The sequence below is a fragment of the Stegodyphus dumicola genome, chromosome 1 (assembly GCF_044657685.1).
Source record: "Stegodyphus dumicola isolate Sdum_Otavi_A_Nest chromosome 1, ASM4465768v1".
Lineage (NCBI taxonomy): Eukaryota > Metazoa > Arthropoda > Arachnida > Araneae > Eresidae > Stegodyphus > Stegodyphus dumicola.
The window spans coordinates 242,171,146-242,315,324 of NC_140768.1; the positions used below are offsets into that span (position 1 = coordinate 242,171,146).

The window sequence follows — 144,179 nt, forward strand, 5'->3', positions numbered from 1 at the left end:
GAGGTCCGTGGTTCGATTCCCGGCAAAGGCGTTTGCTTTTTTTCTTGCTTTAAAAAAATCCTAATGACTCTACAAACTATTATCATATTATTTATATAACGTAAAAATTTTCTTTATTTTGAACACCAATTTTGTTGTAAGAGTTCCATCTTTGAGATGAAAATATAAATAAATAAAACTGAAGATTTTATTCGTTTATTTCTTAACTTTATTCATCACCACAAGGATTTGGCCATTGAGTCCTTCAGTTCCAAGTCTCCCTTTAAAAGGGGGAGTATATAAGGTGTTTTCTCCCTTCTTCCAGCATGCCTGCGTGGTGTAACGGTAGCAAACTCGGCGCATGTTCGAGAGGTTTAGGTTCCATTCGAGAGTCCCGGAGATAGAGTTACTCATTATTTATGTTTCCTTCTTCAAAATAGCCTAATGACTGTACGGTACTTCTCAATCAAAGAAATAGTTCTGATTACAATTTCTTCAAATTATAAGATAATCAAACTGATGTCTTGCAGATTAGAAGGCAATTTTTTTAATTTAATAAAAAACTCTTGTGTGTAGTAAAAGTATTCATATACACATAAATGTATTTTATTATTATTTATAATCGAAAAGGTTATTATTATTTATAATTGAAAAGTTATTATTATTTATAATTGAAAAGGTTAGATAAAGATTTGTGTGCTCATTTTTTAATATTATGTCTTATCAAGATGCATTGTAATAAGTTAAAAATAAATTTAAAGAAATATAACATTTAAACGTTCTTATACCTCTATTTAAGAATTAATTTAAAATAAGGGGGTGGGGAATGCTAAACAATTACAATTATTTAAAAGGTGTTGGAAACCAAAAAATCTTCAAAAATGGTGATTTCGAATTTTTGCATTTGCAAATTCTCTACACTTTTATTTTTCTAAAAATACCATTCTTTAATCTCTATGGAACTTAGAACTGTGAAAAAATCTAGTTTAAATTTGTCATCGAATGCTTTGATATATGAGGATTTTTATATAAAAACTCGTTTTTCTCCAAACGTGAATTTTTATATTCGATGCACCTTTTCTCAGGAATAGGTATCTAAAATTTTTAATGGCTTATTTATTAGGCTTCCTAATATTTACTTAAATGAGGATTTTGTGATAAATTAAGGAAACAAAATTTAAAAAAAAAAAAAAAATATTGTGTGAGAAAAGTGCTAAATTTTACTATGCCGAACAAAATATTCTGTAAATTACTCTAAAACTCAAAATGTTTCAAAAGCTCATTTCAGTATAATAAGATAGATATACTTTAATTACACAAAAAATTTCAAGCGTGTATCTACAGCAGATTTTGAGAAAAGATACATCGAAAATGACCAATTTAACATTGTCGGTATAGGGGTTGTTGATACCCCTTAAGCAAAATTTCTATCTTAATATTAGAGTTGCTGCAAGTTTTCAAAGACATGAGCATACATAAATGGTTTGATGAAAATTTCTAGTTACTGGTTGTCCATTTAAATCTTTCACTTTGATTTCGGACTCCAAATATAACTTACAATGGTTACACTATGGATGAAATAACGCTTGATGACATGGTCAGCGATAAGAGTAATCCTTTTGTTACAAGGACTGAAGAGATGTCAAGGTCGTTTCTTCATTCTCTATAACAAGAGAAAAAAGGGTTTCTTAATTCGAGATTTGAGAATTTTATCACAGATCAAATCAATAATTCCTTCCTTGTTTCGTCAGAAAGAAGTTTCATAAATTATCAAAAACAGTTTTGAAAAAGAGTTGTTTTTTTCTAAAGAAAAAGTGTTCTAGTGTACAGAACTTGACTAAAATATTCACCAAATCTTCCATCGAAGTAAAACAATATGTTTTCCCAGTATGTTATTAACAATACCTCCATAAGCTTATGTAATAAGTTAAAGGGGGAAAAAATATAAAAAATTCCCATACAGAAAGGAACACACCTTTTTTTTATTACTTTAAATGCAGAAAGCCTGTGAGCAAAAGGCCGTAGGACAAAGAAAATAGCATATAGGCAAAAAGGAGATGCAAAGCAAAATACCAATTTACGATACGAAAAAGAGGAGCAAATGCAAAAATTCAAAATTTGGGTCAAGCGATAGATATGTCTTGCTTTTTCTAATGACGAGAGTAAAGAGTAATACTAGCCATCACATTACAGGAGCCTATGTGGAAGGCGTTCATAGGTGCGTCGACACAGTGAGAGCCTGATGGGCATGAAACAGAGTAGCTGAAAGTAAATCATTTCCTGCGGTCAAAGGGAAAGCGGAAGTGTTTCTGAGATCTCTGGGATGGTGTGATTAGTTGTAGAGTAGATCTACTGCTTGAAATCCTCCCTTGTAGATATATTTTATAGCTAAATACAATTCTCTAACATGTACCGCAGAATGCAAGATCGGTAAATTACAAGGATAGATCTAGTTGCTTGGATATGTGTGCCCTTCTGGGTGAGGGCATCGCATCGTCATTTCTAGAAGTTCCGCAAACGGGTTATACTTATCAAACCTACTTGGAAACTCTATTAATCCAAATAACACTTGGTCTTGATTTACATGGGGAGGCAACATTAAATATAACTTTATTATTCTCGAATTCTTTCCAAAAACATTGTCTTTCTCAGTCCCTTTGTTATTTTGTGTATACATTTCTTTCGTTTAATGTCCTAAAGTAAAATTGTACAGTAATGGCTAATAATTTACATAGGGTTATAAAGAATGTTATTCATAATACATTTTCAAAATGCAGTGAAAAAAATCTCTACTGAAAATATGTGAGGATAAAAAAAGAGCATACACTTCAAATGAAAAATATAGAAAAAATATTTTAATTAAGAAATACCATAGATTTTTTAGAAAAATCGGATGAAAATTTAGATTTAGAAAAAAAAAATAAATACATAAAAACATCCAAAAAGAGAGTTAGCCCAGAGTAGTAAACAAAAGATGTAGATTTAAAAAGGGGGAATTTCATAACAAAGATAATTAAGAAATTAAGCCCCAAGCATAAAAGAAAAATTTAGATGCAAAATTTACTTGACTCAATGATTGATCACTTGATACAAGCAAAAACTATAATTTCTAAAATTCATGCTGAAAACTAGAACAAAACTGAAAACCTGTATTGCGTGGCTGAACCTAATTACTTGCTCACTACAATTTATTTATCATTCTTGCGCCTCAGGTGAATTCTTGTCTTCGTACTTAACTAGAATTCTAAATTCCAAGAAAAGAGACGAAACTTCGTTAAAAATTTATTGATACTACTTTTTTAGATACAAATAAAATTTACCAAACTTTATCCACCGCTATTCGTGAGGTTTGAAAAATAAAAATGCTTGATTGCTGAATATGTACAGTGCCACAAAAGGTTTCTGTGGCTAAAACCAGTTGCATCTATCCGCGACCTCTAGACCGAAATGTTAGCAAGTACAAGAAATCATTCATAAAAACCAAATCGGCAAACAGGTAGCTAAGCTCACGAAAACTAATTACTTTTTGATGCGTTGCAAAAGTTAGTAGCCTTGCAATTACATGTTCATTAGTTAAGTTTCACCTAATTTACAATCTGGTGAAGTTTAACGAGAGAATAGAAGTTACATAAAAGAATTAATATGAAAGTAATGTATTATGTATCAATAAAATAAAGCGAAAAAATAATCCTATGGGTTCAGATAATACTTTGGTTTCACTTATAAGATAATAATCTTACCTTTTTGAAGAAGTATAGCAAGAAATAAAGTTTAATTGTATATACGAAGACGCATATTCAAAAAGTGCGCAATTTATACTGTACAATAAAAGCATTATACATTACATAAAGGTTAAAAACTATGTGCGAAGGTGTGACACATAATGCAGTCTTGATATGTTGAAAATATTCTGCAAAAAAGATAACTAGCAAGTTCTAAATATACTTAAGATAAGTTCTTGAAATAAAATTAAGTAAATAGTAAGTTTCCTTTCAATATAAAGCACGAGAGCTCAATCATAAATTCTCTTAATACCGTTTATTCTTAAATGCTTATTGTAGATATAATAAGATAAGTGTAGTTTTTTATAGGTGCATCTTGAATGGGGAAGGTATGTCTTATATCCCACTCATTACAGTAATTTGATATAGCTATCATTTTTATTAAAGCTAATAATATGTCGCAAAATTTTAATAATATGTTTTTGTTTATTCTAATTTGATGCAGTGGAAATAACTCATAATTGCAACTAAACAATTTAGTAGTTAAACTATGAGGAAGTAAATGAGGAAAACATAATTGAAATTCTAGTACAATTTGTCTAATTTGTAAACTATTGATCAGATTTAGGTCAAAGTTTTAACCAGCTTGACCTTAAAACATCTCAATTAATACATTTATTAAGTTTTCCGTTTCTTTTGCATGTCTGAGAAAAGTTTCATTTTAAACTGTTTCGCTGTTTATTATAAACCCAATGTATACAACAATGATTTTGGGGGCCAAATTACGAAATTAATTCAAATCGAAAAATATATGAAATTAATTCTTAAAAGACATTTTTATATGATAAATATTTCCCCTTTCAGTTTTTCAATTAGAGTACACTAAAAAAGCAAATGATTAATTTAAAAAGCTAATTTAAACTAATTTTATAAACATAATGGCATTAATTTTAATAAATGAAAACATTTGTTGGGTTAGGTATTTTTCGGAGCAGGAAATAAAAAAATCAGCAAAACTCTCTTCTGGACTCGAACTCCGGACCTTTCGACTGATATCGGACGGGATTTCCAATTACATTACAAAGGCAAGCTGAAAAAAAGTAGAAAAATACTTTACCTTCTCCGCCACAGAGGGCTACAGGGGAGAAGAGACCCAGTCGCTAAATCCTGATGAGGAGGAATAATCGTCACCAAATTTTAGTTCGGGTGCGACTTGTGCAGTGATTAAATACTGATCGTAACGCAACGTAAGAAAGAAACAAAAATCAACAATACTCTCGCTGTGACTCAACACCGGACCTTCCAGTTACTACCTGGGCGTGTTTTCAATTACACCACGAAGACATGGAGAGGGGGGAATACTTTAAAAATTCATCTCCTCTATTCCAATTAACTCAAAAATGCATAATGTATTCCACAAGGCTTATCTTTTGTCTAATTAAAGTTCTTTTCTATTAACATTAATGCAAATCTTTATGCCTGGATCATTCTGCCTGTTTACTTATCGGTACCAAAAAAGGTGTATTGGTAGTATACTTACCCTTGACAGTCAGACTCAAGCAGCTCAAACCAAATTCGCCAGCAGACATCTAAAGTGCATCTAATTTGACAGTTACCGTAAAATATATCCAACCTGCTCAAAATGTAAAACCGATCAGGCTTTCTCCTGAGCATATTCTTAAATGCCTGCAATTGTCCTATACTTTTCAGACTTTTTTTGCTTGTATTAAGTTTTTTAGGATGAATGGTTTAATAAATTTGATCTAGCCACATCTTCGGAAATTAGCAAAAACAACACTTTTCCTAGGAACAGCTTTTCTGAACAATATTAACTGCCTAAAACGCAAGAAAATGTAGAAAAATAGATTTTGGAAGTATTATTCAAAACATGTACAGAATGTCTATAATTAAAGTTTCCGTATTCAGAACTGCCTTCAGAATTGCTACTGCCTACAACACGCTATAATGATGTGAAACTTTGACGCAATAAAAGAGTGAGAGATACATTTAGCAAAACATCAAGTTATTTCCAAATATCCCCAACAGAGGTCACTTTATAAATACATTAAATTGAGCTATATTTCTTACTCGTAAGATCTTGATTACAGCAAATTATACTCCATAACGGTGGCCATGATTTTCAACTACTCTTTAGAATCTCAAGACGGCATGCTCCGCAATTGAGCAAAATCAGCGTCTGGATATGTTGTGCATGTGTAGAGAAATGTTCGATTCAAGATCAGGTAGCGTGTGCGCGTCAGATGCCTCGTCATGGCTGACCAGATGTTCGAAATTTCCCCAAATCCAAAAGTCATAGATTCAGATTTCGAGATCGGGAAGGCCACACGTAAAAAAATTGCCGTTTTCTTCTTTTTAAATGAGTAGAGGATATTCGTCTTACATCTTCGTCGTCTTTGAAGACGACATGGCGTCGCCGTGTTATATTGCCACTTTTTTGTATCTTATTATCATTGTCATTGGGGATTGCAACGTAACATGTAGGATAGAGCGTGGATGTTGTGAATCCCAAATTTGGCAGTTTTGAGTACACACTGAATCATTCGAATGAAAATGAGTTTCGCCTATGCAGAGGATGTTCAAAATTCAATATGAATTAATCTCACAGCAAGCAAGAAACTCTAGTGATACCTGGAGTTGCGTGCCAATCTCAGGTGGAAACTACTGCTGCAGAAGTGAAAGTTTGTACGGATAGCATTGAAAGATATTCCTTACTTGTAGCTGCTGTTTAATGAAACTGGAAGTAAACTAATAAAATTAGGACTTTATTGATATTAAGAATACCTATAGGAAAGACTAAAATTATAAATGGTTGGAGAATCCAACCCCCAGGTTTGTGTTTCTCAGTCTGGCGTATCCTTAATTCAGAAAGGCTTGAACAAACTGCTGTAGCTTAGAAGCTGTTACGTAAAATTCTTATTTTTTGTTAATTTAATATTCACGGAAAGGAAACACGTGTAAACGCACTAACAACAATTATTACTTTACAGTTTTATTAAAAAATAAACTTGCGGCAGTTTAATGTCTACGGAAAGAGAACACGATAATAACATATGACAATCTATGAATACAAATAATGGCTTTTCATGGATAATAGCTGGTAAATATATATAATATACGAGGAAACTACTGTTTTTCGTAGAACGGCAGACAAATATAATCAAATCAGATCTCCAAAATTGCATACATCTTTAACATTAAATTAAAGTGTTTATTGAATAAAACTGACTCTGGGTGAGGGATGTAACTAAAACTGATAAGAACATAAAATTTGCATCTATCTACCAAAGCACAAAGTAATCTGAAGCTAATAGGAACATAAAATAAATAACTACGTCAGGTAAAAATATAAAAATATGGAATTGTTCTCACTTTATTGACTATGCCCAAATCTACCAAAAATATTTCCGTTGTTTCATACCGTAAGTTCAAATGCGTAACCTTTTTATATTTCCTTATTCTGAAAATCTATTTATAACTTTGATTTCCTATAAATAGCATGGCTATTCTGATAAGTTTGGCTGTAGGCGATAGGCTCAGAATTCTTAATATCTAGTTGTCTGCTTTCGCCTTGGTACCCTAATTAAATCATTAAGAGAATGTGTGTTCTATTTTTATTAAAGTGTTTTGCGAGGTTGCTGAGATGGAAACCGAAGGAAAACCAGTGGTTAACTAAAACATAATTAATCTTCAGATCCTAACAGTTTTTTCCTAGTTAGAAAATTATCTTCCAGTTTTCTTTCTTCTTTACAACCTTTAAGATATTAAGGTATTCTTTTTAAAATTTGTTATGTATATTTTTATTTAGTTAAACCTATTACTTAATATGCAAAGCGAAAAATCAGATGCTTTTCGAAAATATAAATAAGTTGTACGTATATATAATGCGTTGTATAAATAAGACGTGCCCTTAAAAGTAATTACCTAATTTTCCAAAATGATATTAAGCTGATACATAATCAACTTTATCGCAAAAAATCTACAGGATGCAGGAAATCAAAATAGAAGATATTCTCAAGGTAGTTAGGAAGTTTAATAAAGATTGTTCTCCATTAATGATGGTAAAATTAAACTAATTTTCATTTGTACTAATTCCTTTAATATTTTAAATGTACAAACCCCATTTGCCTGAAATTCAAAGAAATAATTCTTTATCAATTTGGAAAAAAAATTTTAAATATGTTAAATAAACTTCTGCAAAATGTGACCGTCTTTGAAATTTAAAATAAAAAAGGGCATAAACATGAATAAATAAAAAACCCGAATCTGCTGAAAATTCCTTCTTGTTGAAAAAAAGAACCTATACGTCAAACGAGGTAGAAAATGTGTAAGGATCTTAAGTTTTACTAACGTTTATTTTATTTTAAATCTTTACTATCACTTCTTATTTTCTACTTCCGGCCAGAATTATAAGCGTGAAGGAGTTTATGCAAAGTTGTCTGGCGAACGCCAAGTATTTAAGTGTGGCCTTTTTGCCAAGCAAAAGAGAGGAAGCCGTGAGTTCGAAGCAGGCCGCTTACCTTAGAAGTTACGCAGTTGCTACTTTGCCTTCCAGGCCAGAGGTTTTAATCCTCTTGATAAATTAAACGTATTGTAGTGTTCACAGTCTCTGTGCTACATACGCTTTCTGTTATTATAAGGCCAATCTTATTCTAAAGTTAAATTAGAGTTTAGTTTTATTTTGATATCTTTTAAGTTAGACCCCGAGTGGAGGGTCATTGTATTCCGAAGTACGGAAGTCATTGTATATAAAGAAAAAAATAAAGGGTTTTGTATACCCTTCGTCTGTATCCTGTCTACTTACTACAATTAGTGAACATAGCTTTAGTAAGCTCTCTGTTCTAGTCAGGTCATTGTATGTTTCCGAAGAAGGTTAGAAGAAACATTGAACCTGATAAATGTAGCAAAAAATAATACCTAGGATATTAACAGATGTAATAGAAGTACACAGACTGAGTTTAAAATTTAGTTAACTCACCCATACTAGTTTTGGAAAATAAAATATGATAAAGTGTGAATTTAAGGAAAGTTCAATGCAATTTAAAGCATAATATGACGCGGGTCTCTGTTATCCAAATAGCATGACAAAGAAATTTGAAAGCGTTCAGATTTTATATTGCGCCTAAAGGGTCGTGTTTTCCATTTACACACGTATACACATTTCGAGACCATTTGGGTTATTGTCCCTTTGGGCTAAAAATTTTATTAAAATAGCATATCTTTAGAATTTCCGCTTTACAGAATCTCGCGCTGAAGATAAAAAAAAAATTTTATCGTACCGTGCAGCCATCGCTCGCTTTGAAATCGTTGAGTTTGTTAATCAAACATTTGTTCAAGTTTTACAAAATTTGAAACATACAATAAAACAAATTCCAAATTCGGTTGGAGGACTACGTTATTCAAAATTTGATGGCTCTAGGTACCGTTGGTTTTTCACAGTGCGAGAATCATGCATGCATTCATGAAGATTCTTTGCTTCGAATTCGCGCTGGAGTTAAAAATGTTTTTCTTTTTCGTACAGTGTTTCCATTCCTCCTTTGAAATCGTTTAGTTTTTTTTAATCAAAAAAGCGTTGAAGTGTTACAAAATATGAAATCTATAATAAAATAAATTTCATATTCAAATTAGGGCTTCCGCATGCCCATATTCTATGGAAGATTACGTTATTCAAATTTTGATAGCTGTAGGTACCGTTGTTTGCGAGAAACGTGCATGCAGATTATCATTATTTAAAAGGCTATAATATATAGTGACAAAGATTTGAAAAGTGATATTGCCTTCTAAAGGTTTCGTCGCAAAATGCCAAAATGAGATTAATAGTCCTTCAGGGAAAAGTGCCCCTTTGAACAGATAATAAAATCTGAAGGCTTTCAGATTTTACATTACGCCCAAGGGGACTTTTTTTAACATTTTGAGTGTTACCTTTATTTATTAAATATCATGTTCTTTGCACTTCAATTCAACAGCAATACTTCAAAATAATTTTAAAATGGGCATATCTTTAGAATTTCCGATACATCTCGCGCGCAAGAGATAAAAATGCTTTTTTTTCCCGTACAGTTTTGCCATTGCCCGCTTTGAAATCGTTGAGTTTGTTAATCAAAAATTAGTTAAAGTGTCACAAAATATGAAATGGATAATAAAACAAATTCCAAATTAGAGATTCCAGTTTCCATATTCGGCGGAGGATTACGTTATTCAAAATTTGATGGATCTAGGTCCGTTGTTTTATCACAATGCGAAAAACATACATTTATGCAGATTCTTCATTATTTAATTTCTTTAAGCAAAATGCCGAAACAAAGTTAATAGCCCTTCTGGGCTAACGACCTTTGGACTAAAAAGAAAGAAAAAAATCTTAATGCTTTCGGATTTTATATTACACCAAAAAGTGCGTTTTTTCTTAACGTTTGGTATTCTACCTTTATTTATAAAATATCATGCTCTTCGCACTTAAAACACATAAAATTCAGTTCCACAGGAATATCACAAAATATTTAAAAACGAAAAAACAGCATATTTTTAGAATTTCTGATGCACAGTCTTGCACGCTAGAGATTAGTTAATTAATTAATTTATTTATTTATCTTTTCCATGCAGTTACATTGCTCGCTTTGAAATCGTTGAATTTGTTAATCAAAAATTCTTAAAGGCTTTCAAAATTTGAAATAGATACTAAAACAAATTCGAAATTCAAAATTCGGGCTTCCAAGTGGCCATATTCGGTTGGAAGACTACGTTATTCAAAATTTTACGGTTCTAGGTACCGTTGTTTTTTCACAGTGCGAGAAATATTCATGCAGAATCTTCATTATTTGATTTCTTTAAATATAATGCATGGCGATAATATTTGATGGCAACAGTTTGAAAAGTGAATCTACGCAAAATGCCATTTTGAAATTAATAGCGCGCTTCTGACTATATTTTCCCATTTGCACAACCTATTGGCTATTTGAGGCTATTGAGGATCCTATTGGCTATTTGAATTAAATATGCACACATTAAAAATTGGTTACAATTTTAAATATCAAAATATAAGAATACTTTTATTCTAAAATTCAGTGCGAAATTTGTGAATGTTTAAGAGAAATCAATTTCTTTATCTCTGGTCTTATTTCACTTAGTTTTAAGCATAAATTTAATTTTATTCTGTACATTTTATTTGTCCACATTTAATTTTATTCTGTACTTATTTTTTAAATATAACATGGAAGAAAATTCTTGTTCACAAGTATAGGTTGTGCAAAAAGGCAATAAAAATTTAATAGCTTAATAAATTTAAAAAATAATAGCTTAATAAATAAATTTTTCTTTTTCTTCACGAGATAAAATTTCAGGTACATTTGAACAAAATGGATTCCTAATCCAATTTCGTTCTGATAATGCTCGGGAAAATGCATGTAGAAATTCTTTATCAATGAAGCTTTAGCTGCTGGTAATGCAAGGTTTACTCAAATAGTGTCAGCCTGCCCAGTCATAGCATTCTTAGGCTTGCCATGTAACTAGCTTCCAAAGTTTTTTCACATGAAGTAACTAAATCTTTCATTACTTCTCTACTATTTTTGATTCCCGATAATTTCCTCTTAAAATATTTTTCAGATTTATCCTTTAAATTAGCATGCTTAGATTCAAGATGTCGTTTAAGAAACAGTGGATTCATACATTGATTGGATAATAGCTCACCGCAAACAACACACTGAGATTGAGGATCCGTTTCATATTCATTCAAAGCAAATCCGAATGCTAAATAACTTTCCTTATATTTTCTAGAAATAATTTTTTTTCTTTTCAATATTTTTAGTGGTAGTAGATTGTCCTGGATCCGTCACCTGTGAATCGACACTTTTCCGGTTAGTCAATCCTAGCCATTTTTCTATTTTGAAAATCTAGTTTTGTTTAATTATTTTTCACAAATATTTAAATGCACAATATATTAGGAGTTCTTGAAAAACAGACTACGGTATTCTCAAATCACGTAGAAAAGTAAGGAATTCTATGCAACAAAAAAACCTGCTGTTAGAGACAGCAAACCGACATAAAAAAATTATTCTCATTGAAAATGAAGCAATATGAGCCTGGAAATGGCGACATAACGTGCTAACATGCTAATAAATTGATAAAATTTAAGAGAATTAATGGGATACTATTATCTTTTTATATGAACTTATTCTTTTTTCCTATTAAATACAGCATCCATTTCTATCATTCCTTTTAAAAATATCATTTGTATCAAGTTTTGTTATGTCTACGGCTAAGAGAATATTTGTGAAATGTACAACATGGAAGAACCACGAAAACTGCCTTGCAGATAGATCGTTCACCTCTTCTATAAGCGGCTATTGACCTTGAACAAAACTCAGATCTAAAAAATTTACGAGTTTTAGAGAAAAAACTCAATCAGGATGTTGGGGTTTTAATTTTTGAATTTAAATAGTTAAATATACTTTTTGAATTTAAATAATTAAATATACTGCTTCTTTGCGTAGCACCTATTTGTCTCTTGCGTACCACCGGTTGACAGCTCCTGGTCTGGAACAAATACCAACTGATTATCCTTAAGTTCTCCACGAATGCATATCCCTGCTCTGGACTATTAACCTCTGTATACTACACTCCCTGAACGTTTTTGTCTTTCTGTATATCAAATTTCATTTTTTCTACTTGAAAGCATACACGTGCAGCTCACAATTGCTCTTTCGATAGAATATTCGATACCAGGAGTCCCCAGCGGGTCCTCTTGCCACCCACACTCTTTAATATGTGTATATGAACGACATTTCCACTACACCCAACAAAACACTCGCAATGTACGCAGATTACACTGCGATCCTGACGCAATGTGCATTTATTGGATCAGTCATCTAATGGTTACGAAAACACATAAACATACTTGATATTTGACTGAACCAGTGGAAAATTCTTGTAAGTACTCGTACTCAGGCCTTTCTGTTATTAAGAAAACAAGAAAATTAAGAAAACTCGGCATAAAAATGCAATGGAGCTTCAATCCCGTGAGCTAAGAAGGTCCCTTATCTCCGGATGATCCTCAGTAATTCTCTCACATGGACCCCACAAATAACGTCTATCTTACAGAAGTTTCAAATTCGTAAAGCAAAACTATTCCCCTTAATTGCTCAAAACAGCCGTTTTATCCATTCACAACAAGTTACTCATTTACAAATCCGTATTGCGTCTCATGCTTTGTTATGCCTGCCCAATTTCGGCATAATCCTGTAAAACTGTTCGCAAAAAACTTCAAACTGCACAAAACTGTATTTTAAGACAAATTTCTAATTCATCCTGGTACATTCGCAACAATCGTATTCACACTTAACTTAGAATTGATCAACTTAGGACAGTCTACTGTAAACTTGCACGTAACTTCTTCGAAAGTCAAAGAAATATTCAAAACTCTGTGATAAAAATCTGTAATTACAATGTTAAAGACCCAGCAAATGTAAAGCGCCCTACGGCAATTCTGAATGACAATGTTATCTGACTGTTATTGCTTATATTTAGATTTTGTTTACCTCACTTACATAGCAATATTGTACGATTACCTTATTTGTTCAGTAATGCTGTCTCTCAAATTGTTCCTACGAATGCATCCCAATGGACTATTTGTCCTCAACACCAGTGTTCTTGTATCCTAATTTAATTATTATTAATTCAATTATTACTAGTGCATGTTTACCATCTCACATTTTATATTTTGCTTGCCTTTTACATTTTATAGCCGCTCACCGAAGGATTCACACTTGCACTTTTTCTTGCAATTTTTGTTTCGATGCTATTCTTTATCTTTCAGAATCTCAGTCACCAACTTGTTCTGCTCTTGACCAGATCTGCATTTTCAGAGTTATCTCCGCATGGTTTCACCACACTTACTTCTTTTAGCTATCAATTCTATATAAATTATGCTTATAAGCAACTCATTAAACTCTAGTTAAGGGAAACAATTATTAAACTTTTAACTTGTTAATGCACCCATAATTAGGAAATATCCCATTCTTGTTCGATAGGGGTAGGGCCTGCAGATCAGGTACCCGGGTGTGTACACCATTCTCCAGTGAAGCGAATTCGAGTGCGCTGAATATCCGTAAATACAATTCGTAGAATCTCATCTTGCAATTACTTTTTGTTGCAGTTTAACTACTTTTAATATTGATGGTTTCCACACTAAGAAATTTAAAAGAAATCATTAGTGTTCAAAAATGTTTGTTTATAATAAATCATTAAACAAACATTTATCATACACAAAAGCCAATTGCTTTAAAACCAGTTCTATTTGATCAGTAATTAAAATAAATGAGTTATTATGTAAAATCTGAAAACTAACTAATCTAAATAATTTTGATATAAGTTCTAAGTTGAGATCATTCGCAGATTAAAAAAAATACTTTAAACAAATTTTAAAAACAAGCAAATGAAATAAACATTTCGAAATTAAAATTTTCCACGACATATTTTCCCATTGTCTGTATCTTTTCGCAGAAAATATCAGAGTCATAAAAAATTTGTAAGGTAATTTTTTTTAATTATCATCTGTTTCTAGTACAATAAACTCTCTCTGAGATAGATCTAGAGATTGAGGTATTTTTTGTCTTCTGCGGAAGTGGTCATCTTAGAAAAATATTATTTAATATTAATGTATATTTTTATTCTAAAAATTAGCGGTCACCTTTCAAAGGTGGTCGTCTTATGGAGGAGGTAACAACAAAAGTTTCCACTGTATTTTGGAAAAGACAAAGATTTAAAAATTCAACGGAACTTGAATAAAAATGGATACTGAGAATAAAGCCGTATATTTAAAAACAATTTTTTTTTGTAAGTTTATAAGACACCTAAAAAGTAATTTTGTGGAACCACGTATGCCCATTAGCAGGAAAAGTCTATAAATATCCCACAACACATTTTAGCTTTATTGCACTATAATTTAATCTCTTTATCCGTATTTCTGCCTAAATGTTTCACTGGGCAGACGGCGCGCAACCTTCACTATCCAGCAAACCACCTTCTGCGGAACTCATTAAATGAAACCAGAAGTAACAAAAACCTTGAAAAAAGAAAGCAGCCGTTTTTAGGTTATGGTCACGGGAAAGTGCCGACTTCCGGATGAAAGTAAGAGCGATTACTCGCCAAATCCAGTGGTCTGGAGCGGGACTTTTTAAAAAGGGGAACAGAGTGAAAAGACAGGGAACTTTCATCTCGAAACCCATTCGGATAACTTTTGCAGAAGCTGGAACACACCTTTGGAGAATCTCAACACCATGATCACTATCCAGCAAGTGAAACCATACACTAACAGCAACCATGCTTCAAACCGTTCCCTTCCTTGTAAAGGTAAATTTTTTTCGTTGTTGTTATTTCTTTCTGTGTCCCCTTGGGTGTAAACATGACACACAACCTGAGGCGAAAGATGTTAAGCTGTTAAGCTACTGAGAAAGTTTCGGATATCGTGAAACATAACAATTGCAAATAATTCCCTGAGAAAAACATTACCTCAGAGAGTAAATATTTTTAAAAAATTAATGTAATTATTTTTCAGATTTTTATTTATTATATTATTTTACTTAATAAATCATCTTTTTTTTAACTGGCAACTCAGTGGAGATGATTTTTACAATTTGTTTCTACAAAAAATAAACCATTATATTTTGAATATAAGACAATATGTCCTTTCAAAAACCCTACGTCTTTTATACTTTCGGCCTAACCTTCAATAATATGTTACTAAAAATGCATGACTTATTAAAAAATAATTTCATTCAAAGTGGGATATTTAAATTACTTGTTATGTTTTTATAAACACTTCAACATACCAAGTTAACTTATGAGATAATTTTATATACAGTTTATTTTAACGCTTCTAAAGTGCCCAGTCTTTGTATGCTGCAGGCCATATTCAAATAGTGGGATATTGTTATGCAGTGGTCACCCATTATTAGCGATCTTTCATGTCTTACAAAAAAATTAAAAAATATCTGTAGCTATTGTATTGAAAACTAATTTAGTATACTTTCATCAGTTGGAGACTTTTCGTACCACTTTTTGTTGTAATGGAATAATTGTTTTAACAAGTGATCGATAAAATGAATGGCAAATATATGTTATTTATTGTAAACAGATATTTTGAGATACTTTAAATGTTTTTAAATTTTTTAGCTTCAAAATCACAATAAAATATTAAATTCAAAAATAAAATAATTACTAATAAATTGTTCAACTATAGACCCAGATATTAGTTTCACAAATATGCAGTATAAGAGAATTCATTAGTGAATTATCATGAGAGGACCCATCAGCAGCCAAGCGGTAAAAGCCGCTGCACGCTGGTAGTTCGGTCTGGAGCTCGAGTCAGTGAGTGCGAACAGGCTGGCCATATGAGGACCCTCGTGGCTTCCCCCATCCGAAACGTAGATACGAGCGAGTTTCCCTTCGAAACACATTTACACTCGCCTAATGGCGGAGCACATAATAAGTAAAAAAAAAAGTTATGATTAAGTTAGATATTAATGTTTAAAATTTTCCACGTCATAATAGTTAATGTTTTTCGATAACTGGATTGTAATTGAATATACATTTTTTAAGTGAAAGAATTTTATATGTAACTGAATTTGGATTAAGGATTGATATTTAATTTAAATTTAACAAAAGATGCATATAAAATCGTTTTTTTTTTTTAACTCTGCATGCTTTACCTATTTTTAACAAATTTAAATCTTAAGGGAATTATATTTGCATTTCTATTCCCTTGTGATTTAAATTTATAATTCTGGTCGTCTTAATTTTGTACTGAAAATGAAAAATGACAATTTAGAACAATGGTTTTTATCTTTTTAGTGATAGTAATAGACAACAATTTAGAATTCTGACTCTTTTAATTTTTTATTAAAAATAAAACGATAAAATTAGCGCAGCTTCTTAATTCTTAAGTACTCTTTTGTTTTAAAATGAAGAAATAATAGTGAATTTTTTTGGAGGACTTATAAATAGTTCTTTTATCGTTTTCAGAAATTACGTAATTTTTAAACATCGTTGGTAAACTGAAAAAGATTTAAAAAATCTTCAAAATTTTCATATACGAATATCTTAATGCATCTTCTGTGATGCATTAACGCACTATCAACTTACAGTCAAAAGTACTGAACCATATCAGAAAGCGTGAAACAGCTGTTAGAACATGCTTAGTATTCAACTCACGACCAGTTCAAGACAAGAAAAGATTTCGGCGTGTTGGTCAATGCGCATTTTTCTTGAAAGACTTTGAATCATTAATTCTGAGCATCAGTTTGAATCTATGTAATAGCTAAAAGCTAAATATGAATAAAATATAATTTTAATACATCCTTTGCTTTTATAAGTATCGTAGTTACTCGCATATATTCCCCCTTTTCGTACTAATTACGGCCTAAAAACGGAGAGGGGAATGCGCCGCGTATACTTTCTGAAAAGAAGAATTAAATGATAAACATAGCATATTAAAAAGCACGCATAAAGGTTACATTAAATACGCTTCAAGGCAACATTTGCGCAAAATTTGACACCTCGAAAAATTATCAGCATTATAGCAGAGTAATATTATGCAAATAACCAACAAAGCTTTAACATCTGATGCGATTGAACCTGAACTTAACGATATCCATGCCAGCAGTCGCGCGGAGAAGTCGCTCAATGCTGACAGTTACCTTATAGTACCTAAACACCTGATACCTGGGTTCGATTCTAGGCGAACGGGCTGGCTTCATGGCGTTTTCGTGGTTTTCTTCCTTTTAGCGTGGATATGAGACAGTTTTCCTTAGAAGGTCCTCCACAGAAGGTATCCCTTCCCTTAGGCTTATAGCCCTAATATGCTTTGCCATAATCAAATAGACCAAAGACAAACTTAAATAATAAATTAAGATACCTAGATAATAAAAAATTGCTCTTTAAAATACTAATTAGTTAATGATAAAAATGTATTCTTTGAGTACTTTAAACCAAAAATGTAATAAATCATTTAAAGATATAACTAAAATATTGTCTTGACTTAAATAGATTTTTCAGTTTTAGAAAAATGAAATTCACTTGTGTTTCCTTTTTTTACTTCGATGATGAATATATGAGAAATATATGAAAATGATGAATATATGAAATATGAGAAATATGTGCAAAGTTATATTATCATTAAATTATAATTTGTTCACTCATATGATATAGCGGCTAAGTTATATATATATTTCAGGGCCGTACTGTAATCACTGTTATTTATTTCACCTTCAGAGTCTCTTTTTTCCCTTTTTTCACAGTCTTCTAATGAATAGTTCTGAGTTATTTTATCAAAAATGACTTGTAACTGTGTTTTTATTTTTTTTCCTTTTCTCAATCATACTTTTGTGCTTTTTTTACTGATAATTTCTTAACCTGTGAACACTAAAAGTAATTTAAAAGAGGCTGAAAACTTTTACTTATAATTTACCTGAATCTTACCATAGAACAACCCATAATTAACGTCACACATTCAATAAATTAATAAAATTTAAAACTATAATTCTTGGAAATATATGTATAACTTGCTTTAAAAGTAATATGTGACAAATGGCGATCATTGTTAACTTTGATTCGCCGGGACTCGAACCTCTCAAAATACGCGCCGAGTGTGCTGACCATTACACCACGAAGGCATGCTACGGGAGAAATACCTTATAACTTAACGTGCTCAATACAAGAAATTGTCTATGAATTCTTTTAGTATTTCCAATCACTCATCATATTTGTCTTTAAGTACTGTATTGTCCCTGTCTTATTTGCATGCATGTTCCTTTTGAGTAGCTATAGAGAAAAAAACATATGTGGGCGTTAAATATGCTGATCCGCGATGACCTGTTAAAACTCAATGATCTCCAAATTATGCGATTGCTAAAAATTTATCTCAGAGAAGTCATTACTTATCGTTTAAAAATGTTGAAACAATCGGTGAACTGTTAGAACCTTAGACGCATTCTGAGAAATAAAGAAATATAGACATTTTTATTTTGTAAAATTGAAAAAGTGAAATTGAACACTTTTTAGTTCTTTGTTTAGTGGCGTTCCTTTCCTCTATAAAACCTCGAAGTTTGAAATAATAATGCAAGAAATTTTCTTATCATTTACCGTATGTCGTGGTGTAACTGGAAACAGTCCGGCTAGTGACCTGGGTCTTAGGAATTCGAATCTGAGAAAAGGAGCTAATGATTTTTCATGTTTCTTGCTGCGAAATAAATTTTATGACTGTGGAACAGCAACTAGTATATCAGTTCAAGTTATTGATCATATTTAAAACGTAAAATACAATTTTAGGTACTTACGTATTTATCCCATCGACCATAAAAGGTGGCTACCATCGAACCATGAAAGTTTTCGAAGATCCCATTAAAGTTTCACCAATTGTTCCTGCGGAATTCTGAAAGTAATGATACCTCTTTATTTGATAAATAATCAGTATTCGACCCGATTCGTTTCTGCGCTCCCTAAAAAGGCTTTCGTCGATTTCTACTATTTTGTTACGTCCTCCGGTTTTATCGGAAGCTCTGTTTAGAACGCTATGAAAGCAAACTTTCTGCGAGTAACTGTTCTTATCTGTTTTGTCAGCCATATTCAGCTGCATCCAATAATACGAACTGTTTCTGATGGTAAAATCCCTTAACTTTGAAAATATTCCACTCCTTACTGTTCTGTAGATGGCAGATCCTAAGTAGTTTTTTTAGTCCAAGTAGTAGAAAAACAATTTCGCCCAATGGTAGATTGTGAACAGTTAGAGTTTTGTAGCAAAGTCCATTAATCTATACTAAGGCCAGATGTGGTAGTCTCTTTATTATGGGGGCACCTGATAGGTGGGCCACCATTGCCTCCTATGAAGGGACGGACTGTTACAACCATGCCTTCTCCGGGATTCGAACACAGGCCCTTTGGTATTGCAGTCAGGTTTCCCTAACCACTATACCGTCTGGGCGGCATGCAAGGGGAAAAAAACAAAATGAGCAGCAAGAAAAAAATGCTGCAGTAACACTTCATTTATGTCCCTGTTTATAAAAATAAAAGGTACCTTATTGAGAACTAATAGAGGTTACATTAAAAGAAAGCGCAAATGTTACGAATGTGTTGTGATGTCACGCTTATCCATAACTGGCGTTAAATCACGTTGCTAAGCGAAAGTTTCATGGTGGAAGGGATATTACGTAAGTACCCAATTTAATTGTTTGTAATAAAATTAAATGCTTTTTAAAATATTTCTATAACTACATATTACATGTAGTGCTCTTACTGCATTTATTATAATGCACTTCCTGGTTTACGATATGATATGCAGAGCAGTTCATATTAAATTACACCTACGTTTTGTTAGAAACAATGATAATTATCACAGTATTCTTTTATATGTATTATTTCATAACTAATGTGATACCATGTGGCACATATATCAGTCTATAAACCCTACAGAAGCTATTTAATTTAACTAGAAAATGAATTACAGTTGAATTACATTTGAAGCTACTGAACGTATAATTAAGTGCCTATGGCAGTTTAAGAAGACTATTTTATGCAAATTGCTTCTGCCTGTGACATGTTGGTTGAAGTCACAGACGGCGGAGTTTTATGCAGAAGGAATTTGTGAGTTAGTAAAACGCTAGTTAAGTGCTTGAATGTACACGGTGACTATGTTGAGAAACAGAGAACAGCTATACCTTTCAGATATAAATAAAAAAATTGTTGAATCTACGTACGTTTTTATTTACAGTGAAACGGGTTAGCTTCCGAATTGCACTTGCAAATGAAAGAAATAAAATACTAAATATTGAACCAAAGGACCGCTTAATGAAAATTTAGTTATCTTTCATGATATGAATGGTTATTTGAATTCAGTCCCGATAATAACAGAAAGAGATAAATGCTATCCACTTAAATAATTTAGAAAGGAGTTAAAGCTAAATCTTATACCTTCATTTTGCTATTACGTAACAGTATCATAGAATGATATTTTCTCCCCAGATGGCCTTTACATCATCACTTATTCATTTGAACTTCGTGGCTCGACCTACCTGTAAAATGACCTGTACGGAATATAAGGGTCAAAGAAGCCTCACGAAAATGTGTACATTGAGAAATGAATCAACTTCTCTTTCTGAAACTGTTAATATTTATACAGTATACGTATTCAAATTTCTTATATCTTGTTCTCCTTAAAAATTATAGTTCAGTTACTATTAAACTTGCAAATACCCTTGATCAATGGATTACATTGAAAAGAAGACGGCTTTTCTTTTTTAGCGATAATAAAAGGCTAACCTTTTTCAAATATATTGAAAAGGAATTTCTGAATAGATCATTTCAGCACGATTGGTCAATGGCATTGAGACCGAGAAAGCAGTTGGAGAATATTCAATATTCTTCCAATACTAATAAAATATGACTGTTTGAAATTCTAAGATCATAATTTCTCAATGGCAGAAACAATAGAAAATGTGAATTGAATAGCGGAAGCACAATTTTTAGTTCTTTAAAAGAACGAAGAATAGACAAAGAGCTGCATTTCCTGACAAGTCAAGAATCTTATTAATCAGAATTATATTAATAGAAACACATACTAAATAGGAAATACTAATAGGAATAGTACTAATAGGAAATATGTTTTACAAGTACTGCTTTCGCGTCTTTTATGAATACGTCAGATTTTGTATACACATGTTTTATGAATTAACATTTTAAAAATTTGTTTTCAGTTTTTCTGGAATTGTATCCTCCCTTCCAGGATAACGACGAGTTTCAGTAAGCTTAATTTTCAGTTTTCAGCACTCACTTAAGGGGTTCGCCATCCCTTATTTTTGACCGGTTTCTTTTTAATTTAATTTTTATGTAATAGTATTAGAAGTTTTAGATTTTTCCTCTTGTTAGTTTGCCGAGCATTCATCGAAACTGCAGTTTATAGCTCTTTTGCCCTTTTTCAAATCTAGACTCAACTTATTTTCTTACTTACAATTAACTACTATTTCGAGTAAAGTTTTTTCTTACGTTTAATCTTTCTTTCATAACTACATTTTACGCCGAATTCGCTAGAAATGCAAATTAAGAGAGTTTAAAAAACGAGAAAGTATGTAAATTAAAGAAATTAGTGGTAACTTCAGCTGGTAGCACTATAAAACTTGCATTTTACCTACCGTAGAAGCTGTGCTACATCAATGTGATCTGATTTTTTTCGGGTTTACATCAGCAGTCACGCTTGTTAAAAGGCCAATTTATTAGTTTCTAATCTGTTATTAGATTTGTAAATACATAAATTATTGCTGTATTCTCAACCCGCAAGAAGCGACGTTTGAATTTTTTTAATGCCATACTTTTGTAATTTTCAGCCCGAAGCATAAATAAGCTTTCAAATGATTTTACTGTTGTTGCATTAAATTTGTACTCTGTGATTCTATGGTAAGAGACAAAAATTAGTCTGTAGACTAGAAAAGTTAAATAGTTGTACTTTCGGCAACTGTTAATTCATCATGTACACCCTAATTCTCTATTAAAATAATGCACACCAAAATAATACCCAATTGATATGTTTCTAAAACTACGACTCAAAAGTCGACTTCAAACTATAGACTGCAAACAATGAAAACGCCTCTGGTGTTAACTTACAGGGGCCAAAGTTGAGAGTAAAAGTATAATTGATTCTTTCATAAAGAATTCCTTACAAAATGAGTGGGATAGTGTAGATCAAGAGGGCCGAGATCTTAGCTACGTCCCGTAGTAATTTCTGTATCAACCAAACCATTACAGTTCATTCCCCACATATCTGTGAGCGAGAAGCAGTAAAGGTAGTGACAGCTTTGTCTGTGCTTCTTGCGGGTTGAGAATACAGCAATAATTTATGTATTTACAAAAGAGGGTTCTCTCTGCTTACACATTTCATTCTCTGTTTACACTATGTATTCTCAAGCCCTGCTGCCGAATCATCCCAGTATAAGTCATCGTATGTAAAAGAAAGGTTTAATAAGAACGGGCCCTTACAAAAGAAAGTAATAAATATTATGAGAAATTATTGCCATAAGGAAGAAACATCTGCGAATAGGGAAGCTGGTCATCAATTCTATAAATCTGCACCTGTTAACATAGGTAGGAACAAGCATCTCTGACCACCATAGCAGAATGGATTGACAAAGCTTTTAAAACATCATAACAATGAACTCTCCACTGCCGTACGACGTTTGGGGTTAGTAACTCTATACATGGGCATAAGCCAAGATATGAGACAGGGGCTGCAAGTGACTTTAGAATGATAAAATTAATTAAAGTTTAACTCGAATATATTCCTCTCTAACGCAATGGAAAGACAGCTAAGTGCTAACAATACAATCCAAGAGTTCTAAGAGTTCTAACTTTGTAAAAAGGCTCGCTGCAAGAGGGTTTCGTAGATTTTTCAATGTGTAACGTTAATACGAGCCAATTTCCCTTAGAAGATTCTGTTTGAAGATATATCTTTCCTTAGACAGATAGTTTTCGCATGCTTTGCTGAAGTTGGATAAATGAATAAATAAATTATGGGTTCGGATACATGAATAAGCAAATTGGTGAAATTTAAGAGACAAGAATAAAGAGACTCTTTTCTCTTTAATTTAATTTTTAACTTATCTACGTTAAATAATTTTAGGACTTTCTATCTATTTTGATTCTTCTTTCTCAATTAGCTTTCCTTGGACACTGAGCATGCCTAACACATTTAAGCTGTCCTCTGTCACTGTTGAGCACAACCAAATCTTTATTGTACATAAAGTACTAAATGAGTGCTTAATCATTTTTCATAAAGTCTTTCAAAGTTCTTTTATTTATGTCATCGACATTTCCCTTTCTTCTTGAATTTTCTCTCTAAAAATTGTAGCACAGTTCCGTCTTACAGCCAAAGTTTTCCTAACCATATAAATCATGAAAATGCAGCAATTTTTTGCTAAATTATTTTTCTGCCATCTTTAATATAACTATAGTTGCAAGAACAGTAAAAAAATTACCGATAAATAGTCGCTTGAAAATACCCCCACCCCGCTGATTACATTAAAGAACACAGATAAGAAATTAATAAAGATCTTTTCTATACTTCTTCAACTATCAAACGCTTTCAAACCATAAATATCATAACCATATTGCACTTTTTTGCAAATCTCTCCGTCTGTCATTTTTAACATAACCACAGAATAATAACAATAAATAAAATGCTGATAAATTGCCGCTGGAAAATATTTACGCTCATTTATGGCATTAAAGAATCCAAATAAGAAATTGTTATCTTAGGAATATTTTCCTAAGATTCATCATCTGTAGATATTAGAATATTTGGAAGATATTGTTGGATTTTTACAAATCCCTGTTTTTTTAGGTAGTGTAAGCCTGATGCAGATAATATTAATATCACACCTGTGCATAATTATATATGGAATAAATGTGTTAATTAACTATATTAATATGTGTTAATTAACTATATTAATATGTGTTAATTAACTATATTAATACCTGCGCATAATTATATTATTACGATGCGTTTCTTCGAGCAATGACATAGTGGTACTTTCTAATTCGTGGAACAAATTTTACTAAACTTAAAATTCATGAAGTTTTTTATCATATGCATATCTTTTAATTTTGTGAGGTTAAATTTACTTTTATTCTTACTAAATACTTATTTACCTTTTTTAGGTTGTAATCGACTTATCAAACTTACATTTAAGTTACAAGTATGAAATACTAATTTCATGTTTCATTATGAGGTATTTCTCCTGCCTTCTTAGCATGCCTTCGGGTTGTAATGGTCAGCACGCTCTGCGCGTATTCGAAAGGTCCGAGATTCGAGTCCCGGCGAGGGCATTAGTCATTTTTCAAGTCTTCTGCATCAAAATAATCCTAATGATTCTACAACATAAAATCAAACTAAGCATTTATTAACTCCTAGATTACAACTGAAAATACAGCAACATCGCTCCTGGAGCATAAGTGAAACATTTAGAAACGAACAGTAAATCAAATCTCAGTAACCCGATTTCAGAAAAAGTCTGATCTGACTCAATTGTTAATAAAAGCTAAAAGGTATTCGCCGAAACTTAACTACATTTCAGGTGGGTGGATCACACATAACAGCATAGCTAATACCGTTGCCATAGCTCTGTCAACTTCCCTCTCGGCTGCTATTTAAAACCTGCTTAATTTATATATCCTAATTACATAAATTTTACTAACATTCTTAATTACATAATTTACATTTCTGGGGAAGAAACAGAAGTATTGGAAAATTTAGCACAAAAATAACATGTTAATTCAAATAAATCTCATAATTTCGAGCTTTAAATTCAGCACATGAATTATGAGATGGAGTAACTTACAAAATTATTAAGTGTAACATAAATATAAACACATTTCCCTTAGAAATCACTCCATCAGAATCATCTCTTCCCTTAAACAGCACCCCCTCCCGTACTTTGCCGTATTCAATTAAAGAAGTGTATGAAAATAAATACGTCATACGATTATAAAAATACGAGCTTATCTCATGAACGCGTCTGTAGCATTAGAGACCATTTCAACAATTTCTTATTCGCTTTTTACATCTCAGCCCAAATATTTAAGGTTCATTTTAATTAGCATGTGATTTTTTATGTTAAATACATTTTTACTTTTATTTCTTCCATCAGCTTCACAAGAAATGTAAATTAGTAGGTTTAAAATAGACGATAGTTTAAATTAGGAAGAGTGACTTTGTCATAAGTAATATAATGTAAATTACTAAAAGAAAATTTAAGATTAGGAAAATTCAACCTTATACTGATTTTAATTATGTAGAAAGATGGACATTATTCTGCTTTACTGCTACTCATTTATTTTATTCCTTATACTTAAATGATAAAATATTTTTTGTAGTTTCGTTCATGAAAAAAGAGGGACTAATGTCAATAATCTCTAAAAAACTTTTTTTCTCTTTTAAATTGTCCATCTAAAGTTCGTTTTGTCTAATTTCAATTTTAATAACCGCGAGTTTTTGTTTTTTATAGGATGAAAAAAATTATTTTGGGAAATAACAAGAAATACTATAATAAGATTTCAACCAATTTATTTCACCGAAAAACACTGATAACAGCATAGTTATTCAAATAAAAGAATCTAGTGGCTTTTTTTTTTAATATTTGATTTTCTCTCAATGATACTGCTTTTATTATTCTATGATCGAAAGCAAGACACAGTAAAAATATAATATTGTAAAGCAATGATCTTCAAACTTTGTTGACTCACGGAACCCTTAGAACTATACGATTTTATTCGGAGAACTCCCATTCCACCCTTGGAAAAGTATACCTTAAAATAATATTTAAAATAAATCAATATGCTATAGATATTTTATGTAAGTACAGCTAAAGAAAAGTACTGTGTTTTTTATTAAAACATTTTAACATAAATTTAATATAATTTGCTCATTAATAGTGCTAACTCCTGCTCCGGGTATCAGCTACCTGTGCATTGTATTTAGTAACTGGGGTGTGCTTGCTTTTCAAAGATAACTAAATTGTCTTTATGTCTTTTAGTTCTTAAATAGTAATAAACTAGTGTAAGTACATTATAATTAGCTTTCTAAATTTATGAAGAAGTAGGAAACATTATGTTCGAAAACTTCAGAATTATCAATATCAGGTGGATAACACACTGCAGCGAAATTTTGTAGCAATGAGACGAAACTATACTGTCTCATACTTCCTTTGAAAAATAAAAAAATAATAATAATTTCCATTTCATAACCAATCACGTGCAACCTACAAACCTAGAATGACTTGTCGCGACCAACCAGTTATTCGCATCCTCAGAATAATCCTCCAGGTGAAGATCACACTCATCAAACTTCCGGCAGAGAAAGTCAGAGAGTTCTAATTTAAAACTTTATTTTTTTCCAAGAGGCCGCATAGTAGAACTGAATTAAAATTCTTCCCATTGTGTTTTATTGCCATTCATAACAATATAGTAATTGGAAATTTAAAAAGGTTGCAGTATAATGACCTAAATATGCTTTGTTATTTTAAATCTCAGTAGTGACATGGTGTGAATTATCCAATAGTAATTAGAGCTCTTTTATAGACACCAAGAAATAAGCAATGACGGTGAATTTTATCTTCTTCCTCTAACTTTCTGTTTGCTGTGTATTATACAAAAGTAAATATAGTTAAGTAAAATTCATTTTTACAAAGTAGCAAATCTTATATGAGATGAAACGGAAATCCGAAATTTATCTATAGAAATGTTAGTCACATATCACTTATTTATTTGCAGATAATACTGTTAGACCATTTTTCTGCGGTTTTATGCCTTGAGGATTGTAGAAAATGTTCTTCCCGAAAATCACGTCTAAGTTGTTAGGCAGATGGCACTCAGGGAGAAATTTCAGGAGAAAATGTGTCTCAGTCACATTGCAATCTAGAAATCACGAACATTCATTCAACTGGTGCATTGTTCAGCTTAAAACCCGAACTGAATTCAATAATCTTGCTCCACATTATCCAACTGCACATAAGAAAAATCTCAATAAGACGTCTCTGCAAGAGACGATTTCAAACAAGATATAGGCTACACAGCTTAATAAGAGTCCAGGAAAGCCCACAGATAAATCTTTGCTGATTTCGTTCGATTGCCGGTCATCATTGCGTTTTGGTCCATCTCTTTCGATATGAAATGACGTCTAGCTAGCCGTACTCCTAATCTGAGGGCGCATCACTGAACACCTTTCATCTTGCTTTCAGTGCCACCTTGTTTCTCAGACAGACTCGACTTCTGGGGAAAAATTAGCAATCTTCACAGTGATTAGACCATCGTTTGTTCTGTGGTAGGCTCACGCTCGGCAGGGGCCATATGGTATTGTCTTGTTCGCCGCTTGGTTTTAGGGTTCTTGAGGGGTTGACTCTTCCCTTGGTCAGCACTGAGGAACGGTCGATATCGAACTACACTGAAGTGACAAAAGTCATGGGATAGCAATATGCAATTATACAGATGACAGTAGTATCGCGTAGAAAATGTATAAATGCGAAGTGCTTTGGCAGGGCTTTCATTTGAGTTCAAGTTATTCATGTGAAGAGGCTTTGACGTGATTATGGCCGCACGACGAGAATTAACAGACTTTGAAAGCGGAATGATAGTTGGAGCTAGACGCATTGGTCATTCCATTTCGGATATCGTTAGGGAATTCAACATTCCGAGATCCACAGTGTCAAGAGTGTGCCGAGAGTATCTAATTTCAGGCATAACATCCCACCATGGACAGCGCAGTGGCCGACCACCTGTACTTAACGACCGAGACCACCGACGTCTGCGTAGAGTTGTCAATGTTCACAGACAAGCAACGCTACGTCAAATAACCGCAGAAATCAATGTGGGACGTGTCCGATAGGACAGTGCGGCGAAATTTGTCTTCCTTGGGCTATGCCAGCAGAAGACCGACTCGAGTGCCTTTATTGACAGCACGACATCACCTGCAGCGACTCTCGTGGGCTCGTGAGCATATCGGTTGGTCCCTAAACGAATGGAAAACCGTGGCTTGGTCAGATGAGTCGCTATTTCAGTTGGTAAGAGCTGATGGTAGGGTTCGAGTGTGGCGCAGACCCCACGAAGCCATGGATTCAAGTTGTCAACAAGGCACTGTTCAAGCTGGTGGTGATTCCATAATGGTCTGGGCTGTTTTTACATGGCATGGACTCGTTCCTCTGGTGCAACTGAACCGATCATTGACTGGAAATGGATACCTTCAGCTACTTGGAGATCACTTACAGCCATTCATGGACTTCACGTACTCTAACAACGATGGGATTTTTATGGATGACAATGCGCCATGTCACCGGGCCACAATTGTTCGCGATTGGTTAGAAGAACATTCTGGACAATTCCAGCGAATGATCTGGCCACCTAGATCGCCCGACATGAATCCCATCGAACATTTATGGGACATCATCGAGAGGTCAGTTCGTGCCCAAAATCCTGCACCGTCAACTCTTTCACAATTATGGACGTCTTTAGAGGCAGCATGGCTCAATAATCCTGCAGGGGACTTCCAACGACTTGTCGAGTCCATGCCACGTCGAATTGCTGCACTTCGCAGGGCAAAAGGAGGACCGACAAAATATTAGGAGGTATCCCATGACTTTTGTCACTTCAGTGTATGTGCTAAGCTTTTCGGTGGATGTAAGCTTTTCGTCCTACCATTGTCGTTTTTCATTTCCCCAGACCTTGTGAAATAAAAATCGTCCCCCTGGGTTTACCGGAGCGTTATGCCTCCTTGGATGGCCTCTAGGGGTTGGGACGTTTATCTGTGTAATGTGGCTATCGAGCGAGCCAGTTCTGGGTGCCCGTTACTCCTAGTGCATTGCATTGTGCCGCCTTGTTGGCCATGTCAAAATTGTTTTTGTTGCAATAAACTCCTGATAGGAAGGCGGAGGTATTTCCTGTTAACCTCTGGTGACCGCTAGGAGTCTTCGCTTTCCGTCACCTGTACCGCCTTGTCTGGCATTACTAAATTACTAATTCAGCTTGGTACTGAGAGGCTCGGACCGCTTGATAAACTCGGATTTTTGTACTTATCCTTGTTTCTGGTACCTTGTATTTTGTACTTTATTTTGCTAATGTGTCTTCCCCTTTGTTCTTACCTGGAGCTTTTGTTTAAATAGATCGTTCAAACATAGACTTTTATATGTCGTCATTCTTCTATACTTCAGATAAAACAGCACGACGGTTGAGAAAGATTATCATTGTTTAATTATGTTTTTTTTTTTTTTTTTTTTTTTTTTTTTTTTTTTTTTAAGAATCATCTATATACAGTCTTCTATTCATACTTTATCTATTAAGGGAATAAAAGGATATTCGCCTGGCTGTCAGTTCATTCATTTTTCTTTCCTTCCTATTTAAATAAATGAATATTTAATAGGTAAGTAGCGCCGCTTATGACCTCAGCACATCATTTCTGCACATATGTTCTACTATAAAAAATCTGCTTATTTAGGTTTTCTCTAGCCTTTACATTTCTGCCAGATGCTTTGGAATCACCCTGTATATTAACCTCAGATATGCACCATAATTCTTAATAATAACGATAAATAAAAATGCTTATGGTTACATATTTTAAAGAATAGAAGAAAAGCTTAACTCTTCTTTCTTGTCTCTTTTTTTCTAATTTCCTATTGTTTATCCTGTTTCAAATTCTAGGCAGGTAGTTCTTTTTTGCTTTGCTTTATTCATTTACCAAAATCTAACTTTCTAGAAAGTAAAAGACCCTATTTAAATGAAAAATATTAATTTACTAGATTATTTATTTCATGACATACTTTATGCAATTCATATCAGTAATATCTGCATATATTTCTGTACTGCTTTCATCTGTCTAAACAACTATAACCAAACAGTCAGATGATTTATCATCTCGTTCCCTTTCTAACTGCAGGAATCACAACTCAAAATGATGGTTTAAAATAAACCCTATTTATTAAGATGGCAAATAACGGTTATAAAAGTTTAATACAAACAAATACAAACAAATCTCTAGTACTTACGAGTAATTCAGAAAAACACTTTCATGTCTAATCAAATATTAAAAAACAAATCAAAATGGCCTAATAAGCCTTGTTTTGTTCCTAAATATTCACAAAGAAGAAGTGGCTTGTCGAAGCTAAAGATGATAATTCAATACAGAAAGCACAAATGTGTAGAGTGATGTTCAACAAATTTGCCAAATGTTCTCTCCCTAAATTCAAGAAATCAATGCTTATTGATATTTTAACTACTGCATTCTGGTGGGAATAGCGAAGGTAGAAATGAGAGTACAGGCAAATTAAACTAGGTTAGTTAATATAAAATGTAACATTCGCTACTTTAAAATACATTAAAAGAGAAGGCTTGTATAAGAATCTAATCTATGAAATTATATTTAATGTCTCAGCATCCAAATCGGGGAAGAAAACTCTGGCATTTAGAATCTTTTTGTTAACTCGTAGCAAATTTTATTATGCAAAACGGATGGTACCCTGCTCTGTCTCATTTCACACATTCTCAACATTCCCAAAATTACAGTTTAAGTTAGATGTTTACCGAAACTAAACAACTTGGGAAATAAGTAACTTTATCTTACAGGTCCTAAAGTTAAATAAAAATATTTAAATATAAGTTGTATTGATTTGTATTGATATTAATTAATAAAGATTTACTTTGAAATTACAATCAACTGGTATCACTGCATACTGGTAATAAATAAATGATCAAGATTCCTTAACATATATAGCCTAAAAGATCGATGAAAATGACCGTAATAGGTGTAAACAGAGATTTAGTAGCAACTACAGTCATTTTCACCGAGTTCTATCTCGTTAAGATTACAAATAAGGAAAATAATTCTTTGTACCCCGCTGCTGAGTTCCATTTTGACTTCCTCTACACTAAAAATCTAAACAAAATTAATCACTTTATTTAACTTCCTTAAATTTTCTAAAACGCCGTTTGAACTATTAGAACTTTAAAAGCATAGCGTAAATTAAATTTTCGTTTTATTGTGTTTATTTTCCTTTATGAGAAGCAAGCCCACCAGCGGCCGAGAGGTAAAGTCACTTAACAATGGTAGTTCAACAGGGATTCAAATCTCAACGAATGGACTGGCCAACAATCGACTTTTCGTAGTTTTCCCCGTGTGTAATATGGACATGAGTCAGCTTCCTTTAGAAAGTCCACTACGAAAATTAGCCCTTGTCTGCTTTATCATAATTAGATGAACTAAACCAAATTTTTCTGAGGTTGATTAGTAAAAACCAGTTGAACATTGGTAGTTCGACCCAAGTTCAGATCCCAATGAATAGACTGACTGCACTGGATTTGTTTTACCTATGAGTAACATGAATGCGAGCCAATGGAATAACATGAATTTCCTTTTTCACGAAAACATTCTTTCCCTTAAGCAAATAATCCTCGCATACTTTTTTTAATCTAAATAATCCTAACCTTTTCTGAGGCTGTATACTGTTTCCAAAACCTAGAAGACTGACTGTGGAAAATAAATATTATGCAATGAAATGTATAACGCCAACTGTATAACGGTTTAGAGTAGAGGCCAAAAAAATTAAATATTTTTATTAGATCTATATACACATTCACATGACAAGATAGTTAGATCACAAATTTTCCAAATATAGTGGTGTTCTATTTCAAATAATCTTGACCTCCAGCATGGAACACTCCCCCATTAATACTTGAATAACGTATTAGATAAATTTTCCATTGTAATATCCCATTTTAAAGATAAAAAGTTTCTCATGCAGCAATGAGAGGGAACTGTATATTTCTCCTAGCCTTTTAAATGCCTTTTAATTTCTAGTTTTGGTATTTAGGAGACAGTTATGGGGGAAACGAACAGAGTGTCATTAATGAACGCTTTTAGAATACCTACGAGGCCAACCTTACTAAATTTTCACAATCGTGTTCACATACCAACAAGATATGAGATCGTTTAAGTGATAGGTAAGGAACAAATGAACCATACTGTCCTGTTTAAAAAGCCGTTAGAGCATGCTTTGTTCGCATGCCAAGTTTTCAGATAGCTATCTCCATACTTATTGTTACTAAATCCTTTGTAATCTGAAATCGCTTTAACGATAGTGACTCAGCCTTCAACCCCCTTCTTGACCCAATTCAGTTTGAATGTTTTGCAGTTCTTATATAAAATAAAAAGCTAAAGAGAATATACCTTACGCCGTCTTTGGTTTAAGGTTATAAGAAAAGGTGAGTCATGGATAATGATGATTTAGAAAAGTATAATCTACTTATCATTAATTTAATTGATCAAAAAGGTGGAATACGGTCTTATTTACTTTAGATTTTTTTATTTCAATTTCAAGCAATTCTTACACTGAAATTCATAGAAATATAAATACGAAAGGTCTTTTCCTAGAGACTTTATATATGCTGTTAGACTTTTATTTAGAATTATTTAGTTTACATACAGAACAAGTTACGTAAGTGAAATTACAATTGTAAGGTCAAAACTAATTTCATGTAATCTAAATTATGGTTAACCTTCTTAAACAGCAGACAAGTATTCGTCCCGTCTTTGCCTCTGAATTCAAGAAGACTAAGTACATAAAAAAATGGTAATTTACTTATACCAGTAAAATCAAACTTTTTAATAAAAATAAATAAAACGTGTACTATGGTAATTTACTAAAATAATGGTAATTTACTAAAAAATAATGGTAATTTACTTATACCAGTAAAATCAAACTTTTTAATAAAAATAAATAAAACGTGTACTATGACAGGAATTAAAAAGTTATGAATGCTGTTGTTTGTAGGCATTTTCGTGGTTTTTTCATGTGTAAGTTAATACGAGTCAAAGTCTTCCTCCTTCAGCCTTCATCGTTTAGCCGTAATCAAATAAACCAAACCAAAGCCCCAGGCTCTAAACAGTACTATCGGTATCGGTAACGTTATGCTGGTAAAACTAGAATTCAGTTGGCAGGTGAAGTTTACATTCTTACTCCCCATTTAAATTCCCTTAATTCTATTTCTGGTGGAACTGATGGAAAACATAAAATGCAGGCGAACGAATGAATGTAAGGCCGGACACCCTTGACGGCATTTTATGACAAATCGGGTATCGTCCGGTACCTGCAACTGTCTAGTTGAACACTGGTTTTATGTTCTACAGCGTATACTACAACTGGCCAGACATATATATATATACTTAGTACATAACATAACATGCACATATCATAGCATATACATTATCATTTACATATATCCCGTTATTAAACGTATACATAAAATTGGATAAATATTGGAAAAACAGATGCCTACGAAAAAATCATACTCATGCCCCGATATATACACACCATGACATATACGAGACATGCACATAGAGTACCATACACATAGCCATGTACATACCTTAACTTGTACATACAATGATATAGTATATATGTAGCGGTAAATCCTTCCACAAAATTTACTTCTACTTCAACTTAGCAGAGCCGTGTAGAGTTTGAAAAGCTACAGACGAGCATCGGAAGTGCTGGAGACGAGACGCGTTCCAGACAAGGGGATATTCTGAGATGGAATGGAAGCGGACAGACTGTCCGCAGGTCCATCAAAGATGTTTGTTCATAGTAGTATGTGGGCAAGACGTGCCTTTGAATGTATTTATGGAAAACTGTGAGTTAGCTAGCCGTACAACAATTCCGTGGAACTGTTGAAATTACGATCATTGTGAGACTGTTTGCAAAATTAACTTTAACTATATTTTATTTATCTTACTTTTCATTTATTTAATATTAGTAAAATAAAGCATTTAATAATGCAATAGACGTGCTCTATTATGTTTTGAAAGTAAATACTACATATATATATGTACACATATATCCTACTATTATTTAAACATATACATACTATTAAACACTATGAATATTGGAAAAATATTCATCGCGTTTAATAGTTAAAAAGTAAATGTTATGTTTAAACAATAGTAGAATACATTCTCAGCGATAAGACTGCTAAATGGCAGATAGATGTATTTGACCATTCCTGATAAATGATCGGCAACTAGAGAAAAATATTCTTTCTAATCTCAATACTTTGCGCTTACAAATGGCCCGGATGGCAAGATAGCTTAACTCTGGTAGTTCGAAACACTGGTAAATTGCTAAACATCCTATGTTTATTGTTGAACCAAATTATGTTAAGCTTTACATAAAAGGTTTTTTTCCCTTTTCCTTCTCTTTAAGTGGCCAAAACGATCTTACACCATATCGGCTTTGGAAGGATTTTATCATTTTAATCTTGGATCCAGCCGCAATCTGTCCTGTGTATTTTTGAGTTGAGGATGTTGAAAATATTCTTAGCGCAGAAATATGCATATTAAACCAGGGCAAAAGGCAAGAAAGGGAGTTTATAACTAAATATAATTTAATCGATTGATTTAAATTAAAAATAAAAAATTAGCATAAAATTTAGGTCCACCTACGTGCAAGCGGTAAAAGCCGTAGAACGCTAGTAATTCGGTTCGGAGTTCAATTTCTGGCAAATGGGTCGGCTGCACGGAGTTTTCGTGGTTTTCCTGTGTTACGTGGATGCAAGCTAGTTTCCTTTGGAAAGTGTTTCACGGGGCATCCCTCCCTTTCCGTGTAGGGCCTAATGGTTTAGCACGTAATATTTTTTTATAAAGCATGAAAATCCAAATCATGGTTTTTAAAAACTATTTAAATTATATCCTTGTGTTTTCCGCAATTCATTCTTTTGAAGGAAATATTTAATATTAAACACTGCCTTACAACTGCATCAAAACAATGTGATTATCTCTTAGCTGTAAATGAATTATCGATTACTATCAAAATTTAATAAGCTGAGTATTAATAGCTCAATACAATTAGTGCTGAGTTTATCAATGCGATCAGTCACGCAAAAATGACCAGTTTTAGTTGTTCATTCGGAAATGCTTCTGTAATTTATTCAAAAAATTTTAACTATTTTAATGTCGGAGACATAAACCGATTTCAGTCATTCTCCTCCAATTAATTTCCTTTGTTTAAACTAACAAGCATATACAAGATAATGCATTAGTAAAAATATGGAACGTACATCTGTCTAAATGTAACAATCCATTTACATGAATCAGTTCTACTCGTTTCAAAAACCAAGGGCCTCGGATTGAGCAAACTTTCATGCCAGTTGATGTGACCTAGTTTGAAACACAGCTGATAAATCTAGGAAGTAAAACGTCGATTTCATTAACAATATCAATCACAAGAGTATCGCCCACAAGTATGTCCTTAATGAAAGCTGAAGACTTAAGTGACCACAGGGCCCATTTTGCTTGCGATATGTTATTCGAATTCGGATTGTAGTATGTGTGCTCGAAAAATTCGAACATGTATACTTCCTTCCTCGTTTCCCCACCGGGGAGTTTTCTGTTTCAAAACACATTCTTTGCCTGCTCTGCATAAGGAAGAAAAACACTAAAAAAGTAAAAGAATACTGTATTTTAATGGGTTGTAAAACAGAATGTTTTATATGTAAGATGGAAATAGCACCTTAATGTGTTCTACTTTCGGCAATTCCGTATAGAAAGCCGAAATCGCTGAAGCGTGGAATAGAATCTTAAGGAAATAGCTGTTTTTCATTGTTAGGAAATTTGTCATCATTTGACACTAAAAGGGTGTCATAAAAACGCAAAGTTAAACGAGTGATCAATTCTGTTGTGATCAATTCTGTTGATCTATGGCATTTTGAACTGGATAGAATTCAACGCTTTCCGCTTTATAGAATGTGCGAAGATTCATACGATAAAATACTGATAGACTAACCGAACCATGAAAACAAGCTGTATCTCGTTTACTACGGTTGGAATTCAATTCTCATTTCATCACACAGCTCATGAATATCAGAGAGATGCATATGATTCAGGATATTTCGTAATAATTACTGGTCGATATCAGTTTTTTTAATTTAGCTTTTTGCTAACTTTATTTAGTATTTTTCCCAGCATTAACTTGGAGGGAAAATATAAATATTATGAAGGAAACTATTTAACTATTTGCATATTGTTATTTTTTGTCTTGCTTGAATTTAAAAATCTCCGCATCTAGCTAGCTGGTCGTAAAATCATTTTTAAAACTGTCGTAAAGTGATTACCAACTAATATATTGAAATCTGAAATTAACTGTTTCGAAAAGACTTGTTTTTCATACTATATAATTTAAAGGACCTGAGGAATGATAAAAAAAACCTCTATATGCAAAGAAAAAAGACGGCTAATAATGCATTTTTCGTTTCTCTCTTAAACAATGATTTTTAAAATAATCTCTCTCTGATTAGTAGCTGAATTAAATGCGTGAAGCTTAATTTATATTAATATTTGAATGCAGATATTATTCTTAAAAAATTCATGCAAAAGAAGGAAAAGATTTGAATTAATATATCACATGAAGTAACTACAAAAGTTATGTAAATGACGAGTTCATCAACAAATTAATATTACATTACTTTGTTTTTTGTGGACGAAAATCATTGAACGTTTGGTAACGAAAAAACGAATTTAACTCAGTCAAAAAAGAACTGTAATGTATGCAATAAATTACTGTCTAGCAATTTATTAGTCATTTTGCAAAGTTTCTACCAGTAAAACCTATCAAGCATAATAATATCAGTTTATAAAATGTTCAATGGCTTAGCTAGGCAGGGGCAAGAGGGAACATCTGTCCCCGGGCGCAGCATCCAGAGGGCGCCAAATGAATGTTATGAAATTTTAGAATGAAATGTTTTCCATGCTTGGCACATAGTAAGGGCGCAAAATCTTCAGTTGCCCCTGGTGCTAAAAACGCTAGCTACGTCTCTGAAAATGTTAATTTTTGTAGTTATAAGATACTTTTTACATTTAACATGTAATGGTGCATAAAATTTATACTCCAAGTTAAACGCTCGCAATTATTTATAACCTTAAAAAGAATTATCCTTCTCGTAGTGTAATTGTAACACGGCTAGCTAGCAGCTGGAAGATCCGTGACACGAATCCCTGCAAAGTATTACAATAAATCAATGACGTCTAATGCTGCAATAAGCCTAATATCTCTGCAATGTGTTTTGTTTTCATAATAAAAACTAATTTAACAAATGAAACCTAATGTCTCTGCAATTCATATTTTTTTAATAATCAAGAAAATTCCACAAATCAGTATTAAAACCTAAGATTTGGTCTTTAAAATGAATTTTGTTTTAATAATTAAAAAAATTCAAATATATATTAAAGCCTAATGTTTCTACGATGTGTTTTATGAGCCGCCCAGAGGATATAATGGCTAGGGAAGCCTACTTCTGTACCGAAAGGCCCAAATTCGAATCCCAGAGAAGGCATGGATGTTTGTAAATATATGACGTCTTTGCGGCATGGGAGCAATCTAAATATATGGCGAGCCGAAGGTCCTCTCGAGAGGTTGGTAGACCCACGGACCTCAAGAGAGGATGGCTGACCCGCAGACCCATGCCCCCGGGGTGCTCTCGATCAAAATTGGGTGCGTAACTGATCGAAGTCGTACTGTCACCTGCATTGTGCTCAAGGTTCTTGCAAACGTCAATCTTGCTCTCCTTGCCACGATGAATTTCGTGGGCTTGTTCTGATATTACTGTCAGACAAGTGAGATAAGTCACAACAACAACATGTTTTTTTTTAATAATTAAAAGTAATTCAACAAATCGATATCAAATATTTTAATACAGCCGAATCTGGATTTAGCGATTTTTGTTTTAAAGTACTGAATGGTTTCATTAAATGAGCCTATGATTTATAATTACATAAGAATTCGTTTAATAGCATCTAACTTATATATTTAGAACGTCTCTTTATAATTTTCGACATCTAATATTTTTCTCCTTTTCTTTCGTTTCCTTTTATTTTCTGTACCGAACATTACAAACAAACTCTCTACAAACTTATGATATTTTAAAAAATCTCTGAAATTTCAGATTTTATTTCTGACATATGCTATTTTCTCCCATTCTGCTCTTCGCTTAATGCTCTCTTAAAGTTTTAAAAGAACGGTGTGAAATGAGAATTAAACTCTGTCAATCCTAGATACCTCCAAACATTACACGGAGACTTTTATATATTTTCGGTTAAAATCTACGTATATCATTAAATCGTGTTTCAAAATCTTTTACTTAAATAATTTTCTTTTATATATAAAAAATAACTTCACAGCAAACCTGATTTCCTAAAAGTTTTGTTGGGTAGTAATAGAGCGATTGTTTCCAGCAACATTTAGAAGTATGTTTTTTTCACTCACGCTGTAAAACTCACGTGCCAGAAATATACCATAAATTAAATTGCAGTGTATCTGAATAACAGCCTTATTATTTGAAGAAAAGGTAGTCATTTTATTCAGTTAAACAATGGTGTTTTAGTTATTGCTGACCTTGTGCTGAATTCTTTTATTTCTGAAATATATTCAAAGTATAGTGACACAATTAATCGGCTAAAACTTATTCACTAGCACTTAAGTAAAAAAACCTTGCATCATACAAAATATCAATTTTAATAGTAAAGTTACGCCCTACTTGCACTTAATCTGAACACTAGGTTACTCTTCCTAGACTAGCAGGCGAATTCTCGTCCCGTCTTTGAGTAGCACAAGGTGATCACCGCAAACCGCTAAAATATTTATTTCTAATTGGCTTGAAATGAGTTTTTAAATGAGTTGTTTTTCCATGGAATACTTGTTTTTAGAAATAATGTCCTGAAGAACCACTGAATTCTCACTTTCGATTTCTTTTAGGATAAGTCAAGTTCCAAACTTTTTCTACACAATAGTAAAAGATTCAACAGTAGGATGAAAGATTAACCATCCTATTTCTGCGATAAAGGTTTATTAACAACATGCAATCAAAAAGACTCGATCTAACCCAGAAACTAAACTAAAACATTTCGTTTTTCTTTCTTCTCCCTACCGTTCACTAAACAACATTTTAAAACTTCAAATTTTAACCACTTTGATTCAAATGTTTTGTTACTGTGTAAAAAAATATTAAATATATATTAAAACAAACACGCATTTTTTTTAATATCCATAAAAATTGTCAGGTTCATCAAAATAAAGAAAAATTGTAACTCAAATCCAACATTGTTCGGTGAAACCTTCGCATTCTCGAGCAGGGAAGAATCGCACAAATAGCCGTTTCTAGTATTTAAGGGATTTGGTTTGGTTTATTTAATTACGGCAAAGCACACTAGGGCTATCTGCCTAAGGGCAGGGATGCTTTCGTGGAGGACTTTCTAAGAAGAACTGGTTCGTATACACGTTACACATGGGGAAAACTACGAAAACGCCCATGCAGCCAGCCCGTTCGCGGGATTCAAACCTCGGACCGAACTACCAGTGTTAAGCGACTTTACCGCTCGGCCGCTGGTGTGCCCTGTATTTAAGGGATGAGAAATGGGAACGTGTTATAGGATCTAAATAATTTTTTTCTTCATATGTTTCATACCATGAACCATGCGATTACATCGAGTTTCCTCTAGCAAACGACACATTGTCTGGTGAGAGGAGGAACTGTGAAATTGAACTTTACAAATTCCTGCTCAGAATGTAATTTCTAGAATTTTTTTAAAATTTTTGTTCAACTTTTTGTTTTTTATTCTTTAATTTCATCAATTTTTATTTATTTTACTTTGCTGAAGCGGCCGCGGAATCCCTGTGAAGTGTAAGGCGGAGTTGTTAGGTCTCCAGGGAGTATAAATTGGGAATAGTTGACAACGCCGGGAGACGGAGACATTATCATTCTACCAAGACGTTAGGTGGTATTGTTTCGCGTCCCTGCATATAGCATTGCATATCACATAACATTGTAAGATATTGTTGCTGTTGTGGTTCAGGAGATACAGTTTGGGAACAGCTGAACTACTGCTTGTGGCCTGAGAATATAACAGTATCTCAGTTATTTACAAAGAAAATACTAAAGTGGAACCTAAGAACTGGCTCCGATGATATCGCGCCTTGTAACTAAGTACTATCAGCAAAAGTAAATTTTCAAAACAAGCATAATGTTACGGCGAATAGTACATGGTATTTTACAGCTCACCTTGCTGATGTCTTTCTACACATAAATTTTATATCGTTATTTAAACTCACTTAATTTGTATATCCTAGTGGGCTGGACAAAAAGGTAGAAATGCAGGAAAGATAAAACTTAGAAAATAACATGTTAATTAAAATAAACTGTACATAACGTCAAAAGGAGCACGCCAGAGACAGTTTTGAAATTCGTAAAACCAGCAATACTGTATGCTAGTTTCTATAGTTATTGTGGATGCCACTGATTTTTACTTCTGGATTATAAAAAAAAATACACTAGTCTATTTTCCTAAACGAAGAGATGCCTTCCTGGAGGGCTTCTTAAGAGGCTGTTTTTTATGTTACAAATGGAGAAAATACACAAAAACTTCTGCTCAGCAAGATGTTTTGCCTAGATTTGAAATCATGCTAAATGTCAAGGCAATAAAGTCTTGTACTTTATTGCCTTGACAGAATATATTTTCGACAAACTACAGCATTTAAATTGTCCTCACATTCTTAGACGACCCTTAATTTTCATTATTTTCATAATTGGATTATGATTAAAGTTCATTACAAGGCCACCCAGATCATTAAGACATGTAGCGCAAAACCAAATACGCTACTGCATTGAATAAACTAGTAAATTTATGTTACAAATATTTTGCTGCTATCAACAGCGAGATAAAATGAACTCCTCTTAACACGTAGTTTGAGGCAAAATATCAGCTGGATGTCCTGACATAGGGGCAACAGCCATGAGAGCTCCAGTACAGCTCATTTTGAAGAAATGTACAAAACTGCTTCCTGAAACTTTTGCGCCTGGAAGACTAAAACTTTATGCAGCTCAGAAAACATAGAAGTTTATTTCATTAATGTTTGAGATGGACGCTCATTTAGAGCGTTCAAAGAAAACTACAGTATTCTATTCTAGCACTTGCTCCACGTGCTTCTGTTTTGGATATTTCCTAAGGTTTGCCGAAAACAGTGCAAATAAGGCGAGTCCAGAACTATGAACTATAATTATGAAACTTGAAACTGTACCAGTTTAACCTTCCTAAGCTTCCGACGAATTCTTCTTTTCGCATTTAATAAGAAGTCTAAAATCTATCTATATATGTATACAATATATACCACTCCCCTTGCCTGTTTTAAAAGTCCTTACTCGGCCTTTATTTTTGCAATCGTTGGTTGTAGAAAAAAAAACGTATACTTTTAGCTATAAAAGTGTTTTAAATTCAAAAATATTCATGTTTTGGCAAATAAAAAAAATTAATTTATTAAAAAATGTTAAAAAGAACATTAATTTTGAACATTAATTAAGCTTTTAATACGCTCTCTTGGTTTGTATACTTATAACTGCAGAAGTTGTGAAAGTTTTATACGTTATGAAAAAATAAAAATACAAGAAGTTTGACTCCCATACGACAAAAATTGACTGGGCTATTTAATTTCAAAATTTGCAATTTTTTATGTCATTTTCAATTTGCCTTGAAGGATCTGCTAATTATGTTAGAATAATTCAGGAAAGTAAGTTTAAAGAAAGTGCAGTAAAAAATGTGTATAACTTAGTAGTCGCACAAAAAGTCATTTTTACATATGATGTCTCCATATCAGATTTTTTTAATTTTTATTATAAAATAGGATATTTCTGCGATATAAAGCTGCTTTGATTTTTATTCTTTAAATTTCGAAATTTCATTCTTTTAATTTCGAAATATTGTTCTTGCTCTTTTTCTTTTAACATTATGTATCTACATGACGATGACAACCTTGCAAAGTTTCGCTATTGTTTTTCCCCCACGATATATTGTGTTGAGATTTTTCAACCTGCCGTAAATTCCCTGAAATGTTTTTGTTCGGGATATCGTCAATAACCAAACAAAGGTTTAAATTACTGGCAAAATTGTCCATAAAATTGCTTTAAAAGAACTATGAGTATGTTAAAATATTGTTTATACCTCGTATAAAACAAATTCTACATTTCATTTCTAGCTAAAGGAAAGAAAGGCTTGGTGGACATCATCTCAGCTGGTACAAGAGAAATATGGAACAAAAAGGTCCCAGGTACACAGATGGAGAAACTCCAGAAAACTATTGAAGATAAATATGGTGTGAAATTTGGTGAGTTGTTTTCTAAATTTACTTGTAAGAATAAATATTCTTAACTGAATTAGCTGAGAAATTTGACGCAATGATTAATACTTTCATTACTGTTTCTTAAAACACTTCTAAACACAAACTGTAAAAGAAATATTTCTAAAATGTTAACATTTCATTTAACGTTCTAATACATCAATAGTATATATGTATTTATGATCGTACATTGCGACTATAAAGGGTACTATTTCTTTGTAATCATTTTTTAATATCGCAGCTGCTAACTATCCAACGAATAGTTAATAATTGGAACATTGCAGTTATAGCTTACGTTAGGTTAGGTTATTTAATTACGGCAAAGCCTCGAGGGCTATCTGCCTAAGGGGAGGGATGCCTTCGTAGAGGACTTTCTAAGGGAAACTGGTTCGTATACACGTTACACATGACGAAAACCACGAAAACACCCATGCAGCCAGCCCGTTCGCGGGATTCGAACCTTGGACCGAACTACCAGTGTTCAGCGACTTTACCACTCGGCCGCTGGTGGGCTGCAGTTATAGCTATAAACTGTTTAGAGTTATTATTTAAGTCATATTTAGTAACCACATCACTAGTAGTTGGATCATCATGGCTTAGAAACTAGATCACCGTAGTTAACAGCTAGATCATGATAGTAACTGAATCTTCTCTTAATTAATAACTTTATATTAGTAACTTGAAAGTTAGTAACTTGATAGTTAGTAACTTGAAACATCATCTAAACCAAAAAACAGTACTTATTTAAATTCTCTTGATTCTGCTGAAACTCCCAGCCTAACTATCATTCTCAAAAAGAAAGTTCTGAAGGTTCCGCTGCAATATAATAAACAATATCCTAAATTTTTATTATAATGCGCTAATAGATATTTTTACAATACAATATAACTTCCTTAAATTATAATGCAGTAGAACTTCAGTTATCCAGGTTCCAAATATCTGGAATTCCAATTATCCAAACCGCTTGCTATGCTTTTTAAGACCGCTTAAAATTAAATTTGCTAATTTTTCATGTATTGTTATTTGTTTATTTATATCTTGATTTAACTACATAAATAAATAATACAGTACATTGCGGATTTAAATGCATAAAAGAAATAATACATTACTGTGCAATTTTTAAAAAGCTATTCAAGCAAATTTTATTAATTTGTACGTTACTGTAGACACGTTTTAATGTTATAAAATAATCAAACCCATGCTTTAATATTTCCTTTTTATAATCTATCAACTATTGTTGCTGTGCTCATCAAAGAGGGGAGCAAAAACAGAGATTCGTCAAACATAAATGTTCATATAAAGTCTCATAAAAATTGCTCATAAAATTAAATCAAAATTTTAATTAATATTTTAAAGAAAAAAATGTGTAAATATACTGTAAAGCATAATTTTGTTTAACAATATATCCAAAAATAATCCCTTAAGTTATTCAAAACAGTTGCTATCCAACGGTTGCTCCGCTGTACTTAGTTTGAGTAAAAACAGTTCTACTGTATTGTATTTCTATTTTAAACATTTTCCTCAGCCCCGTGAGTGTCTATATACAATGTATTAGATCATATCCAGTTTTTACATATTCGAACTGCCTTATCAGTTTTACTGTACTGAAAAATATTTTCTTAATGTAATTCGGCAGATCCTATGGCACACCATAATTTATTACATGAATCTGAACAGAAAATTTTAGAAAGAAGGTAATAATATATCAGTAAAGATTGCTTTTAGAACGGTAACAGAATTAGAACGAAACACAAATGTAGACGAACAAGGCTGTCTGGTATTTTTATAGGGTTCAGTAGAGATCTGCATTTGAAAAACATTAATGTTCAACTCCTCTAGCGATAGTTTTATTCTAAAATTCTGACTGATATTCATTTAACGCATAAAACGCGGAAAAAATTACGCGTTTTCAAAAGAGTTTTACATTTATTGCATAATCAGATCACCGTTCTGTACAGTGATTTAAAGTTTATAATTTCAGCTCTATAATATTTCTTGTATTGAGGTAATCACTTCTTCAACTTAATAAAGAAAAAAAGCGATTTTGACCTTTTTTAATTCCAGTTGAATGCAAAAGGCGTCATAAACTGATAAATGTAAAGCTTAAAACATGTGACTCTATCAAAAAAAAATCCAAATCGAATCCTACCATAAGTTTTAGTGTATGGGGGCAAGGATTTCATTTAACTAGTGAACTATCTTTAAACTGAAACTTGCTCTTACCTTGGGTACCTTACTTAAATTGAAATATAAATTGTTTTATTTCTAATGCGAAATACTTATTAACGCGTATTCATAAAATGCAACTTAAATTAGAATAACTAAGATCCTGACACTAAGTACCAAACTTAATTGAAATACAATCCAGCAGAGAACTTTTAGTTTGTATTTCAGCTGAGTTTGTTTCTTAGAGTTAGGATCTTAATTATTCCCATTTAATGTACATTTTATATATATGTGTAAAATATAAATTAAATTGGAATAATTAAAGACTTTCTTTTTTTCTTTCCTGTCATGCAAACTTTTCTTCCTCGTGTCTTATATTTAACTAAAAAAAGTTGCGCGAATATTCCAAAAACCTTGATTGCGATGCTGTTCCAAACGTTAATCAAACCACCAAAATTAGTCGACATCTTAATGATAAATTTAATTCAAACCGTATTTCACTTTAAAGGTTTATCCTTGCATACTGTATCACCTTTTTGGACTCGTATGATTGAAAATCGAAAGTTTTAAAATAATAATAAAAATTGCCCTATTGTTTAAAGAAATTTAGAAAAAATAAGAAATACATATGCAATTAATATTTATGAACTATTAATGAATTTTAAAATAATTCTTATTTTTCATTTTTGATGCGGAAAACAGTGTATAGGTAGAAGTATTAACAAATATCAATAGACTTCTATAGCGGAACCTTCATAGCTGAATATACATAATATATTCAGCTATGAAGGTTCATTAATTATATTAATAAGTGCTGATTAAATCAGTAAAAATCTAATTATCCACGCTAATGTGAGTAACCAGTTCAGGATTTCACAGAAACCCATAATTAATTATTCACATTACTTTTTCTTTCGTCTAGGCCAAATAAAATGAAGCTTTTTGTTAATTTACTTACTCACTTTAACATTTAAATTGTTCATTTAAACCATATAATATTCACTTGCTTTAGATTTTTACTTAAATCATATAATACTTACTTGCACTAAGTTCTATAACATTCATGTGTTTTATTTTTTTCGTTGAATTAAATCATAAAATACTCACTCATTTTAAGGTTTTGCTGATTTAAATCAGATAATGCTCACTCGTTTTAATTCTTTTTGTTGATTTATCTCATATAATGCTCACACGCTTTTTAATTTCTTTCGTTGATTTAAATCTCATAACAGCAATTTTATATTTTCTTTGGTTTCAGTCATGTATTAGATACTCGCTTTAATTTTTTGCCTTAACTTTAGTCATGTAAAATAAATAAGTATTTTTAGTATGTAGTTTGTAAAATTTAAATGCAGATCGACTTGCAATATTCCTTAATTATATAGCCAATAAACGTTAGTGAAAAAGCTGGGTTACGAATTATATATAGATCTACTCTTCTTTGTAACTCCTTACTTCTTTATATCAGTGTTTCTTTTTAATACAGACGAAAAACATTGCGATGTTATGTCAATTCCCTCTCAATATAAGAAACTTCTCTTTACGAATATCCAACGTAACTATATCTTGCTGCTTTGTAGTACACTTTGAAATACTCTGTGCTACATTCTCTGCTTGATTGTTTAATCTTGGAGATAACGTATAAAATTCAGACAATTCCTTTACCATGAACTGAAATCATTTGCCTTTGCTGGATATGGTGTTGAACAGTATGATCAATACGCTCAAAAAAGGTTTCATCAATAACCATCATCACCGCTATGGCATTTGCACTTCGAAATCCAAATCGCTTTATCTTTTAAAATCAACATGTTGAGACAAAATTTGCATTAGTTTAAAATCTTTTAAAAACTGATAAATTTTTCATTCAAGGAAAAACTATACATATTTATTCATTGTGCTTTTGGTCATACATGATAGTCTATGTTCCAAATGCAAATAGCACATTTTCTGTAAAAGAATTTCTATTAAGGCGCCGGAATGTTGAGGTTTTAAATCAATAAGAAGAATAATGGGCTAAATCATCAGCTTTCTTCCCAAAATTTCCGCCATGGTCACGTAGATCTTGCAAAGATTTAATTATTTCCTAAATTACTATGACAAGCTTCTGCAAGACATTAATTTTCTATAATAAGTACAACTAGGAAATACTTTTATTTCTACCCTTTGTTAAACGTTATCTTACCATTTAGAAGGAAAAAATGAAATTAAAAATTCTTGGATTGAGAGATTAGGCAATACCTGTATTTTTGCATTAAATGCTTTTGTTGAACAATGAAATAATGTCAAAAGATTATTCCACGAAATATTTTTCTCAGTATTTCTTAAATTCTTTAAATAATTTTCGAAAAACAAAGAATAGAAGATTTGAAGGTTTTCAAGAACTGCCGCACGTTATTAGAGACACAAACAACGCAAACAAAAACACAACCTCAAAATAAGGTCACAGTAGTACACTCATTCAGTAAATAACCTTTTTTTAATGTATTGAGTATAAATAAACAAACCTCGAGGGTTAAGAAAGATTTGCAAACGCAACAAATGTTACCTGCCAAAGAAATGAAAGAGAACATCTCTAACAAAATGCTCCGTGCACAATTTTTTAAGTCACGGCTTTATTGTAATTTATAGTTTTATGCCTTAGCTGCAAACATATGACGTTAAATCAAAGATATCCACAATGCAGTTTCCGTCCAAGATCTGTGTCATGTTTCTTATCATATAGTTTTACCATATTCTAAAAATGCAATAAAATGCTTGATGTAGCATTTGTTAAATACTGGGATTCTCGTAAGAATAATGGGAAGTAAGTATCAAGGAAATTCAAATGCTTCATGCTCTTTCTTGTTTTTATTTTTAAGGTTAAATCGAATTTACTCTTAATTTATTACTCGTCGAAGAAATCCAAGAAGAAGGGATTTACGAGAGAAACAGCTCTTCTAGTACGTTGCCAAACTCTCATTCTCAGTTTATATCTTCGCTCACTGTTATACTCCACTTACATTACCTTTCTGGTGACGCTGACAGAAGAAATATAAGGCGTAATTAGCACAAAAGTAACGTGCTAATTAAAATAAATCTCACAGTTTTATCTGGGGATACAGAAGAGAATATCATCTGGTTATTATGCTTTTAGATGGAATCATTAGAGAAGAGGAAAGTGGCAAAAAATATATTAACATATTCTGTATCTATAAATACGCATCGCAGTTCGAAGATTAGTAAACAATGTGGGTTACGAATTTTGCTGTTTTTATTATTATCGCTATAACAGCTCTTGGTCAATGAAAAGTTATAACGTTCAAAGTGATTCCTCTAGTAACTTTAACTGTTGTAAATAATATTATACTTTCGGAGCACGAAATGTGAAAATCAACTGCTCTTTCGTCTGGAAACGAGCCTCAGATCTTCTATTTACTTGCTGGACGTGCTAATTGCTACATTCGAATGGCACGAATGGAAGTAATACCATAATTCGTTACACATACACACACATTTAAGCATACACACATACGCTTAAAAGGAGACTGGCAAGAGTAGACTAGAGGGTGGCAAAGTATTATTCGCCATATTTTATTTCGAATGCCATGGCAAAGATTTCTGGGATGGGAGACATAAACACTTGTAGAGACATTAGGTATTTTTGGAAGCAGGCAAGATAAAAACTTAGCAACGCCTTCGCCGGGAATTGAACCGCGGACGTCTGGAATACGCGCCCAGCGTACAGACCACCACACCACGAAGGCATGGCAAGAAGGTGGGAGAAATACCTTATATACTCCCCCTTTTAAAGGGCGACTGGGGTTTTTAGGGGACCCAATCGCCAAATCCTGGGTGAGGAGAATCATCATCCAATACCCTTTTAGTTCGAGCGCCACTGTATAAAGTTTTTCTCTCCTGTACCACATAAACTAGAATAGACCCTATAATGAACTGGAAAATTCTCGCACAGGCACTGACTCAGACGAAGGATAAAAATAACCCTTTATTAATTCAAAATAGTTAACAGAAAGGCGCGGTCTTCGTCCGTTACAAAAGCACCGTCAACTTGCTTTGGAAACTAAACGTAGAATATAATGTAAGCCAAACCTGAAATAAATAGTACAAGATAGCACTTAAGTTACGCCTAAGAGGGGGACTCACAGGAATCTAACCGGCGTGATACTAAATCTGATAAGGCCAAGAGGCTTATTAGTGTAATAGCAAAATAACAACGAAACATGCTCTTGGCTAGCGAAACACGTTTGAAAAACTCAGATATTCACCCGTTTGAATATGCACTTAACTTTAAATTTACATCCTGAAGAGAGAATGTGAGGGGAAGTTGAGAAGTCAAGAATTGGTATCAAACTTAAAATAAATTTGTTATGCAAAATAAGGAAAACCTACACACTTTGTTATGCTCTCTTTAGAAACTGAACCACAAATCTTCCAATAACTAGCTCGATGCCCTAACCTCTGAACCACAATAACATGGTCACCAGGAGTATTTTTTGATAATAATATTTGCACATATAAGTGATAAAAGAAGATTTTAAGGCAAAGGATTATAAATAAACTTTAATGTGATTTTAATGGAAATTAGTATGTAAAAGATTAGATCGAATTATTTGACATAGGCAAAGCACGTGAGGGCTATTCCTTTCCAAATATTTATTCAAACTTTGGATATCCACTCTTAAAAAAAAACACCACAAAATAGAATCCAAAATCTCGTGCTTTATATACGAGCTCTGCCCCCCTACTTCTCAGAAGGACTATTCTTTTTGACAGATTTTAAAAGCCCCTTTCTGGAAAGATACTATAATCACATTTATATATATAATATTTTTAAAAGCATAAAGGAGGAATCAGCTTGCAGTCGTTGTGGCTTATGGTGAAGGCTTACAGATGGAGCTAACAAAATATGAACTTGACGAAATCACAGTCTTTATTTCCCGGCATATAAATCATCTTAGTAGATATTTATCTAATCATAATGAAATCCGATACATTTGATAATGAAATATGATAAATTGCTATGTACGAGTACATTGGTTTTTAAAAAGAATGACGCATGCATTTTAAAAAGTAGTGTAGAAGCTAACAGAATAATGACATAGTTAATGTGCCAAGAGTTTTTACACCAAGTCTGAAGTATAAGTAGATCTAATCTGTGATTGGTTAATATTAGTTTTAGTTGCTCTTTTCCAGTAGCATTACGCAACATAAAAAAATCTCGAATTTAGGAGAACAGATGAATTTAGGGAAAGAGCACCAAATCTAGAACGTTAATTTTGAGATCGCCAATTATTTTTAAAGCAGCTATCGTATTTTGTTATATCTTACTTCATAGGATCATTTCTATATATATATATATATATACACACCTTATCCCAAATTCTAACCAGAGTTAATGGAGCATGCAGTTAGCCTATATTAGTCATATTGTCTGGGTGGCTTGTCTGGTGGTGTTAAGCTAGCTAGAACACCAAAAGAATTCTCTGACTCTAACAGCACTGAAGAAATATTTCTCTTTTGGGGCTTTAGCCTTAAAAAATCCAGTTAGTAACCTTGAATTTTGATTACCATAACTTTATCTGAATGAGATATGAGAATTAAACTAGTGTTGGAGCATAAATTAGCACTCTTTGTTAATAGTTGTTTTAAAACTTAAATATTTAAATAAAAATCACGTCTGGTTTCCATTTTGCTATCGTGTTAACTGATCGACTACTTCAGTTTTGAATCTATCGGTGGTATGTTTTTCAGACTCGGTTGATTTAATTATCCTGATAATCACGCGAAAAATAAAGAAACATTTCTTGTTCTAAACTAACTAGAAATATATGTAAATCTGTGATCTTAATCGTTTTGGCTACTTTGAGCCAATATGCTCAACTGAAAAAAAAAAAGATCTCGTGTAATGATAACATAGATACTCATGCATAAACTTGTGGGAAACACCTTAGACTGTTTAAGAAATAATTTTTGAAAAATAGAATTTTTTTTTTTTTTTTTTTTTTTTTTCCTGACCTAATTTCGAAAGATTCTTTATTCGTAATTAGGTCAGGCAAAGGTGGAATTAATGGAAATCTGTAGGATACTTCATGGCGAGAAACAGACCCATATGCAAATGACAGTTTTATGGTATTCTTTTAATTAATGCAGAACTTCCATAAGAAGTTTTCCAATGGACCTCGAATAGAAAAACTTTCTTAAACGGAAAACGTAAGCTACAGCATTTTATTTTTTTCGTACTTCAGAACAACTTACTAGTAACAGAATATTTAATTTATTACGTTACTAATTACTAATCCACTTAATTTTATTTTTAATCTGAATTAAAGCAATCCACACTGAATTTAACGTTCAATTAAATTACTAATTTAACGCTTAATTCTTTTGATTTTAATTTTAACTATGTTATTTTAGAATTTATTTCATTAGTCGCAAAATTATCTATGTTTTTATAGCTTTTTAACACGTTTTTCTTCAAATCTTTCCTTAACTAAGGAATCATTAATTAATTTTATCAAAAACAATTCATATCATCAAGAATGGACGAAACAGTACAGTTTTAAAAGAGACAGAAAATCTAGATTATTACTGTTCGATTTTCTAATCTAATTGGCTCTTTTCCGCGTTACAAATTCTAAATCAAACATGAAAGAAAATGGATTGAAACAGTGACATTTCTCGTCTCTTAATGGCTAATTCGTCAGAAGGTCATGCCAACCATCATGATGGTAGCAAATGGTTGGAGAAGCATTGATGATAACAGAAAACAAAATCATTGTCAATAAGATAAATAGTTTTTGTTTTTTAGTTCAAATTGAGAAAATAAGTACATTCTGTAAAAACGTTTTTTGGAAAATAAAGAAAATAATCCATTTTCTTAAAGTAAGTTTTCTAATGATTAGTGCGAACTTCTTAAGCATAAAACATATTACAAGATAAAATTTCGGCTTTTTATATGTTACATTTGCGATACAACTTTGAACTGGAATATGGCGTTATAGCATGTTTTTCTAACATTCTCTAATTTAATTTTTTTAATTACAACGCGTATATAATAATTTTGGAAGAGTTTCAAAATGTGTGTCTTTAGTTAATCGGCGAAGTAACAACCAAAATTATTCGATTTAAAAAAATTAGCTTTTAAATGTAAAACGTTCTGAAACGTAGAACAGTTTATATCGGCAATAGGCTGCATTAAGGACGCATGTTATGTTAAGAATACATTACATTGGCGATATGCATTATATCGGCAACATGCTGAGTGAACGATGCAGCGTGGATAAGGATCATGATATTGTTTATGTGACATTGAAATTGGATGTGAAATTATAATGTATGGAATTGCTAATATAAAAATATATTTGAAATAAACTAGGCTAGGAAATTAAGCCTCTGAGGGCACATGACTTTAACTAGCTAGAAGGTAAAATTCCAAAAACGGTCAAGAAAGTGAGCTAAAAATGAGAAGACCCTTGCCCCCTTACTGCACATATGTCAATCAGATAGAAAGCTACGAGAGACAAAAGTCGCATCTCGCAAGAAAACAAGTAAATAAAGTCAGTCAAAGCTAGGTTATGAAGTTGTGTTCTTTAAGCATGCGAGTAGCAAATGGCCTGGTTAAATTATCTTCTGGAATGATCTGGTAACTAAGAACTTCTGAAAATTTTGCAACATAACAGCTAAGTCCAGTTTTGAAGAAATGCTGAATAAGTTTCATAATATGGTCCATTATAGGTTCGATTTTCAACTCATCGTGAATCTATTTGTTTCTAATCAGATAATGAGCATTTACAATCCTTCTCAGAATCTTATTCTGTACTACTGGAGTTTCGATGCAGCATGTTAACACAGCGATGAAATTACATCAGCAACACACTGCTTACCAATGTACATTAAATTTTACCGATCAGTATTAAGAACATAAGCTATTGTAATTCGCAATGGGGAGCAACAAAACATACTTGATGGCCCATAATATGTTCATATTTAATGAACTACACGGGTTGTTATTATGATCTTCTTATGTTAGTTCTCATGTTAGTTGTTAATAAAAAACTAAACTATTATTTCTATGCACAAATCCTGGCTAAATAATAATTTATATAAAAATAATTTTAATATTCTGATGTCACTCACTCCACAGCTATTGCTATATGCACATTTTAATTCTTTCTAGATATAGTATACATGTATGGATCTATCTAGATAAATAATATGCATGTATCTATCTAGTATACAGGAGTCAAGAATTTAAAAAAATCATTACTTGTCCTTTTCAGATAATTCCTTGTTTTTCCCTAGAATGGAAAACTTTACCTTTTATTATAAAAACGCCTTCCAGATTTAGTTATTTATCTACAATTATTTCATCGATCCTCGGGGGAGGGTCATCTGACCCCGTTGGAAACCCCTGATCTAGGCCATAAAATAACTGCTTTAATTTTAAAATGCAAATTCCTAAGGGAAAAGTGCAGAACATTCATGGAAAATTAAAAAAAAACTCTCCTTCACTAAAAAACTGTATTTGTATTTATAAACTGTACGCGCATTTAGAAAGATGTGTTTCTGCGATTCGCGAACTTGGAACGTTTCTAAGACACCCGTTTATGTGTAATATATTTTCCTTTTGCTTTACCTTTTATTTTGAAGTAATCTTTTAGCTTCTTGTACCTTGTAAGTACCTTGATTCCTTGAAATTGGATGAAAATGAATAAGAACAAAACATGCTGCATTTCCTTTATAATTTTTAGTTTGATTTTTGTAAAGTTTTACTTTGGATTCGGTAACCTGAAATACGTAAGAAACACTTAAAAACTTTACAAAAAGGGAAGAAATAAGTTTTCAAATGTAGAACAATGTAATTCTACTTTTACCGAAAGTGGAATGAAGAGCCACACGACTTTCATTTTAAACAGAAGGCCAGGCATGATTAATCTTAGGTAGAAAGACATGTCGAGTGCAAAGATGGGTTAAAAATTAGGGCGCTTTTGCAACATTTTGTCGAGTTTGGATGACAAAACTGCTTGAATGACCTCAAAACTGGTACTCCGTTTAACATATGAATGATGAAAAAGCAAAAACAACAGCCTTATTGATTTTGAAATGCTTTCTATTGTAATTAATTGTAAGATGCCTAAACAGTCAATTTACTAAAGATGTTAGAATTTGCTACAGCAATTAACATACTAACAGTAATCTTTATATGTTAAAACAAAAATGTTCATGTGATGTTTTTTCTATAGTATTCACATAATTTCGATGGAAGGGATGAAACGTGAAGTATCTCGAAATACGCATGTCTGTATCACTTCAGAGGAAAAACCAATTGTGTGTTTCCCAAAGGTCGAACCACGGAACTTATTGAATATATTTCCAATACAATATTTGCAAATTCTGCCTTATCTGCAATAAAGGAGTTATGTTTTTTATTTTCCAGCTAGTTTTCTGTTACATATTCCTTTTATTCATGCAAAAGAATTTTTTTCTTGTTTATGCAAATGTGCATATTTTATGTAAAACAAATTCTAATACATATTAAAATTGCATAATCTTTCTGCGTTTAATTAAAAAGCTTATTTACAGTGCTTATAAATGTATTTGTGGTATTTAAATGGGAATAACCATTGATACATATATAGAAATATAGGGGAAAAGTTAATTATTATTATAGGACTGTAATACAGAAACTGCATGCAGTCGATTACCAATTAACCGGATTAACCGGACCAGTACCAGGAACAACATCAACAGTTAACTGAAAATTAGATTAATCTGGAAGCAGAAAAAAACACATAAAAGAGAAGTAATCCGTATTATAATTTACTGCATATAATATCTTCAAGCATATAGTAAATTATAATCATTTATTCTCCAGATTTTTTAATCTAGAAAAGGAGCTTATTTGATTGCGTAAACTAAATTTGTATTCAAAACAAAGCAGGACATTTTAAATAACAGAACAATGAATATCATTAGAACAAAAAACTATGTCAAAATGGTATTAAAGCACAATATTTGCAAGATAACTTGAACAACGTAAATATTGTATTTTCCATAGACCGTTTTGTTTTACACTATTGGTTTGTAGTGATAATTTTTTAAAAATTCAAAATAAACAAACTTAACTTCTTAATTTAAACATGGCTCGATTAATCCGCAACACAATTAATACGCTACTGTTAATAGGAAGTTGGCTGTATTCTACAGATTTGACGATAATAAAAAATCTACAAATTTAATGGTAATACGTTTCTCGTTTCTTCGATAAAAGAATGCCCCATATCAGTAAATACTATATTTATTTTCTTTCGAAGGTAATATTATTCTGTATTGATTTCAAAAGAATTATATATACATATTATATATACATATATATATAATTATATATACATACATATATATATATATATATATTTCATATATTTATTGCAGATTCATACTGGGATTTCCATGACTGGTCGATCAAAAACTACCCTCAGTTTTGGGAGGAACTTTGGCACTTTTATGGAGTAATTCACTCTAAACCTTATACAGTGGTAAGTTTAAATTAGAATTTCCTTGTTTATTATACAACAATTTGTAAAGTTGTAGAAACATTAGGTATTTTTGGAAGCAGGCAAGATGAAAAATGAGGTACGCCTTGGTCGGGAATCGAACCACGGACCTCTGGAATACGCTCCCAGCGTGCAGACGACCACATCATGAAGGCATGTCAAGAAGGTGGGAGAAATACCTTATATACTCCTCCTTTTAGAGGTCGACTGGGGTTTCTAGGAGACCCAATCACCAAATCCTGGGAGAGGAGAACTATCATCCAACACCCTTTTAGTTCGGGCAACACTGTAGAGACATTAGTTATTTTTTTGGAAGCAGGCAAAATGAAAAATTAGCAACGCGTTCCCCGGGAATCGAACCGCGGACCTCTGGAGTACGCGCCCAGCGTGCATACCACCACACCAAGAAGGTGGGAAAAATACAAGTAACTAAGTTTTCTTATGTATAATTTCAGTCTGTCTTAGAATGGTTAAAATATCACTTGCAAAGATAAACGGTTGTAAAAGTATGAGGATTATTGTATTTCTAAAATTTCAGCTATCTTGATTTTTATAAATAAAACGTAATATAGCTTAATATTAGAACAGTACGCTAAGAAACTAATGAAATTTTGAAAGGGCGCCAAATTAAAATTGAGAAAACATAGAAAAGAAACAAAACGTAAACCTTACTATGAGTTTACTTACAGATTATACGAAAACAAGATTGAAAGCATTTCATAGCTTTTATTGCCATACTCTCAAATTTTAGTAATGCTTCTATTCCTCCTATATCTCCTTAAAAAAGGGATAAAAAAAAAGAAATTGAAATCTGAAAACACCAGATTACACTCTAACATTTCAAACAGCTACAATTAAAATTTCGAAAATTAAAAAACAATTTTAATTTTTTTTAAATCATAATTTTAAAAAGATGTTGCTGTCTGGTCTTGTTACGAAGATCTCAGTTTATCACCTGAAGCTAGTAGTGAGTATTGGCCTATAAATTTATCATTTATTTTCCCAAAACTTACATAACATTTTTAACTTAAAATGAGCTTCTCAAATAAACATATAATGGCAAAAAATAATTCGCTGTAACACTGTTTCGTTGCAAAATAATTTCTTGCTGAGACTTGTGCACTTATTTGAAAAAGAAGACTCAATGTTACAAGACATATCTTTATCAAATTTCTCTCAAAGTCTTTTGATGATTGTTTGTTAATATCTAGCTTTCAGTACCCAAAGTACGAAATAGCTTCTCTTTCTTCCTCTTCACGCGTGCTTCCAAGTGTACAGCCCTTTATGATTATCATGGACCTTATAAGAAATAGACTAACCCAAATGGGTTTTCTCCCTCGTCTGAGACGTTCCCGGCTGTCACCTTGATCACATCCGAACGAGTAGGGACGACTTGCAGAAATTTAACAGTGGTTGCATATTGCAGCGTGTATAATTGTCAAGAAAAAGCTGGTTGTCGCGCTTCATTTCTCAAATTAGAATTTCTCCATATTTTTGCTTTTGAAATTGAGGTTGATTTTTAAAAATTTAGCATATTTATCAAGCATAAATGATGTTCCAAATAATTATAAAGCTATTGCATGCTTTCAGGGCTGGATATGTTTTTAGCTTTTCCTATGCTGTAAGGAAATTTGTAAATACTTCTTTTAGAAAATAATTTTAAATCTGAACTAATAGAAAATTTCAAACAAGCATTTTTTTCTCTTGAAATTTTTATGCTTTTTATTGGTGTATATAAGTAAAAAATACTAAAATATTTAAAAACGAATTTTTGAAAGTTTTGTTTAAAATTCTAAATTGTGCTGCTTCTTTAAAATTATAGATGACTATTATAGCACAATTTCTACAAGAGAATTTTATTTCAATCATATTTCATAATACACCATAGTGATAAACACTTTTGACTCCTTAATAATGTTTATACATTTAATTCGAATATTAAATTTGTATTTAACTGTAATAATTAATTTTACTTGTATTTTATGGTAATTATTTTTTAATTTATTTTTAGTTCTGCATAAGATTTTTTTTAATTTACTGTTAATTTAATTTATTAGCCCAAAGGGGCGGTAGCCTAAAAAGGCTGTTAGTTTCGAAGCGGCATTTTGAGCTGTTTTACTATAAATGTCCGTGTCTCCTTGCAAATTGTTGTTACCAAATATTATCGTCCTGTATTATATTTAAAGAAATTAAATAATGAAGAATTTGCATGAATACATGTATGTTTCTCGCACTGTGACAAAAACGACAGTATCTAGAGCCATCACATTTTGAATAATGTAATCCTACACCCGAACATGGGCATCTGGACGGCTGAATTTCGAATTTGTTTTAATCTATTTCATATTTTGTAAAACTTTAACGAATTTTTGATTAACAAACTCAACGAGTTCAGAGAGAGCACTGTACGGAAAATAATAGTTTTATCTCCAGTGCGGAAATTCTAAAGATATGCTGTTTTCAAATGTATGTGGTTTACGGGCGAAGAGAAAAAACAAGGGGCGCCTAATGGTAAACTTTTACCACTAAAATAAATATTCCACTTTAAAGTTAATAAGTTAATGATGATATAATCAAATAACTGATTGTTTTGTAATGCTATTATAGTTTTGAAAATCACTGCCTGAAAATGGTCATTAAATTTTAAAAAAAGTTATCAGATCTTGTTTAATTTTACCTTATTTATTTCAAAGCATCACGTACTATCAATCTGATTCAATTTTACGTTATTTGTACGCAAAATTAAGTTCATAAATTTTGTGCCTAGAGTTTTTACCGTTTTACCAAAGTAAAGATGTTTGTACAAGAATTACGCATGAAAAAAATGCGCAAAGTGCAGTAAAAAGTGCTTTAATGAGCTATATTAAATCCTATTTGGAAAAAACTGTGGCTTCCATAATCTCATCACTATACAACGTATCACATTTAATAATTAAAAAGAGTTATGTGATACGAACGTCATAGGCCTAAGAGTTAATGTAAACCAGATCGTCCCTACTCTTTCTTCCCGACATGTTGGAGACGTGCGCCCCGCCCACTGGGTTAGTCTATCTCTTATAAGGTCCATGATACCATCATGGACGTCTTCGATATGTCGGCGAGAAAGAGTAGGGACGATCTGGTTTACTTCACTGAAACCTATGGCGTTTGTATCACATAACTCTTTTTAATTATTAAATGTGATACGTTGTATAGTGATGAGATTATGAAAGCCACAGTTTTTTCCAAATAGGAATTAATATATCTCATTAAAGCACTTTTTACTGCATTTCGCGCATTTTTTTCACGCGTAATTCGTGTACAAACATCTTTGCTTTGGTGAAACGGTAAAAACTCTAAGTACAAAATTTATAAACTTAATTTTGCGTACAAATAACGTAAAATTCAACAAGATTAATACTACGTGATGCTTTGAAATAAATAAGGTAAAATTAAACAAGATCTGATATATTTTTTTTTTAATTTAATGACTATTTTCAGGCAGTGATTTTCAAAACTATAATAACATTACAAAACAATCATATATTTGATTATATCCTCATTAACTTATTAACATTAAAGTGGAATATTTATTTTAGTAATTTATAAAATTCGAAGCACAAAATTTTCTGAGTGTAATGAAGGGAAAAAAGAAAAGGTAAAATAAAATCTAGAAGTACTCAGATTTTATATTACTCCCAAAGGGAATCTTTTTTAACGTTTTGTGTGTTACCTATATTTATTGAATATCATGTTCTTCGCCCGTAAGCCATATACATTTGAAAACAGCATATCTTTAGACTTTCCGCACTGGAGATAAAACTGTTATTTTCCGTACAATGCTCGCTCTGAACTCGTTGAGTTTGTTAATCAAAAATTCGTTAAAGTTTTACAAAATATGAAATAAATTAAAACAAATTTGAAATTCGGACGTTCAGATGCCCATGCTCGGATGGAGGATTACATTATTCAAAATTTGATGGCTTTAGATACTGTCGTTTTTGTCACAGTGTGAGAACCATACATGTATTCATGCAGATTCTTCATTATTTAATTTCTTTAAATATAATACAGGGCGATAATATTTGGTAACAACAATTTGCAAGGAGACACGGACATTTGTAGTGAAACAGCGCACAATGCCGCTTCGAAACCAATAGCCTTTCTAGGCTAACGCTCCTTTGGGCTAATAAATTAAGTTAACAGTAAATAAAAAAAAAAATCTTATGCAGAACTAAAAATAAATTAAAAAATAATCACTATAAAATACAAGCAAAATTAATTATTACGGTTAAATGCAATTTTAATATTAGAATTAAATGTATAAAAGTTATTAAGAAGGTAAAATGTGTTTATCACTATGATGCATTATGAAATATAATTGAAATTAAATTCCTTTATAGAAATTGTGCTATAATACTCATCTATAATTTTAAAAAAGCAGCACAATTTAGAATTTTAAACAAAACTTTCAAAATTTTTTTTTAATATTTTAGTATTTTTTTACTTATTTACACCAATAAAAAGCATAAAAATTGCAAGAGAAAATTGCTTGTTTGAAATTTTCTATTAGTTCAGATTTAAAGTATTATTTTCTAAAAGAAGTAGTTACAAATTTCCTTACAGCATAGGAAAAGCTAAAAAAATATAAAGCCCTGAAAGCATGCAATAGCTTTATAATTATTTGGAACGTTAAACCCGGGGAACGTTGGTTCCCCGGGGCAGAGCTGAACTATGCGGAAAACATTTGGGTTAGTCTATTTCTTATAAGGTCCATGGTGGTTATTTGCTGACGTCATATTTCCCTTTAGATTAAGGAACTCCCCTCAGACTCTAGATCTCAAACAAGAGGCAATAACATATCTTTAGTGCAACCGCTTATTACATTATTTTTGATTGTCATGTTAAATTTTCTTACTGTTACTTATATTTCTGCAAGAACAAGGTGTAAGTACATATTAATCTGAGTTAAATCATGTAAAGCATGCCCCAGATGCTCTCAGTAGACGTGATGCACAAAGAATGACTTATGAAAGAACTTAAAATTTCCTTGAAATACCATTGGTACAATATCTCAACTCTCATCAATAATGTAGAGGAGAGCATGTGCACAACATGTACCAGACTTGCGTTATTATACGAGAAAGTCACTCATTCTGTTGAGAGACTGATATCTGTCATCATTTCAGCATGAAAGTTTGCATGACTTTTTGGCATTGCTCTAATTAGCATATTCTTTTCATATTATGAGCTTGTTTCTCCATATGGAGACATCTGCACTACTTTGCTTTATAAAGAATGTATATTAACTGAACTAAATATGTGCCAAATTGAATATCTTCTGTCACTGTCTATATGAGATCGACATCTGCTTCTCATTCTGATATTAGGAATTAATATCAGAATTAATATCAGAACTTACTTTCTTCTTTCAAAACATTTTAATGGACGGAAACACACACAAACTACAAATACATGCACAGTTTAAATAACGGCCAATATCTTAAATATTTAGAAATCAACTAACTCATTGTTAATTCTAACAAGGAGTTCGAATTCTACTAAGCTGGAGTATAATCTGATTCCGTAGCATTGCTACTGACAGGCTATTATTTAATTGTCATCTATTAGCGTGTCTGTTATTAACTATTTCAAAACGTACCTCTAATCCTTTGTAGCTGTCAAGTACTGTAGATATTTTCCTGTTTCAAATACTTACACTAGTTTTATTACTTTATTTAATTACTGTTTATGATACTTGACATATTTATTTGTTTCTAGCCAGCGAAGAAGAAAGGTGATGAAATAATAGATGTGGAATGGTTCCCCGGGGCAGAGCTGAACTATGCGGAAAACATACTTCGTTACAGAGATGACACAGTTGCACTCATATGTGTAGGTGAGTAGCATTCATTGAAAGTATTGCTGATACATATGCTTTAGTTCTTCATTCATTTCATCTTATACATGGTGTCTCAAATATAAGTACACTCAAATTGCTACTCAAATTGAATTTCATTACACTACTCTTTTTATTAGTGCATATATAATACGGATGTATATAACACACTACATTACAATAATGCAAATGCACAAAGTTATATGGTTCCAGTCAAATCCATCTGATGTCTGCTTGCTTATGAAATTTATCTCCAGACCGCACATAATCATTAACAGAATTCTCTTCAAAACTTTTACCTCAAATTAACAAAATGCAACAACAGAAACCAAAATCTCTAACAATGTCAGCATACATCAAATTAACATGACTTTCCGTTCGCTTGGGTATACTTTTATTTCAAAAGCCCTAGGAATAACCAAATCGTCTAAAAATACATAGAATATTTTGTAACTCAAGCATTAATTGGGGGTGGGTTTCGCAGCGTAAAGATGTCAAAAATATCAAAACTACTGACTGGATATACTTTTCAATAAAGTATACATTTATGCTTTTAATGTATAATACAAATTAACGAAAACACTCTGAATGCTCATGCAACGAGATAAATTTATCAGCGTCAGGTTTAATCGATCTTATAGATATCTTTAGCAACTCCTAAAATGATCATATATGGAGTAATCTTGATACTTTAGAACAGTAGTAAGCATTTGCGTGATATGTTACTTGAAAACTAGGCAAAACTACCTACTTACTTAACCTTTTCCGGAGGTTTAGAGCCGGTATTAGGGCTCAGTTTTTTATGTATTTATGTATTATTATTTTTTATTTATTAGTCAGCTATATTAAAAAGAAGGAGCAGAAAAACAAATCAACAGGGTGTTACGCTTCCTACTCCTTTTTAAAGGGTAAATTTTAAACCTCCATAATTTATTGAAATTTCTTGACGCACATAAAAAAGTAGTTAAAGTAGGTAACGTGTAGGACATATATGTCCCAGGCTCCTGAAAAGGTCAAAACATCCGTGGTCAGTAGTCATAATCTTAACCTTGCTGCAAGTTTTCTTGCACTGCAGAGAAGGACTTCAAGAACTGCATATTGCCTGAAGGGTCTCTAGTTGCCCACTTCTGTTTAATATACTTAGAGAAGTATTATCATCTAGATATTTCTTACGTAATTATATACTGACTGTAATTTTCAGATGAGGACGGCCAAGAAGAGCGAGTGACCTTCGCCGAAATGTATGAGGAAGTAAAGCTGTATGCAGCAGCCTTCAAAAAAGGTGGCCTTCAGAAGGGGGACAGAGTCGCCTGTGAGTTATTAAATATTAAAATATACTCTAATTAATCACAATTATTGCATTTATAACAAAGTTTATTGATATTGTTTTAAATATGTATCGATATTGCCGATTGCATTTGTAAATCATTGTTCTGTGTTCTAGGTTACATGTCTAATAGAAAAGAAGCTATTTTTGCTATGCTAGCAGCAACTAGTATGGGTGCTTTGTTTGGTGGACCTTTACCTTTCTACGGAGCTAAGGTAACTTAATATACTAACAAATTTTTAAGATAAATTTAGTAATAATGCAAAATGAATCAAGTAGCTTTAGTTAATTTTACGCTGTTAGAAGTTTTCAAATTTTGATTCCAAAGGAGAATACCAATAGTATAAAAAAATCTTTTAATGAAACTACGTCCTAAGAATTTATGTAGTGCCAAAAATTTGTAATTTAATCGTGGTTTCTAAGTTTCGAAACATTAGAGCTCCACAAGACTCAGTTTGACCTATAAAACGATTACATTTCTTTGTATGCTAACTGAAATCTTTTAAGATTATCAAATATCGCTTATGTACACAGGGTAGCTACCAGTCTTCGTAGAAAGGAAGGGATAAAATTCCTGAAATAGCTTAAAGATTGCCTTAATGTATTTTTTCCATGATTAACCTTCATTTAGACGCATAAGGCTTTGAAACATCGTTTTTTTTCCTTGTTTTTTCTGAAGCTGATAATTTAGAAGCTTACCAATCATCTAAGCAAAATAATTGACTTTTTTTACAAGTCTTATTTTTTATCAAAAGAATTACTAAATACGCGCAAATCACATTCGAAAATTAACGTAGTTCATGTAACTTCTTGTATTACTTTCTTATTCACACTGGTAGTTCGATCTGCGTTTGATTTCAGGCGAACAGGCTAGCTGCATGGACGTTTTTGTTGTTTCCGCCATATACAGTGGGTCCGTAAAGTCATGGTGCACTTTTGATCGGTCACAAGAAAGCAACAAAACAAGATAGAAATCTGAAATCTTCACCAAACAAAAGAAAACCTCTTAAAGTTCCATATCTATTCAGTGCAGTTTGATGGGGACTCCATCCATGCCGTCACAGCTTACTCCGCAAAGAAAAATGGTCCTATTACTTTATCATGCATCAGACCGCACCACACGTTCACTTTAGGGCTGTTACGTTCGTACTCTACAGGAATCTGTTATCTTTGTCGACCTCCTGAAGCATACCTGTAACAAACGCAAATCACTTGGATCTATCCGTCGGTTTGATTGCGTCCAATAGCTGCAATTTGTAACAGCTGCTTAGGTAACTCTTCCATATAGCCTCTACAGACTCGTCACTAACCGATGGCCTGTCAAAATGGAGTTTCTCCAACAAATTGTCGATATCCTTCAACTGCTTATTCCACCGATTAATGTTATTTCTATGTGGTGGCGATTCGTTGTACACGCGACGATATTCACGTTGCACTTTGGTCATGGATTCGAATTTGGCAAGCCACAGGACACGCTGAACATTCCTCTGTACAGTTCACATCTCGACTGGCTTAGGCGTGGACGGGCTGATCTGCTCCTTCACATTTAGCCGTGCTACGTCATCACCTGTGTGCGCACATGCTTGCACATAATATTATCAGGTTCAATGTTTCTTCTAACCTTCTTCGGAAACATAAAATGACCTGACTAGAACAGAGAGCTTACTAAAGCTATGTTCACTAATTGTAGTAAGTAGACAGGATACAGACGAAGGGTATACAAAACCCTTTATTTTTTTTCTTTATATACAATGACTTCCGTACTTCGGAATACAATGACCCTCCACTCGGGGTCTAACTTAAAAGATATCAAAATAAAACTAAACTCTAATTTAACTTTAGAATAAGATTGGCCTTATAATAACCGAAAGCGTATGTAGCACAGAGACTGTGAACACTACAATACGTTTAATTTATCAAGAGGATTAAAACCTCTGGCCTGGAAGGCAAAGTAGCAACTGCGTAACTTCTAAGGTAAGCGGCCTGCTTCGAACTCACGGCTTCCTCTCTTCTGCTTGGCAAAAAGGCCACACTTAAATACTTGGCGTTCGCCAGACAACTTTGCATAAACTCCTTCACGCTTATAATTCTGGCCGGAAGTAGAAAATAAGAAGTGATAGTAAAGATTTAAAATAAAATAAACGTTAGTAAAACTTAAGATCCTTACATACTTCCCGCCAGAGTTAATTAGTTTGAAACTGAGGTCTAAAACGACCTTGTTGAAAACTTTTAGCTCTAGAAACTAACGTGAGGCCAACCTTTAACAATCATAACTTAGCTAGAAACTAGAAAATTTTAAAAGAAAGAAATTTGTTACAATAGCAGCTCCCGGAATATACAACAATCTTTTTTCTTTTTCATCTGTACTGCATCAAAACAGGAGCTTTATTCAATTCTGGTTCCTTCCAGAGATCTGGAAGGAAAACTAGTTTAATGAAATGTTACAGAATGACATTGCAAATAACATATAGAATATACTTTTCTTAACATTCTTATTTCATTCATGACTATTTTAATTATCTCTCCCCGTGCTCTCTGACATGTGTTGTAAAAACACCAAACACGAATGTGTTTCTGTCTATGTGTTCAACACTTCCTCCTACAATCAAAACACTAACGTGTTAAAATTCAACATACGAGACCTCTTAACACACCCTAATTTCAACTCTAGACCCTGAGGTACTATTCTGAAAGTGGCTAACTCTAAAGTGTAGCGTCAGAGAGCCTAACTACATCATTCAACCTTTAACACATATTCACCATGATTTAATCTTTACAGTCACACGAATAACAAATTTTTTAACATTACTTTCACTTTTACCATATCACGGTATTTCTAAACATTCAAAATAACAGTTCACATGTATACAAGAACATATCAAGATGCCGTTAATTTTACACATTTGAAAACATACATTAGTAGTACATTGTTAACTTCTATTCTTTTCAAAGCAAGTGCCAATTCTTTCTACATTGAAATAATACTACATTTCAAAAAGTCTTTCAGACTAAAACTTCTTTCTTGTTAGAATGTTTTAAATAAAATTTATACAATAACTTTTTACAATATTTAAGTCTTTATACAACGCTATTATACATCAACTTTAGTTTTACGCGCGAGTAATTGAAAAACATAATAAGAAAATCGGTCACAACTCATTTCTCGCCCTTTTGGCGATAAAGGTAGACCTCGCATGAGGTAAAACTTCTTGAAATCTGCCACTTGCAGTAAGAATGAAAGATTAACTTAAGTTTGTAAAGTAACATAAAATTTTACTTATCTTTGTAATATTCAGACATCCTTTTCTGGGCCCAGTCTTTAAAGGTGCTGCAGACCGTAGCTTGGTTGATCCTCCTTCTTGTACGGGCTCGCCCTTCAGTGCTTTCCTCTGGAAGCTTCCGTTTTTCACCACTACGGCCACCCTTGAACATCTTCCTTCTGTCCTCTGCTTGTGGTCTTGGCCGTTTGAAGGCAGCTGGTCTTGGTGGAACCGGGAAACTTCTGTCGTGATCCTGCTTGGACCTCGTTGTTGGCCGTTCAAATTTTTCTTGTACTTTTTCCTCCGCCGCTGATGGCCCTTCCGCAGTTCGGCGACTTTTGCTGCGGAGAGTTCTGTCGGATGAGTCAATCTTCCGTTTCACAGCCGGGTTATAGTTGCCGTCCTTTCTCCCGGTCTTTTCCACATACGTCGTCCTTCTCCCTTCTTCATTCTGGGGGTGTTCGTGCACTCTGTTTTTTGGACGGTGGAACGGCTTCTTTTTCTTTGTACCTTCAATTTTTCCGCGGGGCAATTTTCTTTTCACTTGCTTCTGTCTCTCATTGGCTTGCCCTTGTACTTGTCGTTTTCCCACCTCTGGAACTTGTACCTGCGGTGTCTGCCGTACCGGATCCTGCAAAAGATCTGAAAAGATTTGCATTTTATTACGGTCATAGAATGGTTTTATCTGGTCAATGTTTGCGGAACAGGTTTCACCATTTCTTGCCTTTAATACTACAACAGCGTGAGTTATTTTTTCTATAACATATGGTCCTTCAAAGCGTGGAAAAAATTTGGCAGTTTTATCTTCTGGTGCTGAAGAAAGTGAATGCTTAATTTTTAGTACTTCATCCCCTACTTTATAAGTTACTCCCCGTCGTTTCAAGTCATAATACAATTTTTGTTTTCTTTGTGCTACTTCCGTATTCTTTTTTGCTTCTTTTATTAGTTTTTCTATATCACCCATTTTAAATTCTGGGGCTCTTTGTTGCACATAAAATAGTTTATCTAACGGTGTTATAACCTTTCTGCCTAGAAATAACTCAGCAGGAGTTTTTCCCGTTGTATCATGTTTTGCGGTCCTAAGGGCGAAAGCAAATTCATTGACATAGTTATCCCAGCTTTTATGAAAATTTTTAACATAACTACGGATAATTTTCACTATATTTCTGTTGACCCGTTCCGCTATATTTGATTGCGGCCGATACGGGACCATTTTTAAATGACGTATGCCCAGTTTTTGGCACATGTCTTCAAATATATTACTTACAAATTGAGGACCATTATCCGATATAACTTTTAGGGGCGCCCCGTATTTTAAAATATATTTATTTAAAATAGAATCGGTAACTAATTTCGCGGAGGCTCGTTTTAAGGGAACAATTTCGGTCCATTTACTAAAATGATCAACTATAACAAGGAGATAGCGACTTTTGTTTAACTGACTTTTTGGGAAAGGGCCCAATAAATCGATGCCGATTATTTCATTTGGAAATTCGGATTTAATACTATTTAGAAACCCGGCCGGGCGGAAATTAATATAATTAACGGCTTGACATGTTGGGCAGGACTGGACATACGCCCTTGTTAACTTTTGCAGTTCAGGAAAGTAGACTGCCTCGCGTACGCGTTGAGTAGTTTTTCGAATACCAGCATGAGAAGCTAAAGGGCTGTCATGGAGCTCTTGCAGGATATTTAATCTAAGACTAGCTGGGATAACAGGTCGAAATTCGTTGTTGGAATTCGTAGTTTTTGTATAAAATAATAGACCATCTATTAGTTCGTAATGGGCCGCCCTATTTCTTATCGCCACAATATCTCGGTGGCTAAAATTTTCAGGATCCTTCAAATACTCATAAATACTTCCAAACTCAGGATCCTTACCCAGTTCGGTTATTACAGTTTCTCGGGAATTTATTGTACACGCTGTCAGCATTGCAACTTTTACGGTATTACCCTGTTCGTCTAATTTAATTCGTGACAGGGCATCTGCTACGATATTTTCCTTTCCGGGGGTATGCTTGATTACCAGATTATATTCTTGCAGCTTGAGTGCCCATCTTATTAACCTTGGGGATAAATTTTTTCCAGAGTACAATCTAGTTACCGCCGCATGATCAGAATATACTGTTATCGGCGCCTTTCCAAAATAGACTCGGAACTTTTGCACTGCTAACAGAACTGCAAGTGCCTCTCTCTCGGTCGCGGAATAGTTTCTTTGTGTTTGATTTAAAGTTCGGCTAAAAAATGCTACTGGCTGCTGATTTTGCGAAAGTACCGCTCCTACCGCATAATCCGAAGCATCCGCTGAAATTTCTAAATTTTCATCCTTTTCAGGAAATTTCAACACAGGGGCTTGCGTTAATGCTTGTTTTAATTTTTCGAAAGCACTATTGGCTTCGGCCGTCCACGAGAATCTTGCCTTTTTCCTTTTTAATTTTAACAATGGCTCAGCGATAGCCGCAAAATCTTTTATAAAGGACCTATAATATGAACAAAGTCCTAGAAAAGAAGAGAGCTTCTTTGCCGTGTTTGGAGTCGGATACTTTTGTACAGCGATTATTTTTGATTCATCTGTCTCGATCCCTTTTTGAGATATTTTGTAACCTAAATATTTTAATTCAGGGGCTGCAAATTTGCATTTTTCGACATTAACTTTTAGACCGGCCTCATTTAATAAAGAAAACACCTGTCTTAAATCCTGTACATGTTGGTCTAGATTATCACTAGTAATAATGATATCGTCTAAATAGATAAATGTGGACTTTCCGAGAACAGGTCTTAACACAATGTCCATGCATCGCTGAAATGTTGCTGGGGCGCCTGAAAGGCCAAACGGCATTCGCAAAAATGCATAAGTGCCAGACTTGGTTATAAAAGCAGTCTTAGGCACGTCCTCAGGCCTGATCCCTATTTGAAAATAACCATTCGTTAAGTCTAAAGTTGTCATAAATTTGGTTGATTTTATGTTCCTTAAAATTTCTTCTATAATCGGTAACGGATATACCGGATATTTCGTTATGGAATTTAATTTACGGTAATCAATAGCGAATCTCCACCTTTTTGGATGCTCCAAAGGATAATCATTATTTTTCTTACATAAAACCACCGGACTAGCATAACTACTTGAGATAGGCGTTACGATCTTTTTACGTAGCATATCGGTAATATGCCATTCTATAATTTTTTCCTTATTCTTATCATACCGGTATGGTTTTTGACGAACCGGCAATGCATCTCCGGTGTCAATACTATGGTTAGTAACCTGGGTAAATCCTGGAATATCACTAAATAAGGAAGCAAATTCACTTACCACTTGTCGGATTCTATCTTGCTCGTCATTAGGCAGGTGGTCGAGATTTAACCTTGGCGGTTCAACCTTTTCTACACGCACTGGTTTCATCGTCAGCTTAAGAGACGCTTCATTAAAATCCAGTGTAGCTTGTGCGTCTGAAAGAAAGTCTATTCCTAGTATTAAGTGTGCTTGCAAATTCTTTACTATAAAAAACATCACCTTTACTTGTTCGTCCTTGATACGGATGTACAAAGGTACTTTACCTACGCACTTACATTGTTCTCCTTGCGCCGCTAATACTGTTGTATTATCCGCATTATATATGCGGTATTTGCGAAAATACTTTCTAAAAAAGACTTCTGCCACACAGGAACACTGCGCGCCGGTATCCAGGAGTGCGGTGGCCGGGATATTATTTACCAAGACTTCAATCTTCGGAAGAGTTAAATTTTTCACCATTACTGTATTTAACTTGTAGGAAGAGGGGTTTTCGTGGCCTTCGGATTTCCGCACCCTCTCGTCAGCAGAAATCCGTTTTAGTTTAAATTATTCTTCCTTTCGGTGCTTTCCTTCTTTCTCCACTGGCCTTGAGACTTTTTTCCTGGGTTGCTATTGAACTGTCGACGTTCGCCGGCTGTTTTTGAATGCTCGGGTTTCCTTGCCCACTGATTCGCTTTTTCTCCGTAGCCATGTGCTTGAGTTTGCTGTAGTCTTGGCGTACCAAATTTGTTTCGCTGTTGATATTGGCGTCTTCTTTCGACGTCCGCCGTTCTTCTACTTTCAAACTGGATTGCTAGCTCAAATAATTTTTCCAGTGTAGTCGGATTTCTCAATTCAATAAAGTCTTGCACTTGGGGTAGTAACCTCGGCAAAATCACTTGAATTATTTCAGGATCCGGACGGTTTCCATACAAGAGCTTGAAAACGTGAATTTTTCTTAAAATAAAGCTCGAGATGTTTTCCATTCTTTGTTGATATATACTGAAAAGTTCTGTTTCTAATTTCGCACGATCCCTTACAACAGGGAAGGCTTTTAGTAGGGCAGTCTTGAAATTTTCGTAGGTATAGGTGGGACTTCCTGCTTGACCCAAGAGACTTCTGCCGATACATTTGAACCAGTTAAGCGCTTGGCCCCTCAAAGCGCTGGTAGCTAAGGTAACTTTTTGAAACTCGTGCACGGGGTAGAGCATGAAGTGGTCATCCAATTTTTCCAAAAAACTGGTTACCTGTGAGTTTCCATTAAACGTTGCTTCTGGTTTCATCGAAGCGCGCATGGTCTGGACAATATACCCAAATCCTTCCAGGGCGGCAGCTGGCATTTCTGGATTCTGAGCTGTTTCTGCAGGCAGCACAGGTTCTTCTTGAAACTCGGCCATGGTTATTCTTCGTCGGGCGCCACTATCAGGTTCAATGTTTCTTCTAACCTTCTTCGGAAACATAAAATGACCTGACTAGAACAGAGAGCTTACTAAAGCTATGTTCACTAATTGTAGTAAGTAGACAGGATACAGACGAAGGGTATACAAAACCCTTTATTTTTTTTCTTTATGTACAATGACTTCCGTACTTCGGAATACAATGACCCTCCACTCGGGGTCTAACTTAAAAGATATCAAAATAAAACTAAACTCTAATTTAACTTTAGAATAAGATTGGCCTTATAATAACCGAAAGCGTATGTAGCACAGAGACTGTGAACACTACAATACGTTTAATTTATCAAGAGGATTAAAACCTCTGGCCTGGAAGGCAAAGTAGCAACTGCGTAACTTCTAAGGTAAGCGGCCTGCTTCGAACTCACGGCTTCCTCTCTTCTGCTTGGCAAAAAGGCCACACTTAAATACTTGGCGTTCGCCAGACAACTTTGCATAAACTCCTTCACGCTTATAATTCTGGCCGGAAGTAGAAAATAAGAAGTGATAGTAAAGATTTAAAATAAAATAAACGTTAGTAAAACTTAAGATCCTTACAATACTACGGAAAATTTGGAGAGTTATTCTTTTGTTTGGTAATGAATTCAATTGAATTTGGTAATGAATTCACATTCCTAACTTGTTTTATTGCTTTTATGTGACCGAATAAAAGTGCACCATTATTTTACGGACGCACTATATAATGCGGATATGAACCAGTTTCGCTTATAAATTCCTCCATGAAGGCATCCCTCCCCTTAGACAGATGGCTTTCGCGTGCTTTGCCGTAATCAAATGGACTAATTGTTTCTTATTGGTAGCTCATATTAACATTACTCGTGCCATTTGAGAAATATATACCCATAAAAACTTAAAACAAAATCAATAAAACTCCATTTGCTTCTTCTAGCTTATATTTCTTTTGTCTCGCAGAAAAAGCTGTTGAAATTTCTGAACCAAAAATTATGAGCCTCCATTTTGAAGCAGATTGTTTATGATAAATACAGATTGTTCGATCACTAAATATGCCCGTATTCTAATACGTAGTTTCCCATCGGCGGCGATACCGCCCATCGGTAGCCGCTAAGATCTGTAAAGCCACTGTGGGTCCTAATGGAAGTGAGAGAGTGTTTAGAAGCAAGGTGGTTAGAAAACTGCTCTTGAAAATCTAATACTGTAAAGATTAAAAATGAAAAGGAAAAGTTTCGCTGTTACTATGAAGAATGGTCGCATTTCTCAGTGAGTCTTTTGCGATAAAATTCGTAGCACTCCCAGCCAGTATTTGGAAGATCTGTGGTTCACATCCCGTTGGAGATATAATCACTTTTCACGTTTTCTGTTTTCAGAATCTAATGTCTCTACCCTTGAGCCTACTTGGAATCTCCTCACATTTGGTGCACTCTATCGTGACAAAGTTTCCTTTCTCCAACCTAATACCCCACCTGGAAATCAGATGGAAAATTTGGCAAAATCTGAAAACATTTTCTTCCTCTACTTGAGGGTCACAACAAGGAGTTGCAATGGAACATGGAAATCGCCTTCCTGAGGAAATGGCTAATCCACATTTATTTGTCTTCTCGATTGACAGATCTTTATTGATATGTATATATATATATATATATATATATATATATATATATATATGTATATATATATATATATGTATTTCATATATGTGTATACATATATATACACATAATGTTGTATGAACTTAAATCCATTTAGTGCGAATACAAGTTATTATATATACACACAATACAATTATTATATATACACATATATGTATTTCATATGTATCTACATATATATATATATATATATATATAAGAGTTCTAAAAGAAGACTGTGTAGCAATGAAATAATAACAAATAAATGTATACCATGACCACTACTGACAATTAAATAACAGTTATAAGTTAGCTAACAAATGCAATTAAATTAACATTGATTTATGTCAAAATAAAAGCAGATCTTCGAAACTGTTCGCTATCCACAAAAATATTTTGTTCCTGCTCATTGCTAGATTACGAACCACATTCTGGGAAAGTAATCATTTGCACATGCAAACATAACGTATGTTCATGTTAAATTTAATCTAGATTTTTACTCTAATCTATATTTCGCTTAACTGAGTTAATTAATTATACATTTTATACACATAGGCAGTGGCAACAATAATGGGAATTATGAATCCAAAGTTCCTTCTGACAGTTGACAGATTTCAGTTTAACAGAGAAGAGATTAATATCTTGGAAAGTCTACCAGAAATTGTTAATGGTGAGAATCGTTTCTTTACCTATAACTCATCTATTTCAAAAATATACTAGATGTATCTATTCGTATATTTTTAATATTTTAACAACTAGTTCAAGCATAATTTTAAAAACAATTTTCTTCGATTCTTTGGTTTCGATAAATGATCTAAAACTATGACAAAAAAAAAGCATTCCAGTAGCCTGAGACAGATATGTGTAACATTCTAGTTCTTTTTTATATTGATAATACATAATAGATATTAAATGTTTTCTTTTTACGTTAATAAATTTATAACTGAAATGTTAACAAAGTTGTAAGACACATCCACGTATTTGAAATAATGCTATGGAATTCTCTTTCGTAAACCAATCAAATTTTATAATGAAATAAATCCTTCTTATAATATTGGTCAGTGTTCAGAAAGTAATCGGCGATTAATACCTGCATAATATGATGAGATATATAATGCAGCTTTGGAAATTCCATAAATGAGAGGAGAAAAGTAATGCAAGATATTTGTATTTGAATTGTGAAACTAATGTACTCTGAATATACTTGTAGTAAAAATTAAATGATGTAGAGATTTTTATGAATTAATTGAACTTGAAATTTCAGAATAAGTAACTGTAGTTACTGAAACTGCTAAAGTATTGACTGATCCCAAGACTAAATCTTATACATAAGCTCAGTAGGAATTTATAAATGAAATGCTAAGAAATTTAGACAAAGAAACTAAACATATATAAATGAACATTTCTGTTAACAAATATCTGTTGTAACAAAACAGAAGTAATTTTTCATAAATTGTAATAATAATAATTATTGTAAGAATTTGCCGTCAAAGAATCAAAGATTACATGTAAATATCATTTTTAAAGAAAAGCACTTTCAAAAAAGAACCTATAAATGTCCAAAAATAAAGCATTGAAGAAGATAAAATTGATAAGAAAATAACAAATGAGTTACGGGACGTTTTTTATTTAAGAAGCTTATTCATAGTTAAAATAACAAAACACAAATGTAATAATTACCTTTAAATTTACAGCTAATGAATCGATCGAAAAAGTAATCATCGTACCTTCAAGAGAAAGCTCAAAGTTGAAGGAAATCAGCCACATCAGAAACAGGTAAGTAAAAAGAATACCTTAACATAATTAAAGCATTATCAACATATATATTTTCTTTGTTACTAGCATAAGTATTATTTTAAAAACAGCTCATTATAACACTCATTTCAGTTGCTTTTTGGATGAACTGTTGGAGAAAGGTCGAGGACCAAATGGAGAAGTTCCAGATTTGGAGTTCATGCAGCTTCCCTTTGATTATCCTATATTCATCAACTTTACTTCAGGCACTACAGGTTTACCCAAAGGATTGGTTCATTCTGCAGGGGTGAGTTATAAATGAAACCTAAATGCAAATCCTAGTAACATTGAGGTTGTTAATATCTTCGGAAGCTTACTTTATTCCCTGTACTAGTGGTTCCCAAGCAATTCGGTTCAGAGTGGACTTGATATATCAGAAAATTCCCAGAGCTCTCAAAGTCAAAACCTAAGCCTTGTACAGACATTAAGTATTTTTTTAAAGTAAGAGACGAGAAAAATTAGCATTGCCTTCCCCGGGAATCGAACCACGGATGTCTCGAATACGCGCCGAGCGTGCTGATCATTACACCACAAAAGAATGCTAAGAAGACGGGATAAATAACTTATAGCCTATCTAACAATTAAGTTCGGTTGGTGTTGAGTTAGTTAAATTCAAAAAAATAAATGGAGTCAGTATTTGTTTCAAAAACAAATTGTTAAAAAAAAGTGTTATATAAGCTAGAAAAGAAAATGTCATACAAAAAATTTTAAAATATTAATAATGAGCAATAATAATCAGTAAACTTCAGTAAATTTGCTGGACTGTAGTGTCGAAGGACAAACAGAATCTTCTCCAGCTACAGGAGTGAAATAACGTCAGAAAAACGTATGCCTATGTGAGAAGAAGACGCAAATTCGAAAGGATTTTAGCTAAATATAATGATGTTAAACAAAGTCACTAGTGCCATCTATTGACCGAAACGTAAAGAAAAATAACTCAAACAAATTTCTCGAGCACAAATTTCTCAGTCATCATTTTCACTCTCCCAGCTGATGAGAAAAGTTCTGTTGAACCTTTTAAACTTATAGTCTTATAAAGTTAAAGCTGACGACGACTCGTGTTGTTTGTCACTTTCTTTAAATAAATACACTCTGCACAAAGCAAAAATGGGATCTCCCGTTCTACTGACAAAATTTAACTTGCGCTTTTCATGTCTCGATAGCTCGACGTTGGACATATGTTTCAGATTTGTGTATAGCATTTTTCTAACATAGGAATTTTGGCACAAAATGAGACTTTTCTGAAATTACTTACCTATTTTTTCCATATTTCGATTCTGCGGCTCAAATTATGCTCAAATATTAAATTTTGTACAATTTAGTGAGAAATTAGGGAGAAATTCAGAAATTTATCTTAACGCACTTTTTTCAGTTTGTGCCGAGAATAATTCACTTGGCGAAATTCTTAATTTATAATAACCTATCTTCCTTTCTTTCCTTTTTTTCATTGTGCACAACAGGAAAAAAACGGACACCGTTCATTCTTTCAAATAATTTTAACAAAGTGTGTAAAAAGCACATTAGGGGTTATTATCACTTCTAAAATATATGTCAAATTTCAGAACGCGCCAATATATAAATTCACACATATCTTTGGAAATTTGAAAAATAAAAACTCTTAATTTTTTGCAGGTATGCCTAGAAATACATCTACTTTAAGATGATAGTATAACTTTTACAGGTCATAATTCAAAATTTTTTCGAAAAAGCTCTAAAATTTACTAAAAAATACAAATTTGAAAGTAAATCAAAAAGCATCTGCGAATTTCCTTTGGACTGAGCCTAAATTTCGAACTGTGAAAGAAGTAATTAAGTAAGTTTAACAAAAGAGATGTTAGTAAGTGTATACCAAATTCAATTAACATTTGAGCGAAAGATTTTGACAGCTAATGCTTCAAAAACTACTCCTACGATTTTTTTAATCTTGCCACTTTGGCATAACTTGAGCTGCAGAATTGAAATATGGAAAAAATCGGTTATGTCTTTTCAGAAAAAGTCCGATTTCGTGTCAAAATACCTAGGTTTAAACAGGGCTACATATAAATTTAATATATAACCTAAGTCGCGCTTTCGAGACATGAAAAACGCAAGTTAAATTTCGTCGACTGGCAGTTCATATAGAACTGTCCCATTTGTGTGTGTTTGTGCAAGGTTACGTATTTTGAGCAATCGTATCACAAAATAAGTGGATCTCAATTAAATAAAAGATGATCCTTTTTCCAGTTTCTTTTATAATCTGGATTTTGGAATGGATTTAGCCACCTCATTTCTTGTTCAGCATTTCTTTTTCTCAGCGACAGCCAAAAACACGGCTCTGTATATATGTCATCGCGCATAGACTCCCTGCTGAGAAATTTTGCGTTTAATTGTACTGTCGCAAAGCCATCTTTTTTTTTTTTTTTTTTTTTTTAAAGTAACGGATTTGTTGGCGCTAACATTATTCAAACGAATTTGGTGCTAGGAGGAATCGATGCCAAGTGAACTTGTCGATAAACAATTGCTAAGCTGATAGCTACTTTTCAGAAATTATTACAACAGTTTTCAAAGCAATGTTCTTCCTATTATCTACCAACGCTTCTATAGTGCAATTCTAAATCTACATGGTCTAAGTAATATTTCTGTGATCATATTGGAACATTTCAATGTGCCCCTGTAATCCAGCCACGGCACTCCAAAGCGCCACAACGCACTGTCTTATACAAATGCTTTTCTTCTTTTACTGTTAAATACTTTTAAAAAGAGGATTGAGAAATTGATTTTATCTAAGGCCCTGCTTTTCCGCAAATATCTGTTTATTTATTATAGTTAAATAATAAATTTCAGTCAAATAAGCAAGCAGTCAACCAAGGTTTAAAACCATTATGTTTTAAAACTGTGATAACTCCATAGCATTGATTCCCATTTTTTGAGTTGTATTTACATTGCTGATTATTATTAGCTCGCACCAAGGAGCTAAATTTTGAAAAAGATGTTCACATGCTCTTAAATTTAGAGTGCCTTTATTTTTATTGATTTTCGTTATTAATAGTATTCATCAGATTTATTTATTGACTCGATTCATGCATTTTTAAAAAGTGAGTAGGTGAAAACTTATTGTTCTTAAATTCGCATTTCTAACACTAATTAAAACTTTCTATTTCAAGACTTTTTTGCCTCTCATGAGAGATTTTGGACTTCACTGCGACCTTAAACGCGGAGATGTCACTCTGGCTATGCAACCGGTAAGTACGAAGAGTGTTGAATTTATACATCATTTTACATACTATTGAAAACTGCAGCCGAGAAGAGGTTAATACATAAATTCGATACTTGTAGGTGGGATGGAATCTCTGGAACCTATACGTTGGCAACTTGTCTCTCGGAACAACATTACTGCTTTATGATGGCCTTCCAGTTTTTCTTTCTAAGACAGCCTTCTGGGACATAATGGATCATTATAAAGTAGCTTTTGCCTTTCTTGTAACCAGCATAATAGACACCTTTGAAAAGGAAGAAATTATACCAAGTATGTCCTTTTAGGTTATCAAAATGCGTTTCATAAGATTTATTTCTGAATACTTTGAGACATCTTTTTACTCACTAAAAGGAAATCCAGAGAAGTTATCGTTAAAATTCTAAGATCAAAAGGTGTAAGAACACTAAACATCACAAAAATTGCTACAAGAACTTTAATTTTCTAAACAACTAATATGAATTAGTGATCATAACTCCTCATTCTTATCTGGATTTTAGACGCAATTTAAATTTAAAGATTTCTTGCTCAATTTATTACATTCGACACTCCATAATTTTTCGTCTGAATGTACTAATAATTAGAATACATTATATTTCACAAGCGAAAAACTACAAAATGAGCAATAACAGTGGAATAACGGACGACAAATTCTTGGTAATGCAGTTTTGTCAACCTTGACAAAAGCTTTGAACTTATGCACCGACTCAGTATATAGCCACTGTAATGTAGTAAGTGACGAAACTTCGTTCTTCCATTAACCGTATTTATTTCAACATAAATTATATAATTATAAAATATTAAATATTTATATTTGCTTGAGGCAGACCATAAATACTCAGTTTGTGGAAAAAAGAAATAGTAAAATTATTTCTAGTTTTGCCAAAAGACAAAACTATTTTTGTTTCAGGTAAATAAAACAGTAAAATCAATGTATTCGCATAAGCCATAGATTTAGCCATTTGTAAAACAAAACACATAATTAATTTCTGTTCAGTTGAAACTAGATTCGTGCAGCATTTTCTTTTGTTTGCAAAATAAGGTTTTAAAAGTTTTGAAGTAACACTGCAGACTTTATATTACCAGGGTTTCTTATCAGTCTAAACACAGGACCTCAACATAGCAAAATTTGCGTAGCAGTTAGAACTTTGCCAATACTTTTTTGACATGCAAATTTACGTTTTTATTGTATATTTTGAGTAAAAGCATATTAAATTGAAAGTTACGTTAGATTTGTGTGTTTACTACCTCCTGAGTTCGTTATGTCCAGCTAAAATGGACAAGCATTTCCCTTGTTAGGTAATATCACCAATTATAGGTAATTACCAACACTTTTTTTACTCACTGTATTAACCCAAGTTTATATAAAATTGAGTTCCACTGTTATTTTAGGTTTACCTTAATTAGTTAACATTGAGCTCTACTGTTCTTATAGATACCCTTACGGCAATATGCTAACGCAAATCTAAATAGAATTAAATACTATTCTTGTGGTACGTTATGGCAGTAAACACGTGTTTTCGCAAATTAAGAAAGCAGTGAGTTGTACTGTTCTTCTAGATATACCTCTTAGCAATAAGAATGTGTTAACGTCAAGCTTAGGTAACACTGAATTCTTTTGTACTTATAGATGCAGTAATTAGAATATCTTAACGTAAGTTTAGATAATATTGATTCTACTATTCTTAGAGATATAACTTATGGCAATAAAGACAAGTTAACGCTAGTCTAGATAGATGATATTAGGTTCTACTCTTTTTGTAGATATGCCATATGGCAGTAAGAATGAGTTAATGCAAGTCTACCTCTACTATTCTTATAGATGTATCTTATGAGAATGATAATGTGTTAACTCAAATTTTGATAATATTCCATAATTTCTTGCAGGCCCTGACTGCAAATTGGAGCACTTGAAAATCTTGGCTATTGGAGCCAGTCCCGTAAAGCTCCAGAACGTAGATTTTATCCTTCAAAAGGTGAAACCTGATGTCCTCGTTGGGTGTTTATACGGTAAGCTTGCCTGAAAAATTTCCTTTGGTATTTTTTCTATAAAATCAAGTGCAATCTAAGGTCATATTTTGGCCAATTTCAAACATTCTTCAAATGCATATTTTACTGCTTATTACACTAAGATGGTTTCCAAACTTTTGCATGGGCTACTATTATATGACTATGAGTTATACTAAGTTTATGTTTACATGAAATATGGGAATAAATTATTTACTTGAATGTTCAATACCCTTGTGATCGCCCTGTGAAAATCACAGGATTAATAATTACATCACGCTAGCCTTTTAAATTTAATTTATTGAGCATTAATGTGTTACCTGGTAAGAAAAATATTTTAAATTATTTCTTTGTCTGCAATTAAAGATGAATATTTATTATCAAATGGAAAACGCATATCTAAACTACAAACAAGGCAAATCAACAGTTCTAAATCCTAACCATGAGTAAATGATTAAAACTCGGTAAGTAAAAACAAAACTTTCAAACTAATCGATGACGTTAATTGAGTTAATGCGTAACAAATCTTTCCATGCAAGATTTCCTCAATCGCTGGGCATGGATTTTGAAAAGTGGCATAACCCATTCTTTGGATTATAACAACGTATTTATTTTAAACAGTCATCGTATCTGTCTTGTGTCCAATGACCAAAAAAAAATAGTAGGCTTTAAACGTCAAGACGATTAGAAAAAGACTTAAACGTCTTAAACCAACTTAGCAATGAATGAATTTGCATCTGAGCTAAATGGTAGAGATAGTTACAAAGTTTCTTTGTTATTAAGCAAAATCATCCTCAGCATATGCTTTGGTTACTGTTAGCATTAACAGCCGCTGACGCAAATTTCATCGCAGCACTTCTATATTTGCCAAATATCTTCTGGCAAAACAGCATGTATAATTGTGGCCAAAGAAAACGTCTAAACGCTTCATTCAATAAGACAGCTAGCAGAGGCTGTCTAGTGGTCAAATATGAATCCCTTATAAAGCATAAGGCATGAGCGTTTGCGAATTGTATGATGTTTCTGATATGAAAAAACTCAAAATTTTTCAATCCGAAAGTTTTTTCAAGCGGGTGATGGTAAGGTTGGCGTGTACAAGATAATCTAATTTCATCTTCTGAGGTGACACCCCTGAACCACCAAAGATTTTTCTTGAACCTAACATCTAAAAAGTGACTGTTAACGAAAACTACTTATTATGTATTCTAACGGTTTATCTTTAAAAGTTAATTCTAAAGCTTGGCAAGGCCCACCAGCGGCCGAGCGGTAAAGACGCTGAACACTGGTAGTTTGATTCGAGGTTTGTATCCCGCGAACGGGCTGGCTGCATGGGCATTTTCATGTGTAACGTGTATACGAGCCAGCTTCCCTTAGAAAGTCCTCCACGAAGGCATCCCTCCCTTTAGGCAGATAGCCCTCGTGTGCTTTGCCATAATTGAATAATCCAATCCAATCCAATCCAATCCTAAAGCTTGGCGAGTAATAACCTCATTTAATACTCACTATGAAGTACAAGATAAAACTCAAAGGTAAAAAAATTCTAACATAGAACTTGTGCTAATGCAATAGTAACGAAATATTTTATCTTCTCGTCGACTAGAGAATATAGGAATTCGCAACCTAGCTAGTTATTGATTGGATCGCAATTCCAACAAAATCCTAATCTAAATTGCAACACCATTAGATCTGACAGAATGATTAACTTTTTACCCTTATCCAACGTTCAAACCCTCTACTCTGGTGGGAGGCTGCTTACTGCAAGCAGTAATATAGTGGTGAACTTCTACTCAGAATGCTGATTAAGATTACATCCTAGTTTTAACTTAATTGCCTTTCAGTTTACGTAGACCTCTCGTCTGAGGGAGAATTTCATGAAGTAAGGCATAAAGAAAACAAATAACAAAGCTGACTGTTAATAAAGCATATTTCATATATATGTAACAAACTTATATACAGTCTAGAGATGTGTCCAGGCGTAATTATTGTCGGATAGCAACCGCACTAATAGAAATTATTCGTTTTAGCTCTCCACAACTACATTCTTATGTCATTCACTAATGAGTAAGCAATTAATAGCAATAAATCAAAATAGTCTAGCAATAAATCAAAATCCTGTAATCTAGAAGCTTGGTAATTTATTACAGAATCACTTCCCTTAATTATCAATGGGATACATTAAGGGAATATTACATATTACGGGACTTTTTACAATTAATAAACAGCTTCCCATTCTTTAAACAATTACTATAACCCTTAATCATAACCATTAATATAAAGCTTATCAGGTTCAGTGTTTCTCCTTACTTGCTTTGGGAACATTCAAAAACCTGACTCGGAACAGGGAGCTTACTAAAGCTATGTTCAATAAATGTGGGAAATAGACAAGATACACAGGAAGAGTACACGAAACCCTTTATTTTTCACTCTTTACAATGATTTCCGGACTTCGGAATACAGAGACCAACCACTTGTGGTCTGAACGTAAGAATATAAAAATATTAACTAAACTCTAACTTGACTTTGGAAAAACAAACAAGGGCCTCCGAGAAGATTGGCCGTATATTAACAGGAAGCCGTATGTAGTACAGAGAACTGTTAACACTACAATACGTTTAAAATTATCAAGAGGATTAAACCTCTGGCCTGGAAGGCAACCAGCAACCGAGTAAAACTGCTAAGGCAAGCGGCCTGCTTCTACTAACTCCTTCTTCTCCTTTGCTTGGCAAAAAGCCACAACTTAAGTACTTGGCGTTCGCCAGACAAATTTGCATAAATAAGTTAAAGCTTTTAATTCTGGCCGGAAGTAGAAAATAAGAAGTGATAGTAAAGATTTAAAATAAAATAAACGTTAGTAAAACTTAAGATCCTTACAAGCTTAGACTTGTTATATATGACATTTGAATTTAAGTGCACAATAAAAAGTTTATTTAATTACAGAACATGTCAGAATTAGAAATTATTCCTATTTAATGTTTCTTTTAAATGGTTTGCTTACAGCAGCTGTAATTTAAATCTTGTCCTTTGGGAAATAGCGTTGAACACTAAATGAAGCTGAAAGCAGTTTACCAAGTTCCAAGCGAAACTACCCTGAAAAGTCAGTTTTTAAGTTCATATAAAAATAGACGTATCTGCATCTTAACAATGTGATGAAATGTTTGTAGCGTTATTCATTTTTTTTTCAGTAAACTATAGCTCATGTTCATCTCTAGTTCTAGCACAGTAAAAACTAGCAATAATAATGCTGTTCAGTAAAACGAGCTATAAGTATTTAATCATAGCATATGCAAACTCGAGCCAGTTTCCCTTAGAAAGTCCTCCACGAAGGCATCCCTCCCCTTAGGCAGATAGTCCTAGTGTGTTTTTGCCATAATTAAATACACCACACCACACCTGATAATTAATGCCTCAAATTCCTTTTTAAAAAATTAACTAAGGATATTTTTGAGGCTGTTGCATGAAGCTTATAATTACTGGGTTTTAGTTTAATCATTGGTTAATATTGCATTTAAATTAACATATATATATATATATATGCGAAAAGTATGAGAAAATCGTATATCACTATACAAATTTATATGCTATTGCATGCGTGCATGCCGCCACTAGGATGGTTTCTGCCATGACCTTTATGAAGCCAGAAACTGAAACGCCGTAGATGTCTATGGAACATCATCTTCAGTATTACATCATTTAATCGTAAGTTGATAATAATATAATTTACGCAACCAAATGAATTTATACTCCACGTTAAATTGCTACATAATGCATGCAAATGGTTAACAGCATTTTTTCTGCTTCTTCTTCTTTCTTGTATTTTTCAGCTATTCTCGAATTAATCGTGAACGTAGTGGACGTCATCACCAGCATTTGTCCGGTTAATCGGTAGTTGACTGTAATTCCACATAATGAACATTTCAAAAGCATTCTCTTCCCTTGATCCCTAGCTCGCAATAAACGCGAATTCAATATTATTTTGCTTTAAATTTTTTTGAATAATTTTTAACATCGTAATCTTGGTGTTGGCGTTTAAAGTCACCAGTAAGTTAAAATATGAAATAATCTTATCATACGGCAACATTGGAGAAACGGTTTATAAAAGAAAAACTAGTCATTTTAATTCCTATCATTATTTTTATCAGCATTTTAACAAGACAAAAAAAGCAAGGTTGATTCTGTTCAAAATATTTAAATAAGTAAAACTGCTTTTTCGGTTTTTTGAAACTCTGGTAAAGGACTTGAATGCCTAGAATGACAACTAGCAATGTCCATTGTACGGTGTTTAAAGTCTGATAGTTGAGGTAAGCAACAGAAATAGTAAAATGCATAAAATGAAGAAATGAATAACCAGCATAGAAAAATAATCAAGGAAGTTTTCGATAGCGTACAAAAATATAAAAGTTGATTGACCTGTTGGTATCATTTCTGTTTTAGTCAATGCCAAGGAACCTGATGTATGCGAAACATGGCAAGCTCACAACCTCGGTGAAATATTTTCTTACATTCGATGAAGTGGAACACCTTGACACATTAGAGAACCATATTTGTTGCATCGAGATAACAAACGCTGAACCAATCTCTGGACACACCCAGTGCAATTTATTTTCCTTAAAATCGTAGGCACTTTTTTATTCCACAGTAAATTACTTTAATCTGTGGAATGCATTTCTGTTTCCCTGACTGTTCTGCTAGATATGCTTGAACAATTCAGCAAACAAACATAATTATTTAATATTAAAATGTTCAATTAAGTTTTTTAAATGGTATATTATTATTATTGAAAAAAGACTTCTAAACTGAAACCTCTCTAACCTCTCTTTAATCCGAACCCAAAAGAATGCTCTCTATTCTCCCAACTACGTTTGAGCTATTCCCCCACCAGATAGATGTACTTATTAATGATTATACACTCAATTAGGTTTTTACATGGTAGGTTATGTTTCCCAAAAATAATGTAAGAATAAACTGAGCATTTTCCTAGTTCACTGTTCTGGAACTTTCGAGCGATTAAGTCACTAATATTAGTAGTTCGAGGTAGTGCGAGAACTAACGATCTGGCTGTATGAGAATTTTTGTAGTCTTCGTCATGCGTACCAGCCAGTGTTTCTGAAAATCCTCCATGACTATCCCTTAGAAGTGTAGCCTTCATATGCTTTGCCATAATCTAAATAAAGCAATCCATAATCTGCTAGACATATTTAAACAATTCTGTAGATAAATATACTTATTTATGATTAATGCATTCAATTATGTTCTTATATAACAAAATTAACAGTAGGCTAAACTCCCGGAAAAATAGTGTAAAAAATTCTAATTCTTTTTAATTTCTGCTGTATCTGTTGGTTGAACAATTTAACTAGCAGATGCATCTTATTAATGATTAATACACTCAGTTGTGTTTTTGCATATCAGGTTATTTTTCAAAAAATAAAATTCATCTAAATGAACTCATTTATGTTCAGAAAAAAATATGGTAAAGTTCCGAAAACCTTATTAGGTTTCCGCTATGTAAATTCATGCAAAATGAATTCATTTTCATGGTAGATTATGTTTCAGAAAATTTCATGTAAAAATACCCTGACTCTTCTTCTAGCTTTGTTTGAACTTTGACTGTTCTCCTATGTTTGTACAATTCAAGAAACATATATATTTATTTATGATTAATACACTCAGTTATATATGGTAGGTTTTGCATAAAAATCGTGTCGGAAACATTATATTCCCTGTAAAGAAAAACAGAAAACTGGTTAAATTAAAAATTAAATAGTAAACTGTATTACAATAATAAGTTGTTTCCAAATCATATTCAAATTAATTAAATTTTGTTAAAAAATTAAATCAGATTTTAATTTTGCACGAGTGAATTTCGGGGAAAATTAAAATAATTGGTAAAACAGAAATTGTTCCCCCTTAACTTAAGAGAAATATTGTTTCCAAGCCCATGTACAACAGACCAGTAAAAAAATGCATAGCTACGTTCTAAATTATTTTTCTTTGTAATTTTATTACGTAATTGCAAAATTTTCGGGGTACTTGTGAATAATGAGTTAATATCATAATATCAAGATGCAAAGCATCTTGATATATAAGGATATCATTCCGGTTAATATCATAATAAGCTTTTTGCCTACTTTTTGACATTGCTATTTTGAACAGCTCGTTGACTTGGAATGGTTGGCTCGTTGATCTGGAATGATATCCTTATATATCAAGATGCAAAGCATCTTGATATATGAGGATTAATTTTTAAATTAGTAGCCTATCAAAATGCTCAGTTTAAATCAATTTCAAGTATTAAACCGAAATCTGAACACACAGATCAGATTTTAATTTTAATTGTACCCTTTTTTTTTTCTTATTTTTCATTGTCTCATCATAAGATAGCTTATTTTGTGTATTACTTATAGTGTAAATTCCACTACTCGAAGCATACAAATGTTGCGCTGAAACCATGACTTGATTATAATGTTTATTAAGCATATTTTAGTTTCTAACATAAATTACATTCTTTTTCGTAAGTCTGAGACTAATTCATTTTCATTACCTGAGACATTTCGGCTGTCGCTTTCATACTCAAATAATGAATTCCTATCTATGGCACGGAAAATTTAATTCTCACTTATTCCCAGCTATTCTTAAATTTTGATTAGTTTTGATTACGCAAACAGTTAGCAAATTACTTTAAAATATACATAAAATCCATTAAATTTCAATTTAATTTTCAGTACCATCATATTTAATAAACTTGTGAATTATTTACATTGATATAGCAGCTATTTTAACTGATTTCATTTTTTATGAATATTCAAAATCAGCTTAATTTTTTTTCTAATCAAAAGCTAGAGTCTGGAGTTCAATCTAGCTGGTATTTTTCATCAGGTGCATATGTTATCCAAAAATAAAATCATGAGGCGTGCATTAAGAGTACGCGAGTTTTTATTTAAGACTGAATCTATAAATGCACCCATATAACGTAGCTTAAAGCTAATTAAAATATTAAATATAATTCTTTAATTACATTTCAGGTGCTACGGAGGTGATTGGTGTATTTTCCGGCTTCGATCTCAATTCTCCAGTCTACAGCTCCGAAATTCAATGTCCTGCTCTTGGAGTTGATATTAAGATATTCGATGATTCTGGTAAGCCTGTAAACAAATTGTACCTTTAATCCCAAACTCGTCATTCCTTATGAAGAAGTAAAACGTAAATTATGTTTTTTTCAGGAAAAAGCGTGTTTGGAAAAACCGGTGAACTGGTCTTGGCCACACCAACACCATCTTTACCAGTCTGTGTCTGGAATGATAACAATGGCTCAAAAATGACTGAGACATACCTTTCTAAATTCCCTGGTGAGTTGCTTACCTTTAAAAATATAAGTTGAATATTATCATTTTAAAACAAAACTATGACGTCTGTATCAATGCTGACACCTTACACCATTCAGGATTAATAACCTAAATTATTATCCCGGTCTTAATTATTTCAGTATTATTATTACTGCGAGTAAACTACATCACAGCCTCAAACAGCAGAACTAATTAAGGATAAACCATGGATAAGATACGCATAATCAAACATATTTGTTATAAAAATAATTTAAAATTACTTAATTTTAATCATCTTCATGAGTAAAGTAATTTCCTAATGCATTTGAATCTACATAAACTCAAATTTATTTTAACTCTTATTTATATTTAAATTATTTAAAGAAAATCTGATGACCCTTCTTTAAGCAAGTTACCCTTCATTTCGTACGATTTTAATCTTCTGTGGAGTTGGTCATTTTAAGGACGATAACTATCATAGCTGGTATCGATTCACATACTGAATTCACCCTATTGAAATCTTCTGCAGACGGTTCAAGAAAGATATAGAAGCATAGGGTGGCAGATAATTAAAATTATAACTTAAATTAGTAAAACATTTTCTTCCAACATTATTTATTTTGGGCCATTTTTAACATTAAATATAATTTAAGCAAATATTTTTACATTGTGTTTTAAAAAGTAATGTCTTGTATATATCGGCCATTGTTAGCCTTAACTTGGCGTGCTCCAGGAAATTCGTGAAAACTCTTGTTAAAATTTCGTATCCGAACTTTTGAATTGCTTTAAATTGCTCCATGATTATTTGCAATAGTTGCATATTATTTGTAAAACTTTTTCTTTTAAGCAACTCAGAAAAAGAAATATGGATTTTTAAATGTGGTAATCGCTATAGTTAGTTCAAATTTGAAAACTGGAAAAAAACATGAGTGCTAAAAATTTACCTCAAAAGTTTCGTTGCTTATTGTTAAGAATGTTGAACTAATCAAGAAATGGCTGCAACACTAGGCGTGTTCTGAACACAAAAAGCGTTGCGTTATTGTCATTGCATTAAAATAATAGAGTAATTAATTTTCAAAGTAAAATTGAACGGTTTTCGTTCTTTGCCTGGGGAACCTTTCCATTATAAAATCTCCTAGCGTTGGCTACATAGTTTCAAAGAGAGAAAAAAAATATCTATTAATAATAAAGAAATAAGAATAATGAGGAAAAATTATATAAAGGAACTGATTATCAAATGCTTTAAAATTAACCGCAACAGATTTATTGGTCGTATTTGCCTAAATTTAAATCGTTACTTTGTTTGTCAAGTGCCGAGTCATTGGAGTACTTACAAACTTGTTAAATTTGAAGTAATCTAAAGTTACAAACATACCCGAAAGACGAGAATTAATATTCCTGTGGAGTGAGAAATTAAAATTTCATTACTATTACTCATGAGGCCGTCTTGACCAGTATTATGGCTAGTGCTTTATCGTTGGACTCCGGTTTCGAATCTTGGAGAAAAGTTGGTTTCGATCTCAAGTGTACAGCGTCCGTGCGGCATGAAGGCTGCCAAAATACTGGTGAGCCGAAATTTCTCTCAGGCGGTATGGTACACAAAGATTATCGGATCTATCCCCCCCTGGGATATTCTCTATCAAAACTGGGAGGGAATTTCCTTTCTCTCGCGAGTATAAAATTGGTCGTCTTCTGTGGCAACGTTCTCAGTACTATTATTACGTCGGGGAAGGCCAATATTCATTGGACTGACGGCTAAATTACCAATTGGTATTAGCCTTCCCCGACAAATGCATTAAACTGTGTCTAGCCATTTGAAACAACAACACAGCTGTCGAGAACTAATTTGCAGAGACTGACACCTATGAAAGCTGACAGAATCCTACGATAATAGGAGATATTTTAAAAAAATCAAAGTTTATCAATTAACATAGTTTTTTTCTTCTTAAATATGTAAACTTTTGGTACTTTTCCGTTTTGCCGGCGCAAACGATAAAGTCGCCAATAATGGTACAACTGATGCCAAACGGAATATCTTTTACACCTCATTTTCAAAACAAGTCGCAGCCATTTCTTATCAGATTGTTTCTTTCAATGGCTAAATTACATTTACATAACAATTACATAGACTTTTTACCAGATAGTTCAGTTTTATGCCCTAAGGCCATTCGCGGTCGGTAATTAAGTCAGTTAGGATGCAATCACACCGCTCACCCGATGGCGAAAATATAGAAAAGGCAAATGCTAAATTCATCAATTCTAATGAGAATGCACTAGCGAAGTAAAGCCCTGCGGTTTTACATAATTTCTGAGTAAGCTATTCGTACGAATTTAAATAATTCTTGCATTTAAACTTGTATTCCAAATTAAGATTTAACTTGAAATTAATGTAGATAATTATTGAGAGAATTATATTTTTGTAGCGTAGTTTGCGTGAGATGAGATTACTTATGGTCACGGGATACGAACCGGCGAATCAGGATGTTGAACCACGATAGCATAGTAAATTCTTAAATTAATGTCTTTTTATAAATTTATTGTCTTTATTTACTGGCTTTTTACAAAACTATAAACCATATTAAAATGTTTAGGTTTTCAAAATCAAAAATTCTTAGAACTAACATTTGTTAACATTTTTTATGTGCATACTGTATGTTGTAGCCAACAAAGTCTGCTTGGCAAGATTTGCGCCGGCGACACGGAAAAGTAAACTTTTTTATAAACCAGTGGGAAGACGAAATAGAGGGATGTTTAATTAATTATACCGATGGTTAAGTTTACTAGCTGGTAAGTTTACTACTAAGTTTACCCCTGGCCAAGCAAAGAACAGAATGGAAGATGGTTCTAAGAAAGGCCATGGCCCAGCATGGACTGTCGCGAGAAAAGAAGAAAAAGAATTTATTGTGTTAGAACAAAAGAAGGCAATAAATAATAGAGTTAAAAACTGTCTTAATACGGATTTAAGTCATGTGTTACATTATTGATTAAATAATTATGCTTGCGATGTTAAAAGATGAAATCAAACAAAATCGTCCATCTTACTTAATTTTTTTTTTTTTTTTTCTTCTTCAGGAGTTTGGGCTCAAAATGATGAAGCATGGATTGATCCAGAGACGAAGGGAATGATAATCATTGGAAGAAGGTAATAAGCTTTGTCTTCGAGTGCATCAAACTAAAACAACCACCCTCTGGTCAAAAGATGACAACTTTCAAAATTATTCACTGACTTCTGCATTCTATAATATTGATCTCACTTCTTTGATTTTTGCATTTTGTTTGATCTAAGATAAAAAAAAAATACTTTTTGCATGTCCTGGAGTTAAAAGTTTATAAATGTCAAACGCATTAAGTACTGCACGAAACAAAAGAACTATTCAGAGACTCTTAACATAATTCATAATTTCTCATAGTGATCAAGAGATGGCGCTACGAACTAAACAGTTGATTCATTTACTACAAAGGATTGACGATGTTGTATCTCATTTGCCTGACATATTCAGAACAAAATCACGATTATTTGTCCTGCCAAGGAGTCGAGTTTTAGAGCCTCTCGTTTAGCATGAACGTTGAGCACCAAACAAGTGACCGCATGCTTGTCTTCTGCTCAGGAGAGGAGGATTTGATTCTAAGAAAATAAAATAAACATCTAAAGTAGATCTATCGAATACTTTTAATAATGAACTTTGATTTATTAGCAATTAATAGTATACATATTTAAGTTAGGAATAATTAACAGTTAGGAAAAGTTCGATTCTAACAGGCCATTGACGCATCCCATTTTTAGCATTTTAGCATCCTCTTTATGTCAAGGGGGGGAAAAAGTGCCTCTTAACAGTAGTAGAACTTTCCATAGATAATGGAACTGAGAATATTATGTGATGAAACTGATCTACCTGTTGATTTAAAATATTGATATAAATTCTGATATGCATTTTAAAATGTTTATTTTAATTTGGTAGGATTTAATATGGCCTTAACGTTGTTATGGAATATAACGTTCCTTTTAAATGTTAACTCACACCAGTGACTAGGCGGCAAAATCGCTGAACATTCGCATTTCAACATGAGTGAAAATCCCAGAGAACATGGAGTTTTTTGCGGTTGCCTCCCCCATAAGCAGCTTGAATGCCAGTTTTCCTCAGAAAGCTTTTCGGAAAGAAATCCCTTCATTTGGGAAGATAACTTCAAAAGCTTTGCCGTGATCTAAATAACCCAGTCCCCTCAAATTTTATATGAATTAATAGGCTTTCGAGATATTTCAATTAGATTACTATACGATTCAAAAAGAGAAACATGTTTCAACAGTAGAGTAGATACAACAATAAATTAAACTTTTTTAATACCTCGAAGAATACCTTATCATTTCCCCATTCGATGTAATCGCATCAAAAATCGAATCAAATAAGGAATAAAAAAATAGATGTTGTTTTTTAAAAAAACTGAATAAGAAAACTCATTTTTAATTTTCGATATGGTTAAAACGCATTGCTTAATACAGCATTAATTTAATCATTTAAAATGTCATTACCTGGATCTCTTATCGATATTTTGCAGCAGATTTTTTATACATCAGCAAGGCTAAATAAGTTTCTATCATTTAAGACAATTGAAAGTTTTTTAACTCTACTTCTTATGCACGCTATCGCCTGCATTAAAAATATTAATCTAATGTTTATGGTGGAGCTGTTTCAAAATATTCTAAGATCTATAAATCGACATCAATCACTTTAAAATGTAACTTTTAATATGTACAATATTTACAGATCGTTAATCAAACATGGTGGTTCAGTTGACAAACAAATCTATATGCTTTCATAATCGAAAATCGAAATCTTTTAAATAGGAACCGAAGTGTTCCTAATCAAATAGTGTGCGAAGCGTCAGACATCCATCTATCGAACAGCCAGTGGAGCGTCTATGGAAATTCAGAAGGCACGTCGCATCGCGTTACACGCAATGCTAGCGCCATCTATCAATTAATCAAAATAATTTCCACAGGAGCCTTTTAATAACATTTAGATTATAATCCTTTTTGTTATATAGGGGAATGGTTTTACTTTGTTGCTATTAGTTTAATTAAAATTTACATTTAATTCTAATAAAATGAAAAAAAATTTCCCTTTTGCCGTTATATAAGTACATGTAACGGGGAATAATTTTGAAATTATTCTCTTCAGAAAGGTTTATTGTAAATGTCTTGCTGCTTTTAGAACAGAAAATGGAAATAATCATTTAAAAAGGAGACTTAAGAAACTATTACAAATTAAAGTTGGAATTTTATCTTACATGAATGCAAGTACAGACTGCTCTTCAGAGAAATTTCAGTAGCAGAAACGTTATCAGATAGACCTAAAATTTGGCACGAGTGTTAATTATATATCATGAGATACTCGATTAAAATTTCAGATGCGAAAATTTCAGGCAGCAGGTACAATCAAGGTAAAATCTGCATCGGGTAATCTGAAAAATACGGATCTCAGTTATTGTATCAATTATACTGATAACATTAACTGAGTTGAAATATTACATTAAATGAAATACATTGATAAAAATAACTTACATGTACTGCCAGTAAATAAGCATGCTTCGTCGCACAGCGAGAAAATTAGACACTGATGTTAGAAACAACTGATGGAGTTTAAAAGAAGAAGAATCGAGAAAGATGGAATGGTGGCATATTTTGGAAAGACAAAGCACTATGATGAGTAATACTTTTTTAATACCAACAACTTCTGAGCTTCTACTATTCTGTCTGTTATACATGGGGAGTAGGGTTTTTACAGAGATTAGTCTCAACTTTTAAATTTTAGTTATTCGACTATTATTCAATATTATTCAACTATTATTCAATATTATTCAACTATTAAAAATTAGTTCATATTTCTGTAGACCTTTCTTAAATTTTAAAATATTCATTTTTCTGTTGCTTTTTCTAGTGATAATACAATCAAGCAGCATGGCGAAAGATTCGTCTCTGAAGAAATTTATTGGGCTAGTAAGTATTCATGGTTGCATCCTTTCTATTTATTTATTTATTTATTTATTACTCAAAGAATTTTTTATTTTTCCGTCCAACGTGTTTTAATTGTCAAATACTTAGTAAAATCACACATATCCAAATGCATAAGAAATGTCCCTAGAATTTTGTTAATTTTATATAAATTATGCTCCATTTTTAATAAGTTACAGAAAAAGCAATATCATTAAAATCACAATGTCTATCTTTCACAGTTCATGATATCGAAGAAATTGCTGACAGCGTCTGTGTGGCTCAGAGCAACGGCAGTGGGGATGGGAGAGCTGTTCTCTTCGTCAAGATGAAGAATGGTTACCAATTTAACAGCTCTATTGTTAAGAAAATAGAAGACACTATCCTAAAGGAACTCACTGTCTTCTATATACCTGGAGTTATTATTCAAGTAAAAGACATACCGGTAAAAACACTTCTATATTATCTTCTTTTTAATGGTGGAATATTTATTAATTTATGTCGCTGCTCACTGAGGGTTCATATAGATTTCTTTGGTACGAGCAGGTAAAAAATGACATTTTATTGAAATTAATAACAGTTTTTACAGCTATAAATAAACAACTATAAACAGCTAAAATAAACAACTATGAACAGCTCAATTAGGAAACCCGAGGCAAAGCAGATTTTTCTTAATCCGTGCGAAATATCTCAGATCACAAGTATCACTGACAGAACAAAATCAGAAGAAATAATCACAGAGAAAGAGCCCAACACTTGCACGACTCCGTTCATTTACATGAATCTTGTGTGAATAACTAAATTGATTGATTCTGAGCTACAAAGTAGCTGATATTTACAAAGTTGTTGTCTCTTCTTAGTTTTCGCTGGCTATTTAAAACTTTCCTAATTTGTGTTTCTGGTGGAGTCGTCAGAAATAAAAGTACAAGATAAACTGAACATAAAAATATTGTGGTAATTAAATTAAACTTTCTAAATCACAGTGAACAAACAAGATCATTGAAAGTATACAGTGGTTCAGATTTGTTTTTGGATACTTGATTTTTTCCAGTTTTATTTGCAAATATCGGTTACTAGAGAAATAACTTTATTTTTTTTCACATCTGCTATTAATCACCTTTTTTAAAACCGGCTTGTTTTGAAAAAAAAGTTATTCAAAGCGTTTTTGATAAAAAAATAAATAAATAAAAAATCTTAAATGTTTCAGATTTTAAATTACGTCCAAAGGGACGTTTTTTAACGTTTTATGTGTTCTCTTTATTTATTAAATATCATCTTCTTTGCACTTAAACCATAAAATTCAGTTCAATAGCAATGTCACAAAATAATTTTAAAATGAGCCTATTTTTAGAATTTCCAATACACAGTTCCGCGCCCTGGAGATAAAAAGGTTTTTTTTTTTCTCCGTGTTGCCATTGCTCGCTTTGAAATCCTTGAGCTTGTTAATCAAAATTCGTTAAAGTTTTACAAAAGATGAAATCGATAATAAAACAAATTCCAAATTTGAAATTTCTTCCTCATGCCAATATTCGTAGGAGGATTACGTCATTCAAAATTCTTTGGCTCTACGTACCGTTGTTTTATCACAATGCGAGAAATATACATACATTTATGCAGATTTTTCATTATTTAATTTCTTCAAATATAATGCAGGACTCTAACATCTGGTGGCAACAGTTTGAAAAGTGAAACGGACATTTATAGTGATTCAACGCAAAATCGCAAAACGAAAACAATAGTCCTTCAGGGACAAAACTCCTTTGGACTAATAATGGCAATTTATTAAAAAAGTTCTGAAAACGAACTCACATAAATATTCGGACACTTTGAACAAACAGGTTATATTTAATCAAAACATGAAAATAACGGAACATTCAACATTTTGTTGAATAGCCTTTAGCAAAAAATCACGCTTTGGCATTGATTCAATTAATTTTTTAATCTAAGAGTATTTTGTTGTAGAATATTGTTCTGTAAGGATTGCTGTTATTAGAGCATTCAAAGAAATGACATGTTTTTCAACTCTTTTATCAACTCGCTATATACAAATTCGATACGGTTTAAGTCCGGAGAATATGGAGAAGCTTTGATATCTTCGAGAGAGATGTGTAATAGCCACAAGAGTACATTTAGGGCTGTGTGTTTAGGATCGTTATCCTGATAGAATATGAATGTATTTTTTACTCCAAATTTTCTTGAACTTGCTTTCAGGGTTTTCATTAAGAATACTTATACATTTATATTCCCTTATGTTATTTTTACAAAAGTTATATTTCCCATCTCAGACAGCAGCGAAACCTCCTCCAACCATTATACTCTCATCTTCCTGCTTAACAGTAGACAAAAATTTTTTGGGGGTTCAATTCTTCAATCTGCTTTTAACACGCAGCATTCGTCCATTGGGCATGTATTAAATTGTGACTCGCCTGGAAACAAAACATTCCTTTAATACCGTAAATTTTTGCTTACCATTGATTTTGGTGCATTTTCCTTGTTTTCATCCTGACGAAGAATTTTCTTCTTGCTGATCTCCCACTATATCCTTATATTCTAATGATTGTTCTAAGAGTTTAGAAGAAAGCTTTTGCTGCAAACCATTATTCCAAATCCACTGTAAGTTTCACAGCATTAAGATTTGGATTTTGTTTGATTTTTTCGTAAGACAAAATATCTAAGCTAAGTATTAACTTAGAACGCTACCCAAACTTCAGTGCAAAGAAGATTTGCTTTTAATTCACTTTTTGGGAGATTTCAAACTTACCATCGCCAATTCTTTTCGCCAATAACGGCAAACTGGCGACTATTGGCGTCTACTTTTGAACTTCTATCTTTTGTCTTTGTTACCTGAATGGTTGAGTTTTGAAATCAAGCTCTCTGTTAATCATTATGAATATTTTGTATTATTATATATTAATTTGAGTTTTGATTTCAGTAAAATGTGTCTAATTATTTTTCTTTTACTTTATTGACACTGAATTTTCATATGCATTTGTTTTTGTATATATTTATTTCATTTTTGGAGTTCCTCTGCCTAGAAGAGGCGTTCAGAATTTTCGGGCGAACTGTTGTAATGAAATGATGTAGAATGATCCATTACTTAATTTTGGATGAACAGAAACGCAGTGGTTTTCCTTGGAGGTAGGAATTCAGTTGAATCTGATCTACCTCCTCTTGATAACGTTGAATCAGATTTTAATTGCATTCCTCTCCCTATACATTTTTTTATAATATTTGTATTTCTAACTGTAGCTTATAGTAATTATTCATAATTAGATAGTTCGTGAATGAAATGCATTTAATTTATATATATAATTAATAAGAACTATGACCATGAATTTGGACCAAGAGTGCCCCCGTCCACACAGACGAAACACCCTTAAACCATAATTCCACTTCCGAACTTTACCATAGGCACAATACATTCTGGCAGGAGGCATTCTGCAGACAGATGCCAAACCCAGTCCCTGCCATTCGAATAGTAGACGTGAACTTTGATTCGTCGCTTCAGATAACCCGTTTCCATTTATTTATAGTCGTGCATTTATCTAGTATAGTATTATATAAATGCTAGTATATAGCATACTAGTATATAGTTTTCATGATCAAATGAGGCTGAAATCAAAATAACTGCTTAATAAACACTTTATAAAGGCTAGTATATAGCATTTATAAAGTGTTTATATAGTATCTATAGATGTGTATTTATATAGTTATTTATCTATAGTCCTACGATATATATCGTCGCGCCTTGTACCACACTAACCGAGGAACTCGGTTGGTTTCCATGGTCAAAGGTTTTGGGGTGACAGCACGACCATGAAATCCAAGCAGATGTGCTATCATACGGATGGTGTTCATTGAAGCAACACTCCCGGATGCCTGTTGAAACTCCTGGAATGTGTAGACCATCGGTTAAGTGTACTTCTTCTGAATTTATTTGGACAGCCACCCGTCGTTATCTATTTCCCAGTTTTATGGGTCTGCCGACTCGGAGCACATTCCGATAATCACCGCCCTCCTTCCACTTCTTAATCCCATAGGCCACTCTCGATTTAGCTGCATATGCCGCTTAAGAATCGGCCATTTCTGTAATACCCGACGATTACACCTTTCTCGAAATCAGATAACTCGGCACAGTGGCATTTTGCATGCAGATGATGCAAATGTTGTTTCTACCCGACATTTAACGGCGAAAGACGTGACGTATATCAGGACCTCAGATATCGGCATTTTCATGGTGTCCAAATACTTAGTGGTAGGTAATGTAGAGTAGATATTTCATTTAAGGAGACCAGAATGCCCAACGCTGTGAAACGTCCTTTCAGCGTAGTTCTTTTCAATGGGTAGCTTTATGCTGGATATTTTTATTGTGTCTTTAAAGTATTCTTACAGTTTAAGGAGAATACTTTACTGTTTGCCATCGATTTAAATATCTCTGATATATTCTGCCAAAATTTCTTTTATCTAATCGTCCACCACTTTTCTCACCCATTTGAATTTTTCTCCTGTCAAATTTAAAGTCGTTAAAATGTATTAATATTTTAATTGCTAATAAATTAAATTTTCCAAAATTTTCACTTTTTAACTAAGAACACCTTTGCAGCAACAGTTAACAGAATTTTTAGCCAACTGTTCTCTTGCATACATTACATGAGACTTTTAAAATCCTAATTATGTAAAGCAATTCAAACTTAATCAGATTTTTGCAAAGAATTTTCTGCCTCTTTTTTATCTTCCAAATCTTTGATGTTTATCTCCAGCATAATCTTTGATTCTTATATGTTATTAATGATCATAAGATTTAATGTTTATTCTTTTGTTAATTACAGTACAATTTGAATGGCAAGCGTATGGAAAGTGTGGTGAAGAAGATCGTGAACACTAATCAAATCCCTGAAGTGAGCAACGTAAGGAATTCAGAATGTCTCTTGGAGTACTGCAATATTCCACAGCTGCAAAATTTCTGAGAAAATTCATCCTAACAATCTTTATCATTTCAAAGTCGAGTTTGGAGAGACGAGATTCCACTTCAAGTTTACTTTAAAGGAAAAGGAAAATGGCTTGCTACTTAATTACAAACTCGAATATTTTCCATTTTGCATTAGAGGAGATTCGAAATAATTTTACCACCGGTTTTGCGTCGTTAAGTCGCAGATGCGTTAAATAAGCCGTTTTCTAGAGATATCCTGTCGGTATTTATTAAACAGTGACGTTAATATATTTGTATATGACATATTTTGTATTTTCAAAACAAATAAATTTATGTATTTTCATTAAATTATTCTCTGCACAGTTTGTTGACTGAATTGTTATTTGCGCCGTTTCCCATTCTCTCGTACAATAAAATTAATGAAAGGTCGGTGGAGGATGAAAACGCGAGTAAATGCGGTCATAACTGAAACAGCTCTGAATAACTTACACGGAAAAACATAGATAAGAGAAATTTTCATTGAAACGCAAAGAATATCACAAATGAACAAAATCACTCACAAAACGAAGTCTAAATTCAATTACAGTCGCACAATTCTGAACTGTATCACTGAACTAACTCTCATCTGCAACACTAGAAGTTTGCCCAAAAATTTTTCGAAGCTACAAAAAAACAAATGTTCCTATGGTGTTGAAAATTCTTTTCCAGAAAGTTCCAGAACTTTACAAAGTTGGTGATAATATTATCATCAAACTCGGTAAAAGTGATTTTACCCACCTAACTGAGCTATCTTTTTAATTCAGATGTTGACAGATTCAAAACTGTAAAATTTATAGCATAAACACTTGCGAACATGGCAAATGTTCGCAAATTTGATTAAATAAAAATGCACATTAAAATTATTTCATAATATGCGCTAAATGAACAATATAAGTATTCGTAAGTTAACCATATTCACAGTTTCTGATTGAAAAATAAATGAAATTGAGCAAATAAATCAAATTAAGAGCAACGGTGGATAATCCTCTTGTGCTCAGCCATATTTGAATCCTCTAATATTAATTTGTACTCTTTCAGATTCATTGTTTCAATTTGAAAAAAAAATCATCATAACTTTCTAATCCAAACAGTATATAGATTTAAAAGATTAAAGATGATAATTTCATTAAATTTTTCTCGAAAGGTTTTACCGAATTTATTGTACAATGAACATGGTTTTTTGGGCATCTTTAAATTACAAATTACAAGTGTTTGCAAACTATCGCTTCAGGTCTTTAAGATTTCGTAACTGTACAAGTTAGAATAACTTTCAGCAGATAGAATCGAATCTTCTCTCTGTTGTCTAATGTCTTTACACAATTATTCTTCAATATTGTTTATGTGGTAAAGGAATTTTCTTACGCTCCTTTCGTTGTGTAGAAAGCAAGTTCGGTTAGGAATCATATTTCCGATCAAATAGAAGGCATTGCATTTAACCGATGTTTTGCTTCGAAATAAAGCTGGTGGTTCTACAAGCGACACTAGAACTAAAATATGTTCGTCACCACTAAAACATGGTGACTGGGTACTCTTTTTCGCCATTTGCCCTTTAAGTGGAAGAGAATGTAAGGAAATTTCTTCCTTATTATCGCTCCCCTTCTTGAAGTAATTGGAAGTACTTCCGACTTGCAATCGGATGATTCGAAGTTCGAATTTCAGAAAGAATGCTGCTGATCTTTTATGTCCCTTTTTTCGAAATAAACTTAATGGCTCTGAAGTGAAGGATCGAATCATGGCCAGAAAAATAAGGTTACAAAGGCAAATACATTTAACACTGAGGTAAACTGCTGGCGAGATAGCACCAAGTTGGCGATGGTTTTCACGATTAATTTATTTTGCTAAAAGTCGTCAAACATGGTCGTCAACTATTTGGAGACATTTTGGCCCTATCTCTATACAACTCTAACTGGTCCTATCCTTATGCAACTATAACAGTATCCGTCTCTATGTGACTATTCCAGTATATGCCTTTCAACAATTTCAAGAAATCGAATGTACCGTAAATTTCTCGGCGAATAGGGTAAAACTGATTGGAGAGACCATCAGTTCTCAGTTCAGTTCAGAACTGAGTTTAGAATGTTGAGGGTACTGAGATATAACTGTGCGTATTTACGTATTTGAGGGTCTTAGTATCTTATATTTAACGTTAATAGTAGTTTGAAGAGGTAACTACTGATTGCTTCCTGCCATACTGAGAAAAGTACTTTTGTGAAACGTTTCAGAACTGTAAAGTGTTTCTTTTGGGAAAATAAATTTCTTCAAGCTCTCATCGATAGGCTTACTATAATGAAAAAAGCAACTGTAATGAACTAATACATGAACTATAATGACTATAATGAACTACTATTACTATAATGAATGAATTACTTAAAGAAACAAATGTTCCTATGGTGTTTAAAATTCGTTTTCCAGAAAGTTCCAGAACTTCACAAAGTTGGTGACAAAATTATCATCAAACTCGGTAGAAGTGATTTTACCCATCTAACTGAGCTCTCTTTACAATTTAGATATCGATAGATTCAAAATTATAAAATCTATAGCATAAACACTTGCGAACATGGCAAGTCTGACAACAACAAGTCTTAACAGTTTACTGAAACAAACTTTATTTATTTAGTTGTATTTTTCACTAGATATGACTTTGTTTAGAAACGGTTTGTTTGTTTTAATTACACCATAAGATTCATAACAAAGTTCTGAATTAATTTTAGCATTTAGCAGATGTTTAACAGTAGGTATTGAAAGTCTACTCCTTTCTGCAGGGCAAATGTTACCCATAATTGTAAACACCACTCTCTCAATTGGAGCTGATTTCCCAAGCAAAGACTTCGCAAACTCAACTATTTTAGAAATATTGCAACATGAAATATCAGTATCTTGAAAAACCTTAAAAATTGTTTTCTACTTCTCTTCAATAGTATCCGGTTCTTTTTCAGAACTTGAACCACAAACTACTCTTTGGTTTTGAATTACCTGGTTCAATGTTAATCCAATGATTTGATGTACGTTCATCAAATAGTAATAGGTCATCAATATGTATGGAAACTTTTGTAATTTCATTAACAACTTATGCACTCTTTTCTAAATCAGACCAGGAAATTTTCGTTAGTAAATTTACTGAAACTTATTAAATTAATCAAAACTGGTTTTCCATAATACTAAGTATTTAATACTAGAATTATAAAAATTATCTACACTTGAGAAAAATTTTCCTTCCTGAACTCCATTATTTTCTGTTAGAGTGCATTGTAGTTCTTTGGCAGGAGATGGTACAAGTTTGTGGGGTTTTCTTTCCTGAAGTTAACAAATTAATTCAGAGTATGTCTGAAATTTTCTGTAGCTGCGATATAATTAGTTCCCAATTTCGGAGCTGTATTATTAAATAACTGTAGATTATCATAAAAAAAATTCCAGAAAGTTCACATTTAGATTTAGAAAAATCAAATAATAATTCTGGGACATTTGTCAACAAGATCAGAAATATGATTTTAAACCATCCAAAACGGAAAGAAATCTTTCTATTGCGAATAACAAACTAAGAAACCTTGTGCTGTGAGATAATACGTTTTTAATCGGCTTAAACAAATTCATAGAGCTCTTTAAGTTTCGTTTCTCTTACTGTATATATTCGAAATTATTTATAATTTTTTTACAGCAATAACTTCTATGTCCAGGGGTAGAGAATCGTATGTATTTTCTACTGAACTGTGTACAATGTAGGCTGAACAACCAGTTTCTAAAATAGCTCTTAAATTCAAATTGTGCGCAGCTTAGTGTACATATTCTACACTAGGAGCTACATCCTTTATTCTTTTTGAAAACTCCTAATGTTGACCACTCATTATGGCTGCACATACGAAAGTTCTTCTTCTGAAGGATCACGTGATCCCAATATGAGCGATAATCGATTACTGTTTGGCGTTCAAGCCTTTGTAGTAAGTGAAAATGGTAATCTAACTACGTGGGTTTCGTGCAAATGCGCGGATTCTTAGAAATGTTCTTTTCGGCGTCCACTCCCGCGTAGCGGAAATATACAGGGGTTGGACAAAAATATGGAAACACCTTTTAAAAAACACGTTTATTTGCTTAACATGGTGTAGGAAACCCGTTGGCATCCAAAACAGTTTGCAGTATTCTCGGAATGGATAAATACAGTTCCTGTATGTTTGCCAAGGGAATATTATACCATTCTTTCTGCAAAATGTTGGCAAGTTCAGATAACGATGTTGGCGGTGGATAACGAGAACGCACTTTCCGTTCCAATGCCCACCAGCGGCCGAGCGGTAAAGTAGCTGAACACTGATAGTTCGTTCCGAGGTTCGAATCTCGGGAAACGGGCTGGCTGCATGGGCGTTTTCGTGGTTTTCCCCATGTGTAACGTGTATACGAGCCAGTTTGCCTTAGAAAGTCCTCCACGAAGGCATCCCTCCTCTTAGGCAGATAGCCCTCGAGGCTTTGCCATACTCACAAACACACACACACACACACACACCGTTCCAATGTAGACCACAAAGGTTCGATAATATTCAGGTCTGGGGACTGTGGTGGCCAGGGAAGATGGGACAACTCATCCTCGTGCTCAGAAAACCAGTCCTGGACAATGTGAGCTGTGTGAACAGGGGCTTTGTCGTCTTGGAAGACACCATCACTATCGGGGAACAAAGTTTGTACCATGGGATGAACTTGATCGGCCAAAATGTTCACATAAGTCTTGGCAGTCATGTGCCCTGACACAGTTATCATGGGGCTAGCAGAGAACCACGATATGGCTGCCCAAACCATAACAGAACCCCCGCCATGTTTCACTCTTGGCAACAAGCAGTCTGTATTATAGGCTTGAGATGGCGTTCTCCAGACGTAAACTCGCCCAGAAGTGGGAAACAATCTGAAAGAAGACTCGTCAGACCATATTACTCGCTTCCACTGCTCTATAGTCCAGGCTTTATGATTTAAACACCACCTTTTCCTGTTACAGGCATTAGCATCACTGATGAGTGGCTTCTCAACTGCAGCACGGCCAGCAATTCCCTCTTTATGAAGCTCCCTTCTAATTGTTTTGGTACTCACCGGGTTCGGTAACACAACATTCATTTCAGCAGTAACTTTTGCAGCTGTGGTCTTCTTATTTTTCGTCACAATTGCCCTTTTCGTCACAATTGCGTGCCTCGTCTGTCACGATCACTCAGAACACACTTTCATCCGCGCTGTGATTTAGCAGATGATGTTTTTCCGCTTTTCAAATATGCGGAATAAATCTTCGATACAGTACCTCTTGAAACACTAAACACCTCGGCTACCTTGCTTACGGAAGCACCTACCATACGTGCTCCAACAATTTGCCCACGTTCGAAGTCTGTTAACTCTGACATAATGCAATGACAACCTCACATAACAGTACTCCGACAACAACTGAACTGTTTAGTACATTTACGAAGTTGTATAGGTGGCGTCAGTAGTCAAAACTGCCAGCGCCACCTACATATTTCATTAAAATCAATCTTTCTTTTCAAACATGCATTTCACAAAGTGTTTCCATATTTTTGTCCATCCACTGTATGTGATAGGGGCATAACACTACTACGGTGTGCTTTCGAGTGAATAGATCATTATAACAGCTGATTTTATGTTCCTTTAAAATTTATCTATGAAGAAATACAAATAACTCTATGATAATCAAAATACTTCATTGTTTCGATGAAACATTGAAAAGTTGTAATTACTAGAATTTATGATGTGTCTTTGCAATTGTGTTAGTACGTTCCGTTTGGTAAAAGCCAAACTACTTTTATTTATTTGTTATACATGAAAATGTTTTCTGATTTATTTAACATAACTGTAAGAATTCTTACTTCTTAAATGTCTTAAGAATTTCAATAAATACTTGAGAAATATTTGCACCTTGGTTTACATAAAGGAAGGAAAATTAGCCCATATTATCTCAGTATAAACATTTTATTGTTTTGAAATTTGTATGCTTAGCAGTACAAAAGTTGCATTTAATGGATATATGTGTGCATTTTTGATGATGTTAACATAAATGTGTTTAAAAGTGCAGGGAAAGCTCAGAAAAGGCTGGATAGATGAGCACATAAAAAATACAATTTATGGTAGAAAAGTCAAAGTAATGAAAAAAGAAATTTCTGGTCTAACATTGCTACAGCAGTCATACTGTTTGTTATCAACCTGAATATCGGAAGCCTGTATTTAATACTATGTAAAATTTTGAAAGAAAAGTATGTAATTGATCTTCGAAATATCTACTAGGTGATTTAGGTAATGACAGTTTTTATGACAACGAAGACTGTTAGTTAATAGCTTGAAAATGATCAGCAGCATTCAAAAACTTTCGAGGTGACAATTTGACACACGTATGCAATAACCTTCGCCAAATACACTTTTATGTTAATTAAGATATATATTTGTAACCACTTTTTATTAATACTATTAAAATCTCTGCGCGTCAGTCTGTTTGTTTGTTTGTAACATCATATCTCCTCCGGAGTTTCGAGAGAGGTACCGCTGGATTCCAAACATTTGTGGGATGCCATTGCAACCAATCTCATATTCGCAGTACTTCAGTCAGCGAGAAATTAATTAAAAATTCTGAAGGCACTAATTTTAGCACCCTGGAAATTGCCTTTTTCGCTGAACTTTGCTGTTCGGTGGGCTGCGTCGCAGCGCATACGAAGCGGAATTTTAAAATTATCATCCGTCTTTTCTAAACAGATGTTGAGTAAAATTTTTTATTAATTTAAAACTTATAAATTTTTCTTAACAGCTTTATATAACTAGCAGATCGCAAACCGCTAGTTAATTTAATAAAATATGTTTAATAATTTAATTCACATTGTATTATTTTAATGTTTACATTATGAATTTCATAGCTTTTTTAATGAAGATCCCATGATTGCAAATTTAGATATTAAAAGAGAACTTATTATTTTAATATTTAAATTTCTTTAAAAGTTTATTAATTATTTTATATGTATATATATATTTTATCCTTGAAAATGGAGAACTAATCGCTCTATTTAAAAACTGTTTTAAATATTTCAGTTGTTCAATGCTGGGTAGTTAGCCTTTTATTGTGATTGGTAAGTAAATAGAAAAAAATGCGTGTGCTTCTTTTTTAATACTGTCTCCCTCTATAGAAAAAAAGTTCGTATATGTGGTGTGTGTGTGTGTGTGTGTATGTGCGTGTGTGTGTGTGAGAGTGTAGCAACTGAAAATTTATTATATGAATTATTTAATTCCTAGCACTTCGTTTTTCTTTCTTCTTATACCTGTTTTGCGCTTCAGGACTTTTCCTGGGCTTTACAAGCGAGAATGAGTGGAAGTGGTAGAATTTGGAAAGTATATAAAATACATTAAATAAAAACATCTTATCAAGCAGACAGTTTGAAAGTCTTCCAATTCTTAAGCAAATATCTAGATTTCAAAACTAACATCCCACAGCTTATCACTCACAGTCTAATAGTTTAATCGAACTTTGAAAAACAGCCTAAAATCCCACCTTCATCAAATTCCTGCACTGAAGTTCCACCTTTAGTTCTTCTTGGCATTCGATCCGCCATTAAGAAAGATTTGCGTTGCTCTTCAGCTGATCTTGAGTTTATCTGGAGAATTTTCCAGTAAATCTCCAACTGCTAAACATTCAGATTTTATAAAAAAAATTCCAACCCTTATCTAGTACCTAAAACCAACTCCAACAACCAGTAATGAAAAAAAAAATTCGTACCCAAGGACTTAGCAAATTGTTCACAAATATTCATCTTTAATAACATGATTTCATCTTCTCTTCAACCAAACTATCTTGGACCATATTTAATTAAACAACGTCTTGAGAAATCATTTGATGTAATAGCTTCAGACAAAAGAGTATCGAAACCATGTTTCAAATTCAAAGCTGAAGTAACAACAAATATTCAGACATGTGAAACTAATAACTCCAAAATCTCACAACCACTTCCTAGTAATAATAATCCTTCCAAAGACATTCACCTTAGAAACGCAAGAACTAGGTGAAGAGTGAGATTTCCTGCTTATCTGGACCGTAAGGAATAACGCTACATTACTGGAGAAGGGGCAACATTGTTTGCAATACTGAAACGCTATCTGTCCAACTCTACACTCTGCTATTTTCTTTTTGCTCAAGTGACAAGAGTAAAAGAGTTCGGAATAAAAAATAAACACTAAAATTTGTTTTAAAAAAACTCATTATCATTTGTTTTACTCCTGTTCTCTCGTTAATAAATTTATTTAAGGAAGTTTTTTCTCAACTGTATACTGTTAATGCACTTGTCCTTAATCAACGAACTTATAATAAATAACGAGCAATAATTTCTTCAAAACAGCTTTCTGCACTAATATTACTCATTTCCCATAAAATCTTAGTTCTGGAATCACAGGATAAAACATTTTCACTTTTTCTTATGCAGCACAATTCGTCTTGGTCTAAGCCTTTATCAAAAACTTCAAGTCCATGTTTAGGCCCATGCCCAAACGCACCAGTGCACCATAGAGGTAGAAAGTAAGACGACAGGCCCTAACTGGTTTTCCCCATTCACTGCTTTGAGGCATTGGCGATCCCCTCGTGGAGACCAGTGACTTACCATTAAGGTCAATGAGTTTTCACATGATCGGATGCAAACATTTTGTAATTACGTCGTAAATATATCTATAAATCTCCTGACAAACAATGGTCTTCAACGTCTCTTTACGACATCAAACAAAACATTGAAATCTTTTCAGATACGAAAGTGAATTCAACAAATGCTTCGAAAATTTCAAAAGGATTTCCATTGTTGCACAGAATGTCAAGTCGCCTTTTATAGAGATTCATGCTGAAGAGTTCTTCACTTTTGTCATGGATTATTTTGATTTTCAAGAAGACAGTACAGCACTGAAGTTGGAACTGATTGATTTTCAAAATAATTTATCTGTAAAATAGCTTTCTACAAGGTCTGGAAATATTTGGCCTCTTCTTTCTAAAGAAAAATACCCAATTTTGATCCAGGTTTGTCTCAAGGCAATGTTCAGCTCTACATATCTGTGTTGGATTTCTTTTTCCATCGTGAAATTTATATTAAAAAAGTACAGAAAATGAAAACTCCTTAATGAGTATTTAAACAACTGTATTCAAATGGCAGCCACTACCTACTCTCCTAACATAAAAAAAATTAATTGATGACGAAAAAAGAGTTCCATCCTTCTTATTAATAATCTTTCTTAAGTTAATAGGTCTGATAAAAAAATCTGTTATGACATTTGTTATTTATTACTAACTACACTTCAATTTCTTTCTCAGGTACAATGTAATTTCAGTTCTTTTGATATATACAGTTTAATTAAATTGTTTTCACATTTACCAGAAATGTAACTTTACAGGGAATAAACAAATGTACGATTTTTAAAAATATGTTCGTAGTCTTTTGGTTGGAAGCTCACAGTAGAATTTAAAAGAATTAAACTAGCTCAGAAGCTTCATAAATTTGGCGAGCACTGCTGTAAAGGATATCTTCAGGACTGTGGTGGGTACTGGGTACCCTTTGATACCTGCATTGCTGTGGTATAATATCTAATATTGTTGCCAGCACTAAAATTATATTACATTGAATGGCAAAGGTCATTGTTAGTTTAAATATTGTTCTTTCTATGTAACAATTGTTTTATGTGCAATTTTAGTTGATTGAAGCTTTATTCGAGCTTCTCTAGGAAAGTGATTTATTATATTATAACAATTTAATCAACTTGTAGGGTTTATATTTATTTTAACTAACATTTATTTTAAGTTTAAACTATCTTTCCTGTCAAGCCTTACTTTCCCCTGGAATTGCCAATGCCAGAGTATGTAAATTTTAGTAGAACGCGCAAGGATTCAAATTATCAGCGGAAGTAATCTGAGTTAAATAGAAAGGAAACGAGTTCGAAAGTGTGCTTTCTTGCTTCACGAGCGTGGAGGTGGCTAGTTAGAAATTGAAGAACCACGCGTTTCGGCCTGTGTGCTTGCCTCGGCAGTTTGTTAATCTTTCAACGTAATATTCAGAGTTTGCTGAATTATCAGCGGTCTTTTAGAACGCGTGGAGATTAGTTACGTTTAGAGAGCCTCGTAGTTAGTCACTTGTTATTATCTCTTTTCAGTTTCTTATTTTTATTTTACCGCCGGGTCGGCGTAGTTTGTGAGCGTCAAGAGCACGCATTTGTAATTTCTAAAGTTGAATAAAAAGGGATTTAAACCCTTCTCAAGACTTTGGTCTCCTTTCCAGTTCTCAGCAGTCACCACTATTGTTGCGTGCAGGTTGGAAGCGTGCAACTTTACATTGGCGCCCGAACACTTGTCGAACTGAAATGGCCGAAAATTAGATGGAAACTGCTGGACAACAACAAGAAATGGCAAGCCAATTGGAAGGATTTGGATACCTGGTGCAGACGATGAGAGCGTCAATTAAGCCAAACGTCAATTTCTACGGAAAAAATTCGGTGGCGATATTTCTAGAAGGCCTAGAAAATCATTTCCAGCTCTACCCTGTTTTTCGGATCATGCGGCTGTTGGTAGACTTTACTCGGGGAAAAACCTAACGCCCAGGTTAATAAGATGGGCTTTAAAACTCCAAGAATATAATCTAATAATCAAATATAAACCGGGTAAGGAAAACAATGTAGCTGACGCACTTTCCTGTATAAAACTGGACGATGAAGGCAATGAACTTAAATGCGCTGTGTTGACTTCAAAAATTTTAGATTCTAGAGATACAATTATTGCTGAATTGAAAGCTGATACTGAATTTGGAAATATCTTTGCATATTTGAAAGACCCCGAAAGATTGAGCACACAGATATCGATGCGATAAGAAATAGAGCAGAAAACTATGAAATAATAGATAATTTATTATTTTATACGAAAACAACAAACGAAAATCTCGAGTAAAAACCAGTCATCCCAGCCTCGCTTCGATTAAGGATTTGGAAGTAATTACACGACGCGAAAACAGCGGGTCATTTAGGGGTCAGAAAGATTTTAAAAAGGGTACGCGAGGCGGTATATTTCCCGCAATTATACAAAATATTAACTGCGTATGTCAGGTCCTGCAATCAATGTCAGTTAATAAACGATATTAATTACAGCCCGGCCGGGTACTTAAATAGCATTTGCGCTACATTTCCGAATGAAATTTCAGGCATAGATCTTCTTGGTCCTTTCCCCCAGAGTGAGTTAAATAAAAATCGTTTTCTTTTAGTAATAGTAGATCATTTTTCAAAATGGACAGAAATCGTTCCACTTAAACGCGCGTCAGCCAAAACAGTCGCAGATGCATTCTTACACAGATACATTTTAAAATACGGTGCACCGATAAAAGTCATTAGCGATAACGGTAAACAATTCGTTAGTCAAATATTTGAAAACATTTGCACTGGACATGGCCTACGCCATATCAAAATGGTTCCGTATAGAACACAGGCAAACATAGCAGAAAGAGTTAATAAAAACATTGTAAAAATAATTCGAAGTTATGTTAGCACACATCACAAGCGCTGGGATGGCTACATAAATGAGTTAGCTTATGCTTTAAGAACGGCAAATCACGATACTACGGGAAAAACCCCAGCAAAATTATTTTTAGGACGGAAGTTAATTACGCCTTTAGATAAATTATTCTTTGTGCAACAAAGAGAGCAAGAATTTAAACAGAAAAATGTGCAAACACTTATTGACCAGGCGGTTAAAAGCTCGGATACGGCAAGAAATAGGCAAAAATTATATTATGATAGAAAACGCCGTGAAGCAGATTTTAAAGTTGGGGATAAAGTGTTGAAGCGGAAATTTTCTTTATCAAGTACCCAGACAATTTTACTGCAAAGTTAGCTCCAAAATTTGAAGGCCCCTATGTAATTCAGGAAATCAAGGGAGTCGTATTGTACCTTAAGAACGAGAGAGGGGAAATCTGTAAAGCAAGTCCCGACCAGGTGCAAAAATATTATAATCAAAATGATTTTGAAATCCTTAAAAGTTTCTTGCAGGACTCGAGCGTAAAAGAAGTAGAAGGTCCAGAAGTAACATCACCACCACCCAAGAAGCAGAGAACTGAAGAGAAACCTTGCCCTTCTACAAGTCATGCGACGGTATTGAAAAAAAGAAATGAAAACGGTCAGACTCCAGCATTTAAGAAAAACAAGAAAGCAAAGCCGCCGCGTAAAGAAACCTTGGTAAAGAGGAAAACACCACTTACAACGTATCGCAGTCGAAATTCTACATCGAGGAGAACGCTTCCAGGGCCAGGGAGTCAGGTGCAAACAAGGCCGCCGTTCCCGGAAACGAAAAGACAGCAGGAGGAACGAAAAGACCACCACCAACAGAAGAAATTCAAGCATGACTCCAGACCGGAGGACGCCAAGACCAGCCGTCCAGGGAAAAAAACGGAAAAGACAGCAACCCGACGACTACCACTCCAAGAGGCCAGCATGCAGAGGGTGAAAAAGAAAAAGTAACGTGGACGACACTCGGAGGACACTAAGGAGAAGACTGACGTCGATGAAACCTATAACGTGGGAGGAGTTCTGCTAGAAAAGGATGTCGGAGTTCCTATCATCGAAAACTCAAAGATAAGTTAAAATCTTCTATAATTTTTTTTTCTTTTGTTCCAAAATGTTATGCGTAAATACGAAGTTCTATGTTTTGACGGAAGTCAATTTGTCTCGGTTGAGACTTAGTTTTGTTTTACTTTATTTAGCTAAGGCAAAAGTACTATTTTCTTTAAGTATAAAATCTAAGAACAAGCAGTTTCTGTTGGTCGAAAGACTAATTCGGTTATGTTAAAGCCAAAATTTGGCCGAAAGTAAAATAACTTCGTATTCTTGTATTAATGAGAACTTTAGTTTCAGTGCCGCCAGCTTGGCGAAGAATGCGTGAAGTAAAAATTTATTTTTCTCTTATTCATTTTATGGTAAATTGTAAAAATCATATGGATTAGAATTTTGTAAATATTGTATTGTAATAGTACTTGAAAGTTATGTAAAAGTAGAATTTAGTCTAGAATCATAAAATTTTAGATGCTAAAAGTAAATGCTCAAAAGAAATGAATTCAAATTTAAGTATTAAACTGTAGATAAAATCATGCTTAAGAGCGAAAGCCTGCATGTCTAAAGATGAATGAGGGAGAAGTTAGAATGAATGTGTTTTGTAGGGTTCTCCACCTACACTTGAATTTTAAGAATGTTAAAATAGCTCATCGAGTTTTAGAATGTCGAGTAAGGTGTGTCTATTTGGTCGTTGAATTCTAACAAATCATTGTGGTTAGGGGAAATGTTGCAATACTAAAACACGAATATTCCCGTTTGACACCACACATGGTGGTGAGCCAGGGTAAAGTTAAATTCATGTTTGAATACTTGAATGAATGTGAATTAAGCAGTAACCAAGGAAAATAAATCGTTCAAAAACAAAAGCTTATTCAGTGTCAAGAAAGTGTAAATTATAATGTATTTAGAAAGATACTGATACTTATTCCTTCCAGATGCTGCAAGGAAGAGAACAGATTGATTGCTGAAGTCCATGAAAGGTTCCTGTAAGAAGAGAAAACTAAATAAGTATCTACAGAAATTTATTCTACCTTTTGTCAGATAACAGATTTTTTTATGTAAACGAGACTCTTAAAATTTAGTTCCTGTCAAGCCTTACTTTCCCCTGGAATTGCCAATGCCAGAGTATGTAAATTTTAGTAGAACGCGCAAGGATTCAAATTATCAGCGGAAGTAATCTGAGTTAAATAGAAAGGAAACGAGTTCGAAAGTGTGCTTTCTTGCTTCACGAGCGTGGAGGTGGCTAGTTAGAAATTGAAAAACCACGCGTTTCGGTCTGTGTGCTTGCCTCGGCAGTTTGTTAATCTTTCAACGTAATATTCAGAGTTTGCTGAATTATCAGCGGTATTTTAGAACGCGGAGAAATTAGTTACGTTTAGAGAGCCTCGTAGTTAGTCACTTGTTATTATCTCTTTTCAGTTCCTTACTTTTATTTTACCGCCGGGTCGGCGTAGTTTGTGAGCGTCAAGAGCACGCATTTGTAATTTCTAAAGTTGAATAAAAAGGGATTTAAACCCTTCTCAAGACTTTGGTCTCCTTTCCAGTTCTCAGCAGTCACCACTATTGTTGCGTGCAGGTTGGAAGCGCGCAACTTTACAAACTAAAATTAACTTACACTTTATTTTTTTGCAAAATGGAAAACCTATTGAAACCAGAAAGATTTGATGTCGACCCTGAATGCGTTGGAGCAGAATCTAAACGGAAACACTGGAAAAAAAACGTTTTCAAATTTTCTCACACAAGTGAAGGAGGCAACTGAAGAAAGAAAACTACAGCTGTTATGCAATTTCGTATCTGCAAGTATTTATCAATATATTAATGATTCACAATCCTATGATAATGCAATTAATGTTCTGGATTTGTTGTACATTGCTAAAAGAAATGAAAAATTTGCCGGGCACTGTTTAGCATCCAGATTTCAACAAACGAGTGAGTCTGTAAATGAATATTTACAAATATTAAAACAGTTGAGCGAGGAATGTGAATTTAAGTCTGTTACTGAAGAAGAATATAAACATGAGTATATTAGATGCATTCATCCGAGATTTGAAGAACCCACGAATTCGAGAACGGTTATTAGAAAATGCCAGTATTTCGTTAGAAAAAGCTTATGATCAAGCTAGAGCCTTAGAACTTGCAGAACATCATTCTGCCTCATATTTAATATCTTCCTCAGCACCGGTAGCTGTTGCTGAAGAGTGTGAGAACAAAAATGACGATAGTGAACAATTGGCAGTAGTTGCTCCTATTCGATCCAGAAAATGTTTCTTTTGTGGGAGAGATCTTCATTTACGAATTATTTGCCCAGCTAAGGATCCAATATGTCAAGGATGTGGCAAAAACGGCCATTACCAAAAGGTATGCAAATCCAAACTTTTACGCAGTACTACTAATTCCACAGCCGCAGTTTATACACTAGCATCAGCTTAAATGCTTCCTCGCTGTCTTGAAAGATCAATAACTAAAGTCCTAGTAAATGGAGTTCAGCTGAATGCCCTGATACCGGTAGTTCACTAAGTTTTATAAATCAGTGTTTTCTAAAAAGATGTCGAATTAAAGTAAAACCATATTTTTGTAGAATAACCATGGCTAACTCTTCTCTAAGCTCAGATATTACAGGCTGTTCTTTAGTTAATATCAAATTGCAAACCCATGTATACACTAATGTAGAGGTATTAATTATGAAACTCCTCTGTGCAGACTTTCTTATTGGGCATGATTTATTGAGATAGAATTTAAAGGTGACAGGACACCTCTTAGAATTTGTTCATTAGCAATTGCTCTTGTAGTGTTATCTGTGTCATTTTTCTCTAATTTAACGCCTGATTGTAGACCTATTGTTACAAAGTCAAGACGCCAAAGTGAAGAAGGTAGAACATTCATAGCCACAGAAGTATGTATATTACTTAAAGAAGGTGTAATTGAACCAAGTAATTCTCCTTGGCATGGACAAGCTTTTGTTGTGAGAGGAGAACATCATAGACCCAGAATGGTAATAGATTATTCGCAGACTATAAACAAATTTACTATGCTTGATGCTTACTCTCTTCCCAAAATTGAAGAGTTAATTTCACAAGTATCAAAATATAAAATATTTCGTACAATTGATCTCAGAAGTGCTTATTATCAGGTTCCTACCAAAGAATCAGAGAAAAACTATACAGCATTTGAAGCTGATGGTAAACTATCAATTTCTACGTGTTCCATTTGGTGTAACAAACGGAGTTACTTCTTTCCAAAGACCAATTGATGAAATAATTTCAAATGAAGAATTATCAGGAACCTTTCCCTACCTTAATGATGTAACTATATGTGGCAAGAATGAATCTGGGCATAATAATAGCTTGGAGAGGTTTGTGGCTGCTATTAAGCAGTATAACCTAACCCTGAATGAGGAAAAATGCACATTTTTCACGAAATCTGTAAAATTGTTAGGCTACTCTATAGCTAATAATATAATAAAACCTGATCCTGATAGACTGAAACCGCTAATGGATTTACTGATTTCTAAAGATATAGGATCTCTACAGCGAGCACTGGGAATGCTTACTCATTATTGCCGTTGGATTCCCAATTTTTCTGAAAAGATTCACCCTCTTTTGACTAGAGGACCTTTTCCCCTTAGTAAAGATGCCGAGAAAGCCTTCAATTCCCTTAAGAGAGATATATCCAAAGCTTCTTTAGCTGCGATTGAGGATAATATACCATTCAGAGTTGAAACTAACGCTTCTGAATTTGCAATAGGAGCAACCCTGTGTCAAGCGGGTCGTACTATAGCTTTCTTCTCTAGAACATTAAACTCTTCCGAACGAAAACATTCTTCTATTGAAAAAGAAGCATATGTTATTGTTGAATTTTACGAAACTGGAGACACTATCTAATTGGAAGACACTTCAAAGTTTTTACCGATCAAAGATCCGTGGCATTTATGTTTGATCAACAGCAGTTCAGTAAAATTAAAAATGAGAAAATTATGCGGTGGCGGTTAGAACTTGCTTGTTTAAAATTTGATATTATATATCACCCTGGAATTAAAAATGAAATTGCAGACACTTTATCAATAATAAATGCAGGTATAAAACCGCAAATAGATCTAAAGGCACTACATGATGAACTTTGTCATTTCTCACTAGAAGAAATTAGAACTGTTAATTCATGTACGCCGCAGTGAAGTAAAACCTCGTTTCTATAGATCTGAAGGACACTTAATTAAAGCAACTGCACCTTTTGAAAGACTAAATCTAGATTTCAAAGGTCCTTTGCCTACGGCTTCCAGAAACCGTTTCCTTCTTACTATCGTGGACGAGTTTTCAAGATTCCCTTTTGCAATACCTTGTCCTGATATGTCATCTGTTACTGCTATTGTTCACCTAAAAAATATTTTCTCAATTTTTGTGATGCCAGCCTACATACATTCTGATACATGATTTTAATTTATACAGGGTTATCCAAATTAAACTTCCCCATCTCAGAGGCCTGTGCAGAGTGTTATGTGGGTCATAAAGTGATGAAATTTTAAAAACAGACACTTCAGATGATTCGCTCGAGATTTATTAAACAAAAACAATTAGTACAAGAAGTTGCCGATAGGTGGCAACAAGACATTCTACAGATGTCTATATGTGTATTGTGGTTCTCCGCAACTCTTTCCATTCGCAAAGCAGTGTGTTCCACAGCGGAACGCAGTAAGTCCACATTAATTCCACGAACATGTCGAATAATTGCTTCTTTCAGATGTGCCAATTCTCGGTAGACCCGATCCTTTAAGAATCCCCGTAACCAAAAGTCGCATAGTGTGAGATCAGGCGAGCGGGGAGGCCAAGCTGTAGGGAAACAGCGGCTGATGACACGTGCATCGGTGAAAGTTGTCCGTAACACCTGTTGAACGCCACGAAGAATATGGGGAGGTGCACCGTCTTACATAAATATCGTGTCCTGGAGGCGGCCACGTTGTTGCAGTTCAGGGATCACAAACGTTGTCAACATGTCCTGATACCGTTTTCCTGTGACAGAGCAGGTTTTGAACCCTGTTGCAGTCACCTCTTCAAAAAAATAAGGCCCAATGACGAATGTTGCTGTGAAACCGCACCATACAGTAACCTTTGAAGGGTTCAAGGGCACTTGATGGATTGCGCGCGGGTTTTCACTTGCCCAAATGCGGCAGTTGTGCCTATTCACTTGACCATTCACGTGAAAATAGGCCTCATCCGTCCAAAGGATGTTCCACGGCCAATCAACATCGACTTCCATTCTGGCAAGGAACTGCAACGCAAATGTCTCCCGAACTACAGGATCCCCGTCGGACAGCTGATGACGACTATGGATTTTGTAAGGAAAATAACCGAGGATTCGACACATCACACGCCAGACGGTCGTATAGGGCATATCAACAGCACGAGAAACAGTTGGCACACTGTCAACACCACGTGGCGATTGGCTAGTGGGGTCCACGACCGCCAAAGAAACGTCTTCTACGCGTGCAGGTTCCACAACCTGTCGTCCTCTACCTTGTAAAATTCGCAGCTGTCCCGTTCTTTCGAACTTCTTCATCATGTCTCGTAGAGCGCGTGGTGTCATTGGTCCTCGGCGTAAGATCTTCAGCTGACGGAATGCTCTTATCGCAGCACAGGAGTTCTCGGGCCCTAGTCTGGACACCGTCGAGATAGAAAAACGGGTCGTTTTTTGCGATCTATTCGACAGAGAGCGAGTCTGGTGTCATCGTCTCGATCATTACAGAGATCGACGCGTCGGAAGTTTTTCCGTCAGCTAGACAGCTGCCGTTTAAGTTTCTAACTGTCGTTTTAGAGCTAAACTGAGGACGGCGGAGGTCACGGATTGTTTTTCAAAGTGTACGTAATAGATATTTTAATTTCTTAAGATTTGTGAAAAACTCGAGTATTTCGCTATAGAAATAAGGCATTTGATACTGACGATTCTACATTATTTATTTATTCTACATTACCAATGCCTTAATGGCCTTATATATATAAAACTGCCTTAATTTATACAGTTATATATATATATATATATATATATATATATATATATATTTAAAACAGATTTTCTGTGCCTTAAACTTCTATGCTTGTGGAAGTTACCAATGATATATCTGTCATTACCAATGATATATTAAATAATGACAGATACATTGGCAATGACGCCCATGCGTCCAGCCCGTTCGCGGGATTCGAACCTCGGACCGCACTACCAGTGTTCGGAGATTTTACCTCTCGGCCACTAGTGGGATCGACTTAAAAAGGACATAAATCGGAATATGTACTGCAATTTCCTTTCCCTGCATATATTAATATATTTATAATACATTTATATATACATATAGTTATTTATTTAAAACAGGTTTTGTATGCCTTAATTTTTTATGCTTTTGGAAATTACGAGAAATAGGTTGGTAATGACAGATATATTGGTTATCAGAGATATGTTGGTAATGCAACAAACCCGTTCGCAGTATTCGGACCTCAGACCGAACTACCAATGTTCAGCGATTTTACCACACGGTCACTGGTGGGATCGATTTAAAAAGGGTATAAATAGGAATATGCATTGCAATTTCCTTTCACTGCATATGTTAAAATATATATATGTGTGTGTGTGTGTGTGTGTGCAAGATAATATATTTTATGATTTAACCTATAGTTATTTAATTTTTTTTATTTTTCTTCCTATTACTTTTGTTAAATGTTTGTTATATTTTTACTCACTGCTTATTGGTATCTACGATACATAGTATATTTGTAGCGACGTGATAGGTATAATTTCTGAATAAATAAAATTATTGATATAATCATGGGTTGCTAAAAATTAAATTTTTTTTGATTCAAATTCATTAGGAATATTAAACACGCGTACGCGGTGCTATATTTCAATTATTTGACTTATGACGTTTTTGCATAACCTTTTTAGACAAAATAATGTATTTTAATCATAAAATTCCTGTTAACAAATAGTTTACAAACATGTAACCTTTTAAAAAATTTCCATTTTGCAAAAGATCATACGTAAAATTATGTTTACTTTTCTTCACATACCTGAAGTTTTGAAAAGGCCATTTCTTTCTGCGTTTAAAATATCCATTAACGTTCCCCATTTCCTTTTTCCATACTCTTTACTAAATCCAGCACCGTGTTTTTTCGAAAACTTTCACCATTTACTCGAACTCGATTTTTTTTCTACCGCCATCCTCAGTAATAAGCACGTGCGAAACAACCCCTTTGACAACAAACTACCCCCTTCCCCTGAGCCTGGAGCAATGTAGAGGTGAGATAGACTGGTTGCTATGCAATAAACGTCACTTCCGCACGGAATTTCCACTTCACTTTCCGCCGACGGAATTTGAAGGGGCCAGACTCGCTCTCCCTTCTGCTGTCGAGTGAAAAGAGAATCCCGACTGGTTTTCCGATATCGATCTTGACCGGTGTCCAGACTAGACCCCCTCGTCATTCTGGTAGAAAAGTTTCACTAACAGAGCTTTGTCTTTCAAAGTCGCCATTGTGCATCAGCGAGCTGGAAACAACTGCCTGTGCAGGGCCTGTCTTCCATTTTTGTAGGGCTCGTCTTTTGGATACGTTGCGCAGAAGCTTTATTTCTGCAAATCACGTTGCTGCAATATGTACATGACTAGTGTTACAGCGCCACCTATCGGCAACTTCTTGTACTAATGTTTTTTTGAGTAATAAATCTCGAGCGCATGATCTGAAGTGTCTGTTTTTAAAATTTCATCACATTATGACCCATACAACGCTCTGCACGGTCCTCTGAGTTGAGGAAGTTTAATTTGGATAACTCTGTACTTCTTAATAGCCCTCGTGAAATAAAATGCTTCTTAACTTCACTTGGTCAACAAGTCGCACAACTGCATATAATCCTCAAGGAAATGACCAAGTAGAGAGGTATAATGGAATCATATGGAAAACCCTCCAGCTGGCATTAAAATCAAAGAACATGGCTATCGAACGTTGGGAAGGCATTCTGCAACCTGTTTTTCATTCGATTAGGTCACTCTTATGTACAGCAACAAATGCCACACCACATGAACGTATGTTCATCCATGCTAGAAGATCATATAATGGACGTTCTTTAACTACGTGGCTAACACAACCCGCAACAATATTAATGAAGAACCATACAGAGCTAATAAATATGAACCTATTGTGCAGGAAGTGGAGCTCATTGAGGCTAACGCAGATTATTCTTGCGTTAAACTTCCAGATGATCATGAAACCAACGTTTCAATACGATATTTAGCACCCAGAGGAGATACTCTCATACATGCCCATGAGTTGAGTTGCCAGGGTTGGATGAAAACCAACAACTTTTCTTTTTCTCAACAGATCGAAGGTCTGGCCACTGAAGCTCCTGAATCCGTATCGAAAACTGTATGAAAATCGACAGAAGAGGATCCCCAAGGCAGTGATTTACCGTGCCCTAGCAGACAAGAGGATTTTGAAAATGCTTCAAACGATAACTAGCATGAGAGTGAATCCTTGCGTCCGAAAAGACAGAGACGGCAGTCTTCTTATCTGGCAGATTATGTTTTAAAGGATTCGAAAATAACTATGGATTTAATATGAAAAAACACTTTAATTACAGATATTTCCAAAAAATTTAGAAGCAGTTATTCTTACAGAAACGAACTTATATTTCAAAACATAAACTTAAACAGAGTTGAGTTGTAGCTGGTCTTACTCAAACAACCTCCCACCTTGCAATTTGTAGGATACCTATAAATTGCAACAAAAGTTATAAATCAAGTCTATTGGGAATTTTAACACGTCGACCAGCTCTAGTAACAAAATCTGGGATTTTGGGTGATGAATTATAATGTTCATTGAAATCTGAAGCATTAGCTGCAGGGTGTAGAGGCACATTCGTAGAGGCACTTTCATCTCTCGATTCAAACTGATTTGTAAAAATGCTTTTTTGATGTCTGACGTTACGCCAATTGCTTCTTTTCGAAACTGCATTATCAATTTGGGTACCAATTCTAATAAATTTGGCCCCTTTTCTAAACAATTATTCAAGTAATTTTCTTTGGAATTTCGTCGACGCATCAAGAACCGGACGAATTTTTGTTGTTGTTGCACCAGTTTTTATCACAGGATGGTGTGGTAAATAGTGTCTCCTTTTCTCGTCTTTATCTACAATTTCAATAATTCCATCCCGAACCCACTCATTAAACATATCATCGTATTCTCTTAAATGTCCAGATCGTATGAGATTTTTGGTAGTTGACATTAGCCGTTTAGTGGCTAATTCCTTATTCGTTTCTAATTCTGGACGTCCACTTTTCCATGGAAAACATACTTCATATCTTTTGTCTTCGTTTCTTTTAATAGTTTTACGGAAAAAAATCTACCGTTTCTTCATCGGTTACCTGCCTGCTTCTGCAGGACATCTTATACCGATGACATCTAGGCTCCATAATTCCGTCAAATCTAAATTATTAGCATATACAATACTCTCCAAAGATTTTGAGTAGTTTCTTTGTTTACCTTGAAGCGTCCATCCACGTTTTGCTTTAATAGCTACCAAATTATTATCAATGGGCTCAATTTTCCCAGTGAATAATGCGCCAAGATAATCAGCTCCTATTAATAAACCTATTTCAGGCACATATTCTCCTGTATCACTTAAGCGTATATTTTTCTTTTTCAAAATTGGATAAATATCAATATCCTCTACACATGGAATCGCACCACATATCTTCTTTTCGTCCAAAACTGAAATAGTGTACTTGAAATTTGAACACAAGCTTTGTAATTTAATACTGTAGACATTATGGAATTCTTGTTTAATTTCATTGCTCCCAAAAAGTCCATGACTCATCATTTCTTGATCTACAGGTTTCAATCCTAGTTTCTCCGCAATATCTTTTCGTATGAAAGATCTCTGAGCACCACTATCAAATAATCCACGAACGATTCCGGACTCGTCAGCATTAATGATTTTCACCAATACAGTTAACAATAACGTTGGAGAATTTTTTGGTGACAAAAGAACCTGTGCATCCGATTCAGATTGTTTGTCTTGTTTTGATTGATTTATATTTGGACACATAATGCTATGGCGTTTTTTCTTGCATATAATACACTTTAAATAAGCTTTGCACATCTTAGAATTGTGTCCTGGTTTCAAACACACGAAACAAGCCTCCCTTTTCTTCAATGTTTCCCTTTCCGCCTCCAATGACATCTCGGCAGCCTTAAAACATTCTGAGGTATTATGAAACGACTTATTACAAAATAAACAATGTTTGTCATTTTTCTCAGCTCTTTGCTTTTCATTAGATACAATACAAGCTGCAGTAGGAATTTTTTCTTTCGTTTTAAATTTTTCAAATTGATCATTCGCAAACCCTGATCGAGCAAGTTTTAATCGCTCTTCACTTTCGACTTCCAAACGAAGAAATTCTAATAAATTTCCTAACATGTTCATCTTGTCTTTATTCTCTACGCGGTTGTTTGTGCGTTCCCACTCCTTGATAAGAGCTTCTGGCAGAGCTGATTCTACTAAAGGATATAACATTGCTTCATATTTTTCAGACGTTACCCCTAAAGTCTCTAATGCTCGCAGCTGAGTCTCCAGTTTATCATAAAGAATCCGCAAAGTAAAATTTTCGCCACTTTTCGCTTGCGTTAAAACTAGATTTAAAAGTTCACGAATATAAATTTGAATTAATAGTTCATCTTTAGCAAAACGAGATTTCAGCTGTTCTATAGCATTTTAATAGTTTTCGCCAAATGGTGAGAAACTTGCAACTAAATCTCTAGCCGATGAACCTTCTTCAGTTGCTTGTAAAAGATACTGAAATTTATCATCTGCATCAATGCTATCATCATCATGAATCTTTTTAAATTGTCCCCAGAATCCTAGCCAGTTTTTAATATTACCATCAAAACGTTTCAATTCTAACTTAGGAAGACGGAAATTTTGCTTGGTTTCATTTACTGCACTGGAAATATTGCCCTTTCTTTCAGTGGTTGATAATATTAAATCCACTTTCGTTTTCATAGCAACCCACTGATTTCGATAGCTTTCCGTTAACTCCATATCATTAGAAAATTCATCTTCATTAAAATTTTCCATTTCTAGCCATTTTACCTTCCTTTTTTCATCTAACTGAAACAATCTGTCAACTTTATCATTAAATATATTAAATGCAGATATCAAATCAATCTTACTTACTGCTTCATCTTTTAAAACAGTGTCCACTTCTTTCAAAGAAGTTGCAAAATATAGGGAAATGAATATCGCGAAACCTTGCAATTTAAAGGAGTACTTTGCAGACAGGAAATAGAAACTGTTAAAAAAATTTGCTTACTACTATAGAAAATCATTCTGTAAGAGTATCTTATGAAGTATGTTATGTATGATACGAGTTATGAAGGTAAATGTAGAGATAATGTATGTATGTGTGTGAAGTAAATAAAATCCTCTAGAACGTAAACACTTTATTTGGTTATCTAGTTGAAAGTTACGCCATTTTGTTCTATTTTTTCTTAAGTACTTATCAGCATAAATTTTTATTAATTTTATTGCCTAAGATCTTGTTGATGTTTCAAGATCTGGTCCAAGTTAAAAAAAGGTTTATAGACGTTCATATTCATTAATTTTGCTGCATAACGTGTAATAGAGTTCTGTTTGAATTTTATTTGGTTTCATTGTCAGCTATTGCATGCTTTTTTTTAAAATAGCTGATTCTTTACAAAACATTCCATACTATATTAAACATTAAACAAGATGTACTGTGTTAGATTTGAAAATTTTTATTATTGTTTCTTCAGAAACTCAACGATTGCCTCAATGACTACTGTATTTTTCATCTTGTCTTATTGTATAAATGCAGTATGTTGATTTGAGATATAATAATTTAACAGTCAGTGTGTAAAGAAAATTCATTCTTTAGTTTTATCAGGAACAACGTTTTTCAAAATAATCTTATAATTAAACACAACCAATTCAAAATAATATTCTGTTTTATTTTAAGTTAAATAGTTCATCATAAAATTACATGCATTGTAATATCAGGAAGTTATAATAATGAAGATATTGACACTTTCGGAAAACAGGAAAGTTTTCTGAAATATATTTATTTCTTTGGTGATGTATAAGGCAATGCTCCTTAGCTTGTATAATATTACATTACTGTCTATTTTGACTTGCACCAGTAGACTAGCAGATAAGGTAGCTGAACACTGGATGTTTGATCCAGGTACAAATACTGGTGAATGGGATAGCTGCATGGGAATTTTCCTGTTTCTCCTCATGTATTATGTGAATGCAAGTCAATTTCGCATAGAAAGATCTTCTCAAAGGCATCCCTTTGCCTAAGGTATATAGCTCTTACTTAACGTTACCTTGCTTTGTGTAACTTATCCATCAACACCTTAATAATTTTAATACAAAATGACAAAAAAATTTATTTTTTGCTACCATATTACCACAACAAATTTAGCAGGATGCACCAAACTGTGTCAACCATGTATATGTGCATATAACAATTCTTCAGTATTTAATAAGCAGCATCACCATTTTTTTTTTGTGTGTGTGTGTGTGTGTGTGTGTGTGTGTGTGTGTGTTTGTATTTGTCTAAGTTACAATGATTTTCATAGCAAATCATATTTTTATTTTTATAACAAATCATTTATAAACAAATCATACTTTTTTAAACGTGAAATTAATTTTAAAATATGCACTTGTGGAATTTGTCTGCAATGGATGAAATAGTAGTTTGAATAAAATTCTGAAAAATGAAGCTGTATTAAATTATAAATTTACAGAAGAATGGAATTTGCTATGTTAGTTGAATTTAAATTACCCGGAATCTTTCTCCCTTCGCTGTTGCTATACCACCAAAAGAAAACCAATTATGAACAGCACCCTGCAAACAAAACCTTGCTTGTAACAAGGTTTATTGATTGATTGGTACAGACTTACATGGCATATTTGTTATCAAACCAGTATGAAGGGTAGTTTTACAGGTTAATTTGTTTTCAAATTAGCAACTCTGTAAAATGGGATCATCCAGCTGTACTGACACTGCGTGTTCTTTCTTATATCTAGTTATTTGGTTGTAACAGACAATTAAGATAAAAAAACACTTATAACACTGCTTAATTTTTATGCATGGTAGCTCAGTTACATGACTACAACATTTTTCCACTACTTTTCTTTTCGTGGAGTCTATACTGTTACATAGAAGATGCTAAAAAAATACTTAAGAGGAAGTTTCACATTATTCATGCAACAAAGGAGCTGAGGTTCATTGCAGTTTTAACAATATGTTAACACTCATACAAGCATTTATTTCTTTTTTTATAGATGTAAATCAATGACCAGTTCCTAAAGTATTGAAAGATAAAAGTCAAGGAAAAAATTCTCAGTTCATTGTGCCAAAGTATTTTGTTAATAATGATAAAATTCAATTAAAAAAATATTCATGTTATTATGTAAAATTGATGCTAAAATTCTATATTAGGAAAAATTATCGATTAATTGTGTTATGTAGAATTAAAGAATAAACAGTCGAGCAGAAATTTTTTAAATGCATAAAACATAGCAAAAGCCAGGGCTGTATTTATTCATCCATTTAAAAAATTGTGGCTTTTCTATCCAACTGTCTACAAATCTGTAAATTCAGAAAAATCTTTAAAATTGTAATTTTTTCCTGAGAAGCATTTCCATCCTCAGAAAAATAAATGTTAAAAAAGAATTGAATACAAAATTTGTGCATTTTATGCAGAAAGTGGAAAAAAAATAATTATTTCATTATAATTTTAATCATAAAAACAGATCTGCTTAATATTATTTTTTGTAACAATAACAATAGAAAAAAAAATATTTCTTTATTTTAAGTATGTCCAGTCATATTAAAAATTGTTTTAAATTTTGATTTTGACTTGCAGATGCCCCAGAGGAGTTGCATGACATCTAAAATTTCTCTGAAACATAGTTTAAAAACCTTCAAATTATGTGAAAAAAAGAAATGTAGATTTAAACAGCAGTGATTAAAAAGTTTTAATGACCAAAATATTTTAATTCCATCAGATTATTTGTTTATTTTGAGAAGACACTGTAGAGACATTAGGATTTTTTTGGAAGCAGAGAGACATGAAAAACGAGCAATGCCCTCCCCGCGACTCGAACCATGGACCTCTCGAATATATGCCGAGGCATGCTACGAAGGCAGGAGAAATACCTTATAACACAATCCGATAATAAGATCACAAATAGAAGATAAGAATTTTTTTCTTCTGGAAAATTAAAAAAAATATATACTCATATTGCATATATACAAGCCTATACCATAAATTGTAACATATATAAAATTCTTGGATTATCTAATGGAAAAGTAATAAATGTAAATATTAATATATAAGAAGGAATAAATGTAAATATTTCAATAAATGAATGGATTAAAAAATGCCCTTAAACAACCTCATGTTTAAATTACTTGGAGAAACTAATGCCAACAAAAACATTATGGTATTATACAAATGGTAGATAAACACAAATTGCCTAGTGTATTTAATTTGAATATCTGTTTTGGAACAAAAGGTGTAAACAACCTTAACGTACTTAATAACAGAGAATAAGGAAGCATATTTAGTGCCTTCCAGTAACAGCCACAGAGATCCTATACAAAGAGAGCTATGCATTTTGCAGGTGGTGGAGGTTGTATCTCGGGCCTGTATTACAAAGGATGGTCACAGAATTTTCAAACAGAAAGGTTTTGCTGAATAATGACCGGTTAAAAGATAAGTTATTATGATGGAATTAGCCTTTGGGTATTAGAAATGGAAATGTAGTTGAAGAATGAAAGCTTGCTTTAAATTACAGAGATTTCTAATACATTAATTTAATATATTTTTAAAAATATTTTAATAATATAATACTTTTCTAATATATTTATTTTATTACCCAAAATAATTTTCTAATTAACAGAAAGGTACAGCGTAAGTTTCAGTGATCCAATTGTCAAAAAGGCTTCTTTTGGATGTCTTAATAATAATACAAGGAAATAAGCTTATTTTACACATGCCTTATGGCATAAGAAAAGAAACTTCTGAAGTATATTAAAAACTAAAAAGACATACGTATACCACAGAAATGATTTTTAACTCTAAACAAAATTACTGGTTAACATTTAGGAAACAAAATTCAATACTTGCCCAACTTGTGAAATCCTTTTCCAAACTGCAAATCATTGTGTAAGGAGAAAAATTTCCAAAAGCCATTTTGAAGTTTTTCATAATATGACTAATAATCATAAGATACTACTTTTTGATCAGTAACATGAGTTGTTTGAACTAACTAAGAAAAAATTTTTAAATTGTATCAGTAATATAACAAGTTAATTAATTTTAAATCATAAAATACAATGAACCGTCTGTAAGACAGCCAGACACAGCTGCTATAAAAAATTTTCTATGGAAGTGGTTGTCTTAGGTAGGGGATAACTGATGCCAATGTTATTTATGTTGTTAAATTACCACTTTTGTCGTTCTGGTACTGTTCTCTGTCTATACATTTTGAATCTGAAATAATGCATTCAGCACAACATGCACACTGGATGTTAGGAAAGTTCAATTCAATAAATCCAAATCTATTCAGATACAGAAATAATTGTATGATTAAAATGCACAGAAAATAATGAAAGTATATAGTTTCTTTTATTAATAATTATCTGATATAAACAATGCATAAATCTTAACACTAAGCAGGATTATAATTTTTAAAGAAATCAATAAAAAAAAGAATCAGCAAAATGTTTGTAAACTTGAAGCACTACAGGTCTGAGTATTAAACATACTGCTGCAAGAATGAAAAATCAGCATGTGCCTGCATGAGAAGCAACTAAAAGGAACTGGAAAGTATGGTTAAATGATAAAAACCAAATCCTTAATACCACTATTGACAGAAAGAGACCAAAATGCAAATAAGAAGCAAATTTCCTTAAAGCTAAGAATGAAGAGGGATCAAAATTAGGATCAATGGTTAAAACTATGGGATTTTTATTGGTATAAAACATCAAATGCCAAGTAAAGTGGTGTTTCTCACCCCCCCCCCGGTATAATTTTTCGATGTGGAGAAATGGAAAAAATGTTTTTTTTTTTTAACTGGCAGTCGTAGGCAATGCAGAATTTATGAATTTCTTTTCTTTGAACATAATTTTGTCTTGTTCAGTACAAAATTTGGGATATGCATCTCTGCTGCTTGGAGGAAACATAAAAAAAAGAACTCTGTGAATATAATTTAAAAAAAAAATACGGGTCACTAAAATAAATAAAAATTCAGATTCTTTTCTTGTGTTCTAACATATGTAATTATTACTTCGGTAGATTCTTATCATGCATTATTACTACGTAGGCAACAATACAGACAAATATAAATTTTCACTATATTTTACTGTCATTACATGCACAATTGCGGGTTTACATCCGCAGAGAACCCGTTGGCGCTTAGGGAAAGAACCCGTTGCATTTTTACTCGCCAAGCTCGCGGTTCATCGACGATGAGCCGAGCCGCAAACGTGATATTTTGTAAACGTGATTTTTAGTGCATGCAAATTCAAGTTAGCAGACAAAACAATATATTAAGCATATGGTAGTAAAAATTCACAGATAATAAGCATGTAGATGTAAAACTAACTGGTTAAACTTGATATACGAAAATAAATTTGTATTAAATTCAAGTTAGCACAAAAAAGAATATATTAAGTATAAGACAATATATAAGCATTTATAACGGAAATAAAAATTCATTTAAAAAACATAAATTAGTATTAATGTACTGAAATTAACCGGTTAAACGTGATAAACGAAAAAAATTTGTCTTAAAATCCAATTAACACAGAAAAGAATATAGTCCTTACACCAGCAATGGTTTGCTAATTTTGATGACCATGGTGATGCATCAAACTATTCTGTCATCTTAGATAATCAATAATATTTTTATTTCAATTTAATCATCTATTTATGTCACACCTGCCATCCTCTGAAAGGTTATTGTTAGAAAAGCATTAACAATATGTTATCTTACTAATTCAGAAGACAAACAACAAAAATCAGCGTTATATTTACAAAATTTCCACAGGACTAGTTTCGATGGTTTTACCGAACCACCATCCTCAGCTGCAAAACCGCAAATGAACAAGATAGGAAAAAATGATTAGATAAGATAAGAAAGCCTGGACAAGAATAAGCAAGTGGCGCCATCTGTTGGTGAAACCAGAACTAAAACATAATTTCTTTAAAGGCCGAAGGCAAATTTGGATTGAAATTAGGATCGTTAACTAGAACAGAAAGATTTTTATGAATGTGAAATGCCTCTAGAAAATCCAGTTCTCCAATGGAAGATGTTTTTTGAATAATTTTGGCAGCAGAAAAATTGAAAGTGTGATTTTCGGACCAACAATGTTGCGCAACAGAAGACTTCTGTGTTTCCTTTTTTCTAACATATGCCTCATGTTCCTTGACGCGAAATTTTAAGGCTCTCTTAGTTTGGCCAATGTAAATTAAACCACACTGGCAAGGAATCCTATAAATACCCCAGGAATTCATATCCGGAATGGGGTCCTTAAGTATGGAACTCGGATTTTTATTGATGGGAGAATAAACAACCTGAAAGTTAAATTTCTGCAAAATATGTGCAACTTTATAGCTAATTGATGGAAAGAAGGGAATGACAACAGAATTTTTATAATCTCCTAAAACAAGAGTGTGCCTTTTAGTGTGTTGAGATGAGAATTTTTTAACTGCTTGATTAATAATGTTGGGTGAAAAGCCCCTGTCAATAGCTATTGCTTTTAAATAATTTAGTTCATCATCAAGGGCTAGTTTGGAGGAGCAAACTTGAAGAGCACGGAAAACATAGGAATAAAATGAAGCTAACTTTTGTTTAGTCGGATGACATGATTTAAAGTGTGGTGGAAGGCAAACCGATGAAGGTTTACGGTAAACAGTAGTACTGAAGTTGGATGTGTTACGTGTGACCAGAATGTCGAGAAACGGAAGAGAATTGCAAGTCTCAAGTTCAAAAGTGAACTGAATAGCAGGATCAATAGAATTCATTGTTGAAAGAACTTTATTTAAATCATCTTTATTACCTTCAAACAGGGTAAAAGTATCGTCTACGTAGCGGAACCATGCCGGGAAGTTTAAAGGTTCAAACAATTTTGATTCATAATAATGGATGTAGATATCAGCCAGGATAGGACTGAGGGGGCTTCCCATGGCTAATCCCTCAGTTTGCTTGTAGTATTTATTTTGGAAAACAAAATGTGTTTGTTTCAAACAGAGTTGAGTGAGAGAAATTAGCTCATGAATTTCGATGCAAGAGAAATGAAATTCGCGAAGTCTGATTTCTAGACATCTTAATGCACCCTCCACCGGAACATTGGTGAATAATGATTTTACATCATAAGAAACCATGAGTAAATTACTAGGAGAAATGTTTTTAACCTTTTTTACAAACTCTATTGAATTTTTATGGTGTAAATGTTATTGTCTAAGAGAGTGGAAAATCGAGAAACCAAATATTTAGCTAATGGATACGAGGCAGTACCTAAATTTGATACAATAGGGCGGAAAGGAATACCACTTTTATGAATTTTGGGAAGAGCATATAATCTGGCACAATTCGCAACAGATAGGATAAGTGAATGTTTTAAGTTGCCTGAAATGATTTGCGAAGATTTGATCGCAGTTTTTATTTTTGACAAGTCGGAAGGTGAAGGATCTTTAGGGATCGGATTATATGGTCCTTCGTTTAAGAGTTTAGTGACACCATCGATGTAAGTGTTCTTATCCATGACGACTATCTGGCATATGTTATCTTGTTAAAACTTTACGCCAGAAAAATTGATTTATTTTCATAATTTTAGATGACAATAACCATTAATAAAAATAAAAGCATTTATTAATTATTTAAATTGCTTGTTCTTAGAGCTGTTAATAATTAAGAACACAAAGTGAACACTAGTGTTACAAATTACGATTCACATCTCCCGCCGTATTTTCTTCTTTCATCCCGAACCAAGAACCGGCATCTATCTACGAAAATATTTCTATCTATTCGTTGTTAAAAAATTCAGAAAAAATAATAACAAATAAGAGAAGAATAATATAAATCTGCAAATGCGAACAACGACAGTGATAATTCAACAAAATGAACGCAAGAGGAATGGTTGCAAATTTCGAACAAGCGAATAGGAAAAATTAGCTGGGTTACTAGGTTTGAACTATTATCGCCAAAGTTGGCGATGTTTACATTGAAATAAAAATATTATTGATTATCTAAGATGATAGAATAGTTTGATGCATCACCATGGTCATCAAAATTAGCAAACCACTGCTGGTGTAAAGACTATATTGTTTTCTGTGTTAACTGGAATTTAAGACAAATTTTTTTCATTTGTCACGTTTAACCGGTTAATTTCAGTACATTAATACTAATTTATATTTTTAAATGAATTTTTATTTCCGTTATAAATGCTTATATATTGTCTTATACTTAAATTTAAACAAATTTAAATTTAAATTTTAACAAACACGTAAAAAAGTAAAAAAGCAAATTTAAAGCCTAAAAAAAGAAAAAAAGCCAAAATAATTTTTAAAAAATTTGCAAACGTATAAAAGATTTAATTCTCGAACTAATCTACAATATCATTTAAATATTTTTTTTCTGTGCTAAATTGAATTTAATACAAATTTATTTTCGTATATCACGTTTAACCAGTTAGTTTTACATCTACATGCTTATTCTCTGTGAATTTTTACTACTATATGCTTAATATATTGTTTTGTCTGCTAACTTGAATTTACATGCACTAAAAATCACGTTTACAAAATATCACGTTTGCGGCTCGGCTAATCGTCGATGAACCGCGAGCTTGGCGAATAAAAATGCAACGGCGCCAAAGGGTTCTTTCCCGAAGCGCCAACGGGTTCTCTGCGGATGAAAACCCCGAAGAGCGGCCCTTATTAATTCCGCCAGATTTTCTATATACAACCTCACCACAATTCCGCATAAAATGTAAACAAAGTATCGAGACTTCGCAATCGATTACAAAGTGCAAAGCATATCAGCTATTCGTCATCGATGGGGAAAGGAAAGTCTGGGCCATCTGAACATTCTGAACATTGAACTGCGGTGCTTAACCACCAGGGTGCCTAGGCGCCATAGCCCTACCCCTCATCGAATAACATGATAAAAGTTTCGAATTATGAGAAATATAACTGAATGTGCTAAATAATTAAATGAGTAACAGTTTAAATTCATAATTGCTAATAGTTAAATACATATTTTTTTCCTTAAGCACCTAATTACTAATCCATACATAATTAACTATTTTTAACAACTATTTCACAGAAGAATACATGTACACACAAGAGAAACAAAATACGAAGTGCGACGCCTTAGTGCCACTAGTAAAAACAAAAAGCAATCAGGAGGAAAAAAGAACAATATACAATAAAGAATCTGAGCAACAATTTGCATAATACATATACAAAATTACACATTACTAACATATAGGATCGCCCTTGGGCGTTTCCTGAAATTGGGGTCCCTAGTATCATAACAATAGTTAACAACCACAGGATTGTCCAGAAGTTCCTGTTTATCATAAAATGCCCTAGATAAGCGGCAATAAAAATCACAAAGATCCTCTATTCTTAACTCTTTACGAATTTGGCTATTCCGAATGTACCAGGGGGCATTACATATCATACGCAATACCCCGTTTTGGGCAGCTTGTAACTGCCTTCTCAAACTTTTGCACGAGTATGCCCAGACGGGGCATGCATAACTAAGAATTGGACGCAACATGGTTTTGTAAATGAGCAACTTATTATCAATAGATAGAACACTGTTTCGAGCAATTAAGGGGAAGAGTGAAGCTTTACTAGCTCGAAACTTCCTGAGAATATGTGTAACGTGTAGGTTCCATGTAAGAGATTTACTGAGGATCACCCAAGATAAGGGACCTGCTTGACCCAGGGAATGTCCCCACCATACATTTGCAGGTGAGTCGGGAAATTCTTCTTAGTAGTAAACAGTATGGCATGTGTCTTGTCGACATTCACTTTGACTTTCCATTTGGTCAGCCAAGTCTCTAGCGAATGGATGTGGTGTTGTAGCTGTTGTATTGCTGAGCTAACAAGTGCACTTTGAGTTAGGATCGCTGTGTCGTCTGCATACATGGCTAGTGTTGTGTTGTGTGTAGTGGGGATGTCGTTCACGTAAATATTGAATAGGGTAGGGCCCAGAAGGGATCCCTGTGGAACACCAGCCCGTATAGGCCGGTTTGTGGATAATGAACCAGAAACATGAACGACAAAGTGTCTACCGGTTAGGTAGGATTTAATTATGTTTGTGATGTTGTTTAATTATGTTTGTGATGATACAAATTACACAACCTGGGAGCCCCAGGTTGTGTAATTTGTATATGAGGGCATCCAGCCATACTCTATCGAAGGCCTTGGCGACATCGAAGAAAAGTCTATCAGTGACACGATGTTGTTGCATCCCACTGCTTATTAACTCAACAACTCTGTAGTGTTGATGCGTTGTCGAGTGCTTACGCCTGAATCCAAACTGATAGGGTATGAGGATCTTCTGCTCATCCAGAAAGATGTTTAGTCTATAGAGAATAACTGCTTCCACGATTTTGCTAATTGAGCTTAGCAAACTGATTGGTCGGTAACTCTCAGGAGCAGTCGCAGGCTTGTTTGGCTTTAGCAGAGGGACAATCTTGCCAGTTTTCCAACAGGTTGGGAAGTATTGCCATCGTAGTATGATATTCACTAACTTGGTGAAGTAGAGTATTATCTTGACAGGGAAGTGCTTGATCATCTCATCTGTGACCCCGTCTACTCCAGGGCTCTTCCTTTTTGCAATTCGCATGATATAGAGACAGACCTCCGATGGCATAGCTGAGATAATGTTGTCTGCGCATGGCTGTGTTGTAAAATTGGAGTGGAAGTCAGCAATAAGCTGTTCAGTGTCTGAGTCTAAAATGTTGTTAATGCAGAACTGAGATTCCAGATGCTGAGCTAAAAGTTCTGCTTTCTCAGTTCCGGTGTAATGGATTCGTTGAGGGCCGTGAAGGGGCGGAATGGCGTTATAGCATTTTTTGTACCTCTTCACTGCTTTCCACAAGGAGTTATCCTCTGCAGAAAGAGATCTGAGGTAGTTAGTCCAGCGATCTTGTGAGAGTTTATTTGTAAGAAACTTGACCGCTTCGCACAGGTGATTGAAGTTCCTTTTATCATCACGGTGTCAGGTACGTTGATACGCTCGTTATGCAGCATTTCTCTCTTTAATCAATAATCAGAGCTCTTGAGGCTTGTGTTTCATACCAGGTTTAATTCCAACTTGTGCTTTCTCATAAGCATTTTGTATATTTTCAGTGAGGTCCTTGACCAAACTATCAATGTCACTCCCCTTGTGTATCGTGGGTAAAGTGTACTGGGTGTTGGAGAAGGCTTTGGCAAAGACCTGCCAGTCTGTACGAAAGGCCCTGGTGTCTGATGTACAGTCGGTCACAAAAGTATTCGAACACCGGTACCCATTCAGAAAATTTACTTTTCCGTTGAGAAACAAAATTGTCTCCAGAGTCCATCTTGGTTCGATAGAAAAAAAACAAAAGGATGGCTCATGTCCAAAATTGGCTAGGTGCATGAAACAAAATACAACATGACCTATCTGGGTGAGATGGGAAACAAAATGGCTGCTCACGTGATCCATTATTGCGCTCAGAGAAAACGCAAAGTGTCGCTGCGGCTCGTCTCGGTTCGCGAAGAGTGAAAACCCAAAACGGTCTGCAGTGTCTATCTTTGTTGGATGAGAAAACAAAAGGATGGCTCATGTCCAATTTATTTAGGTGTAGGAAAAAATATAACGTGACCTATCTGGATGAGATGTCTCCAGCGATCCAGTATAGACTTTTTCCCCATCTGCAATAGGTGACATCTATAAACAATTTCATTGAAATCTCCTCGAAATATAAGAAACAGCTAGCTCGTGAAATTGTAAGGTATTCCCAAAAAATTCCACTTCTTGAAGAAGGAAAAACATCCTAGATGCAGATGAGGTAGAGAGAGAGAAAAAGCATGTTGCACTATGGAAAGCCGCACGGTTCTGAACAGAAAACGTGGAATGCTTTTATAGAAAAGAGTTGAAAGTGAAAGTAAAAGCCGATTGGAAATTTTTCACTTGGTTGCCGACTGGGAAAAAATTTTCAGAGCTTAGAAAAAAAATTCTGAGATGTAAAAAAAAAAAAAAAAAAAAAAAAAAAAACTTTTTGTTAATTTTTATCATGTCTTCTAGACATGATAAAAATTAACCCTACCCCCTTTTGTGTGGGAATGTTGTCTCACTGTTTCTAAAAATACACCATGACTCATTTTAGGAATTATATGTTTTAGAAAGGATGAGTCATAGTCTTTGGGTTTCTCCATTCCAAAGTAAATAAACTGAAGACATCAAATTAATAGAAAAAAAGGAAGAGTTTTTTTTTTTTTTTTTTTTTTCAACTCTCGAAATATTTTTCCCATTCAACAGCCAAGAAATATTTCCAGCCAATACAATTTCATTTTTACTTTCACTTTCAGTTCATTTCTTATATCTATAAAAACATTTCATATTTCTGTTCAGATCAGTGTGGGTTGTTCAAGATGCAGCAACTCTACTCCATCCCACAACCAGGAAAAAAAGATGTTCTTTCATGAGGAATTCTTTTGGCTTTCGAAAACAATGATGACATGATGATTGTAATACATTTCTGTTCTCATGTCCCATGCTTGAACTCAGAACTATTTCCAAAGCTCTGAGAATTTTTCCTAGTCCACTCGATGACCCAAATTTCGTATATTTATTTAAGCTACTCGAGTTTCGACTACCCATCCGTGTGTGCTGTGCATTCAACCTGGACACACATTCCCTGAGCTCTAAGAAAATTTTCCGAGCCCACTCAATCGCTGAAATAGATTTAAAATAAATTGTTTCATACATTTTTAAAGCTCAAGAGTGTTAGGTGTCATGGAAAGAGCCTTGTTTTTCCCTGAGCTCTAAGAAAATGTTTCCCAGTCCCCTCAATCGCTGAAATGGATTAAAAATAAATTCTTTCATACATTTTTAAAGCTCAAGAGTGTTAGGTATCATGGAAAGAGCTTTTTCTTTCCACAGCCCACTCAATCGCTGAAATGGATTAAAAATAAATTGTTTCATACATTTTTAAAGCTCAAGCGTGTTAGGTGTCATGGATGAAATGGATTTAAAATAAATTGTTTCATACATTTTTAAAGCTCAAGCGTGTTAGCTGTCATGGAAAGGGCCTTTTTTTCCAGCCCACTCAATCGCTGAAATGGATTAAAAATAAATTCTTCCATACATGTTTAAAGCTCAAGCGTGTTAGCTGTCATGGAAAGAACCTTTTTTTCCCCAGCCCACTCAATCGCTGAAATGGATTTAAAATAAATTGTTTCATACATTTTTAAAGCTCAAGCGTGTTAGCTGTCATGGATGAAATGGATTTAAAATAAATTGTTTCATACATTTTTAAAGCTCAAGCGTGGTAGCTGTCATGGAAAGAACCTTTTTTTCCCCAGCCCACTCAATCGCTGAAATGGATTAAAAATAAATTCTTTCATACATGTTTAAAGCTCAAGCGTGTTAGCTGTCATGGAAAGAGCCTTTTTTTTCCAGCCCACTCAATCGCTGAAACGGATCAAAAATAAATTCTTTCATACATTTGTTTAAACCTCAAGACTGTTAGCTGTCATGAAAACTGAAATTTATGTCACGGTTTGTGTGTCACACGTCGTCAACGGTATGATTTGAGGTGAAAATTGAAAACCCGGTATGAAAAATCTCTTTAACTTCACTTTAGAAGAAGGTGTGGGATAGAGAGATTTCGTCATGGGAAAATGTCTTTCAATGTCTTTCAATGTCCGTCATGGGAAAATGTCATCTCCTTTCAAATAGGATTGAAGGATTTTTCTTAAACTATGTTGAAATCTTGATGCATAAAAACCGCGGATGGGAAATTGGATGATCCATGGATGGATCATCCAATTTCGCTAGACCCTGATAAACGGTTGCTGATGAAATCCAAACGAGGGGTCCTAGCTTTTCAAATGGGAAACATTTTCCCCTAAACGGAGGAATGATTTCTATTTTCTGAGAAGTCAAAAATTGGAAAAAAGCTTGTGTTCACAGAAGCTCTTTCTAGAAGAGTGGTCCTGGGTCCAGATGAGGTAGAGAGAGAAAAAGCATGCTGCACCTTGGACAGCCGGCACAGTTCTGAACAGAAAACGTAGAATACTTTTATAGAAAAGTGTTGAAAGTGAAAGTAAAAGGCCAATCGTCTTGGCTGGAGAATTTTCACTTGGTTGCCGACTGGGAAAAATTTTTCAAAGCTCAGAAAAAAAAATTTGAGATGTAAAAAAAAGAAAAAAAAAAAAAACTTTTTGTTAATTTTTATCATGTCTTCTAGGCATGATAAAAATTAACCTTATCATGTCTTCTAGACATGATAAAAATTAACCCTACCCCCTTTTGTGTGGGAATGTTGTCTCACTGTTTCTAAAAATAGACCATGTATACCAATATACTACAAACGGACTTGAACGCCTGTTCTCAGTATGTAGATATATAAATTTGAAGGTAAAATTAAAAAAAAAAAACATCTTTTTGGGGAAAAGGGAGTAAATTTGTATAGGAATATACTACAAACGGAATTTAAGGCCTCTTTTCAGTATATAGCTATACAAATTGGAAGATAAAAAAAAATAAAGAAAAGACATCTTTTTTTTCGGGGGGGAAGGCAGTGAATTTGTATAGAAATATACTACAAACGGACTTTAAAACCTGTTTTCAGCATATAGCTATACAAATTGGAAGGTAAAAAAAAATAAAAGAAAGACATTTTTTTTTCGGGGGGGAAGGCAGTGAATTTGTATAGGAATATACTACAAACGGACTTTAAAGCCTGTTTTCAGCATATAGCTATACAAATTGGAAGGTAAAAAAAAATAAAAAAAAAGACATCTTTTTTTTTCGGGGGGGGAAGGCAGTGAATTTGTATAGGAATATACTACAAACGGACTTTAAGGCCTGTTTTCAGCATATAGCTATACAAATTGGAAGGCAAAAAAAAATTTAAAAAGAGACATCTTTTTTTTTTCGGGAAATTAAGTGAATTTGTATAGGAATATACTACAAACTGACTTTAATGCCTGTTTTCAGTATATAGCTATACAAATTGGAAGGTAAAAAAAAATAAAAAAAAGATATCTTTTATGGGGAAAAGGAGTGAATTTGTATAGAAATATACTACAAGAACATCAAGAAAAGAACATCATGGGTCCAAGAATTGAAAGTGAAAGTCCAAAAACGAAATGTTAACGACTGGAAAGAAAATTTTCAAAGCTGAAAAAAAAAAAAAAAAAAAAAAAATACTTCCTTTTTCTTTCTTAATTTGATGTCTTCATTCTTTTGACCTTGTAGAAATAAAAAAGTGAAGACATCAAATTAAGAAAGAAAAAAGGAAGGTTTTTTTTTTTTTTTTTTTTTTTTTTTAATGTGTTAAAATTTTTCCACAGCTCTGAGAATTTTTCCCAGTCGGTTTCTAGAAGCAACTCGTTAATGTATTTAAACCACTCGCGTTTCAGTTTCAGATCAGTCTGTGCTGTGCACTCAACGTGGATACACGCTTCTCTCTCTCCTGGGAAGAGCTTCTGTGAAGGTATGTGAACATTTTTTTCTTACTCTTTTGTATTTCATAGACTACAAATATTTATTGACTCACCCATTTTATTGAAATGTATTCTTATTTCCTTTCAATACTTTGAGGTAGGGTAATATTTTTCCCCCTGCTACTGTTTTTGTTTTTCAAGGCTAGAAATGTTTTACTCAATAGCTGTTTTTATAGAAAACATGCTATTATTTCATATACTGATATATTTTGTGAAACTTTAACAAATTCCTTTCAAGAAGCCAAGATCTCGTGATCCACAGCTGGCTAGACCCGTCAGTGTAATCGGATCACGATTGTTCCATTGTATACTGATATATTTTGTGAAACTTCTTTAACAAATGACTTTCAAGAAGGCAAGATCTCGTGATCCACAGCTGGCTAGATACGTCAGTGTAATCGGATCACGATTGTTCCATCATATACTGATATATTTTGTGAAACTTTAACAAATTTCTTTCAAGAAGCCAAGATCTCGTGATCCACAGCTGGCTAGACCCGTCAGTGTAATCGGATCACGATTGTTCCATCATATACTGATATATTTTGTGAAACTTTAACAAATTCCTTTCAAGAAGCCAAGATCTCGTGATCCACAGCTGGCTAGACCCGTCAGTGTAATCGGATCACGATTGTTCCATCATATACTGATATATTTTGTGAAACTTTAACAAATTTCTTTCAAGAAGCCAAGATCTCGTGATCCACAGCTGGCTAGAGCAGTTAGAATAATCGGATCACGACTGTTCCCTCGTATACTGATATATTTTGTGAAATTTTTAACAAATGACTTTCAAGAAGGCAAGATCTCGTGATCCACAGCTGACTAGACCCGTCAGAATTAACGGATCACGATAGTTCCATTGTATACTAATATATTTTGTGGAACTTTAACAAATTGTTTTCAACAAGGCAAGATCTCGTGATCCAGAGCTGACTCAATCAGTCAGGATTAACGGATCACGATTATTCCATTGTATACTGATATATTTTGTGAAACTTCTTTAACAAATGACTTTCAAGAAGGCAAGATCTCGTGATCCACAGCTAACTAGACTTGTCAGAATTAACGGATCACGATAGTTCCATTGTATACTGATATATTTTGTGAAACTTTAACAAATTGTTTTCAACAAGGCAAGATCCTGTGATCCACAGCTGACTCCATCAGTCAGAATAACGGATCATGATGGTTCCATCGTATACTGATATATATTTTGTGAAACGTTAACAAATGACTTTCAAGAAGGCAAGATCATGTAATTCAATAGAATTGTTCAATCGTATACCTGGCATATTCTGATAAAACAACAGAATGATCCAATTTTGAATACGATCCCAATATGTTTTTATAAAATCCATTTCATATTTTGTTAAACGTGAACGACTGACTTTCAAGCTGGCTGCATGGGTATTTTTTTTTCGTGGTTTTTCCCCATGTGTAACGTGAATACGAGCCAGTTTCCCTTCCAAAGTCCTCCACGAAGGCATTTCTCAAGGCAAATAACCTGTCATTTGAACGATCGAGTCGGCTGTTGGAAAAAAATATCTGACAGTTGAAAACAATATCTCCACACACCTTCACAAAACCTCTTTCCAGGAGGAAGAAGCGTATATTCAGCTCCAGTGCACAGCACAGACTGATTTAAAGCTGAAACGCGACTGGTTTAAATAGATGAGAACCCTCTATAGAAATAATTTGAATATATCTGGTTTTGTGAATCAAGCCGACTGGGAAAAAATTCTCAGAGCTCAGAAAAAAATTCTGAGATGTAAAAAAAAAAAAAAAAAAAAATCTTTTTGTTAATTTTTATCATGTCTTCTAGACATGATAAAAATTAACTCCCTTCTCTTTTTGTCTGGGAATGTTGTCTCACTCTTTCTAAAAATAGACTATTACTCATTCTTGTGGAATTCTGTTAAGCTTTTACTTTCGATTGGCTTTTGACTTTGTTTCAATTCCCCAGTTATCTATAAAAGCATTCCGCGTTTCACTTCAGATCCGTGTGGGCTGTGGAAGAGGCAACACATCTCTCTCTTTACCCAATCTCATGATATTCTTTAAGAATTTCTTAGCCATTTGTCAAAGAAGGGGACTATAATTGAGGAATTTATGAATTTGGGAACATGTCACCCATGGCAAATCTAAAATCTTGGAAGTGGATACTGGAAAGCCCCGCTCTGATTATAATTCTGAGTTCTAGCATGGGACATTTTTTAAATCAATAAGCTAAACTATTCCGCGTTTCACTTCAGATCCGTGTGGGCTGTGGAAGAGGCAACACGTCTCTCTCTTTACCCAATCTCATGATATTCTTTAAGAATTTCTTAGCCATTTGTCAAAGAAGGGGACTATAATTGAAGAATTTATGAATTTGGGAATATGTCACCATGGCAAATCTAAAATCTTGGCACTGGATACTGGAAAGCCCCGCTCTGATTATAATTCTGAGTTCTAGCATGGGACATTTTTAAATCAATAAGCTAAACTATTTTTCTAGTCTCATATTCTCTCGTGACTAGGGTTCCAGATTTGGGTAGAGAGAGACATGTTGCCTCATCAACAGCGCGCACTGTTCTGAACAGAAACGTGGAATGCTTTTAAAGAAAAGTGAAGAGTTGAAAGTGAAAGTCGAAAAACGAAATGGGATCGGCTAGGAAATATTTCTCAGAGCTCAGAAAAAAAATCTGAGATGTAAAAAAAAAAAAAAAAAAAAAAATCTTTTTGTTAATTTTTATCATGTCTTCTAGACATGATAAAAATTAACTCCCTTCTCTTTTTTTCTGGGAATGTTGTCTCACTCTTTCTAAAAATAGACAATGACTCATTCTTTCTAAAGAATAGAATTCCAAGAAAAGATTGGATGAGTTATGGTCTATTTTTAGAAAGTGGGAGACAACATTTCCATACAAAAGGGGGGAGTGAGTTAATTTTTATCATGTCTAGAAAACATGATAAAAATTAACAAAAAGATTGTTTTTTTTTTTTTTTTTTTTTTTTTTTTTTTTTTTTTTTTTTACATATCAGAATTTTCTTTTCTGAGCTCTGAAAATATTCTCCCAGCCGATCTCATTTCGTTTTTCGACTTTCACTTTCAAATCTTCTCTTTTCTATAAAAGTATTTCGAGTTTCTGTTCAAAACACTGTGGGTTGTTGAAAAGGTAACACGTCTCCCTCTCTACATTAATGGGGAATCCAAGATGTTCTAAAGAAGAATTCTTTGAGAATCTCTTAACCTTTCTGAACTTTAGAAGAGCTAGCTGGATGTTTCTTCATTTCTTTTTCAAGTATGGGTTCAAAGGATTCTTTTAAATAGTTGCAAGTAAGACATTGTATTATTTTCTGTTGATCATGAATCTATTAAAAAATTTCAATGCCTAGTTTTAGGGCTACCTATACCCGGCATGATTCATATGTTTTACTCTACGTTTTAGATGAGACCCTCTCTTAAAAACACGATTTTCTTATTCAAAGTTGAAATGAGTTTCTAAAAGCATGATTCTTTTAAAAAAACATGTGTGTTTGTGTAGGTGTGGTGGGACGGTTAGATTTCTTCTCTTACGAGATAGTCATCTCCACCCTCTCGTGGTCGCTGAAATCTCGTGATAGCTCAAGGGAAAAGGGTTCGTTTATTTTGACTCACAACCACGTTATATTTTTTTGGATATCTCCTCCAACGACTCGTGGAACTCTTTTCCCTGAAATCAGGTATGTTTAGCAGTGCACGCCCTCTGAAGTGAAGCTCGGAATACTTTGACAAATCCTGTCGAGTGGATTATGAAACTATTTTTAAAGGACCTCAGAGAAACACCCATGAAGACGATACCAACGTGTCGTTTTTTAGAAAGCATGAAGGTGGTTCATGGTGAGAGATGAGGTCGTAAAATAGTTTTTTTCTTAGAAAGTTGAATAAATGGAGAGTAGTAAGACACAGTCTCTTTTTTTCGAAACTGAGTAGGAGGTCTTTTGAGATGAGCTGGAAAATATTTTCTGAGAGATTTGAAAAAAAATTTTAAAAATAAAAAATATATATATTATATAATATATATATTATAAATACTTTTTGTTCATCTTTATCATGTCTTCAGACATAATAAAAATGAACGACATCTCTCTTTTTTCTTTGAAACCTCTTTCAACCTATCTCGTCCTGTTTCTCAAGTAATATTTCTTTCCTGAAAAGCTAATTTCTTTAGAAACCTAAGACAACTCTTTTCCTGAAAAGCTAATTTCTTTAGACACCTAAGACAACAGGTAGAGACATACTTCGAACCAAAAAGAGAGTAGAGATCCTTTTGAATAATGTCGAATAGACAAAACACGAGTAACCATTTCAGTTCTATGCTTTTTCCTAGGGACGATCCACGAAAGGGTCCTCTTTTGTTCACGACCCGTGGTTCACCCATGAATTAAAAATGTAGGCTCGAAACATCTCTACCTCCACGGTGCAGTTTGAAAGGAAGGTGACCCACCCATCACCCCAGCTATGAAATGAAACGTCAAAACAGTGCACACGTTCTAGAATAAGAACCCTTGTAGACATTTGGGGGCTCTACAGCACAGACTCAACAGAAACAAAACGATAAAAATTTTCATACATCCCAGAGAGTGGATGCTTAAAAATAAGGTGATGTCTCGTCGATCAAATCAGCTGTAAATAAATGTCTAAGAGCTGTGAAGAATGGATGGTCTACCTTCACAAAAGCTCTTTCTAGGAGGGAAAAGTGTGTATCCAAGCAGAATACACAGCACAGACTGATGTTAAGTCGAAACTGGAGTGATTTCAATACACAAGTATGAATTCGTTCTACTAACCCTTTAGATAGGTCTTGTTTGACTCATCGAGTCGAGGGGGAAAACATTGACGTGTTGCCTTTCCAACAGCCCACACTGTTCTGAACAGAAACGTAGAATGCTTTTATAGATAAGAGAAGAATTGAAAGTGAAAGTAAAAAAACGAAATCAGATCGGCTGGGAAAATTTCTGAGCCGAGAAAAAATTCTGAGTCAGAAAAAAAAAAAAAAAAAAAAAACTTCCTTTTTTCTTTTTTAATTTGATGTCTTCACTTTTTGACATTCTACAAGGTCAAAAGAGTGAAGACATCAAATTAATAAAGAAAAAGGAAGAGTTTTTTTTTTTTTTTCAATCTCAGAATTTTTCCTGAGCTCTGAAAAATTTTTTTCCCAGCCGATCCCATTTCGTTTTTTGACTTTCACTTTCAATTCTTCTCTTTTCTATAAAAGTATTCCACGTTTTTGTTCAGAACAGTGTGGGCTGTTGAAAAGCTAACATGTCTCCCTCTCTCTTTACCCAAATCTGGAACCCATGATGATCTTAAGAAGAATTCTTTAAGAATCTCTTACGATTCCTGAATCTTAGACAAGCTGAATGTTTCTTTTTCGTATTTCGAAGCTATTGATGGATCAAAGAAGAAGATTTCAATGGACTGACTTCATCGTTCTAGGATAGAATATTTTTCGAAATCTCTTCCTACTTTCGTCTACACAGAAATGCTTTCAACGAAAGTTAGGTCCTCTTTTACATTTCCTTTTTAAATAGTTGTTCAAAGGGATTTTCGTTCTGCTGATTCAGGTTTCCCGCGCTTCACGCTACCCATCCTCACCCATTCCTAAAGGATCTCAGAGAAAATTGAAAGGGAGATCGCGAAAAAGAAATACCCTCCAGTGAACACAGTTCCAACGACAGTGGATAGATTTTTTCGGTCCTTCCAGATATATCCCCGGTGACCGACAGGTTGTTCAGCCACATGGGTGTCACGAAAAGGCACACCATGCCTGTTTCCCTCCCTAAAATGTTTCTTCGGAAAAGGGAAAGTTTTTTTCCCACCCCTTTGGAGATTCCTTTTCCGAATCGATACCCAAACCCATCGGCCAGAAAAATAAATTTTTTTAAGAACTTGCCGTTTCTGAAATATATTACAAATATACGTATTCATTCTAATATTGTTAACAAATTGGATGAACTAGTCTGTAAACTCTAAATTTCTTAAGTGATTCCAACAACATGAGACTTTAGTATTATTTCATCAATCTTTTAAATAATACTATTTGTGACTTGTCAAATCCTTTTTATTTGAGATGGATCATTGCTAAACAAAATGGTTGAAATAGCATGATAAGAAGGAAACGAAACACGTGTTAGCAAATATTTACGTGACATAAATATTATCTAATTATTTCCACGGATCCAGCTAACTCAAACTGCCTATATATAAATTGTTTTGGGGAGTTAAACTCATCTTGTCACAGGCTTTAGCTAAATACACAATGTATTAGAAATTCCTTAGAAACTTTAAACAATATAGTTGTAAGAGGTTAGAAGAAAGAAATAATAATACGGTTCTTCCAAGCTACTTTACGTAAGATTCACGAAGCATTGTAAGAAACAATAAATAACCTCGTAAAATACATGTATGCATAATTTATTAAAAATATTACAATGAATACGTATCTTATATTGGGTTTCAAGAGTAGAAAGGTTCTTAAAAAAATTTATTTTTCTGGCCGATGGGTTTGGGTATCGATTCGGAAAAGGAATCTCCAAAGGGGTGGGAAAAAAACTTTCCCTTTTCCGAAGAAACATTTTAGGGAAGGAAACAGGCATGGTGTGCCTTTTCGTGACACCCATGTGGCTGAACAACCTATCGGTCACCGGGGATATATCTGGAAGGACCGAAAAAATCTATCCACTGTCGTTGGAACTGTGTTCACTGGAGGGTATTTCTTTTTCGCGATCTCCCTTTCAATTTTCTCTGAGATCCTTTAGGAATGGGTGAGGATGGGTAGCGTGAAGCGCGGGAAACCTGAATCAGCAGAACAAAAATCCCTTTGAACAACTATTTAAAAAGGAAATGTAAAAGAGGACCTAACTTTCGTTGAAAGCATTTCTGTGTAGACGAAAGTAGGAAGAGATTTCGAAAAATATTCTATCCTAGAACGATGAAGTCAGTCCATTGAAATCTTCTTCTTTGATCCATCAATAGCTTCGAAATACGAAAAAGAAACATTCAGCTTGTCTAAGATTCAGGAATCGTAAGAGATTCTTAAAGAATTCTTCTTAAGATCATCATGGGTTCCAGATTTGGGTAAAGAGAGAGGGAGACATGTTAGCTTTTCAACAGCCCACACTGTTCTGAACAAAAACGTGGAATACTTTTATAGAAAAGAGAAGAATTGAAAGTGAAAGTCAAAAAACGAAATGGGATCGGCTGGGAAAAAATTTTTCAGAGCTCAGGAAAAATTCTGAGATTATAGGAAAAAAAAAAAAAAAAAAAAAAAAAACTCTTCCTTTTTCTTTATTAATTTGATGTCTTCACTCTTTTGACCTTGTAGAATGTCAAAAAGTGAAGACATCAAATTAAAAAAGAAAAAAGGAAGTTTTTTTTTTTTTTTCTGACTCAGAATTTTTTCTCGGCTCAGAAATTTTCCCAGCCGATCTGATTTCGTTTTTTTACTTTCACTTTCAATTCTTCTCTTATCTATAAAAGCATTCTACGTTTCTGTTCAGAACAGTGTGGGCTGTTGGAAAGGCAACACGTCAATGTTTTCCCCCT

General features: G+C 33.5%; 1 protein-coding gene across 1 annotated transcript; it reads left to right on the top strand.

The window, feature by feature from the left end:
- The first annotated feature begins 14,904 nt into the window (after nucleotides 1–14,904).
- On the top strand, nucleotides 14,905–97,576 carry LOC118192190 (acetoacetyl-CoA synthetase-like). The gene is made up of 18 exons (XM_085826863.1): nucleotides 14,905–15,062; nucleotides 42,302–42,430; nucleotides 55,040–55,143; nucleotides 60,922–61,039; nucleotides 62,241–62,351; nucleotides 62,484–62,581; nucleotides 72,493–72,607; nucleotides 73,632–73,713; nucleotides 73,825–73,978; nucleotides 76,875–76,952; nucleotides 77,047–77,236; nucleotides 78,851–78,973; nucleotides 85,993–86,106; nucleotides 86,191–86,316; nucleotides 89,365–89,434; nucleotides 92,229–92,287; nucleotides 92,524–92,726; nucleotides 97,111–97,576. Exons 1-18 carry the CDS (start codon nucleotides 14,990–14,992, stop codon nucleotides 97,246–97,248), a joined length of 2,085 nt encoding a protein of 694 aa, XP_085682989.1. The 5' UTR covers nucleotides 14,905–14,989; the 3' UTR covers nucleotides 97,249–97,576.
- The last annotated feature ends 46,603 nt before the right edge of the window (nucleotides 97,577–144,179 follow it).

Coding starts and splice junctions, on each gene's coding strand:
- LOC118192190 (XM_085826863.1), top strand. CDS start 14,990: ATGATCACTATCCAGCAAGTGAAACCATACACTAACAGCAACCATGCT. Junction 62,582..72,492: donor TACCTTTCTACGGAGCTAAG/GTAACTTAATAT, acceptor TTATACACATAG/GCAGTGGCAACAATAATGGG. Junction 89,435..92,228: donor ATGATAATCATTGGAAGAAG/GTAATAAGCTTT, acceptor TGCTTTTTCTAG/TGATAATACAATCAAGCAGC.